Here is a 130,061-nt window from a genome sequence, read left to right on the forward strand (position 1 = left end):
GTGGTGTGGTGTGGTGTGGTGTGTTTTAAGCCAGGCATAGTGGTTTGCACCAGTAGTCCCAGCAATTTGAGCCCAGGCAGAACTATCCCAGGAATTAGAGACTAGCCTTACATAAGACTAACAAATCAGAAAAAGGAAGAAAGGAAAGAAGGAGGGAGGGAGAGAGAGAGAGAGGGAGGGGGAAGGAGGGAGGGAAGGAAGGAAGGAGAAATAGAAAAAGAAGGAAGAAAAGGGGAAAAAAGGAGAAAAGCTCCAGATAATTGAAAGGGTTTGGAAAGGCATATATATATGTTCAGTCTAACATCTTGTTCTAATCTTTTTCTGCTCTATGAAAATGGAAGGCTAATGACTCAGAAGATTCCAAAGAAAGAAACTCGCTAAGACTCTTTATATAGAGATGCTCGAAGAAATGGTCCTCTTCAGGAATCTCTGGCCCTGCTGTCCTCCACTGGTCCTGTGAACATCATCTGAGATGCTGGCTTTTCTCTTCATTGCCTCCAGCTGTGGGTCACTGGGCAGCAGTGCACAGATATTTTTATACCACTGTAATGGGTTAATACCTCAAAATCAAATCCTGGCAGAATATCAAAGACTCACATCAGGGACAGAAGGGTGAAAGTTCCCTTCCTTGAAATATAGAACTTTAGATTTTTCGTTTTTTTTTTAATGTTGAATATATTCATCATATTCTTTTAACCTAAGAATCCAAAATAAAATCCACATGGTGCCAAAGTACGAAAGCCTCCAAAGAACAGAGAAGTTTGGAAGCAATAAAATCTATTTTTTTTTAATTTGCCTGTTTTAAAAAGTGGTGGATGTCCTTGTGTTCCCTATCAGAGTCTCAGGGCTGAGCGCACACTTGGCGTTTTCTATTTCAGGTTCTGAGTGCCAGTTCAGGCAAAGGCTTTCTCCGTCTGCTCGGAGCTTCTGCGCTGACTAGAATTTGTCTGCTTTGTGAGGAAGCAAGGTCTCTGTAGCACACACTAGAGCCTGCACTTCAGTGACACTGTGATCCTGGACCATTATCTGTCATTTATTTACTCTGCCCCCTTCCCTACTGGGAAAATATTTGCTTCCTTCCCCCATGGCCTTTTCTTTTGCCCAGCTGTTGAAATCTTTTGCATTCTTTATTTCAACTCAAGTGTGAATGATTAAACAGCAGCTTGGACTTTAAGCCTTTAAAACCTACCTGGGTTTTAGCTGAGTGCAGTGGTTCACCTCTGTAACACTGAGATCCAGGAAGATGAGGCAAGAGGATCTTGAGTTCGAGGCCAGCTTGGGCTACATCGTGACACCCTTTCTCGCACAACCAAAGGCTGGGAACTGAGACGATGGCCTAGCAGTCAATAGCACTTGCTGCTCTTGCAGTGGGTCTGAGTTAGGTTCCCCGCACCCATGTCAGGCAGCTCACAGCCACCTATCACTCCAGTTACAGGGAATCTGACACCTTTTCTGACTGCCAAGGGCTCCTGCACACACACACACACACACACACACACACACAGAGAGAGAGAGAGAGAGAGAGAGAGAGAGAGAGAGAGAGAGAGAGAGAGAGAGAGAGAGAACACATACATATACTCAGCTACGTGAATGTACACGTAAAATAAAATAGCTTTAAAAACCCACCAAGACCCAGATAACCACTGCTGTAAGATCATAATGGCAATGGCCGCGCCGCAGCCTTTCAACGGCACTCCTGCCATCCTTTACTCTCCCCCTTCTCCTTCCCCACTAGGAGGGCTACACAGGCCCCTTCAGGGCTGTCTGGCTCCAGTTTCTTCCCGCACAATCCGCTCCTCTCTCAGCTGGTCAGTAACTGTTGGGCAGACATCCTATTTCTCATCCTAGATTGTCTAACTCCCACGGCACCCGCTACAGTGTCTAGCACACAGTGAGTTCTCAAGTTATAAATATTGCCACTATGGATTCTTTCCCTCTGACACATTGAAAATGTGTCACCCTCTGTCCTGATTTCTATTTGCTTGTTGCATAGAGAAAGCTTGCTGTAGTTAAAAGCACTTTAAAAAAAAAAAGTTTCTGTGATCCAATCTTTTTATCTCTCCACATATACAAATGTAAAGGAAGAGAGGGCACGGAAACCAAACTCTGTGGTTTTTCAGGCACGCTTTTGATAACCCAATAAGAGCCTGCACCCTCTGCTCTTACGCTGGAAAATGTGGGAGGAATTTGTTGGGTTCAGATTACATCTTTTATTTATGAAAGGAGGAGAAACACATCATGGATACCCCCGGGGGCGATGGAGACCACTTTGTTCTCATAAAAAATAAAGGGATGAACATCTGTAAAGATCTCCCACATAAAGCATGTTCAAGGAGGGAAGAACGTGGAAAGCTCACGTTGTCTCTAATCGTTGGGTTGGTGCTGAGCATACATAGTTTCCTGGCATGGCTGTTAAAATATTCATGGTTTAGAGAAAGAAAACAATAGTGCACATTCCTGGCGTGCATACTTGGTTACAGAATTTCTGCTATCCCCCAACTTCTTAATTCTCCACACTTCTCTGGGTTTTTTTCCCCCCTTCCATTTGGCTCCCGAAATAACTGCAGGGACATGTAGAGGAAAAACAGAAGCAAAAACATCTTCTAATATCACTTCTAATAATATCACTTCTAAGGCTAAAACCATGCCGAGCCAGCTCACAGGTGTCCCCAATAGACCTGAGACTCGGAGCATCCAAAGGCCTGAGAAGCGAGGAATGAAGGTTACTCCAGGGTGTTAGTGTTGAAGCAGGCATGGGGCCGTTGGTTCATTTCCTCAACATCAATCCTGTGGCATGCATTTTTGTAGATAAAGATCGGGTAAGTTATAAAACTGTCACCGCAGTCTACAGAGCAGCAAGCAAGGTCTGGCCCTGGCCCAGCTCCTGCGGCCGCTGTAGGGGGAGCCCCGTAGCTCCGCACTGTGTGGCAGGCGATTGGAGGCCAGTTTCATGAGCTCTCTGCCACAGGGCCTTCACCTGCGACTTCAGGGTAGCAACAGACTACCCAACTGACCAAACAAGTTAACGTTCCTCAGCTATGCAGAGTCTGTATCCCAAGGACCAAATCGACCTCCCCCTCCAGCAGCCCAGGCTCTGGGAAATGCTTCTGTTGGAACTGTGTCTGGTTTGTTCTCTGTGTGTTACCTGTGACTGCTTCCTCACTACAGTAGCAAAGCTGAGGACTTGTGACAGGGACCATATGGCCCACGACAGAGAACATGTTTACTCTCTGGTCTTGGGCAGAAAGCATCTGCCAAGACCTGATTTAGGGAAGTGCTTAGAAAGACCTAAACTTGCTGCCTAAAGTAGGGGTTCTCAACTTTTGGGTCATGACCTCTTTGGGGGTCAAAATTCTTTTCACAGGGGTTAAATATCAGATACCCTGCATAACAGATACTTACATTATGGTTCATAACAGTACCAAAATTACAGTTATGAAGAAATAATGAAAATAATTTTGTGGTTGGGGCGGGTCACCAGAACATGAGCTGCATCAAAGGAGGGCAACACAGGAAGGTTGAGAACCGCTGGACTCTGCAGTAAATACTGAGCATTGGTGCTGTTGATCTTAAGGTTCCCCTTGACATCGTGAAGAACAGACATTCCCATCTATTAATACAGTCACTCTTAATAGTCTATCCTTCAGCCATAATTCTGAAGCCTCTGACTTGACAACAAAACATGCAACTGGTCGTTTGACATCTGTGTCATGAGGTCGTCAGCCTGACAGGAAAGGGTTTCTTTGAAAGAAAGCTATAGGACCGCCGTGACGAGTCGTGTAGAGCTGGCTTATGGAAAACTGTCGGTGCTTAGCATGGTTGAATGAGGCTTTTCCAAGCCCGGCAACAACAGTGTTTCCTAGAAAAGCCGGAGGCGAGGGACCCATTGTCTCTCCAGCCTAAGTCACTGTGGGTGTGTTCTGCAGGCATAAAAAAGGCCTTGCTATTTCTAGATGTCAAATATAAAAACAGAAAAATAACAAGAGACATCATACGCTAATCTGGGTAGGAAAGTGATAACCCTTTCGCTGGCCTTGGAAAATAACCAATGGCGGCCCAAATCATTTAAAGTAAAATGGATCTATTCCCCACACAGCCTGATTTGAAAACACAAATCGGATCGTGTTCTTTGGTAAAGCTGCACAAACCCCAGGTTCCATGGTCCTGCTCTGTCTACACCACTGACCTCAAATCTTCCAATTCTCTCTCTCCCTCAGCGGCCAGCCACAGAAGACATCTTTTGTTCTTGGAGTGCCATGAGTGTGGCTCTGTTCTCTTCTCTTTCGGGAATGGTGTCCCCACATCTTCACAGGGCTGCTTCCTGCTCCAGGCTGGATCTCAGACCACAAGTCCTGTCCCCAGCCAGGCTTGCTCCAGGTCACACCTACTCCAGTCTCTGTCTCATCCCCCCATTTTATCTTATTCAGAGCCTCAGAACAAATGGGGAAAAATCATCTTGTTTACTAATGTGTTTGCTTTGTGTCTGTTTCTTCCATTACCAGTATATATGTTCTGTAAGGGGCTGGAATTCCTTACCAGACATAACAGGTAGTTAATAAACGGTTGTTCACTAAATGAATGAGCCACCAAGATTTTTAGTCTACAACTAAAAGCAACTGTTGCTTGAAAGTCTGAGGAAGAAAATAGTAAATCTTGGGGGGTGGGGGGAATCAGCTTAGGTCAAGGAACAGTGTAGCATGAAGTTGGGGGGTTCAACAAGGTGGCAGGTGGGGCAGATATGCTAAGAATGTGCTTTCTAACTGCATTTTCATACGTGGATCTAATCCGGTGCCATTTGGACAGCCTACTTGGAAAGCCTGTAGAGGTGCATGTTAATTAGAAATAATGTTCTTTCTCACTAATCTTCACAAATGCCCCTAAGGGCAGCAGACAGGGGAATTCCCCTGAGCACAGAGGCCACCTAAAGCCTGGGGACAATTATTCTCCTCCGCATCTCAAAGGTCATAGTCAAAAGAGAACATTTCCAGACAGAAGTGGTGGCTCGTACCAGCAATTCCAACACTCCGGAGGCCTGTTGGGTCAATTGATAGTTCAAGGCCAGCTGGGCTATGTAGTAAGGCCCTGTCTAGAAACACCAAACACATACACACACAAGGAAGTTAACCCTCTCTTTCAGAAAACATCAGAAACTACTCTGAACTTTTGACTCACTCTTTGAAACATATGAAAAGTTAGTAACATACAAAAGCTCAATAAGGGGGCTGGAGAGATGGCTCAGAGGTTAAGAGCACTGGCTGCTCTTCCAGAGGTCCTGAGTTCAATTCCCAGCAACCACATGGTGGCTCACAACCATCTGTACTGACATCTGGCGCCCTCCTCTGGCATGCGGGTAGAGGCAGAATGTTGTATACATAATAAATAAATAAATCTTTAAAAAAAAAAAAAGCTCAATAAGGAAACTAGCCCTGTACCTGAGAGCCGCTCGCTCGCCCACAGCCTCACAGACATCAGCTGCCCTCAGAATAACCTAGACCAGAAGTCCTTGGGTTGGAGATGCAGCTCAGCGAGAAAGTGCTTGCCTGGTATGGGTGAAGTCCTGTGTTTAATTCTCTACAGAGCAATTCATTTTTTAAAAGTTAAATTAAAATTTTCTTTCGCACTAGGGATGAAGTAAATATCCCACAATAAAATAGTCTAAAGAGCCCTGAGTTAACTACAGAGGTGAGGGCAACCCCAACAGAAGACCTGTGAGTCTTTAAGATTCTTGTCTGGGACATAACATGTCTATTTATTGGGTAACCACATATATCTATTATACTTGAAATACAGTTCTCTTTAGACAAAACATATACACTGCGTACTTGTGAAAGGTGTTAGATTGACTTTTAAAATGAAAGAGGACTTATTGAGTTTTGAGGAAAGCCGCATTTGATACGCAATGCAGTTCCATGAAAGCCTTGTGTTGCCAACTGCTTGTTGGGCTCTGCCAGGTGCAACTGCCTCATTTAAACCTTGCAAATGACCCAACCAGACAAGTGGGAAAAGCAACCTGTTGACACTCCCACATCAGCAACCAAAAAGCAAGTAAAGACACTTAGCAAAGGCTCAACCAGTTAGCAGGCCAGTGCAGGAGACGTGGGCACTCACCCACTTCACGAAGGTCTCTTCCCGTTGAGAAATGTCTTTTAAGCTTGAATGTGACTCAGGAGGGTGTTATGGTCCATTCGGCTCTTTCCCTAAGGGAAAGTGGATACACTCCAGAGCACGGGAAGTGTTCATTGTGACCATACACAGCAAAGATACTCAGCCTTCGTGATGTCACTTTCACAGCGAGTCTCGGGGAAATGGAGCCCTGCCACCGAAGAATGCTTTCCTCGCTGGAGTGAAAAGCATCTTTAGGAAATAACTGAATTCAATGATGAATTAAAAATGAAGTTAAAACAGTCAAAACATGATTAAAAGTTATTTTATAATTAAAGTTTCCACCAATCACATCCTCACGTCATTTTCTTTCCTTTCTTCCTAGTGGTAACCGGTGCTCAAATATCATTCTTAGAGATAGTTTGGCAATCTTGCCATGTGGCTATGTGTCTATAAAATATTTTGTTTCAAGTATTTGAATTTTTCAAATCCTGTACACATTCTTTTATGATCGTTTTGTTATACTCTGTTCTAAGGATATGTCCACATTAATACATACAGTTTTCAACTACTGCGTAGTATGTCATTACATGAGTAATACATTCCAGTTTTTCCTTAGAATGAACAAAGCGGTAATTGATTTTCTTGTGCATGTTCCTTTATGTTAGATTTTTTTCCTGTGGTAGCTTTCTGTGAGTTAATAGATGCTGATCGATATAACAGAAAACCCCTGAAATTTCAGTAGTTTGATAAAAGCCATTACTTACTTATGTAAAGTCCCAGTAGATGTTGGGTAGGAAAGACACATCTGTCCTGTAGTCATCAGAGAGCCAGGCCGAAGAACAGTCTGCTCCTTCTTAAGATCAGCCCGTGTGCCAGTACCCCGCCAGAAAACCAGCCTTCTAGGTCAGAGGTTATTTCTGCTCATGTACACTGATAAAACTCAGGACAGCAAACTGCAAGCCAAGAAAGAATATTGACCCTCACTCACCTCATATACAGAACCCTCTACCGGTGGAAGGGGAGCATATTTTTTTAATGGACAACTATCCCTGCCACTCCCCTGAAACTGGCATTGCCAGTTCTCTCAAAAAAGAGTTATTTGCTGTTGAGAACTTTGTTCTCAGGGCACTTTCCCCATGCTATGGATGGTGATATGTGTGAAAGGGGCTTGGTAGCAGCAGAAGTATTAGACTCACTCCTGCTTCTGCTTGTCATCCTATCTGTGCTCCATGAAAGAACCATGATGGGATGTTCACTGCTGGTGAATGGGGCTGAGCTGGGGGGGGCACCCAGAGACTTCCCCTCACTGTCATTTCCCAGACTCTGAGAGAGACCTCAGTGACCACAACTAGGTACCTTGCTAGTGCCAACTTCAAAGAAATGGAACAGAAGAACAGGCTCATTCAGCCATACATTATGCCAACAGAAATGCCAAGAGCAGGTTTTATAAGGCTACCATCTTCCAGATATAAATGGGCCTCTACTCTATTTTTCTAAAAACTAGACTACTTTCAGACACTTAGGTCACCTGGTTGCTTAACCCTGACTGAAAATGAGGAAGGATGTAAAATAAAACAAACTGATATGGGATTCCCCTCTGTACGCTGTGAATATGTTTTATTGCCATTGGTTAATAAAGAAGCTGCTTTAGCTTATGGCAGGGCAGAACAGAGGTAGGTGAGAAAACTAAACTGAATTTTGGGAGAAAGAAGGTAGAGTCAGAGAGATACCAGTGCTAGAGTTAAAGGCATGTGTTTCCACATCTGGCTTGGTTGTTTTTAAAATGTTTATTTTGATGTGTTCTATTACGACAAGATTCTTGGGGTTACCTAGAATTATGTTGCCAACTAAAGCATTTCACATTAAACTGTTTCTGCTATCTCACTTAAACTCAGTAAATACATAAGGGAAATATCTCTCTCTCTCTCTCTCTCTCTCTCTCTCTCTCTCTCTCTCTCTCAGACACACACACACACACACACACACACATGAATATATTCATTTATGGACTCAGCAGTTGCTGTGGGATGATGGTTTTATCCTGTAAAGATTTGTTTCTTTTTTTTATATTTATTTATTTATTATGTATACAGTATTCTATCTGTGTGTATGCCTGCAGCCCAGAAGAGGGCACCAGACCTCATTACAGATGGTTGTGAACCACCATGTGGTTGCTGGGAATTGAACTCAGGACCTTTGGAAGAGCAGGCAATGCTCTTAACCACTGAGCCATCTTTCCAGCGCCAAGGTTTATTTCTTGTATTTGATTAATAAAATGTTGATTGGCCAGTAGCCAGGCAGGAAGTATAGGTGGGGCAATCAGACAGGAAGTAGAGGCAGGGTGATGAGAACAGGAGAATTCTGGGAAGAGGAAAGAGTCAGTCTGCAGTTGTCACCCAGATGCAGAGAAAGCAACATGAGAACACCTCACTGATAAAGGTACCAAGCCATATGGCTAACAGAGACAAGAATTATGAGCTAATTTAAAATGTAAGAATTAATTAATAAGAAGCCTGAGCTAATAGGCCAATCAGTTTATAATTAATATAGACCTCTGTGTATTTTGTTGGGACTGAATGACTGTGGGACCAGGTGGGACAGAAACCTCAGTCAACAAGCGGTTAAGAGCAATGGTTACTCTTCCAGAGGACCCAGGTTCAATTTCCAGCATCCACACGGTGGCTCACAGATGTTTGTAACTCCAGTTTCAGGAGATCTGACACCTTCCCTCCAATGCACATAAAATAAATTTAAACAAATTATAACAAAGAATATATTCATCCATGAAGAAGATTACAATTGCCATTTACAAGAAAATGGATGTATCAAATTAAGCTAGTCTCAAGAGAAAAATATAACAAAACCAAAGAAGCCAAACCAAAACAAAACAAAACAACTCCAGTTTGTCTCATATGAGGAACCTATCGAAAGAAAGAGAGAGAGAGAGAAAAGAAAGAAAGAAAGAAAGAAAGAAAGAAAGAAAGAAAGAAAGAGGGAGGGAGGGAGGGAGGGAGGGAGGGAGGGAGGGAGGGAAGAAGGAAGGAAGGAAGGAAGGAAGGAAGGAGGGAGGGAGGAAGGAAGGAAGGAAGGAAAGAAAGAAAGAAAGAAAGAAAGAAAGAAAGAAAGAAAGAAAGAAAGAAAGAAAGAAAGAAGAAAGGAAGGACAGGTGAGTGAAAAATAGGGGCCATTTTGGAGGGAAGTACAAGAGATCATGGAAGTGGGAATATGATTGAAATACACCATTTACGTGTATGACAATGTCACAGTGCTATTATTTTTACAAAGCATACATAATAGTAACATTTTTTTTTAAAACTGCAGAGCTCCGTTTTTTTCGCCACCCCCGCCTTTGAGACTCTTCCGAAGGGGGAGCAGTACCACTGTCCCTGCTGATCGCAAACGTCACTCACTGTTAGCATTCAGTGACGCACAGGCTGTTCTTTTAGCGTCCCTGAGCCAGTCCGAGATCAAACTGGTGGCTGGGCTGTGGGCCACTGTGACCATCCATCCACGCAGGACGGAAATTGTTCCAATTCAAAGACTATCTTCATCTCATTCTATTTTTAAAGAATGATAAGGAAAGAAAGAAAGAAAACCATTACAGTTTAGTAAATTGTGATTTTAGTAAAATACACCTGGACATGCTAGGCGCGCGTTAAGTGGGCCCTTTCAGAGTGACGCCTTCCAAACAATGCCTCTGCCTTATGACTAAGTTTCTATTTTTTTCTACAGATTCGCCAATCAGCCTTGTCAAAAGGAAATTTGTGACATAGTTTGGGGCTAAGAGATCAGGGAACAAAACAGGGCTAGAAATAGTGACCTGGTTTCCCTGGAAACCGAAGAAAGTACAGGTTTATAGGTCACCGTTGTTTTGTATCCGAAGCCTCTGATTAAAGTAGATTATAGCCTGCAGGTCCTTCACCTGTCTTTCACATAAATAAAATTTCCCAAGAGTGCCCTTTCAGCCCTGCTCATCAAATGAGTAATTGACAGAAGTCATTTCGGCCTATTTAGAGTCCTTTTTTTTTCTGCGTTCAGTAGGAACTTGGATTTCACAAATGTTGCAATATAAAAATTTGCTCAGAGACAAAAGCAAACAATAAAGGGGCTCTGAGATTCTAGAACTCCGGGATTCTAAAATATAATATAGGAATTAGTGAGCTTGTCTCACATCAACAACTTTAGGCTTATGTTATAATTTGATGATAACTCAAGATTTATTTTTATGTCACATAAATCAGGTTTTTTTTTTGTTTTTTTTTTTTTAGATTTCAGAAAATAAACCTTCTCCAGCTACTTTAGGAACCCAGTTTCGGGAAAGATTTTGAAGAACAGTGCGACTATAGGGAAATCTGGGAGCGGCTGTCCCTGGACACAGGCAGCCCCGCTGCCAGCTGTGTGCACCGGGGACTCCTGCTGGAATCTCAGACCACAATGTCCAGAATGCTGAGTCTCCATCTACCTGCCATGTTGGATGCTGACAAGAGCCTCGTGTACCTCCTCCTGAGGTTCTAACTGGATGACAGAGACTGACAGGGCCTGGCCCCTGCATCCTAAAGTCTAAGATGTTAAGAAATTTGGTTACTTTGGACCACGAACTCTGAGAAATTAGAACATTCTCCAAATATGAAATGGACTCGAAGGTGATGAGCGATGGTTTTCATGGCTTTCTGTTGCTGCGATAAAACATGGAGACCAAGAGTAAATTATAGAAGGTTTTATTAGGGCTGTGGCTCTAGAAGCAGAGTCCCTAATGTCAGGGGATGGAGTGTTGGTGTAGCAGCAGGAAGCTCAGTCAGGAAGCTGTGAAATTGTATCTTCAACCACATGCAGAAAACAGAGTGAACTAGGAATACGATGAGGCTATAAGAACCTCCAAGTCTGTCTGTCTTGATGTATTTCCTCCAGCAAGGCCACACCAACCCCCAAGGTGCTATAAACTTCCCAAAGAGTGGGTTACATATGTGAGCCTGTGGGGTACAGTTCTCATTCAAACCACATACGTTCTAAAAAACAACAACAACAACAACAACAACAAAAACCAATGACTTCAGGGGAATGACCTCAGTACCACTAGATGCCATGGAAAGTCTGAGTCACATCCATTCAATGGCTTTTATCATGCAGTCATGACATCCCGCCCTTAATGCCAAGGCAAGGACTGTTGAGGAAGACTCCTGCCATGCCGGAGAAAGCAGGCCAACAGTCCCGACAGCTGCAGACCAATGCAACTCATGTAAATATGATGTACAATGTAGTTACAGGAGTATTGGTGGAATAGCTGATTGAACCGTTTTTGTCTTGGTCCTTGAGCAATGTGAAGATGATACGTGGAAGAATCCTCTATTCATTGCTTCCCCAGGTGTGTGGTGCGTGATAGAAAAGCCCTAGGATATCCTGTACTCTATAGCAAGACACTGATCTAAGGGAATTGTCATAATGGCTTTCAAAAATAATAATTTACATATTCAACATAGAATTTTGGAAACTGGATTTGTTTTGGAGACTAGACCTAGTCAGCTGGCTTCATTTGAGAGTCTGAATAGGAGTGTGTTTGCTTGCCTGCCAGAGCTCTAACTAGAACGCTTCCTCCTCTTGCCACGGACAGATGACAACAAGAACATCTCAGTTTTCATGCATGAAAGATGAAAAATGGTTTCTCATGTGCAAAGAATCAAAGGCAGACTGGTCTTTCAAAAACTGTCTCTCAGCTGACATCTGGTGGTTAAAACCGGAAATGCAGTTTTATAAATGAAAGTTGGGTTCCCCAATGCCACAGACAGAAAACGTTTAATGACTTACAGCCAAATTGACTGAAGGCTAGCTAATTTTGCTTATATTGCTGGCATTGAGTTATTCCTAAACAGACATGACGGTGTGAGACTTAATGGAGAGAACTCTCCAGTGCTGCAATACATCTGGGCAGCTGTAAATCCTGCTCAAACTTGTAACAACGATTAGAAGACATAGTTAAATTTAATTCTTTAAAGAGCTTCCGAAGTGAAGAGACACATTAGCTTTTCAGGGTAAAAATTAATTCCTATTGGACTTCTTGGTGGCAATACAATATAGACAAAACAAAGAACACCTCCAGTGTTTCCTATGTGAAATTTTGAGGAGTGGGGGAAACGTGACTGTGTTTGAAAACGTTTGGGGTTTTGTCGTCTTAACACAAACCTGGGTCACGGGAATTTCAATTGAGAAAATGCTTCCATCGGATTGGCCTACAGAAGAGTCCATGAGGGCCTTTTCTTGATTGACTGATGTGTGAGCGTCCAGCCCATTGTGGGCAGTGCCATTCCTGGTCCTGGGGTATGGAAAAGAGCAAACTGAGGAGCCAGGAAGAGCCAAGAGGAGCCAGTAAGTAGTAAGTAGTGTTCCTTTATGATCTCGGCTTCAGGTTCCACCTCCAGGTTCCTGCCTTGAGTTCCTGCCTTAGCTTCCCTTCATGACCGACTGTGATGTGAGCTCTAAGATGCAAAAACCCCGTTCCTCCTCAAGTTGCTTTTGGCCATGGTGTTTATCAAAGCAATTTTAAAAACCCAACTAAATCAGGTGGTTATTAGGGAAGATGAATGGAGTTGTGAGAACATGAGAAGTGAGGGTAATGGAAGGGCGAATATAATCACAGAACATTGTGTGTATGGGTGAAAATGTGTGCGGCATAGTGAAACCCACCATGTCATACAATTGATGCAGACTAACAATATGTTCAGTGTTCTGAGCACAGCATTATTTCAGCCTCTTCACTCTTTCTACTGAGAACCCTTTCCTTCTACTCTGAGTAAACATATTTTCAGACTTGCGCGTGCATGAATGTTAACCTTGCACTATTCTCTACAGCAGTAGCTAAGTTAAACACCGTCTTTATTCAACTCTAATCTATCACATTCCTCTTTAGAGAATGTGTATATGTTCCAAAAGCTACTTGCTAGAGACACTCAAAATTACTGCATTGTATCCCGGTGTAGTAGTGCACGCCTTTAACCCTAGCACTCTGGAGGGAGAGGCAGGAGGATCTCTGTGAGTTCCAGGTCAACCTGTTCTGCATAATGAATACCAGGACAGCCAAAGCTAAGTAGAGAGGACCTGTCTCAAAAAGGAAGAAAGGAAGGAAGGAAGGAAGGGAGGGAGGGAGGGAGGGAGGGAGGGAGGAAGGAAGGAAGGAAGGAAAATATCCTTTAATGATACTGCATTATTTTACTGGGAATTATTGAAAATTTTTGTTTGAATATGTTTTCTTATAAGCTGTAGACCAACTTGTCTATTTCATTTTCATCTCCGTTTGGGGCTGGGACCATGGCTTCGTGGCACAGAACTTGCACAGTATGTGTGAAACCCTGGGTTTGCTCCCCAACACTGCAAAATATAAATAAATATAAATAAACATATTCTGCTTTTATAGCTTCAATGTATTCTTTTGCTACATATTCAGAAAATATAATGGTGAACATGTACACACTGTCCTTTCTTGAATGGAGATTCTTACTTCATTTTACTCTTAGGTATCTTTGCCTTAGATATATCAAACCGGATCTTTACTCCAATTATGTCTTATAACTGTGGCAATTGATTTTTTTCTTGTTCTTTCTCTCTCTTTTCTCCTTTGAGATGAAGGTCTCAGCATATTACCCAGGATGGTTTCAAACTCATGATCCTCCTGTCTCAGCCTCCCGAGCAGCTGGAATTGCAGACACATACCTGGCTTCAAGGCAATTGACCTCCACAGGCAAATTTTGTTTCCCTTGATCCCATAGGTTCTCGAGCTGTTTCCATAGGTTTACACGGACATTACTGGAATTTCCAGGTATACAACAATTTATAGATAGTGGTCACTGTACCGACTTCCAGCGTTCAATGTTTTTTCTTACCTAATTCCATTGCTTGAGTTTTGAGAAGTTTGCTAAATGAAAGTGCATGCTGTAGAAGCAGATGTCTTGCTGTTGATGTTAGAGTTTCTTCACTGAGCAGAATGATGGCCTTTGACAAATACTGGTCTTTCCTACTTTGTCAAGATTGTTATAGAATTGAGTGTGACCAAATTTGTTGATTGCCTATTTGTTGGCATATTTGGAGAAAATCACCCCCGCTAGTCAGTTTTACAAGGCAGGTTCAGTTGCAGAAAACTGAAAGAGATTTACAGACTTAAGGAGTTAAAATTTTAAGCAGGGATTCAATTGCTTCTGAATTAAAAGTGAGCAGAAGTGGGCTGGCTACACTGTAGAATGGGCCCACCAGGGCCATATGCTCCTGTCAGAATAAGAAAGTTGTGTTCCTAACCAATACTGGCTGAGTGTACCATCTTTGTATCATCTAAAAATGAGAACCTGGAAAAAATATTCTTAATACATCATAATCAAAACACTAAAAGTACAGAACAAGGAAAAATATCAAAAACTGCAAGAGAAATGACTAAGTAACATAAAGGCAAACCTACTTCAATTATACCTGATTTCTCAATGGAGACTCTAGAAACCAGAAGGGCCTGGACCTTAGTTCTGTAGTCTATCAGAGACCACAGATGCCAGCCCAGACTACTATAATCAGAAAAATTTTCAGTCACAATAGATGGAGAAAATAAGACATTTCATGATAAAGCCAAATTTAAACAGTATATATCTATCAATCCATCTCTATAGAAGGTGCTAAAAGAAAAACTCCAACCTGAAGAGATTAACCATACCCAAGAAACCACAAAGAATAAATAATTGCAGACCAGTAAATCAAAAAAGTGGAAACACACACACACCACTACAACGAAACAATAGGAACCAACAAACACTGCTCACGGATATCTCCCAACATCAATAGTTTCAATTCCCAACCAAAAAAGATGCAGACTAAGAGAATGGATGCAATAATAGGATCCACCCTTGTGCTGCATCCAAGAAATATACTTTAGCATAAACGATAGACATCATCTCAGGATAAAAGGATGAAGAAAGGTATTCCCAAGCAAGTGTATTTGCAAATGTAAAGAAGCAAGCTGGTGTGGCCATTTTAATATATGACAAAATAGACTTTAAACCAAAAGTAATTAGAAGAGATAGGGAAGAACATTACATACTCATCAAAGGGAAAAATCCACCAAGAGGACATTACAATTCTTAACATCTATGTACTAAACTTAACAGTAACTGTGTTTGTAAAAGACACACTGCTACAGCTTAAACTACATATTGACCCTCTCATACTGATTGCGAGAGACTTAATACCCCACTGTTGCCAATGTGTCATCCAGACAAAAACTAAACAGAGAATGCTGGAACTAACTGACATAAACCAAATTGCCCTAACGTATTTACAGAACATTTCACCCAAACACAAAAGACCTTCACAGAACTTGGCCCTAAACTGACTACATTCTCAGAAACAAAGCAAGTCTCAATAGATACAAGAAAATTGAAATAACACCCTACACCCTACTTGACTATCATGGATTAAAGTTATATAGCATCAACAATAGGAACAACAGAAAACTTATAAGCCCATGGACACTCAACAACTCACTACTGAATGAAAAAAGGGTCAAGACAGAAATTAATGAAGAAACTCAAAACTTTGTAGAGTTGAATGAAAATGAAAACACAATATACCCAAACTTATGGGACACAATGAAGGTCAAAGCACTGGTGCCTACATAAAAAAATTGGGAAAGATCTCGTACTAGTGACTTAGCAGCACTTCGGAAATCTCTAGAACAGAAAGAAGAGATCACAACCAAAAGGAGTAGATGGCAAGAAATAATCTAATTCACAGCCGAAATCGATAAAAAAGAAAAAGAATAATAAAAAGAATCAATGAAACAAAGAGTTGGTTCTTTGAGGAAAATGAATAAAATTGACAAATCCTTATCCAAACTAACTGAAAGGTAGAGGGAGACTCTCCAAATTAGCAGAATTGACCATGAAAAGGGGGTAGGTAATATGACAATGGATACTGAGGAAATCCAGAGAATCATAAGGACATACTTTAAAAACCTGTATTCCACCAAATTGGAATATCTAAAAGAAACATAATTTTCTTGATATAAACCACTTATCAAACTTAAATCAAGATCAGATAGGCAATTTAAACAGATATAAATGTTAGTAAAACAGAAGCAGTCATTAAAGGTCTCACTTACCAAAAAAGTCAAGCCAGATGGTTTTAGCACAGAATTCTACCAGACTTTCAAAGAAGTTAATACTAACTCCTCCAATTATTTCACAAAATAGAAACCAAGGGAACATTTCCCACTGTATTTTATGAGGCCACATTACCCTGATATCTAAGTTACATAAAGACCCAAAGAAAGAAAATTACAGACTACTTTCCCTTATAAACATAGATGCAAAAATTATTAATAAAAATACTTGCAAACTGAATCCAAGAACACATCAAAAAGATCATCCTTCATGATCAAGTAGATTTTTATCCCAGAGATGCAGGGATGGTTCAGCATTCATAAATTTGTAAATGTAATCTACCATATACTAACTGAGAGACAAAAACCACGTGTTAAATTAAATGCAGAAAAGGCCTTTGACAAAATTCAACACCCTGATACTTTCAGGTCCTGGAGAGATTAGGGATACAAGGGACATTTATCAGCATAATAAAGACAGTTTACAGCAAGCCAGCACACAGAATCAATTTAAATAGAGAGAAACTCAAAGCAATTCCATTAAAATCAGGAACAAGACAAGGTTGTCCACTCTCTCTATACCTATTCAATATAATATCTGAAGACTTAGCTAGAAAAATAAGAAAACAGAATGATATCAAGGGGATACAAATTGGAAAGGAAGAAGTCAAAGTATCTTTATTTGCAGATGATATGATAGGATATATAAGTGGCTAGAAAAATTCCACGGAAAACTCCTACAGCTGATAAACACTTTCAGCAAAATAGCTGGACACAAAATTAACTCATATAAATAAGTAGCTCTTCTATATACAAATGACAAAGGGACCAGGGAAATTCTAATCAAGCAAATGAATGACTTGCATAATAAAAACTTTCAGATATCAAATAAAGAAATTAAAGAATATATCAGAAGATGGAAAGCACTCCTGTGCTTTTGGATCAGTAGAACTAATATAGTAAAAATGACCACCCTACCAAAAACAATCTACAGATTCAATGCCAATCCCAATCAAAATTCCAACACATTTTTTTCACAGATCTTTTTTTAAATTTATTTATTTATTAAAGATTTCTGTCTCTTCCCCGCCACCGCCTCCCATTTCCCTCCCCCTCCCCCAATTAAGTCCCCCCCCTCCTCAGCCCGAAAGCAATCAGGGTTCCCTGTCCTGTGGGAAGTCCAAGGAACCCCCACCTCCACCCAGGTCTAGTAAGTTGAGCATCCAAACTGCCTAGGCTCCCACAAAGCCAGTACGTGCAGTAGGATCAAAAACCCATTGCCATTGTTCTTGAGTTCTCAGTAGTCCTCATTGTCCGCTATGTTCAGAGAGTCAGGTTTTATCCCAGGCTTTTCCAGACCCAGGCCAGCTGGCCTTGGTGAGTTCCCAGTAGAACATCCCCATTGTCTCAGTGTGTGGGTGCACCCCTTGCGGTCCTGAGTTCCTTGCTCGTGCTCTCTCTCCTTCTGCTCCTGATTTGGACCTTGAGATTTATGTCCGGTGCTCCAATGTGGGTCTCTGTCTCCTTTCATTGCCTGCTGAAGGTTAATATTCAGGAGGATTTTTCACAGATCTTGAAAGGACAGTTCTCAACTTCATCTGGAAATACAAGAAATCCAGGACACATTAAACAATCCTGGATGATAAAAGAACTGTAGGTGTTGGGGAATATTATTTTAAGGTATGTTGCTGTTGTTTATGCTGCATTTGTTTAACTCTGTGAAGCTGTGATTCTTTGCCTCTCTAAAATACCTGGTGGTCTGATAAAGAGCTGAATGGCCAGTAGTGAGATGGAAGCAAGGATAGGCTGGGCTCACAGGCAGAGAGGACAAAGAGAAGGAGAGATGAGAGAGAGAGAGAGAGAGAGAGAGAGAGAGAGAGAGAGAGAGAGAGAGAGAGAGAGAGAGAGAGAGGAAGGAGGAGCAATGAGAGATCAAGGGGAGGAGGACATAGGGGCCAGTCACCCAGCCACCCAAGCAGCCATGGAATAAGAGTGGAAGAAAAGGAAAAAAGCCCAGAGACAAAAGGGATAATTTAGGAAAAGCTGGCAAGAACCAAGCGAAGCGAAGGTCAGGCATTCCTAACTAAGAATAAAGCTCCATGTGTCATTTATTTGGGAACTGGGTGGTAGGTCCCCCAAAAGAGCCAAAAAAGTAAAACATAGTACAATAGTTTGGCAAACCATTGTGGGCCCGTATTTCCATGTAGGGCCTGAGAAAGTTGGAAAAAAAAAAAAGGTTGATAGCTCCTTTAAGAATTTATGCCTGCTGGTGAGCCCTTGAGTAGTGGAGGAAGGGAAGGGAGTAGAGAAAAATGTGTAACTCAATAAAAACCACACACACAGAAAAGAATTTATGCCTGTTGGTGGGCCCTTGAGCGGCCAGTACATTAACAAAAAATAAAGTATAAATGCCAGCCACAGCACAAGCATTGGCGTTCTACAGCTCTTGGAAGGTTGCATGCTGTCCCTAATGCCATACCCCCGACTTGGCTGTAAGCTTTAGGCCTGACTTTCACCACTCCACCCAAGAATGGATAGAATCAGCCTATCGAGCACGCGGAGGAGGTCCAGACAGAAAACCTCTAAATAGGTTCCAGTGTGCTTTTCAATGTGGGGAGGCTTAAGAAAGAAAAAAAATGGCTATAGGAAGTTATATAAAGAGATAAATCATTTTTTTAAAAAAATAAAATCTTTAAAGAGACAGTAAGAGTAAAAGAAAAAAAGCCATATAAAATGGGAAACACACATGGGATCTGTAATATTGTGTTGATTTTGAACTTTTTGATTGCTAAAAAGCAAAGTGTAGAAGCCAGCCATGATAAGCTCAATATGAACAGAATACTCAAAGGAAGTTCTTTACTTCCAACCATTATCACCTACCAGTGTAGGACTCAGCCATCTATAAGTTTAATAGAGGCCTGAGTCTCAGTAGTTTACCCTGAAGCAATACTTGGTTGCAGGAAGGATGATAAACTAAGATTACTTGAGCACCACCCAAGAACAGACTATCCAAAGGAAATGACTAACATTCCAACCTCTGTAGATAGGATCCTCTGCCAGCACACACTCACCAGAACACCCCTAAAAAATGTCAGCCAATTAGAGGTCCTGAACCTCAGAAACCCCTCACCCCCACCTTTACTACTATAAAAACCCAACTCTGAGCTCGGGGTTCTCCATTTATTTCAATATGTTGGACATGCGGAGAGACGGTGTTTGCAAACTTGCATAAAATAAAGGCTCTTGCTTTGACATACGAGACTCGGTCTTCTTGTTGACCTTTGGGGGACTTTGTGGATTTGGGCATAACACAAAGGCAGCTGCTAAAAAACCTGGAATTGGAAGAGGGACTTTAAATAAACCAACATATATACTTTAGGAATGCCTTAACTTTAAAAATGTCAAAAAATGTATTTGTCAAATGGAAATCAAAAATGCTTTGGAGAAGCAGTTCTACTTTTGTTTCCATAGGAAACAAGAGGCTGTGGTTTTGTTCTAGGTTGATTTGGATCTGGTTTGATCCCGGGAGATGTGGGAGGAACCCCACCTGGTCTGGCTCCAGATTCCCAATCCATCTTTTGTTTAGCTGATACCTTTTAATTTCTCTTGGTACCCTATGAGAATCTTGTCTGAGTTTCCCAAGGATACAAAGACTATGAAAAACAGCTTTCTAGAAGAAACTGCCAGACATTCTGCAGGACACAGAAGAAAGTGACTGACAAACTGCCAGTACAGGCAGGACAGGCTTTCTAATATCCTGCTTCATTGAAAAGTCTGCCAGATACTATGGGCCCATAGACTGAAGATGGATGCTTCAATGTTGCAAAGGAACTTCGGGTGACTGTCCAGGCAGTCAGATGTCTCTGTCATTTCTAGAGATTTTGGAAGTTGTTTGCAATGCACATTTGTTTACTTCAATAATATATCCTTCTGGTACCTTTGGTGGAGTTGAAGACTAGATAGTTAGAGTTGCAGTTTTCCTTAGATATGATAGAAAGTAAGTTAGGTATAAAATTTGGATTTACTAAGATAAGATAGATTATAGAGTATCTTCTTTAAATTTACCAGACACAAATGAATTGGAATTCAGTACATCGTGAATGTAATCTTTACTGGATATTTAATGTATTTTATATTTATTTTATATTATTTTATTGTATTGTATATTTATAGTCTCGCTATGTTAAAGTTAAAACTTTTCAGTTTTGTTTAGAAATTAAAAAAAAAGAAAATGCTGGGGAGCGTTATTTTAAGATGTGTTACTTTTGTTTGTTTAACTCTGTGAAGCTGTGATTCTTTGCCTATCTCAAACACCTAATAATGGTCTAATAAAGAGTTGAATGGCCAATAGCAAGGTGGAAGCGAGGGTAGGCGGGGCTGGCAGGCAGAGAGCATAAATAGAAGGAGAGATCTGGGAGAGAGAAGAAGGAGGTGCAATGAGAGAACCAAGGGAGGAGGATGTTAGGGGCCAGCCGCCCAGCCACCCAGCCACCTAGCCACCTAGCCACCCAGCCACCCAGCCACCCAGCCAGCCAGCTGCCCAGCCACCCAGCCACCCAGCCACCTAGCCACCTAGCCACCCAGCCACCCAGCCACCCAGCCACCCAGCCGCCTAGCCACCCACCCAGCCACCCAGCCGCCTAGCCACCCACCCAGCCACCCAGCCACCCAGCCGCCTAGCCACCCACCCAGCCACCCAGCCACCCAGCCACCCAGCCACCCAGCCACCCAGCCACCCGGCCGCCCAGCCACCCAGCTATGAAGTAAGAGTGAAAGTAAGATATGCAGAATAAGAGAAGGAAAAAGCCCAGAGACAAAAGGTAGTTGGAATAATTTAAGTTAAAAAAGCTAGCAAGAAACAAGCCAAGCTAAGGCCGAGCATTTCTAACGAAGAATAGGGGTCCTTGTGTGATTTATTTGGGAGCTGGGTGGTGGGCCCTCCAAAAGAGCAACATATCACATAACATGTAGGAAGCTCCTCTGCTGATGGCTGTCTAAGGCACTGCTCTAGGAATATAGCAGCATGCTGTGGAATATTAGTTGAAGATGTGCTACATTTGTTTCTACTGTGGAACATGTGTTTAATGATGCAAAGATGATGCATTCTTTCATGCTGCATTTCTTTAACTCTGTGAAGCTGTGTTACTGTGCCTCATTGATCTGATAAAGAGTTGAAAGGCTAATAGCTAAGGCAGGAGAGTGATTGGCGGGGCTGCCAGGCAGAGAGAACAAATAGAAGGAAAGAACAAGAAGGAGGAGGAGTGAAAAAAGAAGGAGAGGAGGATGCCAGGGCCAGCTACTTAACTACACAGCCAGACACAGAATAAGAAGGAACAAAAAAGATAAACAGAAATAGAGAAAGGTAAAAACCCAGAGGAGCTTCCTCCTGCAGGAGATGGGAACAAATATAGAGACCACAACCAGACATTATGCAGAGAATGAGAGACCTTGGAACACTCCGCCCTAAAGGGGATTTCTCCATCAAATCTCTCTCCTCAGAGCTCAGGGAACCCTGTGGACGAGGAGGCAGAAAGAGTGTAAGAGCCAGAGGGAATAAAGGACACCAAGAAAGCAAGACCTTCTAAGCCAACCTGATCAAAGCACATATGAACTCACAGAGACTGAGGCAGCACACACAGGGTCTGCATGGGTCTGCACCGGGTCCTTTGCACATACATTATGGCTTCCAGTTTAGTGTTTTTATGGGGTTTCTGAGTATGCAATTAAGTGGGTCTCTGTCTCTTCTGCCTTCTCTTGGGCTCTTTTCCTTTTGTTTGTTTTGTTCAATTCCAATGTGTAAGTTTTTGTTTTATCTTATTATATTTTATTACCATCCCTAAGAAGCCTATTTGTTTTCTAGTGAGAATGGATATGGGTGAGAGGGGAGGTGGGGAGGAACTGAGAGCTGAGGAGGGAAGAGAAATTGTAATCAGGACATATTATGTGAGGGGAAAATCTATTTTCAATAAAAGGAACACAAAATGAGAACCTGCGGCCACACCTTTCAGAAGGAACACACCTTCTTATCTGTTACCTCTGGATCAGTAAGACGTTACAGCACCTGTCAGTCCCAGAGTCTCGCTGTGCATAGCTAGAATGGATGTTTCAGGTATTACCTCTTACCTTACTTAGGTGTTCTGAAATCACAGTTTGCACAGTTTGCATTTATCCAATCCGAAAACAATCTATTTTAAGAACCCCAGATGCAAAGAATCCTTGGAGGTAAACATTCTAAACATTCTACCTCTGTGGTAATATTTGGCACACTAAGAAAGACTAAAATAGGCACTGAGTGAGGAGCTATCTCTACCTTCTGTTCATCGACATAGTGAATACTACTAGATTCATATCCAAAGAAAACAGTCTTTTTTTTTTATCAACAGACACTTGCACCCGTGGCAGCATCCACATTAGCCAGAACCAATCTAGATGCCCTTCAGTGGATGGGTGGAGAAACAAAGGAAGGTATATTTATAGAATGGGATTATTACTCCTCATCATATCAAAGAATGAAATCCTGTAATTTGGACTAACATGGATGGAACTGGAGAACAATATGCTGAGTGAAACATGCCAGATACAGAAAGACAAATGACGTATGTTCTCACTTATGTAATAGAAACCCGTGAGTCAATCTTGTAGAAGTAGGAGACGGAACAACAGACACAGGAAACAAGGAAAGGAGAGAAAGGGAGTAGAGAAAGAAATTAAGATGACTTTCAGAAAGAGAAAGGGAAGGAGTAAGAAGAGGAGGGGAGATAAGCCATAGCTGCTCAGAGGATAGCCTGTCCAGTTTTTTACATTAATATATTACACTTGAAAACTTTCCAGCATTGCTGGTCTTTCCTAACACCCTGCCCTTTCTGTTTTTGCTTTTTCTTTAAACAATTCTTGGTATATTAGCCCAAGTTGTCTTAGAATTCATAATCCGTCTGCCTCAGTATGTTAACTAGAGTGATTACTGGCTTCCATCACCAAACATGAATATCATTTTCTCAGTGTGCAAGTTCTTGTGCATTTATAAAGAGGATGTGGCTTCGATTTAAAATTCTCAGACAAGAATATTTTAGTGGAAAGGAGTTTTCTTTTGTTTTACCTAGGAGCTAACATCTCTGAGCAGTTTTCTGGATATTTAATTATGTAGATGGTATTTGGGCTTATTGTTCTAGCTAACTGTAAAATCAATAACTTTCAGATTACTGTCTGAAACTCCTTTTGAAGCAATGGACTCATGTTTATAATCTAGGATGGAATTATTAAGTGGTATGGTCACAAAATTACAATGCATGCCAAAGATGTGTCCTAGGTAGCTTTGTCAACTTGATACAGCCTAGGGTCATCTGAGAGAGGAAGTGTCCACATCAGACTGGTCTATGGGCACGTCTGAGGGGAATTTTTGACTTTTAATTAATGTAGGAGACCCCAGTTCACTGTGGGCAGTACTATTCCCTGGGCAGGTGGTCCTGAGTTATACGTAGAAACTAGCCAAGCATGGGTCTATGAGCAAACCTTGCGTGTTCCTGGGCTCCATTCTTTCCCATGGTGTGGGTTGCTGTTCTTTTCTGCAGCATCAAATTTCTGCTCTTTATTGGGTCATTTACAGCAGTATGTAAATGCTCTCTACTAGTTCTGACTAAAACAAACAAACAAACAAACAACAAAGTCTCTCTTATGGCTACCACCTCAACACTGGGATCACCTGTCCTCCTAAATCTTCAACTGACTCAAGCAGGCTTTGTTCTCCACCACCCATTGGCTCTGCTTTCATCATGATGGCCCACAACCTCCTTTTTGACAAACCGAACTGTTATGTCCCTCTTGTTACTAGACTGCCAGGCAGCAGCTCTAAGGGCTGATATACACCTCCTTCTATAAACGCCCCAAACGAAACAATTTCCTCTGTCCCTAGGCTTAGTTTTCTGTCTGCAGCTGCTGACTTAGAAGGTTCTAGACCCAGTCATCAGAAATGTCCTTTGCAGAAATTTTGTCAAACCTTATTCAAAATAATCTTTGTATGTAATAATCTTCTTTGCAATATAGATGAAGGCCAAATCCACACCTTTGGAGATGCACAGGCGTCTTACCTGTTATAGGTTCCTCCTATATTTTCTGGAGTCAGGAGCCCGAGTTTGTATCCTGGTCTCTTCCTAGGCTGACTAATTTCCTTAACTTTATCCATGAAATAGAGATGAAACTTGCACTCTATAGCTAAACCTCGCTATTTGTGGCGATGAAACAGAAATGCATAGGAAAGCACCCCCACGAGGGTTGCCAAGGTGCTTATACTTAAATGCAACGCTTGTTTACTTGCTTATATTCCCTCCGAGAAAGACGTGAGAGGAAGACTCTTGCCTATGGAACTCAACCAAGAATTCCCCAGATCTAGAATTGCTCCTGGGAGAAGCTACAGCAGGAGCTAGAACTGCGAATGCTTTCACTTAAATGAGGAGCAGAAGAATGTATAGACGCTAGGTCCATTGCCACTGGTTGCTTCTGAGAAGATCCATTTTTCTCAACTTTCTACACAAAGTCTTAGGAATCTTTTATCTTAGAAATAAGTCCTAGGAAGCAGCTATGGTGTTCCTGGCTCTGATACCTGCTTCTGCGAGGAATGATCTTTCTTTGAAAATATAGAATAACATGTATCCCTAGAATTCAAAGATATGCTTTATCCTTCAGTAAGTTTCACCGGCACTTACGGACATAGAAAACAGTTCTATCGTATGAAAATCACATATGTTCGTATAACACGAATACAATTTAAAGGAAGATGATACATTTCTCAACAGCTATGGGCGTGGGCGAACAGAATAGGCACCAGTGCTAACAAAGCTCATATAATACAAAACTGAATAGTGGCGCGCTGCGCCACACCATGCCAAGTCCACCTTGCCCCCCTAAATCGGGTCCAGCATCCTCATCTTCAACCCACAAGCCGGCGTTGGCCCCGCCCCTTCCGAGCTCCGCCTTTAAGCCTGTCCTGCCAGGAGCCGTGCCCCGGCGCAGCCACGCCCCGCTAAGCCACGCCCTCAAGCTGCCCGCCCCATGCACAGCCACGCCCCGCTAAGCTACGCCCTCGTTGCCCGCCCCACAAAGCCACGCCCTAATAGGCCACGCCCTCGAGCTGCTCTCCCCGTCGAGCCACGCCCCCTACAAGCCACACCCCTCCGGCTAGGCGGGGTCGGCTCCGCGCTCCGCCCTAGTGGTCCAGCGGTTCGGAGCCGTCCGCGGAGCGTGGGTGAGCGCCCACTGGAGCCGTTCCCGCGCACAGGCGCGGGAGTCTCGGCGAGCAAACATGGCGGCCCTGACGACCGTGGTGGTGGCGGCGGCGGCCACGGCGGTTGCCGGGGCGGTGGCGGGGGCGGGCGCGCCTGCGGGGACCGGCGTGGGAGCGGCGCCGACGCCGCAACAGGTAACGGCGGAGGCTCGGGCCTTGCTCGGGCGAGCCTGGCGTTTGATGGCACTTAGAGCCGGGACCGTGCGGCGCTGGGGTCGGGCCTCAGTGGAAGCTCGGGCCGCCGCTTCCTCGCGCCGTGTGATAGGACTCCCTTTCTTCAAAAATGGGAGCTGGTGATGGGAGCTCTGGGTATTTAAGTCGGCAGTGACCCAGGGCTCCAAGCTAGCTTAGAGAGAGTCTGAGCACCAAGAAATTGGATCCGTTGACTGCATCGGTGCAAGAAAGGTGTTTACCAAGATGGGGGGTCCTAAGGATCCCATCTCTGCTGGGTGGAATGGGAGTCTTTCGTTCAGACGATCAGACCCCTTTTTCTGCTTCAGTTTTTCTCTGTATATAGCACTTAACACACAGGCTCTGTTCCATATTTTATACCTGTTTTTATATTATATTTCTGCCTCCATGAAAATGTAAGTGCCAGGAGGGTAGACATTTTCAGAAGCTTTAGTCACTGCTGTATTCCTAGCACCAAGGACTGCGCCTGTTGTGTGTCCAAGACGGTGCCTTCGAGATAGTAGGCACTTACTAATAACGTGGTTCAGTCCAGACGTGAAGGAAAGCTACTGTGTGCCGAGGTCTGGCTCCACCTTCCTTTTCTATGGGAATACGGTGTTCTTTCTAGCATCAAGTTAAGGAAATTCCATTTAGGGAAGCTTTTTCTCACACATCCTTTGCTTTTCTCCCCGTTCTCTCTATCTATATAGCTCCCAAAATAACTTATATTTTAAGGGAAATAGAAAATAAAAATTTAAAATAGATTATGTAAAATTTTCTTAAGTATATGTTTTAAATGCCTGACCCTTTGATTGTGGTGCATACCTGTAATCCCAGCATTCAGGAGGCAGAGGTGGGAATGTGAAGAGTTAGAGGCCAGTATGGGTTGCACAATGAGAACTTTTCTTAAAAACAAAACAAACAAAATACCAAAAATAAAAAATGGTCTGATTCCAGTGGTTTAATCATGTGGAACGTCTTTTTCCATGAAAACTTTCTGCCATATTGTAGTTCAGTATGATTTCCTCACCTACATCTGTATGCCACGTTTTACATGCTGGTGTACCCAGCTTCCTTAAACTCCTACTGGCGTGCACTATCCTGATTCCGCTCTGGTCATTTGCAATGGTTGTATTTGCTTTACAGGGCTTGGAGCAGAAAGTCCTGTGGGACTATTTCACTCTATGATGTTTAGCAATCCCTGGAGACATCTTTGGTTGTCACAACGGGCAGGATGTGGTACTACTACAAACCCCTATTACTGCTAACACCTAGTAGAGAGTAGAGACCGGAAGACAGTTCCCCTCTGAAAAATGACCTGTTCGACAATGTCAGTATACTGAGATTGAAAAACTCTAAAATATATGCCTCACAGCAATGATGAAGTAGAATTTCTCAAGAATAGTAAGGTTTTTTTTTTTCTTAAGTTAAAGTAGGGACTGGGAAGATGGCTCCCTTGGTGAAGTGCTGGCTGCATAACTTTGAAGACCTGAGTTCGTGGTTGGGTGCTACAACATGCACCTGCAATCCTGGTGCTGGAGACCTGGGGCTTGTTGGCCAGCCAGCCTAGCCAAACCAGTGAGCTCCGTTATCCATCAAAATAAATAAATCAATAAAATAAGGTGGAGAGCAATTAAGAAAGGCAGCTGATGTCAACCACCAACTTCCTCATGTATGTGCACCAACACATCCAGCATACACATGTGAAAAAGTTATGTTGTGATATTTCAGACAAGTTCATGTGTTGTCAGTTCTTCATACCTTTCCTAATATCTACACACACACACACACAGACACGCTGGCACATACAAACCCCGCCCCCCTAACGCTGAGCTTCAGTATTTGTCAGATGATTGACGAGTATCTGTCCTAACCCTAAAACCACACATGTTTTCTGGAGAAGAGATCATTTTTATCATAGTCTCATGATATTAGAAATCTCTACCTAAAGACCTAAAGTTCCTGTCGGCCGAGTTCCCCTAGCAAAAACCACAGATGGGCCGGGCAATGGTGGCGCACACCTTTAATCCCAGCACTCGGGAGGCAGAGGTAGGCGGATCTCGGTGAGTTCGAGACCAGCCTGGTCTACAGAGCTAGTTCCAGGACAGGCTCCAAAGCCACAGAGAAACCCTGTCTCGAAAAACCAAAAAAAAAGAAAAAAAGAAAAAGGAAAAAAAAACACAGATGGGGTGACTTAAACAACAGGAATGAAGGTCCTCCCTCTAACAGAGGCTCGATGTCCAAATCTAGCTGCTGTGAGGTTCCTCTTCTCGCTGGTTCATATGGTCTCTGTCCTGTGTTCATGCAGGGAGAGCGTGATCTCTGGTGTCACATAGAGTACTGTGTGCACAGTCGTTAGGCTAGGGAATGTTACTCATTTCTCACCTATTATGAAAAGTAAAATTATCTGTGCTTTTTAGTATTTCTGTATTATATGTTCCTATTTCCTCAATAGCTTTTTAGGTGTATTGTAGTTTCCTCTAAAATACAACACTCCCTCCTAGAGGGAAACTCATTAAGCCTCACAATATTCTAAAGGAAGGTAAAACATTGCATCCTGCTTGGAAGATTTTTAAGATTCCAGAGATGGGCTGCAAAGATAGTTCAAAGGTTAAGAGCACTTGTTTTTCAAGAGGACATGGGTTTGATTTTCAGCACCCCTATGCTGACACAACCATCTGTGCCTCCAGTTCCATGAGATCCATGATCTCTCCCTCCCTGCCCCCACACACATAATTTTAAAAATGTTTAAAAATTAAAACAGAATGTACATTTCAGAATTCTCTGACCTCTGCAGACAGCAGAAGCAGTCATATACGTGGTGCACAGACATATATGCAATCAGAATACCCATACATGTAAAATAAAAGTAAATCTTAAAAAAAAAAGAGACCCCAGATGTTCTAAAGAAAGGCTACTTAAGAAGCAGGAAGTAGACAACCCAAAAGCTTCAAGAAGTACCTGAAGTTGACGAAATGCACTAGGGCCCTCCCTCCCTAAGCTTATATAAGCAGGAAGGGCTGCTGAGAGACACTCCGAGGCTAGCCCAGGTTCCTAGAGGAGGTAGGTGGGAGAAGTACCCTGGAAGAAGCAGAGACCAGCTGCACTGCCTGGAAAAGTCACTGTCCCACTGAGCTGCCTGCCTGCATGTTGTGCAGTGGGCTTCAGGTCTCCAACTTTGGTGCACTGTCACCCGTGCCGGGTGGTCTTTGGTGATGCAGCTGTCCTTGAGTCATTTCTTCTGTAAGTCACCCCTCACCCATACTTTGTAAGTAACCCCAGTAAACCCGTTAGTTCACCAAGGTGGACGTCGGCAGTTGTCCTTGCTTTGGGCTATTAGACTTACCAGGCTTTTGCTCACATCTCTTTAGGAATGGCGTCCCCAGCACCTTTCAAGGCTCGCTACTTTTCTCAGATTTCCTGTTTGTTCCTAGCAACTGTTCTTTTAGCCATTTAAGTTACTGAATTATGCCTTTAAAATATTGCAGAACTTTGTTATTGTGTGTATGTGTGTGTGTGTGTGTGTGTATGAGAGAGAGAGAGAGAGAGAGAGAGAGAGAGAGAGAGAGAGAGAGAGAGAGCGTGAGTACCACAAGGAGCGCATGCAGCATAGCAAGAACTTTACCTGCTGACTGCCACCTTGACAGTCCCCCCTTTTGAAGAATCTAACAGTGTCATACTAGTGGTTTTGAACCAAGTGTTACCCAGAGACAGGGCTCTAGGCCTTTTGTTTTGGTTCCAGTGGACTTCTCTCTAACGACCTGAATTTTACGTCTCTCAACTGACTAAGATAGTCCCTCAATAATAACTTCACTCTATGGGACCTAGGCAATGGCTCAGTGGGGCAGAGCTAGTTTTCTGGAGGACCAGAATTTGGCTCCTGGCACCTATGTTGGTGGTATGCAACCACCTCTAACTCCAACTCCAGGGGAACTGATGCCCTCTTCTGGCCTCTGAGGGCACCTGCATACAAATTCATTCATTCATTCATTCATTCATTCATTCATTCTCTCTCCCTCCCTCTCTCTCTCTCTCCCTCTCCCCCCACACACATAATTTTAAAAATGTTTAAAAATTAAAACAGAATGTACGTTTCAGAATTCTCTGATTTTAAATGATTTTCAAAATGAATTTCCCATAAAAAGTCCTGCACATGTACAGAGCTATGTGTATGGCCAGCTATGTAAAGCTGAATAATGTTCTTCAAGGCTCTGCGCATCCCGATTTCCAGTACCTGTGAGTGTATAACTGTATCATAGGAGACTTGGCAGATGTGATTAAATACCATAAAACGGGAAGATTATCCTGGGTTCTCTGAGTGGACCCAGTGTGACCCCAAGGGTCCCTTTACAATAGGCAGGGAAACCAGAGCTAGTGGCAGGAAGTATGATGACGTAAGCAAGAGAGCAGTTGTGTGAGGAAAGGGTCATGAACTGAGGAGGGAAGGCAACCTCTCAAAGCTGCAAAATGGAAGTGGGCTCTCCCCGGAAGCTTCCAGAAGGAACAAACCCTGCAGATACCTTCAGTTCATACAATAGTGAACAAATTATATACTTATGTGGCTCAACTGATAAATGAATATAGTATAGAATTATTAAATCATGTAGCCATTCCATCATTTTGTTTTGGTAGTCAGATATTTGGAAATTTTCTTTTAACTTGAATCAACTTATTGAACAAAACTCAAAGTTTCCTCATGTAGTAGGTGGCTCTCATTGCTTTGACAAAACACCTGGCCAGAAGTTGAGGGGATGTTTATTTGGGTTTCATAATTGAAGGGAGAAGATTTACTGAGGAGGGGAAATGCCAGTGGGGATGTGAGGCAGCTAGTCACATTGTGTCCATGGTCAGGAAGCAGAGAAGGAGGAATTCTGGGATTTGGCCCCAGACACCAGCCCGTAGAATGATGCTGCTGCCCACATATGGAGCAGTACAGCTGACCAGCAGCTACTCATTCCCTTCCTCTCCTTCCTCCAGTCTCTGTCACCATTGTTCTATTATCTTTTTCTATGAAATCAACTTTGCTGAAGAATCTCCATTTAATAAGACCATGTGGTATTTGTCCCTCTGTTTGGTGTGTTATACTTAGTGTGATGTTCTCTAGGTTCACAGCTTGGCTGAGACCTGATTTACAGAACTGTAAGAGATGAAGTTTGTTGTGTTTTAGTCACTAGTGTGTGCGTTTCTGATTTGTTTGTTGTAGTAGTGACAGGAAGCAGAAAGAAGGACCCGAGAAGGTTTTCATCTTCATCTGACTGGAGTTCCATGCTGGCAGAGGGAAAGGCCGAGACGGAGTGCAAACTGCTGGTTGAGTGTTGATCACATGCTGCTGCAGGAGACTGATCCTCCTTTTCCCAAAAGGACAAAAGAACTCCTTGGCTCTCAGTATCCCCGAGAGTCTCTGCTCACCTGTTCGCTGACGGCTAAGCTAGCTGAGCAGAGGTTATGGTGCCACATGAGACAAAGATAAAAGCTTCACAAAATTAGTTCATAAATTGGCTAAACACAAAACAAACCCCAGAAGCCTCAATTTTGCCTTTGCCACATTATATTGTGTCCATTTCTTAACATAAAATTATGAACTGTAAAGAAATAAATTCACATGTGATAAAATAATAAAATAAAGAAAGAAATTTACATCTAGGAAGGAATAAAGCATTAAACAGGAAGACCAGATATAGGGTGTGCTGTACAGGCTTTATAGAAATTATGCCGGGTCTTAGTTTGTTTGTTTACTTTGAGATGGAGACGTGCTGATTTAAAACTGAATTCAAGTATCCTGCTCTGGCCTCCAGAGCAGCTAGGAGCTGGGACTACAGATGTACTGCATGCACAGCCTTAATCACTTCTACTCAAAGAACTAAAGAAAAACATGCCTAAAGAAGTGTATATGTGCTGCCGAAGCGAGCACAATGCCTAAAGAAGTGAAAAGAAAAAAGTATGAGATTGATATCTCACTAAATGGAGCACACACATATACACACACACACGCAGAAAGAGAGAGAGAGAGAGATTTAAAAAATTAAACCAGATTTGGGGATTTAAAAAGTGCAAGAACTAAAAACTTCACCAGCACCAGAGAGGCCCACCCCACCCCAGGTTTAGTTGGAAGAAAAAAAAATCAGTAAACTTGAATCTAGGTCAACACAGATTACACTGTCTGGAAAACACAGAGATGATGATGACGATAAATACAACACCATTGAGTGGGTCAGTTCATGATGATGAAACTATGATAGAAATCATTCCCACTATGGAAGACCAAGAAGCCCAGTGTGAAGTAGCAGCTAGAGTCCAGGCTGTGATCTTCAGATACCTGCCCTAGTGACCCACTTCACCAGCTCCTGCCTCCTAAATACTCCACAGCTTCTCCAAATAGTGTCACCGTCTAGTGAACAAGCATTTAAAACATGAGCCTGTTGGAGCCATTTCAGGTTCAAACTGTCCCATTCCTCTTCTCCTGGCCCTCAAAATGCTCATCCATCTTATAATGCAATATGCGTTTAGTCCAGCGTCAGGAGTTCCAATACTGTTGAAAAGTTGAACTCCATAGTCTGTTGAGACTTGGGACAATCTGTTAGCTGTGAGCCTATTTAGTAAAAAAAAAAATAAAGTTGCTTTAACCATACAGTGGAACAGAATGGCCATTCCCATTCCAAAGGGGAATAATGGGGGAATGGAGTGAGGAATAGGACCGAAGCTAGACTGAAAGCCAGAAGGCTAAACATTAAATGTCATCTGTCTGCAGCATCCTTGAGTCTCTCTTATAGCTTAGGCTTCAACATCAAAGCTTCATACCTTCCTCTCCATGGACTCAAGGAAGGGAATCAGTCTCTGTTACATCTTGCCTGTCCTCCTAGGCTTTTCCCTGTAATCTCGTTGACCCTGTAACTCTTGTAGTCTCTATGCCTGCCGACAGCATCGTGTGGCTGATGCCAGGTTCTGCTTCTAATTCAAGCATTAGGCAGATCCCACTGGACATCTGACACAAACCTCGACATGTCCCAGAAGATGGAAGCTGAGTCAAAGAATTGCTTTCATCAGATTGGCCTTTGGGCATGTCTGTGAGGGCATTTTCTTGATTGTTAATTGATGAAGAAGGGTCCAGACCACTGTTGGCAGTGTCATACCTAGGCAAATACAAGAAAGATAACTGACCCTGAGTCTGGAGTAAGCCAGTAAGCAGCGTTCCTCCATGGTCTCTACTTCAGTTTCTAGTTTGGCTTTCCACCAGAAAAACATGAGAACTCCTGAGCATGTTTCAGTCTTCTTGCTGCCGCTGTAACTAGGGCCGTGAGGCTAAGAAGAGATGGCTGCATCTGTTCAACATTTCATGAAGGCTAGAGCTTTATAACAACTTGATTAATGGTGGCGTGTGTGGGAGGAGAGCATTTAGTCACATGGCAGATAAATATATAATGATGAATGATAAACATTAATGCTGGGAAAGCTCTACGGTTGCTGGGGAGATGGCTCAGTCGGTCAGAGTGTTGCTGCACAAGCATGAGGATCTGAGTTCAAGTCTCCAGCACTCCTATAAAAAGCTGGGTGTGTGAGACAAACACTCTGTTACACATACACAGCCCCCCTCAGAGCGGCTTTGATTAGTCTGAGATGACCAGTGATGTATACTTATAACCTAGCACTATGGAGGACAGAGACAGAGCTTCTGGGGTTTGCTAGTCACCAATCTAGATCCAGACTCAGTGAGAGATCCAGTCACACACACGCGTGCAGACGCGCGCGCGCACACACACAAACACACACCAGATAAACAGACAACCCTAGTTAACTAAAAACAACATTGAAAATTCATGTGGAAGAATGCAAGGTATCTAAAATAGTAAAAAAAAAAATTAAGAATACTGTTCAATTGCTCATAAGTCTCAATTTCAAATTGCTTCAGGCTACTGTAAACATACCATTACCGTAACCAAAGGTGATACTGGCTTCAGGCTGAACAGAAGGTTCACTGAGAGCTGAAAACCAGATCTGTTTGTGGGCAGTGGAGTCTCAGCAGAAGCACTATAAGGAAAGGTCTTTCAACTGTTGGATGATCACACAGCAGTTCAGTTTCTACCCGTGCTGTGTACGTGAATTAACGAAGACTAGATCAGAGACTTTGGTGTTAGAAGCTTGACCAGGTGCAAGTCTTTCTGACCTTCAATTGGGTGACCGTTCGTTTTGTGTGACACACGAAGCAAAAGCAGCTGGAGCGCTAGGAAGAGCAGATCGACTCCATCAGAGTTAACTCTTGTTCCTCTTTTCAAGAAAGTGAAGGGGCTGAGGGCTAGCTCAGTGGTTAAGAATGTGCTTAGCGTGTTAGCACCAGAAGTGTGTGTGTTTTGTGTGTGAAAAGAATGGTAAGTCAGAGAATGGGAGGAAAATACTGGAAATGATGTGTTGATCAAGGTTCTATGTCTAAAATATATGTTAAAGAGCAAAAATTTAGCTTAGCTGTTGAATTGGCTTTTATTTACAATTCATGAATGAAGTGTGCATCCTGTCAAATAAAAGTAGAACAGTAGGAAAACACATTGTTTAACAGGTTACTTTTCTTATATGGCCTCTTCCATTGCTTACAACTTAATTAGAAAATCCTGCATTTTCTGCCAAAAACTAAAACAAAGAGAATAGTGGTGAATAGACTTCCCTTAAAAGGTGACGAAGAGATGCCCAGCATCCCCGGTCATCACAGACTATTCAAAGCTGCTCTGAGGGGGGCTGTGTATGTGTAACTCTGTCCTGGAATGTTTGTCTCACACACACAAGGCCCCGAGTTTGATCCCCAGGACTCCAGATAAAAAGCATTGTGAGGTACTGCTATGTGCCCATTAAGATGGCTGCAGTGGAAAGGACAAGCAACAGTAAGCATTGGTGAGGATGCAGAGAAATTAGAAGCAACACATATTGCTTGTGGGAATGTAAAATGAAGCAGTTACTGTGAAAATACCTCATAAAGTTTTGAATCATTGGCATTATAAAGGAAGCGAATAGAGGACTCAGAGTGGGGGCAGCTGTCAGTCACATATGAATATGAAGTAAGGGACAGAATGCATAAAGAATGATTCCAAATCAACAATAAAGAGGCAATTTGTTTTAAAATGCGAAGGGTAAAAAATTACCTTATGACACCAAAATTCTATAGCTAAATGTGTAACAAAATTTAAAATGTTTTTACATTAAAACTTAATAGAGCTGGGCAGTGGTAGTGCATGTCTTTAATCCCAACACTTGGGAGGCAGAGGCAGGAGGATCTCTGTGAGTTCAAGGCCAGCCTAGTCCACAAGAGCTAGTTTCAGGACAGGCTCCAAAGCTACAGAGAAACCCTGTCTACAAAAACAAAACAACAACAACAACAACAAAAACCCCCAACCAAACAAAAAAAAAACAAACCCAACTTGTATAGAATATCTATAGTAATGATTCATATTGGCAAGAGAGTAGTAATAACCCAGTTGTTCATCAGGTGATGAGTGATGAGTAGGAAAATGGAAGATAAGTCCATATAATACAAAATTAATTCAGCTGTTAAAGTATAAGGTGGGCTAGGCAGATGGCTCAGTGGGAAAGTGCTTCTAGCATGAGCATGAGAACCTGAGTTTGGATTCTCCAGCACCCGTGTGGAAGCCAGGCATGGCAGTGCATGACTAGCTGTAGGGTTGCTAGAGCAAAGCCAGGAGGATCCCGGGGGCCAGGCAGCCAGCCAGTGAGCTAAATTCAACGAGTGACCTTGTCTCAGAAATTAACGTGGAGACCAGTAGAAAACACCAGACACTGACCTCTGACCTCCACACACATGTGAATGCATTCAGACATGTATATACTGCACACACACCCACACAAAACGGATGAGATATAGATCCATAGGATAATTTGAGCAAATCTTAAAACATTATGCTAAGTGAAAGAAGCCTTACAACAAAGACTATGTTGTATAAGCCCATTGATGGAAAATAATCAAATTCCTAGAGTTAGAAGACCAGGAGCTGAGAGAAGGAGCCATGAGGGAGAGACTGCTATAGCTCTGCATTTATTTTGACGTGACGAAAATATTCTAGAGCAAGACAGTGGTGGCGTTGCATAACTTCATAAATATCTAGAAAGATTACTGAATTGTCAACACTTAATAAGTAATGTCTTATGGTATATGAACTCTGATTTTAAATCTCTGTTCTTGCTCCTAGAAATGTCAAGCCTTGTTTGCTTCCCCTCTTCTCTCACCCCGTTTCTCGGCAGCTCCTCCTGGTCCTAAGTACCTTCCAGATACACTTTCCCTTTCCTGTGTCCTTCTCCTGGCCCAGGCCGTTGTTACCCTCTCACACCCGGCCTGTACGCCTTCACCAGCTTCCTCATGACTCTCCCTGCTTCTTGTGCCTCGCTCCATCAACACACTCCCTGCCAGTTCATTATGTCCAAACAAGAGCCGGACACAGGCTCTTTAAGAACCTACACAAGGCAGGACTCCCCAAGCATTTTCTTCGCATCTACCCCACTACCTGAGAAGTTTCTTGTCAAGATTTATTTTATTTTTAAGTATGTGTATGTGGAGGTGGGGTAGGGATGTGGGCACATACACATGAGGCCAGAGGCCTGGGACCTCCTCGAGCTGGAGTTACAGGCGATGTGAGCCTCCCTTCGTGGATGCTGGGAACTGAATTTAGGTCTTCTGCCTGAGCAGCATGTGCTCTTAACTGCTAAACCATCTCCCTAATCCCTGAGTGAGAAGGTGGGTAGGTTTATAAAACAGGCCGGCAAATTATTTACTGATAATAAATCATTAAGAAATTTGTCTTTAAACAATTACTTGGTCTACACATAATTTTACCATTTATTAATGATGAAAGCACATTTGCATTCTAATAAGGCTGAAAAAAGCTGGATTTCTCCTTTGTTTTGGAGATAGGGTTCTCACTCTCCCTTTGAGACCCTGTCTGTGTAATCTCCCTATGTGTCAGCTTCCTTTCCTGACTGATGCCCTGCGGTTGCCATCTCTTACATTGAACAGCACAGATACACTTCAGTAACAGCCCCTGTGACTAAAACATCTACGTATCTGGCGCATGCTTGCCTATCTACCTGCCTACTCTCATCTCTAACCACCTTTACTAATCTTTTGCCTAAATTGTCTTTTCTCTGCTAGCCAGTCTTTCTGGCCCTCAGAATTTGCATAGCTAATCCTGACCTAACACCCTCCCATCTGATTGTGCAATGGCTGTCTCCCTTTTTCCTTTGATGTGAGTCTTTCAAATAGACCCTTGGGGGTGTTCTAACAGAAAATACAAGCCTCTCCACCTCAGCCCCTTTATTTCTTTTCTATTTATCCCAGTTTCTGTTTTTTTTTTTTGTTGTTGTTGTTTGTTTTTTGGTTTTGCCTGCTTTTTATGGTTTATTCTTTTGTCTTTAAATCTGTTTTCCTCGAGATTTGACGATGCTGGGCCATGCTAGTATAGCGTCATCCTTCCCTGCTGCCACCTGTCAATCACAGTGTTCAGTTTATAGATGAGAAGTGACTTGTGAATAGATTACATCCTTTTTGTAAATAATCCCTGAACACACTATTTCACACTCAATTTAGCATTTTAGGATAGAATTTCTTTTGTCTCTAGAGTATATTTTTATTTTATCTGTATGAATATTTGCCTGCAAGTCTGTGTGTAAACCATGTGCATGTCTGGTCCCTGCAGAGGCCAGAAGAGGGTATCGGAACTGGAATTAGAGTTACAGAGTTACAAGATGTCAAGTGGGTGCTGGGAACTGAACCTAGGTCCTCCGTAAGAGCGCTAAGTACTCTTAGCCACTGAGCCATCTCTCCAGCCCACAAAGTATGTTTGTAAAGAATCTAGATTGACCATACGATTAGCCCCAGAAAACTGTTGATGTTTTATTTCTCTCGACATCTCTTGCTACTTTTATCACTGGTGATTCTTTTGTTCTTTATGCAGAATGATGGCAGCTTTAGTACTTCCGGTGGAATTCGTCCTTCTCAGCTTCAGAACTGGAAGCAGAAAGTTAGCCGGATGAAGAAAGCAGAATTCATACGCACAGCAGAAAAATTAAAGAATCAGTGAGTATAAGAATATTGTTTTCAAATAATATCACTAGCTATTTTATTATGAACAATGTAAAAACAATATAACTCCACAGTCCCCAGTCTCACATTGTTAGGAAACTTCTTGACAAACAACAAGAAGAAGGAGGGAGGTGTGAGATGCACGAGCAGTCTATGTAACATAAATTAATTATGACTGAAAGTTTTCACTTATAATTAATTGTTTTATTTTTATCGTTTATATTAGTGTATTTTAAGAAAACAAAATAATGTCTATATTTTATATATCAAATAACAGATTGAATATATTTTATTCTACAGTTTAGGTAGGTACTTTATGAACATTTTTAAGTGAAGATTATAGAGAATAAGTCTCTAAGTATCTTCTCACAGGTTATGAAGCTGGTAAATGATTGATGTAGGGCTAACCCTTCCCTTTAGTTCCTGCCTCCCCACTATTTTCCCTGCCCTACAACATGTGATTTCTTGCGCTCTCTCTTTTTCAACATACTGAGTTCACATAGTGTTGCTCTGTATGCATGGGTATAGGATCATCTACTGAAGCATGGGTAACTTTCCAGGACCTACATCCTGGGAAAAACTTCACTCCCCTCCTCCAGGAGCCACAAGTTGCCAATGGTTTTTCAGCTAGAGGTGGGACATCATTCATGACAGGCGGGGATGTTGAGTGGCTTGATATTATACGTGTGTCGTATAAGCAGTCAGTGTTCTGAGTTCATATGTGCAATGTCCATGTCATGTCAGCAGTTAATGTTTCACTGAAGACATCTACTTCTAGCATTTATAATATCTCCCCTACTTCTTCCTCAGAGATCCCCAAGCCTTGGGGGGAAAGGTTGATGTTCCATTTACATCTGAGCACTTGTGGGTCTCTGTATCAGTATCTCCTTACTGAAAATAAAAAAAGCTTCTTGGTCAGGGTTGATAGACTGACTTATGAGTAGGAAGGTAAGAACTTGGCCCGGGCAGTGCAATACTATGTCCATTTAGAATAATAGCATTAGGTTCTCCTATAAAGCCTGTGATATAGCCAATCACAGGCTTTGGCCTAGTGAGCAGTACCAGGCATGAGTTCTGTCTTATGGAGAGGGCTTTAAGTACAATCATAAAGTAGTTGGTTACTACTTTATGATCCCACTACTGTATCAGTGGTCATGTCTCCCAGGCCAGTTTTTACTGCAGACCACAGGGTCCATAGCTGGGTTAGATTACTGAATCCTTTGTTTCTCTCCGAGTAAATAGTATGTTGTCTGTCCTAGTTAGGGTTACTATTGCTGTAATGAAACACCATGACCAAAGTAACTTGGGGAGGAGAGGTTTTATCTGGCTTATACTTCCACATCACTGTTCATCATCAAATGGAGAAGAAACTCAAGCAGCTAGAACCTGGAGGTGGGAACTGCTACAGAGACCAAAGAGGAGCGCTGCTTACTGGTTTGTTCCCTCTGACTTGTTTATTCCGCTTTCTTATCAAATCCAGGACCACTAGCTCAGGCCACGATGGATTGGGCCCTCTCACACTAATTACTTAGAAAATGTCCTGCAGCACAGTCTCATGGAGGCATTTTCTCAATTGAGATTCCCTTTTCTCAGATGATTAGCTTGTGTCAAATTGACCTAAAACTAGTCAGCACAGTGTCTTAGTTAGTTTTATTGCTTTGATAAGACACCATGACCAAGGCTACTTACCGTTTGAGAGGGTCATAGTCTGTGATCATCATCGCAAGGAAGATAGCAACAGCAAGGCAGGCAGAGAACTCCTATCTTGTAGGAAGCAGAGAGAGAGAGAGAGAGAGAGAGAGAGAGAGAGAGAGAGAGAGAGAGAGAGAGAGAGAGAGAGAGGAGAGAGCGCACTCTTAGAAAGGCACAAATTCTTTGAAGCCACAAAGCCTCCCCCTAGTGACACACCACTTCCAATGACATTACACCTCCTGATCCTTCTCAAATTGTTCCACTAACTGAATCAAATATCCAAATACATGAGCTTGGGGTCCATTCTTATTCAGATCACTACTTTCACTCCATGGTCCCCATGGGCTTGTGGTCATATAATGCAAAATACATTTAGTCTAATTTCAAAAGTCTCCAGGGTCTTTCACAGTATCAATACTGTTTAAAAGTCCAAAGTCTCTTCTGAAACTCAAAACAATTTCTTAATTGTAACAACCTGGCTTTGAAGTTTCCGTTAAAAATCAGCTATTATTCTAATAGGTCTACCTTTATAAGTGACTTGACCTTTTCATGTTGCAGCTTTTATACCTTTTAATTGTTTTGTGATTTTTAATTATAATATGAACAAGGAATTTTTTTTCTAGTTTCTTCTGAGTTTTTTCAGTCTCTTGTATATAGATGGGGTTCTCTTTCTCCAGGTTTGGGAAATCTTCTCCTATTAATTTATTGAAAATATTCTCTATGCCTTCTTCTTTTTCTATGCCCATGATCCAAAGGTTGGGTATTTTGATGGTGTCTCAGAGCGCCCCTTCCCCATTTTATTCATTTTTTTTAATTGATCATTCACCTTCATTGAGTGATCCAATTTCTGCATGTTATCTTCTAGCCCCAATTTTCTGTTTTCTCCATGATCTATTCTACTGGCTGAGATTTCCACTGAGTTTTTTTTTTTAATGAGATTCTTGTTTAAAGCATTTTTATTTTCAGTTTGTGTTTTCTTCAGCAATTCTCTTTGTTGAATTACATTTCCATGTCTTGGAATGACGTTCAGCTCTGTTTTTGCCCTTTTAGAGCACAGTCGTGTCTTCTCTGAGTTGCTTGAGCATCCTCATTCTTTTGGATGCTTTGTCTGAATGTTCTTTCAGGATATTTGCAGTAGGTGCCATTCTTAGGAGACCAGTGATTTCTGGAGGGACACACAGTTTTCGTGTTGTTTCTCTACTGGGACCTGTGCATCTGGTATTAGTTTGTTGGTTTACTCTTTCCTTGTCTCTCTCTTTATCCTTCCTTCCTTCCTTCCTTCCTTCCTTCCTTCCTTCCTTCCTTCCTTCCTTCCTTCCCTCCCTCCCTCCCTCCTTCCTTCCTTCCTTTTAGAATTTTTTTCTTTTTAAAATTCCACTCCCCTTTTTTCTTTCAGTGGTGGCATTTGCATTGTTCAGTGGAGAGAAACTAAGCCATAAAAGGGTTGAAGTATCATTTCCCTCTGTGGGACTGGTATTTGGGGCTGGTGGCTCTATCTCAAGTCCTTTTCTGAGAGTCAGGTATTGTCCTGTGTCTGCATGTGCCTCTTGCCTGGACCTGTAGCTTTTGCTATGGGTTGTGCAACTCAACATGCCTGTGTCTGGTCCTGACCTCTACATGCCTATGGTCTGGTCCTGACCTCTACATGCCTATGGTCTGGTCCTGACCTCTACATGCCTGTGTCTGGTCCTGACCTCTACATGCCTGTGTCTGGTCCTGACCTCTACATGCCTGTGTCTGGTCCTGACCTCTACATGCCTATGGTCTGGTCCTGACCTCTACATGCCTGTGTCTGGTCCTGACCTCTACATGCCTGTGTCTGGTCCTGACCTCTACATGCCTGTGTCTGGTCCTGACCTCTACATGCCTGTGTCTGGTCCTGACCTCTACATGCCTATGGTCTGGTCCTGACCTCTACATGCCTGTGTCTGGTCCTGACCCTGGTCCATAGCTTCTGCTAGGAGATGTGGAGCTTCCTGAGTGAGCGCCTGTGGGTCTAACCTGGAGTCAGATCAGGTTTCCACACCAAATCCACAGCTTGCGCTGAAGCTGCTGGGAAATATGCAGGGCTCTTCCCTGCTGTCTTCAGCACCTGGAAGCTGTGTTTCTCCTGAGCAGTGCTGCTCTGGAGAAAAGCCCACTGCATCACATGATTGGTCCCACTGAAGACAGGGAATGGTTTGGAATACTGTGTCCTTGAGCTGTTTTTTCAATGATCTTTTAATTAATTGTCCCCTGGTTTCTGTTCCTCTCAGATCCATTCTGTATATTATAAGATTTCCCCTTATTTCAATTTTTTTATCATACAGTCCATGTTTTTTCTCTTAAACAGTGTTTACTGAACATTCACTGTTGTCCACAGTATCACAATATTAGTACATTTGAAAATCTTTGTTAATGTTTCTAGTCCATGAGTAGCAAAATGTACCTAACTATCATCACATATCCTGTATCCACAGCAGACATTTCTGTTTGGGTCACAGTGATGTCTCTGGTACCCAATTAGACCTTGCTAGGATTCTCAGCCTTAACAGGGCTTTGGTAGCCATTCTCTGTCCGTTAGAGTTGTTATGTAGATGAAATCCTTGCAATTCTCCGTTACCTTACGTCTTCTCACACATGCACGGAGACAGCCCACAGCCCGCAGGGCCTGCTCCATCTCACCCATTTCTCCCAGTGTGGCTGTCAGTATAAACCTTTCTCTGTGCTGCAAGGTGAAAAGCGCTGGGAAACTATGGAGAGCATTGTCTCTCAGGTTCTGTGCGATGACGCCATGGGCTGGAGACATCCTGCTGCTATTAGATTCAAGATTAGAGAGTAACTATTAAATACTTAGGTATTCTTAATATTTAGGGTAAATAACTTGTGGGAGAAGGAAAACAAACATTGAGAAAAATTGATTTCTCTGCCAACTTAAAAAAAAGCCTCAGTAGGATATTTGTTTTTTTCTTGAGGACAGTAACTAACAATTAGAACCTCATAGCCAAAGGTTTCTGTATTTTCAAAGGAAATATGTAATAGTTTAAATTATAATTGGTTAAGATTGGACTTAAGTCCAGTTTTAGCTAAAGTTAGATAATGTTTTGACCCCTTAACCTTATTAGTCTAAGTAATTATATTCCTTTTTAAATGAATTGAATATAAAATACTAATTATTTTGAATATCTTCATTTTTTAAACAACTAAAATATATTGAATTCATATTTCTACCATCTGTTTCTTTTCCTAAAGAGTTATTGTTATAGAAAAAGATAAACACAGTCATTTCTACAACCAAAGAGGGGACTTCAGAACTGAGCAGAGCATGCTGGAAGAATTGGAGAACAAACTGATAAACAGCAGGAAGATAGAGAGTAAGTTGGGTTCACGGTGAATTACAAACTTTTGAGTGACCTGAAGACTAGTGGTGGCCTGTGTTGTACTTGTGCATCGACTGTTGTCCAGTGGAGATGCATGACTGGTGATAAGTTTGTCTCTTAAGGACATGGATTTATTTTATTTTAAAGTTCATTCTAACTGAATTGTTTTCTTCCATATTAATAGGTTAGTCTTGATTTTGAATTAATTAAGTCAGCAAAAACTGTTAATATTTAAAAAATTAGGGCCGGGCGGTGGTGGCGCACGCCTTTAATCCCAGCACTCGGGAGGCAGAGGCAGGTGGATCTCTGTGAGTTCGAGACCAGCCTGGTCTACAGAGTTAGTTCCAGGACAGGCTCCAAAGCCACAGAGAAACCCTGTCTCAACAAACCAAAAAAAAAAAAAAAAAACCAAAAAAAAAAAATTAAAATACTTCATTTCCTGTGCTATCTGGGTAAAACTCATCAATAACCCTGACATTGCTGATTGCTAGTACTAGACCCAGTAAACATCAGTAGAGTCAGAGCCAACACCACTGGCCATACAAAGGGATAAGAACAGGCCATGCCCAAGCCCAAGTTTCCTTGTCAACGTTCTAAAGCCTACATACAGTTTCTACCTCCCTCCAGAGAACTGCATCTGATACTGAGATGAAATACAAGAGAATACCTTACAGCTTATACAGTGAAGGTGCTGTTGTTTGTTATGTAGATTAATCATTATCATAGGGGCTGAGAATACCTTGTAGAGTAGAGTCTGTACTTTGCAAAAATCCTTATAATACAAAAGCTACTTATTGCTTATGGAAAAAAATAATGGCCGTTACTAAGCTTTAAAATACCGATTTGCAAAAAGAAAGAAAAACATTGATTTGCTAGGTAGATATTAAACTGCTCCTGATACTGTCTTATCACACTTAAAATAATTCTAGTGATTTTTCCTTTCTAAATATAGGGTCACACCTCTAATCCCAGCGCTCAGGAGGCAGAGGCAGGAGGATCTCTGTGAATTTGAGGCCAGCCTGGTCTACAGAACTAGTTCCAGGACAGCCAGGAATCCACAGATAAACCCTGTATAAAAAACCAAAACCAACCAAACAACCAAACAAACAAAAAGTACCCCAACCAAACAAAACCAAAACAGAGAATAAAACGTGTTAAGCTTAAGTTACTTGGCATGCTTTAAAAATGATCGTCCCTAAGTCCGTCTCCATAGAAGGAAAGACAGATGATCTCCATGACATGGGTTTACAGTGTCATGATTTATTGAGAGCAGCAACACCTGACGTCCAGATGTTCTGACATAAATGGCTGCTGTTTAGTTGGCTGTCTTCCACTAAGGACTGTATGGGTTCATCTGCAGAAGCCTAAGTGTAGCTACACTTGTCACAGCACTAAAGTATGGACTTTTCCTTACAGGAGCAAAGATCCAGCAACAGTTGGCCAAAATACATAACAATGTGAAGAAACTTCAGCACCAGCTGAAAGACGTGAAGCCCACGCCTGATTGTAAGAAGAGTTAATATAAGATTCTCTTTTATATATTGCTGTTTCTTGCTGGTGCATTAGAACATGCATGCTTTTCTCTAAGTGTGTCTTTCATTTGGCAATCGTGGAGTCAGCCCTACTTCATTAGTTAGGAATTAGTAAGCATAGAGTGGAGAAGTGGAGTATCGGAGCTTACGTGGGATTTTCAGCCTTTAAACTGCCATTCAGTCCTTAACGTTATAAATTAGGGAAGAGACACCATGAGGTGGGAACACTGGCATAGGAAGGTTCAGATTTAGGCATCTAAGTAGAAAAAGACTTCTCAATTCATAGCCCTTACCCTGCTTATCCTTTCATTGGCTTTTAAAAAAAATACATCTTTCAAAAGTATTTAAAATATGTAAGGAATGGTTTAACTCTACTGGGACAAATGCTAATTTGTGAGAGGGGGAAAAATTCACACCCTCACCTTCTGTTTCAAAATTCATTCCTGACTGGTACTCAAAATATACTGGATCAAAGCCTTGGCCTGCCATTTATTGGTTAAGACATTTTAGGGAAATGACTAGATCTCCGAGCTTTCGTTCCGTAAGCTGTGCAGTGGCGCTCACAGACCTTCTGGTGGGTCTGGGGCAGGATGGAATGAACAGTGTTCTAGAGGACAGGCACAGTGCTTGGAGTACAGCAACTATAAAACTGGAAAGGGGGAAAGAACGGGTAGTATTCATTACATTTAGTGAGGCCATAACATGCTGGAGGGAACATGTAACAATTATTTGGTAATATTCAGTTGTATAAGAAAAGAACAAGGGTGCTGGAGAGATAGCTCAGTGGTTAAGAGCACTGCCTGCTCTTCTGAAGGTCCTGAGTTCAATTCCCAGCAACCACGTGGTGGTAAACCACCACTTGTAATGAGAAATGGCGCCCTCTTCTGGCCTGCAAGCATGCATGCAGATAGAGTACTGTGTACTTAACAAATAATTCTTTAAAAAAAAGAACAAAATCTAAATAAATAAATAAAATCTTAATACATAAATCTTTAAAAAAAAGAACAAAATCTAAAGAAAAAGGACCATAATTGACTACTCTAAAAACACTCAAACCTATAAATATTGTTGAAAGACATTAGAAAAGTATATCTACTTATGTAATTTAATAATTGAATATTTATAAGCTATATAAAATGTCTACAAATTAGGGCAACCAAGAGAAACAGTATAGGAAAATGGACAGAGATTATAAGGCACAAGGGTATCAAAAGAAATACAAAACTCAGGTGAAACAAATGTCCATGCTTGTTAATAACCACAAAAATATCAACTAGAGTAACAGTTCTTGCCTTCCCTTGGAAGTGATCTAAAGTATACAGAGGAAGGCAGTGAGAACAGGTCAGCAGCTATGCAGAGAATGAGTCTGCACTGCAGAGGGGTGAGCCTAACATACTGTACAGAGACTTTCCTTAGTCAGAAATTACTTCAAGTTTTATTAGTCATATTTTCAAAATACTTGGACATGCTTAAATACATACATACATACATAAATACACATACACACACACACACACACACACACACACACACGTTGATGAACTCTGCAGTAGAGGGAGCGGCAGGCTACGTTCCTGGCACCCGGCCGCCCACACGGCTAGTTTGTAGGAGCAGCGGGGCTGTGTCCCGCCACCCGGCTAGCTTTACACCCAAAACAATTACACAGAAACTGTATTCTTTTAAACACTGATTGGCCCATTAGTTCCAGCCTTTTATTGGCTAGCTCTTACATATTGATCTAACCCATTTCTAATAATCTGTATAGCCCATGAGATGTCTTACCAGGAAAGATCTTAACCTGCGTCTGTCTGGAGTGGGAGAATCATGGCGACTCCTGACTTGGCTTCTTTCTCCCAGCATTCTGTTCTGTTTACTCCGCCTATCTAAATTCTACCCTATCAGAGGGCCAAGCAGTTTCTTTATTAATTAACCAATGAAAGCAACAGATAGACAGATGACCCACCTCCATCACATACACGCAAGGACTTTACTATTGTGCATATTTAAAGGCTCATCAACAGGAAAATTAAACAAATCAGATGGTTTTAGATAATCAAATACCACATACGGCCACAGAAAAAGAGCAGCAATAGTACATATATTTATATGCAAAGTTAAGCATAACTGGTTTTTGGGTTTTTGTTTTTTTGGGTCTCAATATGTAGCTCTGACTGCCTTCCAACTCATAGATTCATCTGCTTCCATGTCCCAAGTGCTGGGATTAAAGGTGTGCACCACTGTGCCTGGCTGTCCACATTTTTCTAACCAAAACATTGCAAAAAATTTGCAAGTCAAACAATAGTATGTGTAGTATGAAATAATTCTTATAAAAGTAATACTGATTATAGGGTTTAATAATGGGTGTATAGGACAATACCTTTAATAAGAAATTGTAATTACAAAAATATACTTGTGAGCAGTTTTCTTAATTTCTCAAGTTAAGAAATGATTTTTATATTAGGGACAGTCTGTATTTTCTCCTAATTATTAACTCAGCTATATTGAAATATGACTTTTTTTGCAGTTGTTGAAAAGCTCAGAGAAATGATGGAAGAAATTGAAAATGCAATCAATACTTTTAAAGAAGAACAGAGACTGATGTATGTTTTAAACTCATTTAATCTAAAGTTTTGACCTTGGTTTTCTAATAACTCACTTTTAGTTTGTCACCTATTAATGTACCTCAAGTCTTACAGTCTATCTCTGTCCTAGAGTTTAGACAGCCTCCCATTCTTAAAACAAATTTTATTCATGTTGTGCACTAGAAGATCTCGAAAGTTTGAAAGACTGTTCATGTTTGAGGAAACACTTCTTTTAAGACTCAGATATGAATATTATTATTAATATTGGAAATGTCAACAGGGGAGAGGAAGCAGAGTCAGGGATAATTAAATTTTCAGGGGAGTGAAGGGCTAATATGGATTGGTTGCTATGTTATTCACACTTCATTTTTCTTAATTTTAGATATGAAGAGCTTATTCAAGAAGAGAAAACAACTAATAATGAGCTGAATGCCATCTCCAGGAGAATTGACTCCTGGGCTTTGGGAAATTCAGAAACAGAGAAAGCTTTCAGAGCGCTCTCGAGCAAAGTCCCCGTAGACAGAGTGGCACCAAATACTCTGCCAGAAGAAGTTGTGGAGTTTGAAAAATTCCTTCAGCAAACAGGAGGGCGACAGGGGGGCTGGGACGACTTTGACCACCAGAACTTTGTGAAAGTGAGGAGCAAACATAAGGGGAAGCCGGCGTTCATCAAGGAGGCTGTGGAACACCTTCCGGGAAGAACTCTGCGTGAAGTGGAGCAGCACGAGAAGTGGTATCAGAAGTTCCTGGCTCTAGAGGAGAGAAAAAAAGAGGTAATGGTAGCTACAACAGCTCTTGTGCATCGTGTGTGTGCCAGGCACTGCACAACTCTTAACTGAGTCATCAGTGTTCCACAACAGCATACAGTCAGCCCAGGAGCTCGTAGAGCAGATGAAGACAAGATGTTGAATAGGTAGGGACTTGTACTCAATGGTACAACTGCAGCTGCAGCACCACAAAAAATTACACAGTGTCCCATCAGACTGTCTGCACTCCCAGGATGGGACTGATTCAGAGCCGTACAGACAGCAGGAAGAGGCTACCTTAGTTTCTAGGGGAAAACTACTTTTACTGTTGCCCGTCTTTTGGATAAATAATGATAATCAGACATGCTCTGGAGTACTGTAACACCCGATTTTGTGTTACACCCTTGGTACAGTTCACGCGCCACTGTACCAAACGCTAGTCGAGCAAGGGCCTGGAGATTGAAAGAACACACAGAGAGACCAGGGTCTTTCGAAAGCAGACTAGCCGAATGCCCTTTATTCAGACTTGGGGAAATCCTTAGGTACCTAACTGCTGCATAAGGATCTCTGCCCAGACAGGTGGAAAATTACCATATTAACAATGGAGTAAATGCCCTGCAGCTAATCACCAGGTGGGGCAGGGAGAGCACAGAAACATACAGAAAGCTTAGTTAGCTGATCATAAACTGTCCCCCGCGATGCACCCCAGAAATAAGGGAGACCAGGACCCTACAGAGTACCTTTGAATACCTTCTCTTTTTATGTATATCTTCTTTTCCCATCCCTTTTGTGACTAACAGAATATTCCTAGATTAAAGGCTACCTCTTCTTGCCAACCCCCAAATAAGTGGTCCCCTGGGGCCTTCACTAACAACATTCCTAGCATGCCCTGTATAGTGTCTATGCTGCATCTCACCCAGAACTGTGCCACTCAAAGCTGACCCATGGACTGGATTCCAGTCTGTAAACCCTGACCACCCTAGCATGAGATAAGGTGATCGTCTGACAGTCAGTTGCCCTGTAAGGAAGAAGTTCATTCTGTCACAAATTCCCGCGATGTTTGAGGTCTGGCATATTGATGGCACTGTCTAGATGCTACTGCTAATCATCTCTTAATCCTATAGCTTTGCTTTTCATATTATTTCTCTGTGTAGGATGTATTGAATGGATGAATGAATGAATGATACACTCTAAGGAAAGATGAGGAAATAGTTTTCTGACCAGGATGGGGACTGAAAAATTAGTAGGTACCATATTATATGTAAAGGTTGCTAGAATTTTAAATAATCTTTACATATTCATATTGGAGATAGAACTTTTAAATTTTTTTCCTGAAATCTTGAAGCATCATATATCAGGCACCAACCCATTTAATTGTCACAATAACCCTGTATAAGAATTACTTCCTACCATTTTATGGATGTCTTAGTTACTTTTTTATTGCCATGGCAAAATACCATGACTAAGGCAACTTATGAAAGAAAGCGTTTGATTTGTAGCTTATGGTTCCAGGGGTTAGAGTCCATGCATCAGGGCAAGGAGCATGGCAGGAGACAGGCATGGTGCTGGAACAGTAGCTGAGAGTTTACATCTTTTTTTTTCACACACATTAGGTGGACAGAGAGAGCTAAGCTAGGAATGGTGTGTGCACTTGAAACCTCAGCCCATGTTTTCTAACAAGATTACACCTTCCAATCCTTCCCAAATAGTTCACCAACTGACGACTAAGCATTCAAATATATGAGCCTCTGGGGGCCAGTCTCATTCAAACACCACAGGAGATGAGCAGAGCTTACACTAGAGACTCATCCAGACTCACGCCTAATAAATGGCAAAGCCAGGATCTATTCCCAAATAATACAGCTTCAAGTGAGGTGAAGTGGCAGTACCCAAGAATGATGGCGGAGATGGAGGAGGGTTCCTGCTTGAAGGGGAAGGCCAAGGAATAGGCCAGGGTCCGGAGATTTACAGGATACAGTAATATTTTAAAATGTGAGTAGAAAAAAGTTGCACAGATTTAAAACAAAACCAAAAACCTAAACATCAGGATACACAAATCAGCATGTTTTCTGGAAGCTAGAACTGAGGCTGTATTAAATGTCATGGACTAATCAAAAGCATGCTTGTTTTTTGTTTTGGTTTAACTTTAGTCTATTCAAAATTGGAAAACCAAAAAGCAGCAAAAGAAAGAGGAAATACTCAAGCTAAAAGAAAAGGCAGACAGCACACCTATGCCTTCTCATAGCAAACCAGAAGATAACCAAAAGCAGAAAGAGGAACAGAGAAAGAAGCAGAAACTGGCAATTGAAGCTTGGAAAAAGCAGAAAAGTATAGAGATGTCAATGAAGCATGCTTCCCAGCTCAGAGAAGAAGAGGAGAGAGAGAGGAAGCAGCAGAAAGAGCGCCAGCGGCAGTTTAAGTTAAAACTGCTCCTAGAGAGTTACACCCAGCAAAAGAAAGAGCAGGAGGAGTTCCTGAGACTTGAGAAGGAGATAAAGGAAAAGACAGAAAAGGCAGAAAAAAGGAAAACTGCTGCTGATGAGATTTCCAGGTTCCAAGAAAGAGTGAGTAAAGATCCTTCCTGAGTAACCTACAGGTGTGGGTCATGAAAGCATCATTTCCGGGCTTGGTTACACAGACACTGAGTTCATCGTATCATCTTATACACACACCTGCGCTGACCTCTTATAACTGAGCACACTTCACTCCCAACTTCTAGTAAATTATACTTAAGAGGAAAGATATATGCCAGTAAAGTGATAGTGTCCTGGTTAGATTTCTTGTCAAGTTGACACAAGCAGGGGAAGAGGGAACTTCACTTGAAAACATGCTTCTATTAGATTGGCCTACAGGCATATCTGTGGGGCATCTTCTTTATTCTTAACTAAACCCTGCCCACCGTGAACTGTGCTGCCTCTGCACAGGTGGCCCTGGGTTGTGTAAGAAGCCGAGCAAACCAGGGGGAAGCACCCAGTAAGCAGAGCTCTTCCATGGCCTCTGCTTCAGTTCCTGCTCTAGGATCCTACACTAATTCTCCTCAGTGATAAACTACAACTGTGAGCTGAAATAAACCTTTTCCCCCTAAAGTTTCTTTGGGCTATGGTGTTTATCACACCACTAATTAGAACAAATGCTGTTGTAATTAAGGTATAGACAGGAAATACAGAGGAACTCACCAGAGATAGCTCTGGTACCTATGACTGTTAGAGAGAAGGCGATGCTTGACTTGAGTCTTGAAGGAGCAGGGAAGAAGAGCTGTTTTCCAACAGAAGGGAAAGCAATGACTAGGGGCATGGAGGAGTGTCAACTGTGTGTCTGCAGGGAAGCTATGAACACTTCAGTGTACTGCGGGGCATGCAGTTCAGTGGAAGATCGCTTGCCTAAGATGTTGGAGGCTCTAGGTTCAATTCCTACACACACACAGAGTATTATACTTGAATATCTTTAAAACACATGGGAACCAAGAGGCGAGGAGGCTATGAGCCAGGTTGAATGTGTTGTCTAAGCAAGACAGGGAAGGTTATTCTAAGATACACAACACATAAACAGAGTAAAATGTTATGAATTGCTAATGTGCATCGTAATGCATAGCAGCAACATTCATAAGGGGAAGCATAGAGGAAAACAAAAATAGATGAGTGGTGTGAACTTTACTTCATTTCTCTTAGTTTATACATAAAAATGTTACTGAGTAACAAAAGATCTCCTGCTTACTCATCCCCCCAACACACATAGTAAGCAGGCTCCATTAAAAAAAGAAAAGAAACTTGAAAATATGAAATTATATGAGAGACCCCAGCAGAGACCTCCCTTTATTGATACGTAAATGGGTTTAGTTTGCTTATTAAGATATTTAGGCTGAACCTGTGAGTAAAGCAAATGAGATCCGAAATGAAGGTAATGCAGAAAGTGTCTGCATGGCTGCACTCAGGGAAATGCAGCCTTTGTTTGGAAACAGCACCTTCAGTTGACTTCCCAAGGGAGGCCTTACCCTCTCTGAGGAGCTGATGGGGGGCGGGGTGGGGGAGAGCGGGAGGAGAGGAGGGAGGGGGAACTGGGATTGGTATGTAAGAAGGAAGGAAAGAAAACACCTTTGAAGGAGTGTTGGCAGCTGAGGTAATTTAAATTGCAAACACTTAAGAACAAAAGTTTTAGTTAATTTTGTTTTCTTAATGTCATCTTTTTTGTTGGTACTTTTTTAGGATTTGCATAAACTTGAATTGAAAATTCTAGATAGACAGTCAAAAGAAGAGGAAAAGGCAGAAAAGCAAAGGCGACTGGCCAAATTAAAAGAAAAGGTACTCCGTCTATTTTGTTTTTTCTAAGACAGATGTTGCTATGCAGCCCAGGCTAGGTTTGAATGCACAAGTGTGTGCCGTTGTGCCCTGTTTTAATTTACCTTTACTTTTTTAAAAAAATATTTATTATGTATACAATATTCTGTCTGTGTGTATGCCTGCAGGCCAGAAGAGGGCACCAGACCTCATTATAGCTGGTTGTGAGTTACCATGTGGTTGCAGGGAATTGAACTCAGGACCTTTGGAAGAGCAGGCAATGCTCTTACCCTCTGAGCCATCTCTCCAGCCCTTACCTTTACTTTTTAAACTTACTTTCTCAAGCAATATATAAGCATAATTTTTTCACATTAATAAAGTACCTATTTCCTCACTTATATAATGTGTAATTATGTGATATTCAGGCATAGTCATCTCTTCAGATATTTATCATTTCTTTATGACAAAAGCAGTCCAAATGGTTTCTCCTAGCTCTTTGCAGTCTACAGTCGAGAATCTTTAATCAAACCAGCAGCATAGCACACTTTTCCCGGGCTCTTTCCTCACTGTCCTGATCCCTTGACTTTAAGGAGACGGGCAGATCTACTCCACTTATATCTCATTATCTCTCTGCTTTATATTTCATACTTACATACCACAGAGCACAACTTAGTACATTGTTAGCAATTATTATTCGAGCTCTGCCATTTACTTTGGAAGCACTCTTTTCTGTCACCCTGAATTTTCTGTCTTGTCCCCGTCTTTCTTTCTGAACCTCCATTCTGCATCTGTGTAGCTGTGGCCGCTGCTTAGTTTCATAGGTAACAGCTCAGGATCAATGAGGTATCTCACTGACTTAACTGATGTTATCTAGTCTACATTTATTTATTGCTCTCACACTAAGCTGTAGTCTATTTCTTTAATTAACACAGAAGTGAAATAATGGAGAACTAGGGAAGGATAAATTAGCAGTTTATTAATTGATGTTAGGGGTTTAAGCACAATTGGAGCTCATTTGGGCACATTAATTAGTTCACATTTGGGTAATAGCCAAGTATAGTTTTTAATACTGCTTTGCGTCACTAAAGATTTCTCTTAGCATGAATGTAGTTCATATAGTTAACTGGTATTATTTTACTTCTGATCACAGGTTGAAAATAATGTCAGTAGAGATCCCTCTAGGCTTTATAAACCTACCAAAGGCTGGGAAGAACGAACCAAAAAGATAGGCCCGTCAGGCTCCGGGCCACTTCTCCATATCCCACACAGGTGAGAAGACAGTGGAAAGGGATCCTTTCTAAAGATTTATAAATGACTTATCTTATGCAGTTTTATGCATATTTATATTTTATGCAGTTTCTGAATATATATTTTCATTAGCAGATTGATAAAGCATATCTATATCTTTAACTTATTATATATATATTGTATGTTGTGTTGTATGGTCATGTGAGTGCTATGGTTACTGTGGTGTACATGTGACTGTCAGGGCATAACTGGGGTTTGTGTCCCTTTTTCCACCATGTGGGTCTCAGGAATCCACCTTGGGTTGTCACGTTTGATTGGAAGTGCCTTTATCCACAGAGCCATCTCACCAACTCTGTGTATATTTTAAGTTGTCATTTAATGAGTAGTTTTGTTGTTCTTGTTTTGATCTTCCTGCATATTTATAATGGCTTTCCTCATTTTCTCTTTAGGGCCATTCCAAGCTGGCGACAAGGAATCTAGAGGGACTATGGGATAATGCAATTGCTGTTCACTTGATGAGAATGCTAGTATTGCTGTTTCCGGAGACGGTGATTCACTTTGCTGTTTAAATGTTAGTAGCGTAGTCAGGTTGGTTACTGTGCTGTGTATGAACTGAGAGGTTTGAAGTGTCACGTAGCACTGGCAGTATTTCGTTTCTACAGAGAGGGTATGTTGGCCTAGTGTTAATATGAATGTTATTTAAATAGGTTTATGTTACAAACATTATTCTATTTAAATACATTTTTTCATGGCTTAGGAAATAATTTGGGAGACTCAGTCTTTTTTAAGCCAAAATTTTGTAACTTTTATAACTTGGAAGTAACTAAGCTTGAGTAACAAAAACATAAAGTGTCTTTTTTTAAAGAGTTGTTCAATAACTTAGTACTTTTTCTAAGTTTAACAAAATGGTAATTTGTCAGTTGTTTCGTTTTTGTGTAATGAATATTTTGTATTTGATTAAAGCATGCTTTGTTTTATATGGAGACTATTTTAAATAACCTCCCTTGCTACATAGACCTTACTCATATAGTATGGTGTCATCCTCCAGGTTTCCTGCAACTGTGTCAAATTTCCTTTCAGGCTTTCTGGATCCACAGATTTATAAATTTTGTGTCTCTGTATCCTACTGGCTGGTACAGTTTTCTTCTGCTTGCCCCACAGTAGGACCCCTCTTTCTTCTCAAATAAGCTAGTTTAAACAGTACACTGAAATTCTAGAAAATTCTATAACACAATTCAATTCAGTTTTCCATATTAAAACATTTTATGTTATCCTAACTTTGTAGGAGGGCCTGGGGCTGCTTGTTTGTCCCTACCACCCAGAACCGAAATAACCACACAGAAATTATATTGATTAAAACACTGCTTGTCCCATTAGCTCTAGCTTGTTACTGGCTAACTCATATTAATTTAACCCATTTCTATTAATTTGTATATCGCCATGTGTCAGTGGCTTATCAGCAAAGATTCTAATGGTGTCTGTCTCAGGCAGAGGATCCATGGTGTCTCTCCGACTCCGTCCTTCTTTCTCCCAGCACTCAATTCTGTCTTTCCCGCCTACCTAAGTTCTGCCCTATCAACTGGCCAAGGCAGTTTCTTTATTCATTAACTAAGAAAAGCAACACACAGAAGGACCTCCCACACCATAACTTTAATTAGGTTTCAACTTACAACTTTATTTATACATAAAATATAGGAAATTTACTTCTTACAAATTTTATCTTCAAATGGCTCTAATTATAATTTGAGACATAAAGACTGAATGACCCAGAAATTACTAGGATTAATGATCTAAATCTTTCCTTACATAAAGTTAATAGTTATATAAGTATATGGATTCAAAGTAATTAGATTCCAAATTTTAGAAAGAGATTCTAATTGTAGAATTATTGGTGCACAATAAGTATCCTTAACTGGAAATGCCCATTTTATTTCCTTGTTTTCCATACTCTTTTAAATAATCTGGAACAACTGAGGAATATACACGACGAGGGAATTCAAGAGAAATGAACTGCTACCTAAGATAGAGGAAAGCAAACCTTTCTCCTGTCGCCCTGTACTGCACACAAACGCACCTTTCAGCTGCCTGCATCAGAGCCAAGCACACTCACTGGTGGATGCAATTCTTACTGTTCCAGTCTTCAGTATCTTTGGTGCTGGTGTTTTGGATCGAACCTACAGCCCCAAGCATGTCAACTCCAGGCTCCACGGGCTTTACTTCCAGCCTTGTTTTTAATTGTGTGTGTGTGTAAGCATGATGTGTTTGGGGGCAGACCCACGTGTGCCACAATTGGCTGGGCTATATCAAAGGACAACTTGGTGGAGTTGGTTTTCTCTTCCCACTTTTCTGTTGATCCCTAGGTTTGAACTCAGGTTTCTAAGCTTGTGCAACTGCTGAGTACCAAAAATTACCCAGGGTGCTTTGGGGTTGAGTGTTAAATAAGTATATGTAACACTAACCCACAGATCACGTTTTCAAGGAAATTCATTTTCTACAATTAAAAGTACACCCAAATTTCTCCTTACTTTATTGGTTCTTAAAGGATCTTGTTTGGGCCTAATCTTTTGTGGACTTCTTCGTCATGAATGCCTTCCAAGGCAACTTTAATTCTACTTTTTATGAATAAGGTTTTACTGAACCAGCCTTGCCCATTGGTTATACATTGTCTGTGGCTAATTATGAATTATAGTGAAATTGCAACTGAAGGCCTGAATAGTTGTGACAGACTAGCTGATCCATAAAGCCTAAAATTTTTATGGTCTTGTCCTCTGGGAAAAAACAACCCATGAATAAATGTCTGTGCAAGCAAAAATCAACTTCACTATTTTGTTATACTTCATTTTTAAGAGGAAACCTATATCAGTATTTCTAAATTATCAACAATGTGGAAATAAAGCATAAGCAGAAATAACTATTACATTGTCGAGTTCCCTTTTATATAATCAATGTTTAATATTTAAGCAAAGCTCAAACCTTATTAAGCAAATACTTTTTTATATACTGCCTCCTTATCTTTGTATCTTCTGTTCTTGTTTGATTTTCATAAATTCTGCTTGGATAGCTTTATCTTCTGTCCCTATTATTGCCTTAGCTCTCTTAAAATGAGCCAATGCTTTATCATATTCTTTTAATCGTAACTGTTCTTGAGTTCTGCCAGTGTCCATTGATGGGTCCATTTCAGGGACCTTCAATTAAGTGAACTGCCCTCTGCCAATTTGATATCTTCACTGTCAAAGCACCCGTACTCAATACACAGCATAGGTCCAAACGTTGTAAGATGAGAACCATGTGTGCATGCATTTTTAAATAATTCCAGATACTATAAGGAGGATTAGAAAAAGTGTCTGGATTTTCATAGTGTTGATAATTCTTTGGTAAAACGTCTGTCTCTAGTTCCCACCTGTAAATTTAGTTTGCCGATTCGTTCAGCTTAAAACTGTGGCCCTCCAAAAATGAGTCTTTGCAAAATTAAACTTTCAGATCTCAAACCCTTATGTTGTGTAGGGCCAGGATTTAAATTGGTTTGGTTAGCATACGAAGAAATATGGATTTCAGTCTGTCATTCTCTCTCTCTCTCTCTCTCTCTCTCTCTCTCTCTCTCTCTCTCTCTCTCTCTCTCTCTCTCTCTCTCTCTCTCTCTCACACACACACACACACACACACACACACACACACACACACTCTCTCTCTCTCTTACGAAGGTATTTACGAACTGATTTTACGAGACGCGAGAAGGGTTTCTAAAACTTTGAGACTGAGTAGAAAAGACTGCCCAACCTAGGGAGAGGAGCTTTTGGGTAGTGGACAGTATGCGGCTATCGCCATCGCCTCGGTCCCTGGCAGCCTCCTGGTGGGAAGCCGGTTAGTGTTGACGTCGCACTTCCCGCCAACTGCTTCCGGGTCGCGGTGAGTGTCGCTTCACGGAGCAGCATGGCGGCCACGGAGGATGAGAGGCTGGCGAGCGGAGAGGGAGAGCGGCTGGATTTCCTGCGGGACCGGCACGTGCGGTTCTTCCAGCGCTGCCTCCAAGTCTTGCCAGAGCGCTATTCTTCCCTGGAGACCAGCAGGTAACTCGAGGCTGCCGCTGCGGGGCTGGCGATGGCGGCCCTCCGGATGCGCGCTGCGGACCGGCCACACAGCCGGGACCCGCGGGGCTGGGCGGCTCTAACCCTGCTGCTGGTCTTGTCCTTTCTGCTCTGGAGCCCGGGGTCCCTGCCACTCTGCACTTCCTAGGTCCCCTCCTGCTGTCGCCGCTGGCTGCGCGCACCTACTCTCTGCGCCCTTTGAGATGAGCGGAGCTCCAAGCTCAGGACTTTTGGAATCTCTTGGTTCCTCCTCTTTTCACTTCCCAACCATTTTCTGTGAGCTTCCTTTCCCACTTCCTTAACATCCTGTGAGTCACTTTTGTTTCTTGACGTTTTCAAAAGCAGAATACAGAGCGTTTGCCCATCATCGTTCCTGTACTGCCCTTCCCCCCTCAATTCTCAATTGACAGGCAGGGCAAACCTCTACTGAGATGTGTTTAGAGTACTATCTCAAGGGATAGGCATGTGGCTCAGTGGTAGAGCAACTTTCTAGCATGCTGCAGTCATGGGTTAATCCCAGCATAAAAAAGTCCAAAACTTGTTCCCTGACCCGTGGGTAAGTCAACAGAGACCCTAGACGGGGAGTGAGCATGGAAAGGGACAAGAGACACAAGAGATGGAGACAAGACAGAATTCTGATCAAGTCTCGTTTATTCAAGGGAATAAGCAAGCTAAATATAGGGTAAGGGAAAGGAGGAAGTTCTTGTGTAAATGGGTAACTAACTAGGCAACCTAACCATGGTCTAATGGTCAGGTGGAAAGTCCCTAACTGCAACATGCAGAAGTCAAAGTGTTCAAAGCTCAGGAATAATGGAGCAGTGACTCCTTGCAGAGTTAGTATTTGACAGACCAGAACAGCAGAAGAAGCCAAGCGCAACAGGGTGGGCGAAGCTGATCCAGGGAGCTGTAAGTCTCCCACAAACTTGCATCATTGATAAAGCGAAGAGATGTTTGACTCGGCTACCAGTAATGATTTACGATTGCATTTTCAAAATCCCATTGTGTATGATGTGTAACATTAGAGCAGTGCATGCTGGCCCTACACAGTATAATTTCTGCTCATACCCTAACAGCAAAAATTGTCTGAACTCATAATCCACTAAATACCTCTCATATAATCGTAGCATTCCACATCGACCATTATATATTAGAGCATATGTAACGTCTAAGTGTATTTATTGGCTGAGAGACACTGTCTCCACCTCTCTGTCTAGTACATTGCACTTGCACAGAATTTTTGAAGATTTATTACTTATGTGTATATATTTGTGTGTCTATGCTTGTGTTTGCAAGTGCCTGTGGAGGCCAGGAGAGGGTTAGGTCCCCTGGAGGAGAGTCGCAGGTGGTTGTGAGCTGCCCAGTGTGAGTACTGGGAAGTGAACTCAGGCTCAGTGCAAGAGCAGCAAGTGTGCTTAACTGCTGAGCCATCTCTCCAGCCCTTCCTATAGAACTTTGAAAATAATTCTTAGTTTTCTTGTGGTTCATTAATAACCTTTTTAAAAAGGAAAGATGGCAATGTATTGGGGTGTTTTGTGTCCCCCCATCTTTATTTCACTTTGGTTTTGAGGTTTTTTTTGTGTGTATGGTTCATGTTGATTTTAAGTTGCTCATGTTCTTCTTGCTGACAGATACAAAGCAGCCAAGTTACTTATTTATTTACAGAAGGAAAGTCTTACTACGTAGTCCATGATGGCCTCAAGCTCGCAGGCTGCTTCTTCCTCTTGAGTACTGGGATTATAGGTGTGTGTAACCACACTGGCCAAAGTACCCACCTCTTGGGCTAATGTTGGATGGTATATTTAGATTAGACACCTATAATGTACTTCATTTCTGTTTCTTATACTGTGATCATTAGGGATTGTGCGGATACAATCACCCTTCCACTGAAGCTTCTCCAGGGTGGCTAACTTCTGTGCTTGTGCGGAGGCTGGACTGTTGCAGGTCTTGACAATTGGACTATATCTTGGCCTGTCTTCAGTCCCTTAATGACCATTCCATACCCACCCCCATATCTGACCTAATGTCCTCATTACCAATAGATAAAAAACATTGGAAATATGTTAGCAGACTTCCTCCAACCAAAAGGCTAAGAATGTTGGAAAATAAATGAGAGACCTAAAGGGAGATTTTCCTTAATCTTTAATATTTATCTAATATTTCCACCGTTGCTTTAAAAACTTCAAACTCTAACTACATTGGAATATGGAATTTAGGGTAACCTGCCTAAATCTGTATTCCTGGGCCATGATTACTCATACTTGGCTCCAGAATAAACTGTCTTAGCCCCTTAAAGGTGAGAGTCATGGTTTTCACATTCACAGAATAAATGATTTTTCCTTTTTAAAAGCACTGGCATCATGAAAATAAGTATATTATTTACTGTTTTACCAAAGAACTGTGTTTTTACTAACAAAAACAGAATTTTCAAAACCTGTTTTTGGCAGTGATCACAAGAATTTGGTTACCGTGAACTGAGACAGGTGTGTATTGCACTTTGAGGGAAGCAGAAACAGTCTGACAGTATTTTGGAACCCCTGCTTTGTGTGAGCCAACCAGGCTCCCAGGCTTTGAAACCCTTGCTTTGCACCTTTCTAGAATAAACCCTTGTGACCTGGACTTCCAAGTGTCTTCAGCAGTGAAGACGTCTGTGGAGATCTTCGGTAGCGCTCTGTATGGAGCAAGTGCCTTCTAAATGTTAAACGGCAGCTCTAGGGAGAAACTAGAGGGCACTGGAGAGATGGACCCACAGTGAAGAGTGTGTGCTGTGCAGTTTCCAGCATCCACAGTGCTTCACTTAGAGGCTGCCTGCAGCCCCACCTTCATGGCATCTGACAAGTTTGGCCTCCCTCCCCAGGCACCTACACTCCTGTGCACAAACCCACATATATGGGTACACACATACCCCTTGTTTACCACTCTAGCTAGTGGTGGTACCTGGGAGAATGGAGCCCATAAAGGAAGTGGACTAAAGTTTCTTGCAATAACCAACTTTATTCAGAGCCTCAAACAATTTATACACTGAAGGTTAAGAGGAGTAAAGTGTCCAGTCACAAGAGAAAGCTTCATGTGATGGGCAAGCAGCAACTGACAGAACTTGGTTTTCCATACAGGCATATAAACAGAAAAAAATAGCCAGTTGTAATGGGTAATCTGAACACTCCTTCCACTACACCTAGGAAGGGCATGAAAACATAATCCAAGAGCAGTTCTGTGTTTTCAAAGAAACTGAGATTACATACTCACAGTCTTGTTTTCTTGGAGTTTTCTCACAAGCATTCAGAATATTCCTCACATGACTCCATTCTTGGACCCTTAATTAAACATACCCCCCATAATTAAACATCCTTAATTAAGAAAAAGGAAATCTAACAGTGAGCATGCACACATGGAGAGACATGAACACACAACAAATACATACATGCTTTTAGCCTTCAAATGGCTCATATACAAGCTTCAGTGCATTCCTGTACCCCATAGTTGAGTAGGGGTCATGATTCCAAAAGTCCCTTTCTTAAAAATTAAAACAAGGGTTTGACTAGTCTATTCAGTTACTAAGAATAAATCGTGGGGTTTTTGTTTTGCTTTGTTTTCCTACCAGACAAGGAGGGATGCCATTTAAATTATTTTAAAAAGTAGAATGAGGGTTTTGTTGTTGGTGGTTTTTGTTATTGTTTTCCATTTGGTATTTTGTTGTGGGTTTAAGCCATAAATAGTTCACTGGTTTGATAGTTAAAGGATATTTTACTTTTTTTCCCCCTCTTTTAGGTTGACAATTGCGTTCTTTGCCCTCTCAGGCCTGGACATGTTGGATTCCTTAGATGTGGTGAACAAAGATGATATAATAGAATGGATTTATTCCTTGCAGGTTCTTCCCACAGAAGACAGTGAGTGAGTTTTTAGCATTTTATTTTTAGTATTATTAGCTGTTCTTGGTATGACATGCATGAGATTAGCAATGATAGAATTTATTTGTATTCTTGGAGTACTTTATATGTCTTTATTTTTCTTGTAATTCAGCACCCCTTTCTGTCCAGATATAACACATAACTGGTGTCTTGGGAATCACAAATCTAGCAGCACACTATGCTGTATATGCCTGCACTAGTGACTCGCTGTCTGTGTTGATTGTATGACCAGTCCTTTAGCATTTGCTCTGTTTTTTATTCTCAGCCATTGTTTATCTATCTTCAGAAACTTTCTCTTGGCCAACTACTGTATTTCTTAACACTTAAAGTTTTTTTTAAATTAAATCTCCAAAATTCATAACTTCACGATTGACATGTTTTGAGAGAGAGAAGTACACAGTGTGTCTTCAGTTTATAGAAAATATAAATTTAGTTCAGATGACCTGTAGTCGTGGTGCGTTACTCGACAGGTAAAAAGTACTTGCTACAAGCCCAGTGACCTGAGCTTGATCCCTAGGACTCGACATGATAGAAGGAAAGAACCAGTTTTGCCAAACTGTCTTCTGACCTTAACACGTTGTGGCATGCGTGTGGCCCTGCACACACATACACACAAATACAAAAATGTGAAATACCACAGTTGTGGTAATTTGTAACTAACTTAGAAAATTAACTAAAATGCTTTGTTATAGTAACAAATTAGAAACAAAATAGGTGCTCATCAAAAATAAAATATTTAAGTAAACTATGACCCAGGAAAAAACGCTGTGTCATAGTGAAATGATAAAGGGAAACCTGTGTATATATTGACTAAGAGTCTGCTTGTTGCATATGATTAAATGATAAATCGCAAACATGTAGACTCAGCATGGTGATGTGTACCTATAGTTCCAGCTACTTAGAAGCTTGAGGCAGGAGAATTGCTAGAGGACAGGAGTTCTGGACCAGCTTGGGAAATTCATGAGACCCTTTCATCTGGTCTCAAAAACAAGCAAATAAAACACAGGTGTTTTAACATTTAAGTCTGTAAATATTCATGTATAGAGAAAGCCCTTAGTAGGTCATATAGGATATCATTGTGAAAGGGGAAGTAGATGAAGCAGAGGTAGGAGATAGCAGGATAAGATAATTTTCTAGGTATGTTTTCTGTTTGAATCATCTAATAAAAACAAGTTTCTGTTTTTAAATTAAGAAAAAACCTCTCTTCAAACAATGAAAATAAATAATTTGAAACTGATGTCTATGTATAAATATTTATTTGCTAATAGAATAAATAGTATGCATTATTTAATATTTTATAATTTTTCAAAGCACGGCCAAATTGTTATCAGATTTATTCTTCATCAGACCCATAAGAAACTGAGAGACAGAGTGGGCGTAACCAACTGCTTTCTGATTGAATTTTGAATTTCAGGCCCACTTCATAGGAGGAAACACGTGCTTGGCACAGTAAATCTGGGCAGAGCCCATGGTTGAAGAGCTCAAAGGCCCCAGAGATGAACCTGTTGCTGTTCTGCTAAATTGATAATACCAAACTGCCCTGTAAATCTGTAATTCTCTCTCCATTTATTGATACAGCTCTCAGACTTCATCAAAGAAGCTTGTTTATACAGTAGAGAGTGGTAAAGTAAAACTCAAAACACACACACACACACACACACACACACACACACACACACACACACACACAATAGGAACCCAGGGATTCCTGGGCATAACGGACCTCTGCACTCACAAACTCACTCACAGTGGCTCTGGTTGCCTGAACAAGACCAGCACAAGATCAGGCCAGGTAATGCTCTAGCATGAGAGAGGAGGGGCTCATAAGCTCTCACCCCTAACTGAGGAGCTGTGAACAGCTGGTAACTTCTGGGAGAGGGACAGGACAGTGTGCTTTATAAAACTTTCTTTTGTAGATGGCCCTACATGTAGGACTGTATGGGCAGCACAAATTGGAGTTCAGGGGTTATTTTAAAAAATGCTCAGTATCCTTAGCCGTCAGAGAAATGCAAATCAAAACAACTCCGAGATTCCATCTTACCCCTGTAAGAATAGCCAATATCAAAAACACTGATGACAGCTTATGCTGGAGAGGTTGTCAGGTAAAGGGAACACTCCTGCCTTGCTGGTGGGAGTGGAAACCGGTATAGCCCCTTTGGATATCAATATGGCGATTTCTCAGAAAATTAGGAAACTACCTTCCTCAAGACCCAGCAATACCACTTTTGGGTATATACCCAAAGGATGCTCAATTGTACCACAAGGACATGTGCTCAACTGTATTCATAGCAACATTGTTTGTCATAGCCAGGACATGGAAACAACCTAACTGTCCCTTGACTGAAGAATGGATAAGGAAAATGTGGCACATTCAGACAATGGAGTACTACACAGCAATAAATAAATAAATAATGACATCTTGAAATTTTCAGGCAAATGGATGGAACTAGAAAACATCATATTGAGTGAGGTAACCCAGACCCAGAAAGGCAGTTATTATATGTACTCACTCATAAGTGTTTTTTAAAAATGAAGAAAGCCAGCCTACAATTTATAATCCCAGAGAATCTAGACAACAATGAAGACCCTAAGAGAGACATGCATAGATCTAATCTACATGGGAAGTAGAAAACAACAAGATCTCCTGAGTAAATTGGGAGCATGGGAACCATGGGAGAGGGTTGAAGGGGAAGGAAGAGGAAGGAAGGGGAACAGAGAAAAATGTATAGCTCAATAAAATCAATTTTAAAAAAGCAAACAAAGGAATAAAGGAAAAATATGCATAGAAAAAAGACACCCCCCCAAAAAAAGCTAGTTGTTGGTTGTTGGTGGTGCATACCTTTAATCCCAGCACTTGGGAGGTAGAGGTAGGTGGAGTTTGAGGCCGGCCTGGTCTACAGAGCAAGTTCCAGGACAGTCAGGGCTATACAGAAACCCTATGGGGTTGGGGTGTGTGGATCAGAGTTGGTGGAGGAGGTAGGGGGAGGAGGATCTGAGAACGGTCAGACAGAAGAGCAAGTCATAAATATGGCCAAAATACATTGTAAAATTATCAAAGGGGGAAAAAACTGTGTCTGAGTCCTTGCACAGATGTTAAAAATACAGAGTTGGACTGACATGACATACTTTTGGGTCTCAGTGCTGCCTCAGTGCTCAGGTGCCATGTATACCATTTAAGGAAGTTGTAAATATTTAGTCAGCAACTTCACTCTGGGATTGTAAATGCTCTGCTGCCATCTTACTATTGTGCAGTTAGACACTGGGAGTGTTGGGTCCTTCTTCAGAGGAAGGATTTAGATAGCAAGGGTCAGGTTGGGAATTATATCCTGCCTTCCCTGATCACAGTGAGAGGTTACATTCCGTCATTCTGTAGATAAAGGTAATGAGGTCCAGAGGCTTCATAGTTTGTTCATCATAACACACAGTAATGATGCTAGAGGAACCACTAGGGTTGAGTTTTCTGTTCTCTATTGATTCAGTGCAGTATATGAAGTAACTCCGAGGCTATCAAGACAGTAAGTGTGTTGATGTTTTCCTTAGTAGAACCATGTGTGAAACATCAGTAAGAAGGCTGACTACTGAGAGGAGAAAAACCTACTGGCTCGCTTCCTTCCCTCCTTCCTTCCTTCCTTCCTTCCTTTCTTCCTTCCTTCCTTCCTTCCTCTCTCCCTCCCTCCCTCCCTTCCTTCCTTTGTAGATTTTTTTCAAATTGTTCTTCCCTCTTTGCTGTCTCTGTCTTTTTTTTTCCTTTGAGACAACTCTCACTGTAACCTAGGCTATTAGAAGTTGCCATTTAGCCTGAGCTAGTCTCAAACTTGTCTTTCTGCCTCAACTTTATAGAATTTCCAGGCCACCACCACACTTCATTTGCTACTTGAAAAGAAAAAAAATAAAACAGCAATAACAAGACCATTCTTCCAATTGTAGTAAGTGTAAGGTTTCATGTGGGCTAAGTTAGGCATATTTTATATTTGGGAAGTGACAGTTTGGTCTTGAGTCTGGAGGACTACCAGTCTTCAGTGGCCCAGATCATTTCTAATCTCCAGTCTCTTAAGGAAGTCTCCTTCTGCCATTTTTTAATTGGTTTCTGTCTTGTTTTAAAACTAATCTTTGAAATCTAGAAAATAGACATGAAAGCACCTAGCTGTTGATTTGTTATGTTTCATGTGAGTTATTTGTTTGTTTTGCGGAGCTATGGATTGAACTGCGGCCTGTTGCGTGCTAGGCAAATGCTCTCCCATGATCTCCATCCCTAGTCTAGCTATTCAACTTCCAGTTTCTTTGGGTCTTTCTGACATCTTTAACAAGGAATTGGGAACAATGTGTCCTCCTAATAAGAAAGCCTTGTGATTCTTCAGACCTAATAAGAATTATTTCTATATTTATAAAGGTGCACATTTCAAAATAAAATGACCACATTCCTCACTGGAATTTTATCTGCTCAGTGCAGAGACCTAGCTTTTAAAGTGGAATTCAAAACACAAACTCTCAATTCTCTATCCTTAGTCTTCTAAGAGCTAGGATTATAGCTGTTTTTTAAATTCTAAAATGTTTCTTAAAGTCCCCTTAAACTTTGTGACCGTCTCCAAAGATTAATAGATTTTCATGGTGACAGTGTACTCTCCTATTTGGAAAAGAAGAAAGGACACTTTTTACTTTGATGATATTTTCCTTCAAAAAAAAAAACAGTAAAAAAAAACAGTGAAAGTGGGTGAGGGGCTCTTCATTTCTTCTTGTTTCACTTTTGATAATATTTAATTGATCAGTTTTAAATAGTTACTCTTTATTAAGCCATGGTCACTACTATAACCTGCACATATCCCTTACCACTTGTAAGACCCCTGCAGCATACTGCTTGCGGTGTGTTGCTGTTTCAGTTAGGAAATAGAAGAGATTTCTGGAGCGTGCTTGTGGTCTCATCACCTGGGGGCACAGACAGGAGAATCTGGAGCTCAAGGCCTTGGCTATGTAATACTTTGAAGGACATCTTGAGCTCCGTGAGACGTCTCAGACAGACAGACAGAAAAAGAAACCAACTTAGGTTGTTACTTACATGTAGAGCACAAGTACTAGGAAGAAAAGGTCATGAATTTGAGTCTGGTTCCTTGTGCCTGTGCTAAGGCCCCTAATGATAGTACGTTTGAGCATTAGTTTCCTTGTTGCTGCTTCTCAGAAGTTATGGATTTAACCCAACTCAAACTAAGAAGTAGATGTGTATTCATTTGTCTCTAAGGAAGTGATATTTTACTCAGAAGCATTTTCTTTGAACCCAGACTATGTGTATGTAAAACACCTAACTGGATTGCCCTAAGTTGTCGGGGGCTCTAGAACTGCCTAATAAGTGTATAGACCTACACTCAAAATATACATAGAGCAGAAGTGGATGTGGAATCAGATTTTTCTAGCAAAGTATCAACTAGTTGGTAGCTTGGAAGGAGATCTTTAAGTGGGGGTAGAGGAATTGAGATTCAGATTATCTAGAGAAAGACACATTGACACTGTTTACCCACCTTGAAAGTGCTTAAAACAAAGTCGTGATGAAAGGATAAAGGTGTTGTAGGGGCATGTGGAATTCCACGGAACTATCCCAAAGATCCTTGCTGATTGATTTCTCAGTCAGATATTAGGTACTGCTGTAGGACTTTGTGGATGATAGTTACACTAATGACCTGATCTTAAAATGCAGCAAATCCATAGACCTCTCCCAAATACACATCATCTCTCTGTGTGTCTGTGTGTATATATACATCCATATACATGCGTGTGTGTGTGTGTGTGTTTAGTACTGTTACATGAACAGCAGGTCAGTCAGAAAATGTCTTGAAAAGTGGAAGAGAAAGCTAGAGGGACTCTAATCTTGACAAGAAATTGAGTGCCAGCTGCTCTCTGTAAGAGTTTCGTGTGTAAGAAACTGTAAGCGAGGCCTTAGGAGTCAAGGAGAGTGCCTAGCTACTAGACAGCAGTGACACTGAGACTTTAGTCACACAGTGACAGGAAACTCATCTGCCAACAATGTGACAGGGCTGGGAGGCAGACTGTCTTAGAGCCTCCAGTAAGTAAGGTGCTGTGTGAAGGCTTTGATTGGACTTGTGATCACCTGACATTTAAATACGTGTCTTAAGGTCCTACAGTTGTGGTGACAGTGACTCACAGGCCGGAGCTCACCCTGCTCCTGTCATCCCACACAGCTGCTGTTTTCTTATTCCCGCCAGGCTGTTAAGGGTGCACCATTTGCCTGATTATAAACTTCATACATATGCTTTATGTCCTTTGTTTTCTCGTGCTCCATCTTGTTATTTAGCTTTACTAATAATTACTTTCAAAATTAGCATAATGTGCCCTTTAGTAGACTCAGCATGCTATCTTAAATATTTTAGACGTCTCTGTCACTTGTAAACTTCAAGTGTGCTACACTGGCTACTTGTGTGCACATGATCTTACTCATGAAGGTCCTGAAGTACATTCTGGAATGGATTGTCACTTAGACATAGGGTATGGTTTAGTTACTCTTTAATGAAGCTTAGATGGCTTACTGGCTTTAATCTTACCAAAAATAAGGCACAGTCACTGAATTTTCTGCCACCATTAGTACTGCCAATAGAGAGAAATGATTGGTGGGAAGTTTTAAATTTAGTAGTTTTTCATTTCTGCAAAGATTTATAAGCTACCACTAACTGTTCCAAAGAATCAAAGGCTAAGCAAGGTGATTTCCTGTTTGGAAGGAGCAGAATGTGGATGTTAGGATTTGGCCGTCCACCTGTCATAAGAGATTAAAAGTTCATCTTTCTTAAACTTTTTAAAACCATCTTGCGTTTTCATTAGCCAGCAGTTCTGATGCTAATACATTCCTGCCTTTTACATCTGTCATACTGGTTTTCTAACAGCCATTAAGCCCATAATTATGGATGTTTTTCAGTTCTCACCTTGTATCTTATGTATATCTGGAAAATAGAAAACTTGATAGAAAAAAAAACAGAAAAACAAAATGATAAGTATACTTTGGGTAGAGACCAAGTGTGAACTTAAGTATTGTACATTAGAACACAGATTTAAGACTGAACTATGAATAAGCATTTTCTCTAGGGTGATAGAACAGTTTCTACCTTTAGCTTACTCATATATCAAGAAGCAGTGAGTCACAGCGGATTCTAGAGCCTGATGTGTGATCTGTCACGTCCAGCGTGTCACCTAACCTCTAGGCTTGCTTTCTGATGAGCCGTCAACATTATCTCACATAGAAATGGAGACAGTGGGCCTTAATATGTAAGAGGACTTGCTGTGCAAACAAGAGTTCAACCTCTAGCACCCACACAAAAGCCACCTATGGCTTTGCACGTCTGTGACCCAGCTGTGGAGGTTAGAGGCAAGCTAGCCTAGTGGAAACAATGAGCTTCTGGGTCAGTGAGACCCTGTCTTAAATAGACGGTGAGGAGCAGTGGAGGAAGACTCCTAGTGTCCTCTTCTGGTTTCTGCATGTGCACACAGCCATGGACACCCTCACCTGCGTGCACCATATGTTCATACAGAGAAAGTGGAGCTTTGGTACTGAAATACTGTAACTGAATAATTGATTGTGTGGTTAAACTGCTTTGTGCTCTATACAGAAACAGTGTGTTTTAAATAAGCACATACTTTGTTTTCTAGGGTCAAATCTAAATCGCTGTGGTTTCCGAGGCTCTTCATACCTGGGTATTCCATTCAACCCATCAAAGGTTTGTTCTCTATGGGCTGGAACGGGGCGGGGGGGGGGGGGGGGGGACATAAAGAGAGTTTAGTGAGAAAGCAAATGAAGACGTTTAGGAAGAACCAAGCTTCTAGGTTCAATATGTTAAATATAAACAAAAATGTCTTTAAGTGAAGCCTCTAGCCCCCTTTCTAGAGGTGGGGTTTTTTTTTGATACAAATATATGCAAAAATTTATGTTATTACCGAAAATTATCTTTTGATGCGTGTGTAGAATGTATTAGTGAATTCCTGGAGAAACTGGAACTGCGGTGCTCAGGTGTTTTCTGCGAAGCCAGTGATCTTCCCTGTGTTGCAGGACTTAAAGCTGGGCTGTTGTTTCTCAGGAGAGTGGGAGCTGTTCTCCAGGAAGTGACTGGGACCCAGCTAATGACTTTTATAGCAGGAAGCTAAGCTTCCCAAGCGTTTTGGGCAGAGGCTTTTGAACCAGCCTATGTCAGTTACAAAGAAGGGCTAATGAAGCGGAGAAGAACTTCAAAGAAGCAGCAGGCCCAGAGCAAGGACTGGGTGTTCTATTTGTGCCCAAAATTACCAAGGTTTTTTTTTTTTATTTTTTTATGTGAAAAGTGGAGAAATTTTTTTCCCCTTCCCTTTCTTTCGCCATGATGTATGGTATAGAACTCAGGACCTCAAGTATATCAGGCTCTACCAACTGATCCATATCCCTACTCCTTTTCACCTTTTTCCAAAAGCAGTCTCACAAGCTAGGTGCCTGGAAGCTCATACCTGTGATCCCCCAGCACCTGAGAACCTGAGACAGGAGGCCCTATAATGAGTTTGAGGCTAACCTGGATTCTATACTCAGTTCTATGCCAGCCTGGGCTGAAAAGTGAAAAACGTGCCTAAGAAATGAAGAACAAACAAAAAAGAGGCTTTTCCTCGATGGGTTCGTCTGCTTATAGGATGGTTGTCAGTCAGTATGGGATTACTTTTGAGAATTTGAAGGATCGTGTACAGTTGCATGCGGGATGAAAAACTCCCAGCTATTCATATGTTGATTCAAGATTTTGGAATAAGTAGCAGTGATTGTAGCGATGACAAGATTTAATTGAGACTGCTTCAGCTTATTCCTCTCACTTATACTGTAGACAAGCTTCTCTGAATTAGGGTCAGGTAGCATCAGCAAGATCTCTCCAGTTGAGTGCCTTGGTAGCAGGGGTATGATAACACGAGATTTATAAAATGTATTTTGTCTTTTTATACATATATTTTCCAATTTAAGCCAACCTTGAATAAAGGAAGGCTCTCTAGTTAGTCATAATGAGAAGAATTATCATCTTCATGTAGGCAGTGATATTTATTGTGTAGTACAAGTCCATGAGCAGATAGATGTAAGCTGTACTCATTGGTGTAAAACAGTGATTTAATTACATCTTTACAAGATAAATCTCTACCTCCAGGACATTTCTTATCATATTTTTAAAATTTATTTTGAGATGGAATCTTGCAGTATTGCCCAAGTTGACCCTAAAATCCTGGGCTTAAGCCTCCCAAGTAGCTGGCCCTGTGGGTGTGTACCATTGCATCTGACCTCTGCACAGTCTAGAAATTAATCTCCCCTAATGAAATGCTTGTTGTTGGCTCACAAGTTCTTGTGAAACCCAGTTTTGGCCCTCAGTGTATCTGGCCTGTCCCCTCCGAGGGGCCAGGTCTCACTGTGGATGGCTTTTCTCTGAAGCTCCGTGGTAGCAGGAGTTAGAGACTCAGATGTAATCACATAGGCCTATGAAAGCTGTCATCGTGCATGGAAGCGTAGGGTCTGTGAGACACACAGACATGAGGAAACATATATAAATCAAACAGCTTTATCACTTTTTTTTTCTTTCAGAAACTATTGAATTACCTGTGCACCTTTGACATCCTAATATATGTAGAATTTGACAGGCCATAGACTCTCATGGATCCACCCAACTTACCCTTTCCACTTATTTTGCATCATAAATCCTATACTCTGTTAAATTATGTATTGCCTTAATGTCCCAGGGTTTTCCTTTTCTGCTTCATTTTTATTTTCCTGTCCCTGTCTGTACCATCCCAGGCCTCTGATGTCGGGAAGGAGGCCCTGTTTAAATCTCTGTAGCACCGTATCTCCTTCCTGACCACTCGGCTGAGCGACTCTGATTGTCGTTGTGTGCTCAGATATCTCTTCATCTCTTAAAGGTCAAGGTTTACCTTTAATTCATGTTTGGGTTCCCTACTATTCTTTTAAAATAGCAGGTGTTTGGTTTAAATACTGAAAAATGAGACCTGCTGTGGGTATTCCGAGAAGCCCATTATAAATGTGAGTGAAATAGAATCGTTAGAGAATTGGAGCTTGAGCTCTGAGGAGGCCTTCAAAGGTGTTAAGAGAAAAGCTGGTTTGGTGTTAGTGAGACTGCAGGAAGGAGTTGTATGTGAGGCGGCTCCGTGGGAGGCTTCAGAGGTAAAAGGTATTGAGTGTCATTTGCTCTGTGAAGCAGCACGGGCCATTGTGCAAGAAAACTGTGGGGTCAAGTTGCTAACCCTCTCATCACACATAGAAACCTTTGGCCAGATTCCTTAAGCTTAAATGTGGTTTATTTCTGGGATTGTGTGACCTTGTTTCATATTATACAGTCAAAGTCTTTACATTTCCTTATATTTTACATTCTGAATACAAATGTTTCTTCGAGGTTGAAATAATTAAACTTGATAACAGTAGACAGATAAGGTTATATGGTGAATATTACTGTGGTATTTAATTTAGGTTTGTACCATATAACTTTTGTATTTTTGTTTTCTTTTTTTTTTTTTTTTAAAGTTCTGGGATTAAACCCACAGCCTCAATACACATTTCATCACGGAGTGGTATTCCCAGGCCAAATTTTACTTCTTCTTATACATATTTTGGTTTAAAATATTGAATGAGTTTCTAACCTTATAAGACATAATTTTTATAAATGGTAGTCTTGAACTAAGAAAGTTTCAAATATGTGGTTTATTCAAATGTCCTAACTACTTTCATAAAGTTGGATAATCATAAGATGTTGAAAATTATGTAGCATGTAAGAAGACATATTAAGACGTGTAAAAACTGAGGCTTTATTCCTTAGATAGATATCTGTTCACGTTGGTGTTAGGAAGTAATGCCATGCCAAACCTCATTTGTGAAATAAAATTTAAAATTTCTGTTAACATATTAATATATTAATTAACACTAATTTTGAATTTAGAGCCCTGGAACAGCTCATCCTTATGACAGTGGACACATAGCAATGACCTACACTGGCCTTTCATGTCTAATTATTCTTGGAGATGACTTAAGCCGAGTAGATAAAGAAGCTTGTTTAGCAGGCTTGAGAGCACTTCAGCTTGAAGATGGGAGGTATGAACTAGATTTAATTCTATAGTAGACTTTTAGAGGTAATATTCCCCTTTTTCGTTTGTTTGGTTTTTTGGTTTTTGTTTTGTTTTTTTTCGAGGCAGGGTTTCTCTGTAGCTTTGGAGCCTGTCCTGGAACTAGCTCTTTTTTTTTTAAAAATGTTTATTTATTTATTATGTGTACAATATTCTTTCTGTGTGTATGCCTGCAGGCCAGAAGAGGGCACCAGCCCCCATTACAGATGGTTGTAAGCCACCATGTGGTTGCCAGGAATTGAACTCAGGACCTTTGGAAGAGCAGGCAATGCTCTTAACCTCTGAGCCAGTTCTCCAGCCCCTGGAACTAGCTCTTGTAGACCAGGCTGGCCTAGAACTCACAGAGATTCACCTGTCTCTGCCTCTGCCTCTGCTGGGATTAAAGGCATGTACACTGCTCAGTTTAGAGGATAATGTTCTCTTAATAGCACCATCCAGGACTAGAAATACAGCTCAAGGGTTACTGCATAGTTAGTGTGTGGAGGCCCTGGATCAGACCTCCAGTCACAACGGAAAAGAGCCATGTAACATTTGTATATAGAGTTAAGTGCTTAATGCAAAAAGTTTCTCATTTTATATGAACAAAAACAAAGCTTACTTTCTAGTAGAACTCTTTTCTTTTTTTAATTTACCTTCTGGATGAGACAAATATTTTGAAATAAGCTATTTAGTTGAGTATCCTTGAAAGTAGTGATGGTAGAGAAAGGAGTGCACTTTAAATATTATGTTCAAAGTGAGGTGGCTTGATCGCCAGCTTACTGAGGGACATATTCAAGCGATAGACAAGTTAATACTCAGAGATACTGGATGGTTTAAGTCACAAACTGGTGTACATTGTTAATGTAATGAAGCAGTAGCCGTCATCTTCTATCAAAAGACTTTGCGATCAGTCTGCTGCTGTGTCATGTCTCTGCTCTGTACACTGTGATTCTAACTTTCTTGTCTCTGTTGTCAGAACACTGCTCTTGATGGAGAAAAAGTTACTGTAGACATAGTAAATGGACATTTGGCATCCAGTGTTGTCCCGGATTACCTCCATAAAGAGGAAAGGAACACAGAATATTACCTCTTTGAAACTAAGTGTATAATGAATCACAAGATAATAGATCAATTACTAGTTATCTCTATGTACATTTAGGAGAAATTTCACATAATAAAACAGGGGTCTAGGAGTTTCTTACTACAAAATAATATGTGTGAGTTTTTACCTGCTACTTTTTCTTCAGCTCTTGTTGGGAGTAAACAGCATAGTCTGAGTAGTGGTATCTGGCAGTGACATTATGGTGAATATAAATGATTTACGGTCATTTTATACCTAAATATGTAGAATTTGATGGGAGTAAAGTCAGCAAGAGGGGTTTCTGTGAGTAAGGACACGGGGCATATGTTCCTGCTTGAGGGAAATGGTCTTGATGCAGTTTCATGTCCTTGTTTTCAGTTTTTGTGCTGTCCCTGAAGGCAGTGAGAATGACATGAGGTTTGTGTACTGTGCTTCCTGTATCTGCTACATGCTCAACAACTGGTCAGGCATGGATATGAAGAAAGCAATCAGCTACATTAAAAGGAGTATGGTGAGTTATATTCATACAACTGGACTGGTTCAGGTTATTACTGGTATAATGTATGCATTTCTTTATCAAGAATTAAAAATAACAGTCATAAGATTAGTTTTTTGGTGGATTGTTTCTCAGAACACCATATGGAAATAATCTCAACACACATATTGAATTCTTGACAATTAAATTTGTGCTTACGAGCCGGGCGGTGGTGGCGCACGCCTTTAATCCCAGCACTCGGGAGGCAGAGGCAGGCGGATCTCTGTGAGTTCGAGGCCAGCCTGGTCTATAAGAGCTAGTTCCAGGACAGGAACCAAAAAGCTACAGAGAAACCCTGTCTCAAAAAAAAAATAAAAAAAAATTTTTTTTGTTCTTACATGTGTTTTCTAATCTAATTTTAAAGACAATAGCCGGAAATGCTCTTCTCACATAGTGTAATTTATTCTAGCAGTGGTAAGGAGAGCTTAGCTGAGCCAGCATCGCTCTTTGCTCCCATGTCTTCTGGATAAACCAGAGGCAGCAGAGTTGCTCTTCAGGTTATCACTTCCCAGCCGTGAGGCTTGCAATTTACAGATGAGAGGGATTTCTTAAGCCTATTAAGGCTAATTAATTCAACCTCCAGCTGATCTGTTCCGATCCCACAATGGAATGTCTGAGCTCTTAGAGGAGTGGAATTGATTTAAGTATACGTCATGCAGCCATGCAGTTCTTGAAGGAGCCCTGGTTCTTATTGAAGGACATTATTGAGAAACAAGGATATGGGTTCTTATTAGCATTAGATATCATTGCTTCTAGGCCTTTCTCATCAAGCACAGGTAGGAAAGTTGTATATGCATAGATACACATGCAAACATAGTTATATTAAGAACTATGAGTTTGTACAGATAAGCCCAACTTTCAGTTTACTATACAGGATCTATTTATTTTCCCTCTTTGATTTATTCCATCTACAGTTAGATATATTCATTTCTGTTTGAATTTCTCTTGTAGGTATTCATTCCATTTAGACACTCCATTCCTCCAAAAAGTTGTTAATCTTTATTTATTTGCATATGGTATTATTTACTTAATACATGTAGCTTAACCTGTTTCTGTATGTCAGAACTACTAAAGAAAAAATGGAGAGAAGTGTAACTTCTTATCCTCCTTTATCTACCACTCTTTCTTAACCCCCAAACCTACCATCTTGCTCCTGTTAACTCTATAGATAACATTCTTATTATTTTCTTACTTACCTTTCCTGTATTTCTGTTTGATAAGAAGATCCATATGCCTTTTATTTTTCCTTATTAAAACGATAACCCACTTCTGGTACCCTAATCTGTATTAGACAAGTATATCAGATGACAGTATATTACATAGGCTGTGTTCTGGCTGTCCAACACTGGGTGTCTCTTGATGGGGAGGCCATGAATCTGGTAGTTGTTCAGTGCCTTAAGGCTTTGGAATCCCAGAGAAGTAGATTTTAATAACAGCGAAGTAATGCCTTAACAACAGGATAAACTTGCCAATGAGAGTGAGGGCAAGCAGGCAGAAAGCAAAAGCATCTTTCTTTCGTGTCTTTTTATGTGGGCTGCAACCAGAGGTGTGGACCAGATTTAGGGCTGGTCTTCTGACCTCAAATGATCCAGATTTAGGATGGGTCTTCTCACCTCGAATAATCCAATCAAGAAAAAACCCTCACAGGCGTGCTTAGTTGTGTGAGTTTTATTTATTTGTCGATTAGTCAAATTGATAACCAAGATTAGCCATCACAAGTCCACCCCTTCTCAATTTAATACATAATCATATCTATTTATGAAAACCATAACCAGATCATAATTATGTCTAACATGATATAACTATTCCACTAGATGGAAACACATCATTTGTTTAACTAGGTCATAACTTGAATGAAATACCTGGAAAATCAGAGTTTTCCTCATTCTTTTTCTTACAGTTTTATATTACTTAAATGTGTGAATATAGCAGTCTCTTCTAAAATTCTTTATTTACAAACATTCTGTGTAGAGAGTATCTATTTTTCCACTTACAAATAGTGCTGTCATTGATAACCTTCTGCATATCTTTTATATATCACAGATATACCTTTATGTAAATTGTTGGTCAAAAACTAAGTGCATATGCAATTTCAGGACCTGTATTTTGTTTTCTATCCCCCAAGAGATGGACCAGATGGAACAGCCTGTTGAGTAGTACTGTGGTTACTGCACAGCTCGCTGCCCTTAAAATGTACTCAGTAAGCCTGTTTTTTTCTTTAGGAAAAAAGAAACAAACTTAAAAAGATAGCTGGGTGGTGGTGATGCATGCCTTTAACCCCAACACTTGGGAGACAGAGGCAAGCAGATCTCAGTGAGTTCAAGGCTAGCCTGGTCTACACATCTAGTTCTAGGACAGCCAGGACTGTTACACAGAGAAACTCTGTGGGGAATGAGCCAAATTGTATTCTAACCCCCATAGGAGAGTGGCTTTTCCCACATAGCCTTGCCAGTAAAATGTTATACTTCTTTAAAAATCCATCCCGTCCCCTCTCCTCTTCTCCTCTCCCCTCCCCTCTCCTCCCCTCTGCTTCTTTTCTTTGTCTTTATCTTGTCATATTCCACCTACCCACATACAGCGTTAGAAACTAGATCTTTGCGCATGGTAGGTAAACATTCCCACCAGTGAGCTGTGTCACCAGCCCTGTTCTGCTTGTTAGCTTTCTCTGTTTCAATTTTATTTGTGTTCTTTGCTTATCTTTCATTACAACCACTTTCTCTCTGACATTTTTACTTCTTTTGATGGTGATCAAAGTAGTGTAAGATCAAGCCCAGGGCCAGATACATGCTAAGCAAATACTCTATCTACCACTGAAGCTCCATCTCTTTTCTCCACTGTTACCTCCACATATCAGTTTTATATATTCTTAATTGTTTTCTGCCTTTATTTGATTTAGATTTATTTGTAATCTTGTGTGTGTCAGGGTGGGGAGCAGGTTATGAGCATAGAAGCACAATGTAGAGGTCAAAGGAGTTGGATCCCCCTGGAGCTGGACTTACAGAAGATTGAGCCTCCTCAGCGTGGGTGCTAGGGACTGAACTTGGGTCTTGTCTCCAAGAGCAGTCTATGCTCTTAACCACTGAGCCATCTTTCCAGCCTCTCTGTTTCCCTCTTTGTGTTTTCATTTTAAAAATTGCTTTTTAGGAGTCGTATGATTTAGCCCCTTTTTTTGTTTTGTTTTGTTGAGGGTTGTGTTTGTATGTCTTTTTGAGACAGAGTACTCTATAACCCTGACTGTCCTAGAACTTACTGTTTATCCCAGGCTAACTTCAAACTCAAAGAGATCTGCCTGCCTCTCCCACCTCAGTTCTGAGGTTAAAGGGCTGCACCCACCACAACTGGCTAATCTCTGTGTTAGTTTTCTTTTTCTTCAAACCATTTAACACATTATTTCTTCCAACTCTTAGTCCATTTCTTGTGTGTGTACGTGTGTGTGATGTATGTACTTATTTGTTTTGTTGTGTGTATTTGTGGAGCCTGAGGTAGATATTGGGTGTTCTTCCTTGGTAGCTCTCTACCTTCATCTTTTGATATAGTCTGTCACTAAACCTGAAGTTCATTGGTTAGGCTGGGCACTAGCCAAAGGATCCCCTGTCTTGGCATTACCTACTCCAGTGTTGGGGTTACAGGCATCTGCCACTAAGCCTGGCTTTTATGTAGGTTCAGGATCTGGCACACAGGTATTTTACAGACTGAACCATTTCCTCAGCTCTCTGTTTTTAATGTTGAAAATCATTTTCCTATTCCTACTGTTTGTTTGAGGGTGTGCAGTTGAGTTTTGGGTGCTGGGTTAAATTTTCTAATTTCCCTCTGTCTTTGTGGCTGTTTCTTGTCGGTGCAGGCTGGTGTTTATATACTGAGAAGTAGTGTTTTCATTCCATTTATTCTGTTTTCATGTAACAGTAATTAGAGTTAGTGTAATAGAATTTTTTTTCTCTTAAAAGTATATAGAACTCAGTGTTGCCCATTTTTCTTTTTTTTTAATATTTATTTTATGTGTGTGTGTGTGTGTGTGTGTGTGTGTGTGTGTATGTATACCATGTATGCAGGAACCCACAGAGGTCAGAAGAACCAGCAGATCCCCCAGAACTGGAGTAACAGATGGTTGTGAACCACTATATGGGTGCTAGGAACCGAACCTAGATCTTCTCCAAGAGCAGTGAGTGCTGTGAATCACAGAGCTATCTCTCCAGCCCCAGACTGTGCTTTTTCTCCTTGCAACAAAGCATGATTTCTTTGAGTGATTTGATGGTGTGGAAATGTGGTTCGTTCTGTGATTCTCCTGGCAGAAAGGAAATCTTCCCTTTGTTTCCCAGGCCTCTAAATTCTTGAGTTATTGTTTATTACCCGATGCTCAAATGAGCCAGTTGAGCACTGCCAACTTGACTTGCACACTCTTTCTGACTGCTAGTATAGCCATCTTTATCCTAGCACTAACATCCCACAGAGATAATAAATAACCTTGCTAACTAAAGGGAGGCAGTAAATCCTTATTAACAAAGTTTGAAGAAGATGGCATAATTGGTTGTGATCATGATGCACAATATCTATAAATGACTGAAGTTGAGTAGGCATGAAGTCCTTGTGTTTTTATTCACTGTTGGTTCACATGGAAGAGTGTGAGTGTTAGGATCGGGGATTGTTATTGACAGAAGCCAAATGTGCAGCGGGGCCCTGCACACTTCTCAGGTGTGCCTCTGTGAAAGCACTTGAGGGTTCGGCCTGCTAAGCAAGAGAAGAATGGAGACTGCAAAATGCCCACTATTTTAGAAGATATAAGAGAGACCAAAATAGTTAGCTTATTGGGAACTTAGTATCTACTATTATCATGATTATTTCTCCACTAAACTAAATGGTGTTTTTCTTTTTCAGTCTTATGACAATGGGCTGGCACAGGGAGCGGGACTTGAATCTCATGGTAAGACTTCTTTTGTTTTTTGTTTTTTTGTTGTTTTGTTTTGTTTGTTTGTTTGGGTTTTTCTTTGAGACAGGGTTTCTCTGTAGCTTTGAAACTTGTCCTGGAACTAACTATTGTAGACCAGGCTGGCTTCGAACTCAGAGATCCACCTGCCTCTGCCTCCTGAGTGCCGGGATTAAAGGCGTGCGCCACTATTTCCCAGCTCATAGTAAGACTTTTTAAATGGTTGTGTAGTTTTAAAATAACATGGTATCTTCAGCACAATGTCTCAGACTGTCTGAACCCTTGCTGTAGAATATCTGCCTTTGTCAGCTGCCTACATCTGTCTTTGACACTGTGGTACTTACCTGTTCAGCGCCTTTTAGATCGCTAATCTTAGGAGAGTGTTCAAGACAGAGAGATTCCTAATAAACTATTAAATGTTAGCTGCATGAGTAGATCTTGGTATTGCTTCTTAGGCTATTATTAGAAAACAGCAGGTTATTTTCTTTGGCATAACAACTGATTGATAAACCAAAGAGATATATTGAACATTAAAATTTTTATTTGCCTTCCATAATATAATTATCCTTAGTGATTATCACAAGACATTTTTCTGTTGAACCAGTCTGCTTTCTTACATTTTCCCTCACTTTGGGTAGTGCTGGAATAGTGAGATGGTAGCCATTAAGTTTGTTAGCACATCAAAAATATGTACCCTCTCAAATCAAACTCTATTCAGAAGTAATCAAGTTTCCATTTCTCTGTTTGAAGAGGCCCAGGTGCTGGGAACACCGGATGAACTTGAGGTTTCTCATCACTGGGTGTGCCGTGCTGTGCTGTGCTCACTTGCTGCCTCCATCCCTCTGCTAGCATGGTTGGAGCAGGGGTCTGCGCTGACACCACCATCTGTATGGCCGTGCCTTCTAGATCTCCCTAAGGGTTTCCTCCGATAACACAGAAGTTTTGTTCTTCTGTATAGAAATTATCTTGACTTTTTCTCTGACTGTAGTAATATGGGCGGCGGCGGGGCTGCGTCCCCAACACCCCAGCCGCCTGCCCGGCTAGCTTTTGCCCCGAAATAATTACACAGACACGGTATTCATTTAAACACTGCTTGGCTCATTTCTACCTAGCCTCTTCTAGGCTAACTCTCACCTGGACTAGCCCATTTCTTATCATCTGTATAGCACCGGTCTTACCGGGAAGATTCTAGCCTAAGTCCATCCTGGGTCGGAGCTTCATTGCTTGCATCTGCCCGGGAGCAGAGCATGGCATCTCTGCTGAGGCGTCTGCTCCAGAGAGGAGAGCTGTCGAGTCTGAGCTCACTTCCTCTTCCTCCCAGCGTTTTGTTCTGTCTACTCCTCCCACCTATCTTCTAACCAATGAAATGGGCCAAGGCAGTTCCTTTATTAGCCAATGACCTTCCTCCATCATCTGACCCCCATTACAATATGACACCATAGTTCCGATATATGCCCAAGTTACACAGATAGGTGTAGGGTAGCTGGTGATAGAGATACCAGGAAGACTCACTTCTCATGATGCATTAGAGCCAGTTCTGTGACACTGATTTGCAAAAAGAAAGCTCTGTTTCACAACTAGTCAGCAAGGAGGTCAGGAACTGTGACCTCTGCCTTCCCAGTCAGTGAGTACTGGACATTATCGGCAGGGGGCAGGCAGAGACTGTTCATTGATGGATGATGGGAAGGGAAAGTTTTCCCAAACCTTGTTTTAGACATACACGCCAACATACCCCTTTATAGGTCAAGTGCTCCTTTGAAGTAGAGGGTGTTCTCTGTGGAGCGTTTGGATTTGTAAGTTAGCATCAAAGACCAGTGACTGATAGCTGGCTTCTACACATTTCCATTCTTGAAAAGTGACTTTGAAACTATCTGTGCTGAATTTCAGAGACTTACATTGTGAAACAAGAAACAATTATTTGAGAAATTTCCATCCGTGTGGTTGTATGAAAGGAGAATTCTACAAGGATAGGCTCTGGTGCTTGCTGCTGTAGCACTCTGAGTAGACACTTCACTGGCACAAAGAAATTGCAGTTATATTGCGTGGTATCCAAACATGACACTTAATATTTGTATGTGTGCCTATATGGTATGTATGTGTACTTATGTGTACGTATGGGCACATACGCATGCCACATATGTGGAGATCTGAAGACAGCCTCAGGTTAGGGTCCTTGTTCCACCTTATTTGAAACAAGGCCTCTTGTTCGCCATCGCGTATACCAGACAAACTAACCTTGATAGCTTGTTGGCCTTGCAGACTGTGCTGTTATGTCCAGCCTTGTGCTGATCCCAGGGATCTGAACTCAGGTCCTCCATTTATACTGCATATGCTTTATGCATTAGGCCATCTTCACAGTTCTGTTTCATTTTCTTGAGACCGGATCTTCTTGCTGTTAAGCCCAGGCAGACCTCAGTCATGCATTATTCCTGCTTCAACCACTGTAGTGCTGAGATTACAGACATCACAACCACACTGAGCTTGCTAACAAGTCACAGTGAGGAGGAGATTCAGTCAGGATCAGTCGGTAAAGTACCTGCCATATCAGCATGGTGACAGGCGACCTGAGTTCAGATCTCCCAGTATAAGCTGGGCGTGATGTCATGCTTCTGTAACCCTGACGCTGGAGGTACACTAACAGATCCCTGAAGCTCCTAGTTTCGTGATAGAACTTGTCTCATAACATTTGTGTTTTGATTATTATCAGGAGGATCAACCTTTTGTGGCATTGCATCACTGTGCCTGATGGGTAAACTGGAAGAAGTTTTTTCAGAAAAAGAACTAAACAGGATAAAGAGGTGGTGTATAATGAGGCAGCAGAATGGATACCATGGAAGACCTAATAAGCCTGTTGACACCTGTTACTCCTTCTGGGTGGGAGCAACTTTAAAGGTAAGAGAAGCCATGGGAGTGAGGCACCCAAGCCCTTGATATTTATACCCGCTTAAAACTTGTGTGGGACTGTTACATGCCCATAAGGCCAGACACCTTCTTAATAAAAACACCTAGGGCATGTAGAACAGGGATTGATCTGGAAGTCATGACCAGAAGCAGGAAGTTAATTTAAAAAGACAATTGTAGAACATTCACTGGAAATCCATTTAAAATTTTTCTTTCTTTTTTATTGTTTGTTTTACCTAAAATCTCCAAAATTCACTGATTGGATTTGCTACATAAAGTCACTAAACTGTTACCCCCTTGTTTGCATCTTGAAATGCCTTCACCCTTAAGAACCACCCTTGTGCAGCTGTTCTGACTATAACAGGAGTTTGTGTTCATCTTGCTTGTAATGTTCTGTTTTCCCCTCTTAAAAGTTGTGTGTGTGGTTGAAAGGAATGAAAGAGACTGGTTTAAAATGAAGGCAATCACCTATGTGTTTACTTCTTATGCTGTTTTAAAAATACGTTTGTACTTTTATTAGTCACGAAAATTTCAGACATACTTTAAATAGAGGGATACATCAGTAGTGGTCATCCCAAAGCAGCTGCCCTTCACCCACTTCAATCTACTCCTCCCAGCACTGTGTTGACTTCAAGACAGTCATTTGTTTTGTTTCTGGAAATTCTTTAATTTCTTTTCTAAATGAAATAAGAGAACAACACCCTAGTATCACAATCCACATCTAAAAATGAGCCATAATTGTTTTCCATAGTAAGTATCACTTAGTGATGGTGGTGTTTCCTGTTGCGTCACCCAGAAGCTCCCAATACCCAAACTCTCCTTTTGGTCAGAGGGCTCTGAGTTGTCAAGTTGGTTGCTCTGTTACAAAGTTCTGTGAACTTTTCTTTCTTTGTGGCAAACTATATGTAGTATGTTTAGCATTTTAACCATTTGTATATAATGCAGTGGTAATAATAATAATATATTAGACCACTACCATTGTATACATGGCCTCCTGTCCTGTCAGGAGTCTCACTGTCGTCTCCCCCAGCCTCCTGCAGTCACTGTTCTGTGCGCTGTCTTCATATGGCATTTCTGGGTGTCTTATCTCATTGTTAGAATAACTGACAACAGCAGCTTAAGGATGGAAAGGTTCTGGGGGTTAGGGAGGGTCTGTCTGGCCATAGGAACAGGGAGTAGCTGATAACGTTTGTCCTCAGTTGGGAAGCAGAGCAGTGTATGCTGATGCTGGTTAGCTTTTTCCTGTTTATGCAGTCTAAGATCTTAGCCTGGGCAAATAGCATGCCCACATTTGAGGGGGCTTCCCCAACTTAGTTAACCTAATCTTGAAAGTCCCTCACAGACACAGACACGCCCAGAGATTAGCCACAAGTTGACATTGTAAGCCATCACACTCATCTAAGTACAATCATGCGATATTTGTTCTTCTGTTTCTTCCTTATTTTCCTTAGTGTAATGTTAGGACCCATCCATTTATATATATATATATATATATATATATATATATATATATATATATATATTTCCTTTTTATGTCTGAGTAATGTTCCTCTCCCTCTCTCCCTCTCCTTTCTTCCTTCCCTCCCCCCCCACTCACTGTGTGTGTGTGTGTGTGTGTGTGTGTGTGTGATTTTAGTAGGTATTTACTGTATCTGTAGGTATGCCTGGGTAAAAGTTGTATCTTGACAATATTAAGCCTTCTTGCTAATGAGCTAGGTAAGAAAATAAGAAGATACTGTAGTTGGCTAATTTAAGTGTTTAAGTCCCCAGAGATTTGCTCTGAGAATCTAAGCTAGAGAAAAGCCTATCCGAATAATCAGTAGCTGAAATGTGATCAATAAGAAGTTTTTTGCCTGTTAATTTTTGTCATTTTGTTTTTAGCTTCTGAAAATTTTCCAGTATACTAACTTTGAAAAGAACAGGAATTACATCTTATCAACTCAGGATCGCCTGGTGGGAGGATTTGCCAAATGGCCAGACAGTCACCCAGGTAATTGCATTTGGCATGAATGAAAAGCAGTACATGTTTTACTTTTGAGTAGACCTGGAAGTGTATGTTTTTCAGAAATTGTATATGACAGAAAATATCGCCACAGTTGTAACATTAGAGTAAATAGTACATTTTGTAAAAGATTATGTCTAAGGCTCGTGAAATGGTTCAGTGGATAAATACACCTGCTGCCCGACCTGGTGACCTGGGTTCAATCCCCAGAGCCAACATGGTAGAAAGGGAGAACCAACCCATGCACTCTTTTGACCTCTGCATGTGCACCTATAAACCTATGATGTCCACACACAAAATAAAAACTAAAGATATTTAAGATAGACTTAAAGTATGGGTAGTATAAAGGAAGGGCAAATTGTCAAGGTAATAGTATAATATGCATCCCCCAACACTCCTAATACTTACAAATGTTTTATTTCATGTGTGAAACTAAGGGGCCCTACCTGAAGCAAGGAGTTACTTGGCTCATCTAAAAAAATCAGGGTTATTAGCTGTGACATCAGGGTTATTAGCTGTACTTGGGCTGAGCGTGTTCTAGTATGCTTTTCTTTTGCTGTAATAAAACTTTGATCAAAAGCAGCTTGAATCTGTAGATTGCTGTTGGTAAGATTGCATTATATTGATCCTACCTATTCAAGAACATGGGAGGTCTTTCCATTTTTTGATATCTTCTTCAGTTTCTTTCTTCAGAGACTTAAAAGTTCTTGTCATACAGATCTTTCACTTCTTTGGTTAATGATATTTTATGTTATTTGTGGCTATTATAAAGGGTGATGTTGCTCTGATTTCTTTCTTGGCCCTTTTATCATTTGTAGGAGGGCTATTGATTTTTTTTTTTGAGTTGATATTGTATCCTGACACATTATTTAAGGTGCTCATCGGCTGTAGGTATTCCCTGGTAGAATTTTGGGGGTCACTTATATATACTGTCATATCATCTGCAAACAGTGAAAGTTTGACTTTTTTCTTTCCAATTTGTATCCCCTTGATCTCCTTTTGATCAAAGAGTCTTATTGCTCTAGCTAGAACTTCAAATACTATATTGAATAGATATGAAGAGAGTGGACAGCCTTGTCTTATTCTTGATTTTAGTGGAATCACTTTGAATTTCTCTTCATTTAATTTGATGTTGGCTGTTGGCTTGCTGTGTATTGCTTTATTATGTTTAGATATGTACTGTGGGACAATGGTCTGTACCCTGTCACTTGTGTTTTAAATAAACACTGATTGGCCAGTAGCCAGGCAGGAAGTATAGGCAGAGTGACCAGACAGAAAGTAGAGACAGGGCAACAAAAATTCTGGGAAGAGGAAAGTTTCAGTCTGCAGTCGTCACCCATTCACAGAGGACGCCAGGCACAGAGCAAGCAAGAAGTGATTGCCTTGCCAAAAAAGGTACCAAGCCACGTGGCTAACACAGACAAGAATTATGGGCTAATATAAGTTATAATTAGTTAATAAGAATCCTGAGCTAATAGGCTAATCAGTTTATAATTAATGTAGACCTCTGTGTATTTCTTTGGGACTAAACAACTGCAGGACCAAGTAGGACAGAAAACCTCAGTCAACAGACATGTTTTTTGTAGCCTTGATCTCCCAAGACTTGTATCATGAAGTGGTGTTGGGTTTTTGTGAAATGCTTTTTCAGTATCTAATGAGATGATCATATTTTTTTTCTTTCAGTTTATTTATATGGTGGATTATATTGACATTTTCATATTTTGAACCACCCTGCATCTCTGAGATAAAGTCAACTTGATCATGTTAAATGATTTTTTTTTCATTTGTTCTTGGATTTGGTTTGCCAGTATTCTGAATATTTTTGCATCAATGTTCATGAGGGAAATTGGTCTGTAATTCTCTTTCCACTTCAGTCTTTGTGTGGTTTGGGTATCAGGGTAACTGTAGCCTCATAAAATGAGTTTGGCAATGTTCCTTCTGTTTCTATTGTGTTGAACAATTTGAGGAATATAGGTATTAGCTCTTTGAAGTTCTGGTAGAATTCTGCACTGAAACCATCAGGCCCTGGGCTTTTTTTGTTTGGGAGACTTTTGATGACTGCTTCTATTTCTGTAGGGGTCTATTTAAATTGTTCATCTGGTCTTGATGGCCTGGAATTCACTGGTGAAGGATATCCTCCAATACACCTACCTCTGCCTCCCAAGAGCTAGGATGAAAGGCCATACTCTGGGTTTAGTTAATTTCCTTAGATAAGTACCTTAATTTCTGACTTGTCATGCTTCTTACCTAACGTGCGGGAACCAGGTAACTAGGGACCATATGACTGGACTCAGAAACTAGCACCCTCTGTGGCGCCCTTCTCCAGCCTTTACTCTCCTCACTTATTTACTCCAGCAAAGCGAACCTGTTTGAAGCTTGACTATGAAGCCCTTGCTGAAGTAATTGAGAGCACTGGCGTGTTTGATTTGCATGTTATTGGAAGATTAGCTGTAGACATATACACCTATCTCTAAGGCACAGCCATTGAAGTGCTTTAATAGAATCATGATCTTGGTTACCATAGTATTAGCAAGTGCTTTTCTGTTCATCTCTGTAGGGTTTCTGTGCTTGAGTCAAAATGTAAAGAAGAGGCTCATGAAATCGTATGTTTGTGCTTAAAGTAAAAGGAATAATTATGCCTGCCTTTTTAAAATGTAAAACATGCTTTCTTAGAGAAAATACCCCAACATACATTTTCACAAATCAATTTCCAAAGCAAAATAATTAGTTTTGAGATTTTTGGTGTGTGTGTGTGTAGCTTTAAATATGTTTGATGTCTTAAGAAATTAGTGATTATTTTGGTCCTAATGATTTTTTTGTCCTATCAGTCTGGCATTGTTTTAGCAAATAACGGAAATAAATGCAATCTTTTGGGAAGCATCTCATATTTGAAGTACCAATTATTTCTGATATTATGGAATTTTATTTTTGTGGGCTTTTTGTTCAGTTGGCTTGAGATTTTTGAGACAGGATCTTACTATGTGGCCCAGGTTACTCTTGAACCCACTATATAGCCAGAGATGATCTTGAGTCTTGATCATCCTGCCTTTGCCATCCAAGTGCTGGCTTCAAGGTGTGGACTACCACCAGGCCTGGCTTTCCAGTTCTATGTTTTGAAGAAAATTTCTGAAACTTTTCTAGAGAGATCAGTTGGCAAGTCTTGTGTTTATATCCACATGTGTGCTTGTTGACGACTTAGAGACATGTGTCCCTGGAGCCTGCACACCCTCACACAGATGGTCTGAGAGGCAAGGCCTACCTGCTCAGTGAGCCTTTAGGAGAGCCATCCGAACAACAGTTTTCCAAAAGAGCGCCTTAACTTGGTTTTAGTAAGATTTGTAGCATATTTGGCACCAGGACCTTTATTATTTTTGTGGAGAATACTTTTGTCTTATTAAATGAAGTATATCACTGTCCACAGATGAGGGGTTTGGTTGTTGGGTTGTTTGGGAAGTTTTGATTTGAAGTTTGAAATTAAGTTCTGGTTTCTGACTTTTACAAAACTTCTTTTGAGGAAAAAATATGGAGAGATTTAGATTTTATACAAGATCCAATTTATATTATTCTCGATTTGTGTCATGCTCCTTTTTCTTTTAACCTTTATCTGTATGGAATATTTGCCTGTATTAATGGCTGTGCACCACATGCATGCAGCGCTGCAGTGGAATTGGAGGCACAGATGACTGAGCTGTGGGTGCTGCGACTCAGTGATCAACCTGTGCTCTTGAACTGCCGAGCTCTAGCTCTCTGGCTCTTCTTTTTACCTTTTCTTTTTCCTTAAAATTTTTCTAATTTCTAAACAAAGTTTAATATTGCTTTGTTTGCCTTGTAATTTTAGAGTAACTATCAGGAATAGGGATATTTTTATTTTTTACTCTGAAAATTAGGGGAAAGTAAGCCATTTAGCTTGTGACAGTTAGACCTGGTAAGGTATTCTGAACTTTAATAGCTCTTAGGATCTCAAATGCTGGCCATTTCAAAAATAGAAAAGTATTCTTGGTTGCTATGAAACTTTTTTGTAGTGTTCCTGTAACTGCAGAGTTCTGAGCACTTCTGAAGTCTATATAAGGTTCTCAGGCAGGCAGAGGCCATGTGTTTTTATGACTGCTCGTCAGAGGGTTGTGGCTCCCTGGAAATGGGGGACTAGTGAGCCTAAAGGGAGTCTGTGTATACTGTCAGGGCAGAAACGGCACAGCTCTCCCGTGTGCTGCCTGCTCCATGTACTGCACACAGTGCTGGTGTATGCTTAGAGCTCCGTTTACTGCACACAGTGCTGGTGTATGCTTAGAGCTCCGTTTACTGCACACAGTGCTGGTGTATGCTTAGAGCTCCGTTTACTGCACACAGTGCTGGTGTATGCTTCAGATATGTTGGGGCAAAACTTGGGTGAAAGGGCAGGTGTTGCTGCCTCATTTCAAAGGCTGTTTTGTTTTCGTTTTTAGAAAACTTTCTAGGGTTCTGGCTACAGTTTGGTGGTGAAAGGTGTGCTGATCATCACCCAAAAAGCCCTGGGTGCACTTGGCACCATGAAAACCAAATTGAAAATGAAAAATTGCTTTTATACTATAATTTTTTCTCTATATTTTAAGACAGCAGGAGGCATTGTTACTCTGATCCTTAGAGAACATAGGCAAGAACATCATGTGATGTGTTCCTCTAACAGTAATTTCAGTAATCCAATACATGATTTTGATTCACTTTTTAAAATGGTGCTTGAAATTGAGACTAATGCTTTCAAAAACTAGCATTTTTCTAATTTTTTTATGTAGTAATTGGCTGTAGATGCTTTGCAGTTTGTTCAGTGAGAATGCTGATCATGAAATGCCTTTTCAGACGCTTTGCATGCATACTTCGGGATCTGCGGCCTGTCACTAATGGAGGAGAGTGGAATCTGTAAGGTTCATCCTGCTCTGAATGTAAGCACACGGACTTCTGAGCGCCTTCAAGATCTCCATCAAAGCTGGAAGACCAAGGACTCTAAAGAGTGTTCAGAGAATGTCCGTATTTCTACTTGACTGACCCTGGGTCGTGGGTTTGTAGCATAACTGTAGCTCAAGGTTAAAAGCCATGTGTAACCAAGTGTGCTCTTTTTTAAGGGGTAGTCTTAAGTCAAAGCTTGTACTGCTAACACTGCAGGATTGGTCTTGATCCAGTAACCACTGTACTGGATTTCAAGACCCCCACAGGACTCTGTTGTGGCTCTTAAGTGTTTATACCGTGTTTCTGAGAAGTTTCTTAGGGGAGATCTGCTATATGTATGTATGTGTGTTATCTTCTTAAAACCCTTCAGTACAAGTTCTGGCTTACAATGGACATAATTCTTCAAGTTTACACTTCATATGGCATTGATAATCTTGAGGTGAGCATTTAGTGATCACTTAAAAATGTCTACTGCTAATGGTAAGAAATTTGCTTTATTCAATTAAGTATCTGGATTATTCTTTAAAAATCGATGCTCTTATAATTTTCTTCAAGAATAACATATTTTGTGTTATTCTTAAGATGTGCCAACTAGACTTGTGTAACCTAAACGGATGAAATTAAAAGTTCATAGTAAGGAAAAATAGGCTTACCTAATACTATAGTTTTCTACAGAGAGAGTACTACATAACTGAGGGAGAAGTGGTTGAACTGTGAAATTATGAATGAGAAGGTTCTGTGTTGTGTGTCTTTATTAGAGGTTCCTTGGATGAGTACCTGTTCTGTTTTGTTTTAATCTCAAATCACTGGCTACTTTTTGTCTGGGGCAAGGGAGGAGATAATCTTGGCTATTTAGAACAAAGACATTCGGTGTTCTATTCTTCTGAAGTTCATGATACTGTAAATTATACTTGTACAGTTCTTTTTAGTTGCTTGGCTGTTTTATTTTCTTTTTTTTTCCCCTCAGTATTTTATAGCCACTATAGTTAGCTGCTTTATCTCTCATTTACCAGGTTGAGCATCTTTAATCCAAAATTCAATATCTGGCCAGGTATAGTGAGGTATATGCCTTTAACTCAGCACTCAGGAGGTAGAGGCAGGCAGAACTCTGTGAGTTCAAGGGCAGCTAGAACTACACAGTGAGACCTTGTCCGTCCGCCCCCCCCCCCAAAAAAAAACAGCAGCAACAAAAATAATAAAAATCAATTATCTGAAATGGTCCAGAATCTAAATTTTTTTACTCTCAGTATGACAGAGTTGGAAAATCCCACCACTTCATGCAGCAGGTCTCAGATGAATTTCAGGGACACAGTAAGTAGTGTGTAAAGCTGCTTGAAACTACTGAGTAAAAGGTATGAAATAAATGCATTCCTTGTTCAGGTGCGGGTCCCATCCGCAAGGTTAAAGTGTATATGTAAATGGTCCGAAATCTGAACACAGAATCTAAAATCTGAAACATTACTTTTAGTTCAATGCGTTCTGGATAGTGAGACTCAGCCTGGAAATGATTTTCTAATGTTTTTAAGTTTGATAAATCTTTAACTACAAACAGAACCACGGAAGTATACATAATCATTTCTATTTTTCTATTTTTGACTAAGTGGGAAGAAAATATATCCATCTAGAGGGGATAAACTATGGTTTTACTTTTTGTCTTATCTTAATTCTGTGAACTAACAACCAAAAGAAGTTGGTGTAAAATTCTTCGTTAGCAATCAACTCGTCATTAAATCACATCCATGACTTGGTGACAAGAGGGAAATTTCTTCACTAGAGGAAATGGATGTGTTGGTCTTGCTCATAATAAAAGTTATATCATTAATCTACAGACATCATTGTAAAAGCTAAATTATTAGTGTTACTGGGTAGATAATAACATCTTCATTATTAACTAAAGAGACATTTCCTAAATAATATTTCAAAAGGGAAACCTGGCATATGATTAAAAATAATACATCACTTATTGGCATGTTTAGTTTTAGAATTAAGTTTGCAAAGTCCAATAAAGCAGTTTTGGGAGTCTAGCTCATGGCCCTGACTCCCTGGCTTTGATCCTTGGCCCCAAAACTAACAAACCAACCAAATCCTCTTTATAAATCAGTCTTTCAGTGGTGGAGAGAAAAGCTTTACCAACAAACATTATCATCCCATGAGTTGTTCCAGTTGTTTCTGTTTAAATCCAAGCAAATAATAACAATCCTGTCTCAAACTGAGTTATCTCTTAGACATTAAGAACTGAAACAGCGATATGGAAGTGCTCTAGGTATATAGCAGAAGCCAATGTTTTTCCTGAGTTGCTGTCAGTTATAGAAGGTAAGAAAATTGGTTATTAATAAGTAGAAGATTTATAACATAAAAGTAATTTATATTTTCAAACTCCTTGAGTAATTTATTGGCAAAGGAATATTAATGGCAGAATAATTTTACTATACTCTAAGAGGCTAGGTTCCACGTGATACTTTATGGACCAGTGAATGTTTGTGTTTCATAGAAACATATCAACCAAAAAATGTTGAATTGTTTTGAAGTACGGAAAAACTATTTCTAGCTTTTCCTAAATAGTTGTATCTAAGAAAATATTTATTAATAAAGTAAATTCTAAGCACTGTTGTACATAGAACCTGTTCTCTAGCAGTAGTGACAGTAAGAGGAGAAACGTGAAGTGAAGATGTGCAGCGCCCTTCCCTCCCAGCCAGCCTCTCTCCACTTCCTTAGTGTACTTTTAGGTCTGACCTGTAAGTCTTGTTTTTATAGACTTTTAAATAGGTATTTATAAGTAATAAAGTTCAAATATAAATTTTGCTGACAGTGGTGATAATTTGAAGTGTCAGACCTGATAGTATTTGATAAACAGAGTGATGGAGGTGGTCTGAAGCAGGATGACTTGAGGTTTATACCACATATCTGCCCGTGAGCGGCATGATCTTAGACCCAATTTTCCCTGTTGGTAAAATGAAGTAAACATTAGAATAATTTCACTAGGCAGATTCAGGATTAAATGAGATAGTATATTAAAAGCACTTTTTCTAATTATAGTTTCATATGACCATAAAAGTGTTTTTAAAAATTTCTTATACAATAGAAATCTTAACAGGGTTTAAACTGAAGGAAGATGCTGCCAAGAGAGTAGCTTTTTAACTTTCCCAATAAGTAACAGAAGGGATATCAAGTATAGCCACAGTCATTGCAAAACTAGGTGACAGGTGGTACCAGCCTGAGCCTCAGCATACAAGTGAAAGAACTAATGTGACCTGTGTGGTTTGGCCAGCGTAGTTTCACCTCTACAGAGGATCGAGGAGGAAAGCAGCCCGGTCTGAAGCCCTGCAAATCGGAGAACTGTGGTATTGCCATGTTCTCACTGCAGAGGGCAGTGGGCAATCTGAAAATGAAGGCTGAAACCCGACAGAGCTGTGCAGAATCCTGCCAGTGATCTGGTGAGTGCGGGACAGTGGAAGGTATGTTGGTCATAGTAAATAGGACAACCTGGCCTGATCTGTGTACTGTTTGAAGTTAGGGAAAGCACAGCACTGGGAAGAAACTAGTAGAATTAGAATCCAAACTGGACAGGCTAGGCATGAGACATAAAGGAGAGATAGCTAAAATAAGTATTGGGAGGAAACACCCGTAGACACAGATGCATAAATATAGGCATGTTCAATCACTTAAATCACAGGAAAAGGAAGGGTACTGAGAAGATAGAGCCACTTTCTAGAGCAACTCTTCTTTCTCAACAACAGTTTAACCTGAAGAAAAAAACAGGTGAGCATTCGGTTCCCAGAATTAGAGTGAACCAGACCAAGGCCCATGAAACCTAACACTAGGCCATGACAGCAGCATATAGTGTTTGCAATGACACACATTGTCTCAGGACTGGAGCAAGGAAGGGAGCGGAGAAATATGGATAGCTCAATAAAAACAATTAAAAAAAGAATTGGAGCGCGGAGCAAAACGAAACCAAGCGGAGGAAGGAGGCAAAACAATAATGCAAAAGCCAGTCAGTCTTAAGTCAGGAGATGCAAAGGCTCCTTTGGCACAGTCGGAATCCTCAGGGAATTTAAGACACAGAGGAGGAGGAGCAGGGAAACATGAGTGACAAGGGAAGGGCTCTAAACACAGCTGATCGCCAGTTGTCTGAGGGTTCTCACACAAATTCAAAGGAAGTTTTTAGAGAAAAATGCAAATTGATAAAATTCAACGCAGAGAATAGAGCTATCATAGGAAAATGCAAACAAAAGATCATTGTACAATCTTGTAAGACTGAAGAATCTCAACATTGCTTTAATAATTCCAGAGGCCAGAAGAAGGATCTTGAACCTCAAATTGCTCCATAAAAGGAAAATTTTCTCATGTTTACCTTGTAAAGTTGATAAAATGACATAAATTTTAAAACACAACAAAAATTATGGCAAAAAAAGCAAATTCTAGGCCATTCAGGCTTACTAGTATCTCCACAGACTGGGGCGATAGCTCTTTTGGCGGTGTTTGCCACTCAGTCACAAAGACCTGAGCTTGATCCCCAGCACCCAAGGTAAAAGCCAATCTTGATATTGCGCACTTGTTCCGAGCGCTGAGAAAGCAGAAACAGGCAGATGCTGGAACCTGTCGGCTAGCCAGCCCAGCCTAATCGATGAGCCCCAAATCCCCCAACAACCCTTCCTAGAAATAAGGTGAGGCAGGGGAGCTCTTTCAGTTGGTAGAGGCTCTTGCTACACAAGCCTGGCAACCAAATTAGATTTCCTAGAATCCGTGTAAAGGTGGAAAGAGAAAACCAGCTCCACAGAGTTGTCCTATGGCCTCGTGCACGTCATGACATGTATACCCATACACACTAATAATAATACATCTTAAAACCTTATGTGACAAGCTGAAGAGAACTGAGGTTGACCTCAGGCCTCCACACACCTGCAAACACAAACTTAACTATCAGTACAAATTACTCAGTGATTTGTTAGGCCACAACCCAGTAGCACTTGAAAGAGGGAATAAAATCATGCCTCAATTGAGTTCGTATTAGAAATGAAGGATAATTCAGCTTTCAAAAAGCTTAATAAGGTGTTTAAAAAAAAAGACATTTGATTTAGAAACTGATAAATAATTCCCGAACATTGCACCTCTACCCTGGAGGCAAACATCCTACTGTTGAATCCAAAGAGCCTTTCTGCTGAAGCCAGAACAAGACTCTGCTTCTGTGTCCTTTACTCCTTAATACCACACGAGAACTTGTAGCCAAGGAAGATTAGAGCAAAGATGTCAGTCAGGAAGAGATCAGACTTGGCAAACAGGATCATCTACTTGAAAAACCCCAAGGAATTTTTTGAGACACCAAACCGTAAGAGAACCTAAGTAGCAGCGGTCCTTAGCGTGCAGGCAGCGCGAGGACTGCATTTTCACAGTTCCACAAGGTGGAGCCCAGTGTTGTCAGAAATCACCTTCTTCCTGCCAGGTCTGCTGTTGTGAGCTTTCCATAAGTGCGACTGTATGGTGTACACTGTGTCTTACTTGGCTTCTTTGCCCTAGAAGAGAATACAAGGGCTTTCTGGTGCTGATTACATAGGTGCATTCATTTTATGAATATTTACCAAGCTGTACCATCAATCATGCTTTGTGCACTGTTCTGTGTATGTAAATACAACTCAATAAAAATGTTTAGTTAAAAAAAGACTACATAACTATATCTGCATAAACCCAAGCCGTTTGGACGACACACCTCTAGATCTCAGTCTGTGATTACTGAACCAGAGAGGCTCACGTGTGAACTAATCAGACTTGTTTAAAACACCTCCATGAGAAAATCCTGCTTTGGAAAAAGAAAACTCTCGGGAGACAACAGACTCGAACAAGTGTGTGCCTTACTGTTAATAGGAAGACAGCATCAAAACAGTTTTCTTGTGTTAGTTTGTAAATTTAATGCCACTGCCATAAATACTATGCTTGTTGAATGAGAGAACGTATTAGACTATCCATTAAAACTGAGAAAGGGAGAAGAAGCCAGCCCTGCCAGACACACTGTAATTGAATATGTGCGCGCTCTGCTCAGGCAGGTCCAGGTCTACACATTTCTATTAAGCGCAGAAATAGATGCTGTGCTTTGAGGATCTTCCGGTGTATTTGTAAGTCATAGGAGAAAAGACTGTCTATGATACGTTCATACAGTGTGACACTCATACAGGTGTTAAGACACACAATGATGTTCGTGATATATTGCTAAGTGAACCAAAAGTTTGGTATTAAAAAATAGTTGTGTAAACAAGGAAAATGAAATGTTAGAATAGTCCCAGCGGCACATTAGAATAAAGGCAACATCTGAAATCAGTGAGAAAGGGAACTTTTAACTAAGTACCTAGTTACCTAAGTAACTGTAATTGTTCACATATTTACGCATTCTTGAAGAGTGCATAGCTTCGTCTGTCTCAAACCTCTGCATGTGCACTATACGCCAAGATACTGTATATTCTGTATTGTAACTTTCAGTCATTCTGTGATACGATGTCTCTCAATATGTGGATTTTAACCGTTGAGTATCGCCTAAGTTGTGACAAATATAAGGTTCTTGAGAATGTATTTTCACACTACCTATTTGTGTGTTCCTTTTAGGTGAGTTTGTAATATGGAATTGTTGGGATAAACTTTTGCACATTCTAAATTCTGGTAGCTCTTGGTAAGTTGCTGCCTAAGAAAGCCATGCTTCCACAGCTGTGAAAGGAATCTGCTAGTTAGTTTCTCTGTGGCATTGGGAAAGACTGGTGGTTTATTCCTTGTCCTCCTCTTGTAGCTTAATCTTAGAGTCGCTGGCATTAGGTCTGTATTCCCAGCAATGGTTCCAGCACTAGAGCACATGCCTTCCATGTGTGTTCTTTCAGCCTGCAATCTTTCCTTAACTGGGGTCTTTATCCTACACCCTGTGGCCGCTTTCCACATCTTCCCTACCCTAATGTTCTGCTAACTTTTCATTAAAGCTCTACTTGAATTAAGGGCTGTTGTTAAAAGTGTATGTGGGATTTTCTGAAGTAATTGAAGATAATAGTCTGTGCATATATGGTGTCTTCCTTTTGAAAGGTGGTATATGGTTCTGTAGAACTATAGAATACAAAATGTAGGTGTTTGGGTTTTTTTTTTTTTAAGTGTGTGAAAAGGCTAGGGATGTAGGTCTGCAGTAAAGCATGTGCTTAGCATTGCCAGGCTCTGGGTCCCACCCTCAGCACCGTCATCACACAGAAATACTATGTGGAAACATGGAAGGCACGGGAAAGGTGTTTTGATGGCTAAGATTCATAGCTGGTCTTCCTCCTCATTTCATCCTTTTTGGTTGTGAGCCTAGCCTTTAACGGCTGAGCCATCTCTCCAGCCCTCATTTCATCCTTTTTGAACATGTCAGGGGAATTTCGTAGACTACCTTTTCTAAGGAAACAGTGTCGGAGATAATCAGTTTGATAAGTGCACTAGAGTAGCTTCCTAGAACATTAAACGAAGTTTATCTTGTAGTTTAAATTTCAGCAGTTGAGTACCACGGTAGACTATCCACAGAGGCCGTTTTGTTGCAGGGTTTTAACTGAGCGTGTTACGAAAGCTACCCAGTAGTCAGACTGCAGAAATACTCATGCAATCCTTCAGTGTCTTTTGTGACTCGGCACTCATTTTATTCTCTTTCCCCTCCTGTATGCCAGGCTGTTCTCAGACCCTCCTATTCCTGAAGATGACCTTGAACTTCTGATCTTCCTGCTGCTAGGGATTGTGTTTAGGGCTGCTTGCGTGCCAGGTCGGCATTCTACTGCTAGATACTTAGTTCACTTCTAATTTAGGAATGCTTCTATAAACACTGATTGATTTCTGCAGGGTTCCCACAAAATGCATTTCTGGGCCAAAGGATGTGTATTTAAAAAATATTGGTACTTATTTTTAAATTGTCCTATACAGACAGTGCATATTAACTCACCCGCCAGACTCTATGTCTGTCCTCAGCCTCAGCTGCATTGGAATCTGTCAGTTTGAAGAGGTTTTTCTGGTGGGGGAAATGTTAATCCCTTGTTACAAATACGCAGGAACACATTCTGATAAGTTTGTGTGATGTTGAGTGCTGAGTTTATATGCCTGTGAGATCAGAAAAATCTTTTTGTTAGCAGTTTCTAACATGGGGTTTTCCAGACAGAATCATTAACATCACCTGGAACAGAAATAACAACTAAACTTCTCCTCCTCCCCCTCCTTCTGAATAAATAAATGTATAAAGATTTATAAAGTTAGCTTATATTAAAATAGCAACAGTAAATGTCTCACACCTAAGGGGCTGAGACTCAGTAGTTGCTCAGTTTAAGATGCTGCTACCTCAGTCGTCCCAATCTGGGACCAGAAGCCTGGAAGGTTCCTGGGGAGCCGATGGTTCTAAGTCTGCAACTGACGCCTAGGAACACTGGTTCTAACACCGGTGAGGCAATCAACAGCAACAGCGGTGAGTCAGCTGGGGTCAAGAGGGAAGGCCAAGTGAGCAAGTGGTGACTCCTCCTGGAACATCTCGTAAAATCAGGTTTCCTGCTTCTGTTGAACAGGAGACTGCACAGGGTGCCAGATGGCTGTTCGCACAGGCCTCTGAGTGGTTCTGATGCACGAGTAAGACAAGTAGTAATGATCTGCAAGCTTTCTATTTGAGAAATAGGGGTTGTACTCGACAGTAAATTCAAATTTAATAATGTGATAGTTTTTTTACTTCCATCCCCGAAAAGCTAGTGTCATGAGTCTGGTGGTACATAGAAATGTAGTGAACATGCAAATGTGTAAACAAACGAGGTATTTATTTCTCCAATATACCCATCTTTGTAGGACCTTAGAGACCGTTTAAATGTGGTGGCTAACAATTTTAGTTTCTTTTCTCCTTGCTGTGTAACGTGTTATTGTCCGTGGTAGGGCAGGGGGCACTCTGCACAGGTCACTGTTGTGGCCCTCTCCCTCGTGCCTCCTGAACTGCCTGCCCGCTGCTGGTTTATCATGACCTTTCAAGGTTCCTTTCTGGATGCTAATTTTGCAGTCCCAACACTCTAGTATCTTCGTTCCAAATTAGGCCTCTTTCCCGCTGATGTCAGTGACCCCTCTGTCCTGACCCCTCCCAACAAACACGTTTACTGATCTGTCTTGTGCCAGAAATCCTAATGTTCTCAATGCCCTAAGCTCTGTCCCTTTATATATACCTAGCAACCTTTCCATTCTTAGTGCCACTGGACAGTGACGGAACGTCAACCAAAAAGTCTGCTTCACCTAGACCTTAAGGTCTCTGCTGTACCTCCAGAAGCGGCTCACAGGAACATGCTACATACTACTTGTCTAAATGTTGAAAACCTCATATAACATATCAGCAAATCGTGTTCCATTTTCCTTGGCTAACAAACATCTTCATGATGGCAGAATTGAAAACATAAAGACTAGCCGGTCATACTAAAGAACACACACCCACAGTAAGGTTGCACCTTCTACCCTAGGCTATACTCTGAAAAGGATTTCCCCATGACTTGGTTTCTTGCCAGTACTACAGATAACCACTTAGTTCTAGGGAGGGGTGAATGTCTAACACCTGCCCAGTCCTCTGCCCACATGTGTGCACCTGTGTGTATATCCCTGCTTAGTCCTCTGCCCACATGTGTGCACCTGTGTGTATATCCCTGTCCAGTCTTTGCTATGGGGTGGGTCTCTCCCTGTGTGTATATCCCTGCCCAGTCTTTGCTATGGGGTGGGTCTCTCCCTGTGTGTATATCCCTGTCCAGTCTTTGCTATGGGGTGGGTCTCTCCCTGTGTGTATATCCCTGTCCAGTCTTTGCTATGGGGTGGGTCTCTCCCTGTGTGTATATCCCTGTCCAGTCTTTGCTATGGGGTGGGTCTCTCCCTGTGTGTATATCCCTGTCCAGTCTTTGCTATGGGGTGGGTCTCTCCCTGTGTGTATATCCCTGTCCAGTCTTTGCTATGGGGAGGGTCTCTCCCTGTGTGTATATCCCTGTCCAGTCTTTGCTATGGGGTGGGTCTCTCCCTGTGTGTATATCCCTGTCCAGTCTTTGCTATGGGGTGGGTCTCTCCCTGTGTGTATATCCCTGTCCAGTCTTTGCTATGGGGTGGGTCTCTCCCTGTGTGTATATCCCTGTCCAGTCTTTGCTATGGGGAGGGTCTCTCCCTGTGTGTATATCCCTGTCCAGTCTTTGCTATGGGGTGGGTCTCTCCCTGTGTGTATATCCCTGTCCAGTCTTTGCTATGGGGTGGGTCTCTCCCTGTGTGTATATCCCTGTCCAGTCTTTGCTATGGGGTGGGTCTCTCCCTGTGTGTATATCCCTGTCCAGTCTTTGCTATGGGGTGGGTCTCTCCCTGTGTGTATATCCCTGTCCAGTCTTTGCTATGGGGTGGGTCTCTCCCTGTGTGTATATCCCTGCCCAGTCTTTGCTATGGGGTGGGTCTCTCCCTGTGTGTATATCCCTGTCCAGTCTTTGCTATGGGGAGGGTCTCTCCCTGTGTGTATATCCCTGTCCAGTCTTTGCTATGGGGTGGGTCTCTCCCTGTGTGTATATCCCTGTCCAGTCTTTGCTATGGGGTGGGTCTCTCCCTGTGTGTATATCCCTGTCCAGTCTTTGCTATGGGGTGGGTCTCTCCCTGTGTGTATATCCCTGCCCAGTCTTTGCTATGGGGTGGGTCTCTCCCTGTGTGTATATCCCTGTCCAGTCTTTGCTATGGGGTGGGTCTCTCCCTGTGTGTATATCCCTGTCCAGTCTTTGCTATGGGGTGGGTCTCTCCCTGTGTGTATATCCCTGCCCAGTCTTTGCTATGGGGTGGGTCTCTCTCTGTGTGTATATCCCTGCCCAGTCTTTGCTATGGGCTGAGTCTCCTACACCCACCTATTTCACCCTCTAATTTTCTCAAAGAACAAGGCTGGAAAGCCAGGTTTCGAATTTTTAGAAATATCTGTGTTGGGGTTCCCAGTGAATATCAGCTGTCCTCTTCCCACACCTTGTGTAGCCCCGGCTGTCCTAACGCTCTGTAGACCAGGCTAGCCTCAAACTCAGAGATCTACATCTCAGAAGAACTTCACTTTTTAAAACAGTACAGCGGAATCTCCACTTCTACCCAAGACAGAGTAGTGAAGATGATTTGTTGTCTTTAAAACTTTGGGGAAATATACGGGCCAGTGGCAATCAAGACCTTAAATATCAGGCAGTTGGAAGTCACCCCTGTGGGACAATGAAACAATTGAAATGAGCAGTTGACCTACCTTGCTCCTTTTGAGACATCCTAGATAGACCACCATACAGAGAGGAGATACAGGCTGAGAAACCTCCTAGAAAGAGGTTTCTAGGAGAACAAGATGGATTGACTTCCTTGGTCCAAGTGTCAGAAGACATGGCGATAAACAGTTATTTTCTTATATTGTATATGCTCAAAATAGGCCAGTTCAAGAATAGTCAGAGCTACATAGTGAGACCCTGTCTCAAAACAAACACAAACAAATGAACAACAAAACAATGACAAAAAGGCTGATTTGGATGTTTCAAACTGCACGCTCTCATTGTTCCCGGTTTCCCACTTCCCTGCCTGTTTACAAAGCCTGGCTCATGCTCTAACACCTGGCAGACCCTGAAGGCTTCTAAGCTTGTGTTCTAGTCAATACACTTATGCACCAGCCAGACGTGGACATACAAGGCCCTGCCCTCACTACTCAACCATTTCAGCTGGATCAATCAGGGAGAGAGGGAGTTGTTGCCCTCAGTTGTGTTCCCATTAGTAACCCTACTGGTTACGTCAACTCCAACACAGGTATCCCTGGTTAAATCAAACGGTCCACCAAACAAAGCCTAAAGTCATGAATCTGGAAAACAGACAGTTAAGGAGGGAGAGGGGTGGTGGGATTGGGAAGAAGGTGTGAGAGTAGAGGTGGCCAAAATGTATTGTCCACATGTATGAAATTGCCAACTAAATATTTTTTTATGGTTTTTTGAGACAGGGTTTCTCTGTGGCTTTGGAGCCTGTCCTGGAACTAGCTCTGTAGACCAGGCTTGTCTCCAACTCAGAGATCCGCCTGCCTCTGCCTCCTGAGTGCTGGGATTAAAGGCTTGCGCCACCATCGCCTGGCTCACTAAATATTTTTAAATATTTGTTTAACTTTATTTTATGTGTATTTGGTATGGAGGTGTCAGATTCCCTGGAACTGAAGTTATAAGCAGCTGTGAGCTGCCATGTGGATGCTGGGAACTGAACCTGGGTCCTCTGGGACAGCAGTCAGTTTTCTTAACTACTGATGCATCTCTCCAGCCCTGCAAACTAAATGTTTTTAAAATATTTAGTCAGGTGTAGTAGATGCAAGGAAGCAAGTGAGTTTCTGGAAGCACTGTTGTGTGTTTCCAAGCATGTTTAGAGAGGTGCAAACACCATCGAATTAGGTACAGTCTGATCCAAATCCCTACAGCTCTCCCTTGCACACAGGGATATACTAACAACTCTAGAGCCCCTGTTACTTGGAAAGCTCATGCTGGTTTATTAAAATGAGGTTTTATGTGAGGCAGGGGATTGAAGACTGAATTCTCGCTTTTGAATGTTTAATACAGTATATATGGGAGACAATAATGCTTCTTCCGTGCTTATAAATATATAATAGTGTCCTGGAAGGACTCCATTAACTGTTACTAGCCTGTAGGGCACATAGCTGGAGTGTGCTTCCCCAGAGTCCTGGGAGATAGTTGGGGTGAGGGATGGCAGAAAGATGGGCATCGAGAACAAATGTCTTTTCCTCTCTTTTGTAATCTCGTCAACTATTTCACTATTATCTGAACATAGGGCAGAGATTGCCAACTGAAGGGCTCTATGTGTCCAAGGCTGACCTTGCTGTGCTCTGAGGACGATCTTGAATTTCTGATCCTCTTGCTCACACATCTCAAGTAATGGAAGTCCAAGTGTGAATGACCACACCCAGTTTGTGTGATGCTGCGAGCTGAACCCAGCTGGGGCTTCATACACGCTAGGCAAATATTCTGTCAACTTCCCTATGCCTCCAGCCCTGAGGAAACGTTTTTTAAAACATGACTGTTTAGTTACTGTTCTATTTCTGTGAATAGACACTGTGCCATGACCAAAGTAACTTATAAAAGCCTTTAGCTGGGGGGCTCACTTACAGATTTAGAGAGTTAGTTCTTGGCCATCATGGCAGGGAGCATGTCAGCAGGCAGGCAGGCATGGTGCTAGCGCAGTCGCTGGGAGCTTACATCCTGATCTGAGGACAACGGGTAGAGAGACAGAGGGGGAGGAGTATTGGCCTTGGCTTGAGCTGCCGCACCTAATACCCACCTCCCTAGTTCTCTCTTCTCTCTTAAAAAAAAAGGCACAAAAATGAAAATCAAGCCGGGCGGTGGTGGCGCACGCCTTTAATCCCAGCACTCAGGAGGCAGAGGCAGGTGGATCTCTGTGAGTTTGAGGCCAGCCTAGTCTACAAGAGCTAGTTCCAGGACAGGCACCAAAAACTACAGAGAAACCCTGTCTCGAAAAAATCCAAAAAAAAAAAAAATGAAAATCAAAACAGACAAAAAGCTGGGCGAGCGGTGTTGGTGCATGCCTTTAATCCCAACACTTGGGAGGCAGAGGCAGGCAGATCTTTGTCAGTTTGAGACCAGCCTGGTCTACAAGAGCTAGTTCCAGGATAGGCTCCAAAACTACAGATAATTCCTGTCTTGGTCTTCAAAAAGAAAAAAAAAACATAAACCAATAGGACCAAAAAAAAAAAAAAAAACCAAAACAAAACAAAAAAAACCCCTCAAGACAAAACAAAACTACAGAGTTTATTTTGTTCTAGCCAACTTCTTGAGCATGGAATCTACCATCGATAAAAATTGACTTTCCATTTGCTAAGTGATATCAGTTGTGGATAGCTTCTTGGTTAGGACTGAGACTGACCCTATGTCTACTTCCTCTCTCAGTGTTGAGATACTATCTGGCTTAAATCTATGCTTCTTGATGGAAGGTTCTGTCCTGCCCAGTCCCGCAGCCATTCAGTCCCAAATAAACACACAGGGCCTTATATTAATTATAAACTATTTGGCTTATTTCTCAGGCTTATTTCTAACTAGCTCTTACAACTTAAATTAACCCATAATTATCGATGTTTAGCCACATGACTTTGTACCTTTTCTTAGGTACATTCATTCTCATCTTGCGTCCTTTGTGTCTGACTGGTGACTGCATCTTACTGCCTTTCCTCTTCCCAGAATGCTCTTAGTCTGGTTTCTCTGCCTATACTTCCTGCCTGACTACTGGCCAATCAGCGTTTTATTAAACTAATATGAGTGACAAATCTTTACAGTGGACGAGAGCATTATCCCACAGCATGCGTTTGTCTTGTGGGTGTTGCCACACTGTCTATGAGTTCATATGTGTGTCAGTCCTGTTGTGGCTGAAAGATATTGTTTCCTTGGACTCATCCATCATTTCTGGCACTTACAATCTTTCCACCGCCTCTTCCACATAGATCCCTAAGCTTTGAGGGGAGGAGTTTGATAAAGATGTTCCATTTAGGACTGAGTGCTCCAAAGTCCCCCTCCAATCCCCAATGTTGTCCAGTGGGGGTCTCTGTGTTAATTCCCATCTACTTACAAGAAAAAGCATTTCTGATGAGGGTTGAGTGATACTCTGCTCTATGGGTATAGCAATGTTATTAGGAGTCATTTTAATACTAAGTTTCTTTAGTAAAATAATAGTATTAGGTTTTCTTTAGGGCCTAGAGTCTAGCTGGTGACCAATCCACTCACAGGTTCTTGGCTACTGTAGGAGTGTCAGGTATGGGTTCCATCTCATAGATTGGGTCTTAAATCCAATATTTTTTAAAAAGAGCTTTGGTTATTCCCATAATATTTGTGCCACTGTTGGACAAGTATATCTTGCAAGTAGGTCACTGTTGTAGGTCATATGGTTTGTAACCGGGTGACATTGATGATTACCTTTCTCCTTCAGTAATATGTAGAGTACCTTCCAACATGAACACTTGTCAGTAGGAATGAGACTTCTAGTTAGGCCCCAGATCAACCTCTCCTTGTTTGATGACATAACTAAGTCTTGTCCTTAGCAACAGGGTCTTACCATCAGGTTGTGGAGCAGAACCAATAGCCTCAGCAATAGCCTGTGGTATTTGGGGGAACCCCATGGGACCCCTTTGGCCAATAACTCAACAACTCCTGGCTACAGTTTTAGAGTTAGTTCTTGGCTATGATGGAGGGAGTGTTTCAGCAGTCAGACAGTAGCTGAGAGCTTACATCCTAATCTCTACAACAGACGGAGAGATAGATACGTAGAGAGAGTGTGAACACAAGAGTTATGAGGAGAGCAACAGTGAACATGGATGAGCAAGTATCTCTGTAGTAAGGTGTAGTCTTTTAGGTATATACCTGGGATGACTATTCTTGGTTGTCAGCTTGACTACATCTGGAATAAACTATAACCCAAAATGGAGGTTACACCCATGAGAAAGTTTTTGCTTGGTTTGAAGTGGTGAATCCACTTCTAATCTGGACTTTTGAGGTAGGAAGACACACCTTTGATCTGGGTCTTGAGGTAGGAGGACATACCTTTTATCTGGACAAAACCTTCTGCTAGATGCCTTATAAGGACATGGAATAAGGAAACTTTCGTTTTTTTGTTTGCCTTACTAGCAAGTCCATTCCTTCATTGGCATTAGAGCCTAATTCTTGATGATTCCAGCATCTTCTGAAGATCAACTGTGACATCCAGCTTCATGGACTCAGCAATTTCTGGATTCTTGGACTTTCCATAGGCTGTCATTGTTGAATTAGCTGGATCACAGCCTGTCAATTATTCTAATTAATTCCCATATCCGTCCACATATCCACTGAGGGAAAGGGAGGGGGAGGGAGGGAGAGAAAGAGAGAGAGAGAGAGAGAGAGAGAGAGAGAGAGAGAGAGAGAGAGAGAGATTCACTCTATAAATTCTTTCTCTAGAGTATGCTGACTAATACAATGCCCAGGAGTAGTACAGCTGGATCTGGAGGTAGATCAGTTTCCAACTTCCTGAAGAACTGCCAGACTGTTATTTACAGTAGCTGTACCAGTCTGCAGTCTCTCCAGCAACGAATAAGTCTTCCACTTTCCCAGAATTCTCACCAGCATGTTCTATCATTTGTTTTATTTATCTTTGCTATTCCGACTAGGGTAAGATGAAAACAAAGCATTTTGATTTGCATTTCCCTGATGTATATCCAATTATTAGCCACTTATCCTTCTCAAAGATACAAAGAAATCCTCCTTAATGCTTGTCTAGTCACTTTAAAAGTTGTGGTTTGATATCTTATCCTGTTTCTAGCTCATCAATTATTAACACAGTCCCACACATTACCTTTTAAATCTTCATTTGTTTGCTGGGATTGCCCATCCTGTAGGGGAGTCTCAGAAAAATATTAAAAACCGATTTCCCTGGGTTGGAGAGGTGGCTCAGCAGTTAAGAGCACTGACTGCTCTTTTAGAGGACTTTGGTCTACTCCCAGCACCCACATGGTGACTGACTCTGGTCCCTAACTCCAGTGCTAGGGGGTCCAATGCCCTCTTCTGGACTCCGAAGGCACCACACATTTAATGTGCAGACATACATGCGGCTTGGAAAACACACATGTAAATTTTAGGTTGAATGTAGTGCACACCTTTAATCCTAGCACTTGAGAGGCTGAGAAGGGAATCTCTATGAATGCAAGGTGGGTCTGGTCCTACACAGATGCAGGCTAGCCAAAGCTACATATCAAGACTTTGTTTCAAAATAACAACAGCAAAATTTGCTCCTGACAGCTCAAGGCAATCATAGTTTCTAGTGCTTAGGAAAGTGTCTGTGAAGGGAAGGGGATCAGTTCTCTCAGGCTATGTGAGAGAAGAAGGAGAGAAGGGGAGAAACAGAAAGAGGCTGGGCTAATAGCTGCCTGTTCTCCATTCCTCAGAAAATGACACGGAAAGTGGAAGATTAATTCTGATCTGTGTAGAATGGATTTACAAGGAGCAGACAACTGACTTCATGTTGGAAATTTGCTTTTCTAATGTGATGATCTAATATCGAAGAAAGACTCCTTGTTGGCAAAATGGGCATTACCTTGAGCTAAGAGCTAAAGACAATATGACTTGCTAAGTTTCACTGAGAGTAAAGGAACCCAGAGAGAGAAGGAGTCTCCCAGACCAGGCTCATATATAAAGGGGGAAAAAAAAACCCTTGTCTTACAATCAAAGGCTGTAAGAAAGAGCATTTCTCTCCTTTGGCTCCATTTGCTAATCAGCCTTAGGTCATAAGCAGAAAATGCAGGCTTGTGTCCACTCCTCTAGGGGTGCCAACATGTTTTACAGCCTGGAAAACCCTGCACAAACCTTTCCCCACCATTCATACCTCAGAGGCACAAGAGTGAGCCAAGTTACTTGGGCTCTGCTTTTGCTACTCATGTATATCAAAGCCCTTTCATGTTCTCACACAAACTGGACCACTGAATGTAAGATGAATGCCCTGCCAAGAAAACTGGCCTTAGTGTAGTCCCCCTACTGGTACCAAGGAACTTCACAAAAGCCTTGAGGCTCTGAAAACCCAGCCGGCAGCTGCAGGGCCCCCATATAGATCAAAGACACTTTTGCCCCTAGTCAGAATTGTCTAGTACTTCAGACTCAGACTTTACCCTGGGGCTGAGTAACTTCCTCCACTCTGGGAAAGTGTCCCCTGCCACACTCCACACCTGTAACACCTGTGGTGGTGTTGAGTTTCTTGAACTCCATTCGGCTCATAATTGTCGTTCTCCAAGGGCACCAGGTGGACTTGAATAGGAAACTTTGTCCGTCCGTTTCTGTTTCAGAGTCCCAGCTCTCACGGTGCATAGTTAAGTGCAAGTTAACCTGTTGAATTGAGTGGGATTGAATTCATCTAAGAGGCCTTCCCACTCAACCTCTACGGGCACTGGGTAAACAACCACACCCGGCCACACCCCCATCCTAGTGACCTTTAGCAAGCCAGTCCCCATCTCCAGTTCACAAGACTGTGTAACACAGGAATCATAAACTCATTACCGCCTGGATCGGCAGGAACAATAAAAGCCAGTGTGTGCCTGTCTATAAAGTGCAGTGGCAGAGCTGAAGGTGGCACTTTAAGGTCTCCATAAAGCCAGAGCACCACAGCAGCCAGCGCAGGAGAGGCACTGACTTCACACTGTCCCTGCTTCTAAAAACATCCAGAAGCTTCTTCTTTAGGACCCTTTTGGATTTACAGAAAAGCTGCAAATGCAACAGAGCCCTAAACACCCCACCCAGCTTCCTGTTCCGAGCATTCTGCTGTATTAATCATGGCTACTGATTAAGTAAATACTGGGGCATCATGCTTAACTATACTTGATCTCCTTGGGCTTTAGTCAATGGCCTTCTGGTTCTGACATCTTCCGGATGCCGTGGTATACTTTCATGATCGTATCTCCTCTTGGCTATGACAGTTCTGAGACTTTCCTTGTTCTTGATGACTGGCAGTTTTAAGGATGGTCATGTACTTTGTGGAAGTTCCCCAGCTAGGATTTGCCTGATGTTTCTGTCATAATTAGACAGGAATTAAAAGTTTGAGGAAGAAAATGACAAAAGGAAATGGATCTATCAATGATCTATGTATCAATGATCTCTCTGTCTATCCATCTATCATCTATCTATTTATTTTCTATACATATCTTATCTTATCTATCTATCTTCTATCTATCTACCTATCTCACTGACTTTTTTTAGAAATCTTAATTCTGATCCTCATCTCCACAAGAGTTGTAATTGCATGGATAGTGCCTGTTGGGATCAAGGAAAGACACCATTTATGTACATTACAGGAGGTTTGTCTCACTCTACTGGAGTTTCAAAAGAAACCTCAGAACTAGTCCCCCTGAGGGCTGACCTTGGACTCCCAGGGCAGAGACTCCCAAGGACTTGAAAGTGCACACAAACGAAAGAAGGTCCCTTTAAAGCAACACACCTCCCTCTGCGTAGAAGCCAAGACAGTGAGGGAACTGACTGACAGAGGCTAATCCTCTGAGACAGTTGAAAGGGAGGTGGAGTCACAGTGATAAGAGTCTGACCACAGTCAAAGGCACCTGAGCTCTGCAATACACCCAGAACCAGGTGAGTAGCTGCAGCTGGAAAGAAGAAGGCGGAAAAGTGGGGTGTTTACAGATACAGGCCAAGGCGGCGGGAGCTGTCTGAGGCTGCTCTGTCAGGAGACTGCCACTGTTTCATCTGCCAACTCTCGCTCCAAACACCATTGCTTGGCCTTCTGATTCTCTTAGAAGGGCAGGTTCTATAGATCCCGCCTAAGGAAATTTGTGGGATTAAACTAGGTGTTATAAGTAAGCGTTGGCACGGGTGCTCTGCCCAGAGTGTCAGCACTTACTCGTCACTGTCATTGTGCCTATGGAAGATGGCTGTAGAGTTTACCCAGAGGCATATCACAGTCTAAACCCAAAGGCCCCTACGGCCTCTAAAGAAACTCTCTGGGGAACCCTTTCAGATTTCAACCGGATGGATCAGTGCATGTCTATAAGCCAGACACTAGGAAGGCTGAGGCAGGAAAATTGAAAGGTCAAGATCAGCCTGGGCAACTTAGTGAGTCTCTCAAGAGAGGAATTTAAAAAAATCAGAATAAAGTTGGGGCTATAGCTCAGTCAGTGGTAGAGTGCCCGCCAGCACGTATAAGGACCTTGGTTCAGTCCCCAGCACTTTGGAAAGTAAGAGTCCTGTTCCTACTACATGTGTAAAATTTACAACCATCAGTTTCCTTTCCCACGTGTTTGAAAACTGGACTCACAGTCCAACAGCAGTTAACCAGTCTAGGGTCATGAAGCAAGTCTAAGGCAGATTGAGCTACGGAGTCAGTCATTATGACCTGTCACTCAAACCAACACCAGCATTTCCTCCTCAGAACTTCTGGTAGGGACTAGAGCAATCTGCACTGAGCTCTTTGTTGAGAAAGATCATGTGTCCTGCTACACTCTGTGCCCAGGTCTGTGACTCTCATGAAGGCGATAAGAAATCCCAGCAGAGGTTTTTTCCCTCTTCACGCACCAATCACATTTACACTCCAAGTATGCCAAGGGTGATCCACGCAGGTGAATAGCAGCCACAGAGAGGATTCTTGGAGCTCTCGGTCCATGTTCGCTAGCTTTCTGAATTCTTTACACATCATAGCTCAGTCCTTGTAATGATCTTTGGGTCAATACTACGCCCATTTAACAAGAGCAGAGTGAGGTGCGGAGAAGTTTCACATGGTATTAAAAGGCAAATGAGGATCTGTAGGTAGCTCAGCAAGTAAAGAGGCACTTCCTTCTTAAGCTGGACAACCTGATCCCCAGAATCTACATGGTAGAGGTAGAGTCCTGACACCCACAGATTCCTCTCTCTCTCTCTCTCTCTCTCTCTCTCTCTCTCTCTCTCTCTCTCTCTCACACACACACACACACACACGTTTTAAAAATTTGTTTAGATTATTTTATGTGTCTGAGTGTTTTGCCTGCATGTGTGTATGAATACCATATATGTGACTGGTGTCTGAAGGGGTCAAAGGAAGGAATCTGGTCCCCTGGAGCTGGAGATGTAGATGGTTGTGAACTACCACGTGGGTGCAGGGACTCAAACCCAGGTCCTCTGAGGAAGAAGCCCTAAGTGCTCTTAACTGATGAGACCCAATCCAATTTTTAAGGTTAAATGGCTGTAATGTGACCCTAATAGTCGGATTAGTGTTTAGTTGTACACAGCAGAAGACATGGTTTAAGCAAATTCTAATCATCATTTGTTCTTAAATAAAAGGAGGCGGTGGGTAATTAAGAGTTAAGATTACAGCTGCACTGTCTTCCCATTATGGTCCTCTCTTTAATGGCTTCATCTCAGTGCAGGACTTCCAGCCTCAGGGTCTCCTCAGCAGTCCAAGACGGTGACACACTCAGGGCGCTCTTTCTAGAAGCTACCTCACAACTTCTCTTGTCATCCATGGACAAGCTCTTGTGCAAAGAAGGCTACCAAATGTGTATCGATTTTTCTTTCAAGTGGCTCCCATTTCTCAAGGTCCTGTAACAAGGCGGGAAGCCCCATGCCCCTTACAAGACAGTTGTGGCTCGAAACTGCGCTGTTGGTGGCAGATGAAGAGAAGGCTGTACGACTGTCTCTGGTTCCCACTGCAGTAATCCTCGGCAAGGGCAGATAAGGTGGGCAATTGAAGAATTAGAATTGGACTAATATACCCGGGTTTGGCTTACACAGAATTTATTTAGAATTAAGGAAATTCTCTACCTTCATAGTATTTAAGCAGTGTTCTGAGACTTACAACCAAGATTTAAAAAAAAACTGACAAGTTTTGTCTTTTATTTTGAAATTTTAAGTAGAAGTTTTTCCTCCTTTGCCATTATTTAAAGATTTTCTTTTCAAGAAGAAACGTCCAACATTTTAAGCCCTTAGTGTGTCTTTTAGGAAAAGAAAGAGAATATTTGAACTTGCTAATTAGAAATTTTCTTAACTAAAGTAGGACATGGACATGTCAGTTTATGGCTAAAGCTTTTCTCTTGACCTCAGCTCTTGAACAGAACTTGACTGAGACTTAGTAGGTATTGAGTACATTAATTTTAATAGCCATTTTTTTGTTTCATTATTACCAAAACAATGGGGTAATGTGTAACAAATGTTTAAAAACTTGTTGTGGAGCCGGGCAGTGGTGGTGCACATCTTTAATCCCAGTAGTCGGGAAACAAAGGCAGGTGATGTCTGTGAGTTAGAGCCCAACCTGGTTCACAGAGCTAGTTCCAGGACAGAGTCCATAGCTACTGAGAAACCCTGTCTCGAAAAACAAAGAAGCAAACAATTTTTTGCAGAATGAGTAGCTCTGTGGCTGAATTTTGTGGTGCGTTCCCTTTAACACACCACAGTCAAATATGTCTTAACAGTGCATTGAGAAAAGGAACTTAAAATCCCTTTAGGGTTATATAAAACACAAATATTTCAAATAAATATAAATTACCCAGAGCAAGACACATTCAATTTTTGCATAAGAGAAATATTAACAATTTTCCTTTTTGAGTGTAAACACCATCCTGCAAAACTGCTTTCTGAAGTACAGAGCTCTCCCAGCAGGCTGATGTGACGCTAAAATAATTTCCTCATTTATAGCAATGTAGCCCTATAGCTTCTCTGAGGAAATACTCATAACTATTGCTACTGTGGTTCAGAGATGCCCGAGGAAGAAAATGGTGGGAGTCATAGCAGAAGAATGGTCTACAGTGTAACGTGTAATAGAATGTTTCCCCTGATAGAATTCAAAGTCATGCACGTGCCAGTCAATGAAGAGCTATAACTTCCAACTCAGGGCCCGGACTGTGTCTAGGGCGCTGTGATCCGGGGCTGTGAGGGTAGGGCGCTGTGATCCGGGGCTGTGAGCCTGGGCTGTGGCTAGAGGGCTGTGGGTCTGGGCTATGGCTAGGGTGCTGCGGGCCTGGGCTGTGGCTAGGGTGCTGTGATCTGGGGCTGTTTTTAAGGTGCTGTGATCCGGGGCTGTGGCTAGGGTGCTGTGATCTGGGGCTGTGGCTAGGGTGCTGTGATCCGGGGCTGTGGCTAGGGTGCTGTGATCTGGGGCTGTGGCTAGGGTGCTGTGATCCGGGGCTGTGGCTAGGGTGCTGTGATCTGGGGCTGTTTTTAGGGTGCTGTGATCGGGGGCTGTGGCTAGGGTGCTGTGATCCGGGGCTGTGGCTAGGGTGCTGTGATCTGGGGCTGTGGCTAGGGTGCTGTGAATCACGCTCAATGTCTCCTAACCCTGATTATCTTCTGACAACTAGCGGACCATGCAAATGATTGCACCGTCTTTTATCTGCAGGGTGCACCCCCTCATACCTGTGGCTGAAGAAGGTGCTTGGAGTAATTGGGGTTGCAGCAGCCCAGCTGGAGAGCTGTGCAGGCATGGTGGTGTTGTGGGCACAGGTCTAATAAATGATTTGAATCCGTAAGAGACATTATAAATTCAGGTAAAGTGGAATCCATGAAAAGGCCTCAAGAATAGTGAGGCACCGGGACGGGGTGTTCTGTGTCAAAGGAGTAAAGGTAATGTTTTAAAAAAATTAATTTTTCTTTTGTGTGGGTAGGTATTTTGTTTACATATATTTCTGGTACCCACAGAGATCAGAAGATCAGAAGAGGGAACCCAGGAACTAAAGTTACAGACAATTATGAGCCACCATGTAGATTCTTGGAATGGAACCCAAGTCATTGGGAAGAGCTGTCGGTGCTCATAACCACTAAGTCATCTCTCCAGTCTGAGTAATTATGATTTTTTTAGAAGGCAGAAAACACATTAATACATACAATTATCACCATGCTTTCCTTACATGCCCCTTGATATTAATCACAGAAAATAGCTTCAAAAAACATACATACAGATATACATACAAACAGACAGACAGACACACACACACACACATACACACAATCCAGGGTCATCAGAAGGCTCAGAAAGTTAAGGCAGAGCCTGGCCTCCCAAGCTTGTTTCCTGGAACCCGCGGGTAAAGGAGGAAACTGATTGCAGTAACCTCCACACATGCATCGTACCACAGAGGGGACCCCATGAACACATAAACGCACACAAAGTAAGTGTAGTGAAACATCCCAGAGAATCTTAAAATTTAAACTCGCCCCCCCCCCCCACACACACATACCCCCACACCATCGCTCCTGCTGTTCCTGACGCACTGGGACTTAGGAATGGATACAAATCTGCCTGGGCATAGGTTGCCCTTCCTGCTCTTCAAAGTTAATGTAATTTTTATAATGTGATGAGCACTGAAGCTCGTTCTTGGCGCTAAGTGAATTCCGTCCCAGACATTTCCCTCCTCTCGACAGGATCAGCTTAAGGCCATACCAAATACTCAGCTTAATCAATAAGCCCATGTTGATGTTATTAATGTTCTGAATTTCCATGTCATGGAGAGATGAGTTTGTCCTTTATTGGAGATCCCTGATACAATATGAAGGAAATCTTAAAGTGAATCTTACTGGGAAAACAGAGTAATGACATGATTGATCGTTTTCCATATTCAATAATCAGTAATTAATCTTTCACTAATTCCAACCTCCTACTATGTCCCTTCTCATCACTCACTGCCCACTAGAAGCAATCCGGATCTAAATCTGAGGGGCTGTGGTTTAACCCTCCTCCAATCCTCTTCCCAGCAAGGGAACAAGCAACCTCCCAAGCAAAGGAGGACCAAGGGGCGGGGTCTAGTGCAGGCTGACCATCTAGTTTATTCTCAGGGTGGGATGGAGGACCAAGGGGAGGGGTTTAGTGTTGGCTGACCATCTAGTTTATTCTCAGCACTGAGTGGAGGACCAAAGGGAAGGGTCTAGTGCAGGCTGACCATCTAGTTTATTCTCCGTGGTGGATGGAGGACCAAGGAGCGGGGTCTAGTGCAGGCTGACCATCAAGTTTTTTCTCAGCATTAGAAGGAACTCCCAAAGCAGCAATGCCAAGCTACTTCAGAACGATGCAGACAAACAAAATATACACTCTTAACGACACAGCAGTCAGAGTAAGTCAAGGTGGACCTTTGCCCCTGGAAGATGACTGAGGTACCACCAGAAGGTTCCTCGGCCTCGAAAGGAGCAAACTTTTGTGGCAGTAACCCAACCAGGCCCTGATGAGCGAGGCAGATCAAAGAAACTAAAAACGGAGCTGGCGGTTAAATTATTTATGCTGCTGCTGCAGCTGTATTGATCCGAGGTTGTTTTCTAAGGTCCACCTTTCTGATACCTACAGGAACTGTCATCTCCCAAAGAAACCTGCTCCGGTGTGGGGGTGGGGTGAAGAGCTAGCCAGGACTACAGTTATCTGATAGAGTCTTGCCATATCTAATGACAGCTGAGGATGTCTTCGCATAGCTCATCTCCCGGGAACAAAATGGTGTATCATTTCACCCTGTGGCCCGAAGGAGGAAAGGTTCTGCCCTACCTGCCAAGATCATATTACCTCAGCATCAAAAAGCCCATTGCAGAACTACAGCTTTCAAAGCAAGAGCATGCTACTAAAGGGTTGTTTCTATTTTGAGAGGCGTATTCACTTTGGGAGCTACACTGACAGAACTCTGCGTATCACACAGTAGGTAGCTGTTTATGTTTAGTGGATAAGTACATGAATGAATATTATCATACTGGGATCCAGGCCCTGGAGGTCATATGCTCAGAAGCATGTGTGAGGTCACCACCAGCTCCCAAGACAGCCTGGTCTTACACTACTGAACTTACTTCTAGGTGAAATCTTGCCTGTCATAGGAATAGCTTTTCCTTCCTTGAAGCTGGGGGTGAGTTTAGGATATGGGCACACTGTTCCACTCCACCACTGGGGAAAATCTAAGGTAAGGATTGGTCCCTTGACCTTCCACAAAGAATTTCAAGGCATCTGCTACCATCTTGGAGCCAAAGATTGTGCACCATAAACTCTGCAGACAAGCGACTGTGAAAGAAGAATTTTCCCTCAAGGGAAAAATAATGAGAAAAAGAATTGTTCTTGGTTCACCTGTGCCTGCCAGCACTTGATTTGCTGGGGTGGTCTAAGACACTGCCGTTCTGATGGAGGCGGGAAAGGTGGTTGATTCAACTGGGTTGATCAGAGGAAATAATGAGAACTTATAGCAAACACTGTTGGGAAGCAGCATAAGAAAGGCAGAGAGACAGACCTGCGTTGCAGATCTTTGGCTAAGGCACGGCTTTCTTTCCAAAATAGCAAGCATTTTTATGCTATTAAAATTTAAAATCCACGGTATTGAAATAGAAGAAAATGCTAAGGGTGCCTACTTTCCTAGGTGAACCAGAGTCCTCTGAAGAAGTCTCATCTGTGCCAAAGACCCTGCAGACAAAATGAGACTCATGGATGCAATACAGAGAGATGGGATTTAGCAGAGCATGGCCAGATTTGTCTCGAGCCCTCGTTAGTCCCCTCAGCAGCAATTTTTTTTGACCAACCTCTGTATCTGCATCTTTGTGACTACTGGGTGAAGCTTCTGAAATGGCTTGTTAGTTTTAGCAGACCATTAGTTCCTCCTATCTTAAAGCTGAGAACATCGCAAGATACCATCTAAATCCTATAGAAGACATTCCCTGCACTACTGTCCCCACTGTCCCCAGCAATGTGCTTGGTAAGTGTATTGACTTACTGTTGTCTTTGGTCTGGGGCTGTAAAATTTCAAGTAATCTTTCCACAGTGGAACGTGTGATTGGAGGTATAAGAAACTAAAGATCTGACAATCCTAGCTCTCCTAAGAGTGTGGGGAAATAGATCCCTTCATGAATTTTTAGATTTGAGGGGGTGAAACAACTGTTTTTGAAAGGCAGTTTGGCAACATGGACTCTAATTTTAAATAGCTCAGTATTTTCTCTCTTAGCTAATTGGAGATACATGCTTCATGGAGACTATAAACTGAAGACCACAGGAAAACAAAGTCTTCAAAGATGTGTTGATGGCCTATAGGTTGAGTGACCGATGAGGCCTTTATAATTGTGGAGGGTTAGAACATTGCAGATTCATATAGAAGGAGCTGCGGGCTGTGTTCCTGCCACCCCAGATCCTGGCTGCCTGGCTAGCTTATGCCCCGAAATAATTACATGGAAACTGTATTCTTTTGAACACTGCCTGGCCCATTAGTTCAAGCCTCTTATTGACTAACTCTCACATCTCAATTAACCCATTTTTAATAATCTTTGTAGCCCCACGAGGTGTGGCTTACCAGGAAAGATCTTAATCTGCGTCTGTGTCGGGTGGGAGAATCATGGCGACTGCCTGACTCAGCTTCTTTCTCCCAGCATTCTGTTCTGTTTACTCTCTGCCTACCTAATTTTCTGTCCTATTAAAGGGCCAAGGCAGTTTCTTTATTTAACCAATGAAATCAACACAAAACAGAAGACTCCCACATCAGATTCAGAGCAACATTATCTGGGGGCTATTTTTGTTTCTCTTAATAGCCACTTGTTGCTCTTCCTTGTGTCTGAAATAATGTCTTTTTGACTACGAGGTAAAACCTTTGAAATGTACTTTTAGCCAACCACTATCTTCCTACTGTGAGACAATGATCTCATACCCTGTAAAGATTTCTCTGTTGTATTGGTTTAATAAAACGCTGATTGGCCAGTAGCCAGGCAGGAAGTAGAGGCAGGGCAACCAGAACAGGAGAATTCTTGGAAGAGAAAAGACTCAGTTTGCAGTCGTCACCCATATGCAGAGGAAGCAAGATGCCTCCCTGATAAAAGGTACCAAGCCATGTGGCTAACACAGACAAGAATTATGGGCTAGTATAAGTTATAAGAGTTAATAAGAAGCCAGAGCTAATAGGCCAACCAGTTTATAATGAATGTAGACCTCTGTGTGTTTCTTTGGGAGTGAACGGGCAGGACAGACACCTCTGTCAACATCTTCCACTGAATCAAAAACTAAGAATGCCATCAGGTAACACTAAAAGCTCAAACAGTGTTTGTCATTATTGTAATCTCCCTTTCTACAATCCCCATTTATGTGTTTGGTAAATACATTGGCTTATGACTTTCATTCTGTAACTACTAGAAGTTTGTGTAATTACTTCCACAGAGGAACATGTCTTTAGGGAGCCTCAGTTCCAGTTCCCAGTCGCTCCTATGTGGCTCAGAATAAACTCTCTTTGAAATGAGAGATGTATTTTGTGTGGAAGGCCCCAGTGCTAGTACCTCCAAAATCCTGGGGTCATCATTGCAACTTTGGCCACACCTTCAAACTTTGTGCAAGGCCTCCTTGCAGGGAACGTGACCATGCCACACATTGTGTGGCCTCAGTTTCTTCCTAAAAATCTCGATGCAAGTCTCCACAAACCCCTCATTCTTGCATCTTTTACGCCTGCTAAGATCACACCATGTGGCTGATGCTACTAAGTTCCATGCCCATAGGATAATACAATCCCCCTTCAGGCTGGATCATTTCAGTTAAACCTCACTGGAAACACCTCACTGACACATTCAGAGGTTTGCCTTCTAGGCGATTCTAAATCCAGCCAAACTGAAATTGTGGTTACCCATCATGCCCAGTTTGTACGTTTTTAATTCCATAGCAACATCAAGCTATTTGGCTGCAAATTTAAAGTATTTAATTAATCTCTCACCCTTTCAGAAAAATTGCCAACTTTTATGCTGGGTCACAAAATAGCCTTCATATATTTTAAAACATATAAATTGGATGGAGAGTTGGCTCAGGGTTAAGATCTCTTGTTGCTCTTGCAGAAGACATGAGTTTAATTCCTGGAACCCCCATGGTAATTTACAACTAACCATAACTCCATGCTGTCTTCTGACTTCTGTGGGATACACACACACACACACACAGCACATATACATGTAGGCAAAATATTTATACACAGTAAATAATATAAATAAATGTGAAAATTAAAACAAAAATAAATTATTTAAGAGTAGCTTTTGCTCAAAAAGAATTATGAATTATGTTAGAAACCAACACAAATATGGGAAATAAAAAATATTTGGTATAATTTGAAAATTAAGCAATTCATTTATAAGTAAGCTATATATTAAAGATTACAAGCAGAAATTGGAAACAATTATTAACTGAATGACAAAAGTACAAAAAAAATTTTATGGGATGTAGCTTAAGTATTCAATATATAAAGATGAAAGAACGAAAATTTTTGCTCAGCTTTGGGAATAAAAAAAGGCTCTCCACCCTTGCTACATTCATTCATCATTTTACTGAATATTCTAACCATAACAATATGGCAGGAAAAGTAAGGTAAAGGCATAATTGGAAAGGAAAAAAAATGAAAATATCTGAATTAAAGGCAATATAAAAATTTACAAACACATTCGTGAATTTTGTACCATTGCAAGATGCAACTTTGTTATACAAAAATGATTTGCTTCTGCCTACTAAAATAATTGTTAAAAAGAAACCAAGAGTTCAACTTGATTCCCAGCAATCCTAAGCAGAATAAAATTCCTAACTATACACAAACAACACATGTGTAAAACACAAACACCGAAAGCTTTACAAGCACTGAAGAAAATCTGAAGGTATAGAGATTGAGGCCGGGGTTGAAGAATGAAGGGTCACAAAGTTCCATAATTTAAACACACAAAGCCTGTAAGATAGGCATGGTGGTACACCCTTAATGCCAGCACCTGAGAGGTGGCAGAAGGAGATACTGAGTCTACGGGTAACCTGGATCTCATAGCTGGACCCTATCTGAAAATAAACTAATCCTTAATCCAGGAGATCAAAAATAAATCACCAAAGTGAACTCTTATAAGGGATCATTGAATGTCACGGTAGGTAACTCTTGCCTCAATCGAGCTGTTTTTAAAAGCAAGGTTTTTAGGTTACTTTTTTCAGTTGGGCAAAAAGGTAAACACTAATCACAGATTTTTTTTTTTTACTTATAAGTCTTCACACAATTATTTTGTGGTGTCCATTATCTTTAAAAAGCATGCACTGTAAATTCTTGTTATGTCATTTGTTAAAACTGTGACCTGTTGTTTGGTCATAGAAAATGAAGAAAAACGAATGTTATCGATAGAAATAAAGTAAAAAACTGCACATCTCTTTAAGCTATAATTGTTTCAATGTCTGATATGTCAAGAGAGCTGGTCATTTTAAATTTTATCTTATGGGTATGAATGTTTGCCTGCGTGTCTGTTTGTGTACCACATACTTGCCTGGTGCTCATGGATGCCAGGAGAGGTTGTCAGATCCTTTGGGATGAGAATTGTTGAGTGCTGTGAGCCATCTTGTAGGAACCGGGAATTGAACTTGAGTCCTCTAGGAAAAACTAGCCCCAGGAGAGCAGTTTCTATTGAAGGTTTTTCTTTATTTGATATAAGATTTCAAGTAGCACATTTTCTACAAGATAGCCTTTAACATGGGGTCTTCTTAGTGTATTTTGCACAGGTACGTAATCCTCCATTAAGTATTTTCTTTGGTAGCAAAGTTTTCTGAGAATAGCATCTATCATGTTCATTCCATTTTCTTCCTTTTTTGAGAAATGTAGATTAACTTCTGAGAGAATGAAGTTTGATAGTAACCTATGTGGTTTTAATTTACATTTGTTTTTAGTAGAAAGAAGATGAAACATCTTTTCTTGGGTGTCTAGTGACAGTCTCACCATCTGTTTTTGGTGTCAATGCAGAGGGTTTTAGAAGTCCTAAAGTGCTCTTCATTTTGTCTGCCTGCCATCTTTGAAGGGGTTTTAATGCTCTATATCTTTCTTTACATGTTGATGATGAGAAACAAATGCCATCTGTCTTTGAGACCAAACCCTCATCTAACTCCTGGACACTGACTCGGTTCTAAAAGCCTCACCCCCTCTCTTTCCACTCCCTTGCTAAAGAATTCCCTGGGAGCAAGGGAGCAGGTGGGCAACACCTTTGCCACAGCAGCTTCTTCGGGAAGGAGACTGGCAGCCATTGTGGCCAGGTGGCAAAGAGAGCCTCAGATCGGAGATCCCGGCAGTAAGAGGAAAGAGTTTGAAAACATGTCATTAGAACCAGTCGTTTTACAGAAGTGAAAACTGAAACGCAGGAAGTTGGATGGACTCAAGACCAATGGGGGAGTAGAAACAATTTCTTTCCGGTATGTCCCCTCCTCTTCCTCACCAACAAAGTTTTGCTTTTGTTTAGAATGCCAGTATTCCTAGAGTAAAATGACCATGCTTCCAATCTTCTCTCCAGCTTGGGGTAGACCAGTTCTCCCACAGGGGTGTGAGCTGAGGCTTTGAGTAGAGTTGTAGGGAAAGCTTCTGAAGTCCTAAGATTTGGCCCTCATTAAAATGTAGACATATATCAACTGTTTACCTTTTACACAGTGCTTTTTTTTTTAATGTGTCAGATTCCATTTTGGGTATAAAAACTTTGATTCTAGAGTGAAATCTCAATCTCTCAGGTTTTGCTAATATTGAAAAGGAATCTGTTTGTGAGCACTACAGGCTTTTTTTGTCATCTACTAGTTTCCCTCATGGAAGCAAAGAGAGACTACAAGATGCTAGACAACCAGGAAGGCTCAAGCTGCCAGGCGGCACTCTAGAAGCCCAGCCATCGTGTTTTGCCTAGCAGAGCCCTGGCTGAACATCCCGCACTGCTACTGGGTCCAAGGCTATCCGTACCCAGACAACAACACTCAAAGAAGCAGTAAGGATCTAGGAGGACAGAGAACAACAGTTACTCAGCAACTACAGGAGCAGTGAGGAGAGCTAACAGGGAAGAGGGAGGAGGAGATCTGGATACTTTGGATTTCTCTGCCACAGAGGAGAAATCACAAAATACCCCGAAAGAAAAACTCCCAAGGCTTATTGAGACAGGGCATCTCCTAAGGAGTTGCAAAATCAGCCCGTTTCCTCACAATTCCCTGCCTCTGATGGCCAGCCAAGGACTACCGCTGCCAGCCTTCTTCAGAAAAGTGGTCTCTGGCTTGAGCAAATAGTGCAGTTGTGCTCGTGTGCAATCTACTTATCGCTGTCAATTGTTAAAAACATAAAAAAAAATAATGAAAATTTAAGTTCAAGTCCTTTGACTTAGAGAACGCCTGCCTAGTGCGGATAAATAGACTGCAAAGCAGAATGGAGTAGGTGTGGCTGCCTCAAAGAAACAGCTACACAAATGAAGTGTATGAGCTGAGAAGCTGCACTGTACCGGAACAATTAGAAGAGTGTGAGTCCAGGAACCTTGCTGGCACAAATTTCTTTTCTTTTGTTCAGAGAAAGTTGAGCGTCAGGAGGCTATGGAGATCTTATCGAACCCTACACACTCGGAGTGTTTACAATACAATCCCTGTCTATTCTCATCTCGGAAGCCCCAGCCTTGGTCTTTGTTACCTATTGGATTTCAGGAAGGCTGACTTGAGATGCGGCGTTACCATTTCCTGGGCCTTCACTTTTTTCCCCCCTGGAAGCCAGGCTCTTTGTTGTGTCTCCCCTGCATTCATTTTCCTCTGCCCTCATACCTCCCGACAACACGACGGGGATTTTTTTTTTCCTTGTCCTGGCACTTAGAGCCCGGGAGCGCCAGTCCACCTCGTATCAGATCAAGTCCCTGGTGCTGTCGGGCTTGGGTGCTCGCCTGCTGGGAGCCCGGCTTTGTGTGCTAGTCTGTTTGTCTTGAGTCCGGACCGCTGGGGGCCGCGACCCCCGAGGAGGCGTGGCCTCGTCCCAGCACCACCCGGGTGGGCTGGACACTAGCTCGCCGCTTGCCGCCGCCCTTATTTGTTCCGTTAGCTGGCGCTGGCCAGCTTGATACAGCCAGGACCCGGGAGACTGGACAAGGCTGCCCGATCTTCCTGGGCCTGCATCCTACCCAGCCCCGCCCCCCGACTTTCCTCTCTTCACTTTTAACGGTACCACTGGAGGAGGACTGGGCAAACTCAAGCTGAGCCTAGAGAAAGGCGGGGAAAGGACCACATTCGATGAACCCATCTGGCTGGTCTAGAGTTCCTAAAGGGTCTTGACCATGTCGGAGACGGGGGAGATGAGTGAATTTGGCTACATTATGGAATTGCTAGCCAAAGGCAAGGTAAGCAACTCTACCGGGGGCCGCGTCTGGGGTCCTGGCTGGGCACTCTCAGCCTGAGGGTTAGCTGCGGCATCCGAGCGGTCCGGTAATGGGGCGACACGGGCTGGGATCCGGGTCTGCGCTGCGCACCGGCGTACCGCAGCTGTGCACAATGCACTGTGGCTGCCTTTTCTTTATGTCGAAGAAAGGGTACTCCTAGAGCTAGTTGGAGGCAGCGGTACCAGAGCCCGGCGGGAGAGAAAGGGGACTTCAGGGCCGCCCGACAGCACGGAGACTTGGAGCCGGTGACAGGAGTGGGATGTAGAAGGAGGGTCCTCAGATCCCTCAGCTCGAGGCCCAGAGGAGGCTCCCGGTCTGCGCACAGCCTGTCGCTGTGTGGGACAGACAGGGACAGCCCTCCGCCCTGGTTCTTAGCTGCTGCCCTGGGCGGGAAACAGGTGGAGCAGCCTTCCTTTGGTGATGGTGGTGGTGGTGTGTGTATGTGTGTGTGTGTGTGTGGGGGGGGGGGGGTCTGGACTAGCCAGATGCCAGTCCCACACCTGTTTTGAAATCTTTGGGACAACGACTGAGAGCGCCTCAGGAAGTTGGCTGGGTGACTACGCCTGGGCAGAGAGCTTTGCAAGAACCTGGACCCCGGAGAGCTGCTGAGAAATTGCCCACAGATACCCTTAAGTGGTTTACGGTGGTGGGACGTGTCAGGAAAACACTGAATGCGGCTATCCAGGGCTGGGTTGGGTGGAAAGGCGCTAAACAGCAGCTATGCTGTTCTCTGCACCTAGATTTGGAGGAAAAAAAAAAAAAAGAACCGGACTCTATGTGCCGTCATCAGAAAGGAAGATTATACAGCTCTGATGTAAGCCCCTGAAACTTCGATCCCATGCTCCACGCAAGTACGCATAGGTTGGCACGCAGCGTGGAGTAATTTAGCTTCAGATCAGACACTCCAGCAACTCCAGAGTATCAGGGAGACTAATCCCCTCTGAAGTCTCCTATTCTGTAACCGCTGCATAGAATATAGAACCAAAATAGAATATTTAGTAACATTTCGAAAGCGAGGGGCATACTTTGCGCCACCCCCATTATTCATAGCATGAACCAGAAGCACAAGTGATGGATCCTCATCCAATTTTCTGCTTACCTGGGACTCCATTCTATACCCCAAGTGTCCTCCAAGAATGCATGGAGTCACCCTGGCCAAAATATTCAAACACTTCATGGTCCTTACAGTGTGTACCAAGGCCATTCTTTTTTCCAAATGGACCTCCCAGAGAGAAGTCCAGAAGGGCAGACTGCCAGGGAAGAGGGCCCTGGGCCAGAGGCGGGACTCTGGAGAGCAGGGACAGTGCCTGAAACAGGGGCATCTGTTTATGAGTTGGTAGTAGGTTGGGGAGAAGATGCCTTTTGAGCATTTCAACATAAATGGACCACTCTTGATGGGCTGGGGATAGGATGATCAACTGGTAAGTTGTGTGCAGAGGTTTGTGTGCAGATGTTCTTCAACATAAGTCAAAACTGTGCTTGATGGCTGTGCTTTTCTCCGGGCGAGAAACTGAGAAACTAGTTCTGGGGGTCGGGCACGTTGCCAATTCTCAGATGACTATGAAGAAAACAGATGAACTTCCCATAAACACTGACTGGAGAAGGCAAACCTGGGTGGATCCTTGAGATTTCTTAGAATAGACTCAGGTACCTGAACCCAGGAATCTCTCAGAACAGTGGTGTGTTCATCCCCCTGCCTCTCCCTCTCCACTAGTCAGCCCTCCTTCTCCGGGCCCCATTAGTGGGCCTGTGACCACCAGAGAGATCTCCCCAGAACTCCACACCTAGAAGAGCCAAAAGTCATTGCAAATCTTTGAGGTTGGAAAGTAGATAGTTCCTCCCTCTCTTTTGGGGGTGGGGGTGGTAGTAATAGCTTAATCATTCATGTCAACTCATATATTTTTATCCACTCTTGTGATTTTCCAACTCCATGCAAAATTCCAGGTATGTGCGTGATTCTAAGTGCTTTAAGTACTCAATGTTAGCCATGGAGTAGCAGATCTTTGAGACTGACTTCTTCCTTTTCCCGTGAGGATTTTAGGGTTCACTTGGCAGCTTGGGTTTACAGTGTAATGAATGATGGAAAACTGGTTTGATCGTGAGAGTCCATGCAGAGGGGAGGCCTGTCGTCAGCCAGCCTTGTCCCTGCTTCCTTCAAAGTGGGGTTGAATGGGTTGATCATCATCCAGATTGCTTTCACTTTTCCTTTAGATGTAGAGATTAATTTAAATGCTAGGGGTGTTATCAGACAACGGATAACATGCATAAGGCCTCAGGTTTGATCTTTGGAACCTGCTAAAACAAAAACAATATGTTAATTTAAAATACAGGCTTTGGGGCCTGTAGATGTAGCTCAGTATCACAACATTTGGCTCACATACATCAGGCTGTGGATTCAGTTGCCAGCAGCGCAAAAACTATGGGACTTCATCCTTACCTCCATTCCACTGTCCAGCAACATCAGGCTATGTGCCTACTTCAAATTAAACCAGCTTAGTGTATTCTCTGCCTGGAGAGGCAAGGGAGCCTTTGAACTTCAGGTAACCTAAAACCCACAAAACTAACTTCAGCAGCTTATAATACTCTCTCGTGGAGCCTGCTTTAATATTTAAAGAACACAGTGATCCTCAGCATTGTGATCTTTCTACTCATCAAACAATACTCTGGAAGCACACGGTTGTTAAAGGGCTCTAAAAAAAAATCACTATAAATGTTTTCCACTTTATTTCACTGTCAGTAGAACTTTTGCCATTTCTGAAAGCTTTTTGTTTTCTTTTGCAACGTATCTTTGAACTAAAAGAGAGTTTTTCAAATCTGTGGTCAATGTCTAGAGAAAGTCAAAGCAGTGTTCGCAAATGCTTTGGGTCTCTTGAAAGCTTTTCCTCGTTAATTTTTTATCATCTTTATACACGTCTTCCCTTTAGATCGCCATCCACTTTTCCGGACTGGCAGGATGTAGCTGTAGCATGGAATGGAATCTTTACATTTATGCATCTATCCTGCATTTGACAGAATTATATCTAAATATCAATACCTGGACGGTGATTCTTGTTTAACAGTTGACACTCAGGTACATCTTAAAAGAATGGTAATTTGAGCAAAATAAAAGGTAATTTGGAGAGATTAACATTTCATTTCGATGAATAAGCAAGGAGACCATCGTGTGGCCATTATTTGAATTGTGACCATCTGTGAGGTACATAACACTCAAGAACGTTAAGGAAAAACTTTAGTTTTTTTAAATTTTATTTGATTTGGGTGTATTTTACCTGCATATGGTCCATGCATCCCGTGGGTACCTGGTGTCTGAAGAGGCCAGAAGAGGGCATCCAATCCCTTAGATCCAGAGTTGCGGATGGTTATGAGCTCCCACGTAGCTCCGGAAGAGCTCCCTTAATAGTCTTAACCACTGTGACACCTCTCCAGCTCCAACACTCAAGAACTTTTATAAATACAAAATTGACTTTGAAACAAGAATGCCCTGAAAAGACAAAGAAATCAGGTTTAGAAAACCCACAAACAGAGCAATGCGATGTTTGACGTCTCCTGGGACAGAACTAAATATCCTATCAAAGGATGTTTCAGACAGCTGAACAGGCAGTTGCTCACACAGCTGAAATCCAAGCTGGGTTTTTTTTTTGGTATGTTGGGGTTGAGTCAAATGTATGTACTATGCAGAGAAGGGAAGAAAACAGAGACTTGCAGTATTATCTGAAAATAACTAGTCTTACAAATACCCTAAATTTCTTTATTACATTGTTGCAGAAGTAATTTGAAGATGGTATCTCCTAAATATCGTTTAGAAGGGTAAGTGAGGTATCTTCATGAAATTGTTAATTACATGTTTTTATCCTTATCTGTGGGCGGGGCAGTCGGGATGGTGTGGCATGACATTCAGGTTTGCATTCTGGCTGATGGATAACTGGTACATTAGTTAATCTTGGGGTGGAGGCAGGAAAGAGTAGAGACTGGTTCATATCTCTATAGAGAGTTATACCCATTTCACATGGTTACTGAAAGAATTAAAAAAGTACTTTTTGTACAGCTTCTTGGTAGTAGACCAAGGCATTCTGACAAAGGACTAGGTCTCGAGACACTTTATATCATAATTGTGAGATCCTTAACCAGTGGATGTAGGATGTTTAGATACAATACATGACATAGGGTTGGTGAAATGGCTCAGTGGGTAAAGGCACTTGCTTCTAAACCCACCCCTCATGGTATTAGGAGAGAACCGACACCTACAATTTGTGCTGACTTCTGCATGTGCACAGTAGCATGCATGGCCTCCACATAAATAAGTAAAAGCAATGTTTTAAAAAATACATGACATAGGACTGCAGAAATAGCTCAGTCCATAAATTACTTGCAAGAAAAGATCTGAATTAGGCTCTCCAGAACCCCTACTAAAAAAGAAAACTGGTTACGGTGGCATGCACTTGGAGCTCAGTGCTGAGCAGGTGGAGAGGCAGCTAGTTCCCTTGGCTTCACTGTCCATCCAGCCTTGCCTAGCCCAGAAGGAAAATTCTAGACCAGTGGATGAACCTGTCTTAAATTTAAAAAAAATAATAAAAACATTAAAAAGGGCTGAGAGATGGCTCAGAAGGCAAAGGTGCTTGCTGCCAAACTGGGACAACTTAACTTGGATTTCCAGGTCACCCATGTTAGTAAAGAGAAAACTGACTCCTCAAGTTGTCCTCTGTCCTCCACACGTGTACCATGATGTGTGTGTGTGTGTGTGTGTGTGTGTGTGTATACAATCATGTACATGTGCCCCCTATAAAGGTAAAAAAATTAAAAATACTTGAAAAGATAGATGACACCTAAGTATGACACCCGTGATTGTACTCTGGCCTTTACATGCACACGTGTGCATTTAAACATGCATTTACATACATGAACACACCCATCTACAAATATGGGATACAGAATTAAATTTGAAACTCATAGAAAAACAATTTCAGACAAGTATGTGCCATATTTGAGAAATATACTAAAAATGTTATATATCTAACATTCAGTTTTAACTGGGTGTTAATGCTAGCAATCCTAAGGAAAACAAACAGAACTGGTCCAAGGAAAGTAGACAGCTGTTGAGTATTCCCAAGATTACTTCCCTCAGTCTGCCCAAGAGCCCCTTGCCCACTGACCATGCAGACTGTGGACTCCTGACATCAACCAGAAATGCCTGCCTTGAAAGCACTGTGCTTCAGTAATCTTCTAATGGGGAACCATTGCCTGGGTGCTACTGGGTTAAGTGCCTACAAGATTTTATCCTAAGCTCATAAAAGCTTAAATCATTTTGGAACAGGGCATCTGAACATCAAACATTACTGCAGAAATGAGAGTATGTAATTTAATCGGAGCATCATAAACTCTAAGTGCAACTGGGGTCAGAGTTGGGGGATATGGCCAACGAAAATTAGACTAATGAATCCTTGGCGGGGTTTTGTAATTCACATGTGTTTGTTTGCTTTGAGAGAAGCTTGTAGCCAGGGGTGGCCTCAAACCCATGGCCTTTCTGCCTTATCTTCTTGAATGCTAGGATTGCAGGCCTGTGCTGCCACGCCTGGCTTTTGTGAGGCTATCATTTGGGTTTCTTCTCTACTCTTGGTTACCCTTCACTTCACACTGTCTCTTCCTTTCAGGCTCTGCTCTTTCCAATTCTCACGGTTAATAGTCTGAAATGGCAGCTTGAAAGATGAGTAGGACCCGGCAAGTTGATCTCTGGATACCTCACTCCTGACTTTGTTCCCATAGCAACTGTTTATGACTGGGAAACCTGCTCTGTCCCAAGTCTTGGGTACAACTGGTAGACAGTGCAATTTATCACCTTTTACCTGGGACTTCTGATGCCTGGCAGTATGGATTGAAGTGTGTCAATCTACTGAAAGCCCTATGGTTTCTGTCATTGTTAAGTCTAGGAGCTGTCGGCATTTTCTTCTCGGGATGCTGAAAGATGTGGGGATTCTTAGTGGGTATGGTTTAGTAGTTTGTAGTCACATTACCTTGCTTCTACTTTTTGTTTAGGATGTAGCAGAATGCTACTCCAGTTGCTTTAGACCCAGGGAAAAGCCTAGTGCTTCAGGGCACTCAAAAAACAAAGTAAAACAAAGCAAAGCAAAGCAAAACAAAGCAACTCTGCCCTCCTCCCCACCCCCACTGCACAAACAAACAAACAACCCAAAACAAAGCCAAACAAAAACCACTGTGGTCACTAGGATCCAACCCAGTCAGGAATTTAATCTCTTTCTGGTAATAAAGAGTCACCGTGGGAAGAGACCTGGTGTGGGGGTTTGAATAAAAATGACTCCCATAGGCCCTTAGGGAGTGGCACTATTAGGAGGTGTGGCCTTGTTGGAAGTAGATGTGATTTTTTTGGAGGAGTTGCTTCACTAAGGGATGGGTTTTGAGGTCTCAGAAGCTCAAGCCCGGCAAGAATGCCACTATCCCTGCTGCCTACAGGTGGAGAACTCTCAGCTCCTTCTCCAGCACCATGTGGCAGGCATGCCGCCTTGCCTCCTACCATGGCGATGATGGACTAAGTCTCTGAACTTTAAGCCTGCCCCAATTAAATGCTTTCCCTTTAAGAGTTGGTCATGGTGTCTCTTCACAGCAACAGAAACCCTAATTGTGACACCAGCTGGGTGAGTAGTGCTCAGAGCTTGTTAACCTTTTGAACTTCATGATCTAGGTACACGTGGCATAGCTCATATCTTTGTGGCAGGAGAACAGGTAGGCAGGTTAAAGATTCAGCTCTGACAGAGCACATTCCTAGACACATGCACACACACAGTGAGAGAAAGAAAGAAGAGAGAGAGAGAGAAAACCAAGAGAGCTGAAAGTCTACAGGCTTAAAAAAGATAACAGGAATGGACCAAGCTTCCATATCCTGAATTTGGGCTCACAGTTTAACAGAAACGAGTGGGGATGGGGTGGTAGAATACACTGAATTGGGGAGGAGCAAAGGAGAGCTTATGAAATACAAAATGGGATAATGATTTTTAAAAATTCATGACTTTTTTTTTGTCTGCATGTATGTCTGTGCACCATGTTGTGCCTGGTGCCCTCAGAAGTGAGAAGAGGTGACCAGATCCCCTGGAACTCTATCCCCTAGAAGTGCAACCAGTGCTCTTAAATACTGGGCCATCTCTTCAGTTCTGCCAAGCCACTTTTGACTGCAAGCCTTCAAAACGTTCCCAGCACGTGTAGAAATCCTGGTAGTCCCAGCCCTCAGAACTTTTACAGACTCTTTTGGTGTCATGGCAAGCTTACCAGTGTCCTGTAACTCCTGTCTTTCATCAGTCACACCGAAACACACACTTATACACACCTACCCTTCCCCTGCCTCCACCCCCCTCCCCTCCCCTGTAAGTTCCAAGAACAAGATGCTGTGTTGCAGCACGTAGCTTATCTGCTCCCTCTGCAAATGGAGCCACCAGAACAGTGCTCTGTTTGAAGCAAGGCATCCTCAAATGTATCCATTAGACTTCTCGTGTGAGAGAGGCAGGCAGAGGGGCATCCTGAGATGAAAGAACAGCATCTGAAAGGAAGCAATGTGATCTGGGTAAAGAAGAAATAAAATGGATTTAAAAACCCACACAATAACAAACCCACAAAAGCCAGGCATGGTAGGGAGCACACACCTGTAATCCCAGCATTCAAGGAACTGAGGCAGAAACACGGGTTTGAGACCAACCTTGGCAGCATGCCTGTCTCAAAGCAAACACAGAAAGCCCCACCCGAGGATTTTAATGGAGGACCCAAGGAAGATCATGGTGTCTTTGATAAGTGGGGGACTGGGAATTAATGGAGGAGAACTTGATGGAGCTCAGCAGCTGGAAAGAATGCTGACGCTGACGGAAGTGGAGAAATGATGGTTTACGGCAGCAGACTTCATACTTGCTGTTAAAACCATTCCCCTCTTGGCTTTAAATAGTTTCTAGATCAATAGGATTCATCATAAAATGTTTTAGAATTAAAACACACACATATTTTTAAAAATGCAAGCAATACAATGTGCGAGGAAAGTAAGCCTTACACGCCCGTGTGCAAATCCTCTTCCAATTGTGTGCTCTATTCCAGAGATGTAATCATTTTTACCGTTTACCTATATAAACACATTCCTGCATGTACGCACACACTATAAATGCTATAAATGCTCGGCCGATTTAACAATTAAAAAAAAGACCTCATTGTATCTTAGACATCTTTAAAATGTAAATGTATTCTTTCATAATTTCATATGCATAAACAATGAATCTTGACATATGCTCCTCCCATCTCCCCCTCCCATTCCCCCAGGGCCCCCAATGTGTCCCCTTACTCCTATTGTGTTCTCAGTTTTTGTTAATAACACAATTAGTTCTGCCTGGTGAACTACTGACTGATCTTGGTGACTTGATCTTGCCAGGTAACCATAGCTACAGTGAGTTCACAGGTGTAGCTGCCATGTCATGTCCCGAGACAGCATTTTATAGTAATCCTCCCCATGTTCCAGCTCTCCTATTCCTTGGTCCCCTCTTCTGCAGTGTTCCTTGAGTTGGGCATTCTTTCTCACCACGTAGATCTACAAAGTATTTTGCATCATAAATTTACATTATGGAAAATATTTGGTTACTATAAATTTAATTAAGATTTTTGTATTTTTACATATATAAGTATTAAAGTAGGGCCATTTTTAGCTATGGATTACAAGGCTTATTATAGTGCATTTTTTGTATTGTAATTTGAAAAATAGGAATTGATAAATCTCCTTTCAAATATGTTTGAAAGTGCTTAAAATCCCACATTTTGTCAAGTGTATAGCAGATCTTTTCGACTTTGCTAGCCAGG

General features: G+C 41.8%; 2 protein-coding genes across 5 annotated transcripts; both read left to right on the forward strand.

Annotated features, from left to right (window-relative positions):
- The first annotated feature begins 25,412 nt into the window (after window positions 1-25,412).
- On the forward strand, window positions 25,413-56,249 carry Ccdc112 (coiled-coil domain containing 112). 2 transcript variants are annotated; one of them, XM_075968713.1, is made up of 10 exons: window positions 25,413-25,643; window positions 37,625-37,746; window positions 42,676-42,797; window positions 44,220-44,309; window positions 46,860-46,935; window positions 47,300-47,690; window positions 49,814-50,227; window positions 51,866-51,961; window positions 53,088-53,206; window positions 53,635-56,249. In XM_075968713.1, the coding sequence occupies exons 1-10, from the start codon at window positions 25,527-25,529 to the stop codon at window positions 53,663-53,665; spliced, it is 1,578 nt and encodes a 525-aa protein (XP_075824828.1). In that variant the 5' UTR covers window positions 25,413-25,526; the 3' UTR covers window positions 53,666-56,249. The 2 variants fall into 2 exon arrangements, with proteins under 2 accessions (XP_075824828.1, XP_075824829.1); XM_075968714.1 differs by lacking the exon at window positions 51,866-51,961 and having other exon boundaries at window positions 53,635-56,128.
- Window positions 56,250-57,079: 830 nt separating this feature from the next.
- Window positions 57,080-111,676, forward strand: Pggt1b (protein geranylgeranyltransferase type I subunit beta). 3 transcript variants are annotated; one of them, XM_075968716.1, is made up of 10 exons: window positions 57,080-57,252; window positions 61,036-61,154; window positions 68,820-68,887; window positions 72,110-72,261; window positions 73,732-73,864; window positions 78,761-78,806; window positions 81,517-81,701; window positions 83,592-83,700; window positions 109,692-109,831; window positions 111,487-111,676. In XM_075968716.1, the coding sequence occupies exons 1-9, from the start codon at window positions 57,116-57,118 to the stop codon at window positions 109,808-109,810; spliced, it is 1,068 nt and encodes a 355-aa protein (XP_075824831.1). In that variant the 5' UTR covers window positions 57,080-57,115; the 3' UTR covers window positions 109,811-109,831; window positions 111,487-111,676. The 3 variants fall into 3 exon arrangements, with proteins under 3 accessions (XP_075824831.1, XP_075824830.1, XP_075824832.1); XM_075968715.1 differs by lacking the exons at window positions 109,692-109,831; window positions 111,487-111,676 and adding an exon at window positions 88,546-94,293 and having other exon boundaries at window positions 57,082-57,252; XM_075968717.1 differs by lacking the exons at window positions 109,692-109,831; window positions 111,487-111,676 and adding an exon at window positions 88,546-94,293 and having other exon boundaries at window positions 57,094-57,252; window positions 61,036-61,158.
- Window positions 111,677-130,061: the final 18,385 nt, after the last annotated feature.

The sequence above is a fragment of the Microtus pennsylvanicus genome, chromosome 4, assembly GCF_037038515.1.
Source record: "Microtus pennsylvanicus isolate mMicPen1 chromosome 4, mMicPen1.hap1, whole genome shotgun sequence".
Lineage (NCBI taxonomy): Eukaryota > Metazoa > Chordata > Mammalia > Rodentia > Cricetidae > Microtus > Microtus pennsylvanicus.

What these genes read in the sequence shown, in the direction of transcription:
- Ccdc112 (XM_075968713.1), top strand. Translation starts at nt 25,527, where the DNA reads ATGGCGGCCCTGACGACCGTGGTGGTGGCGGCGGCGGCCACGGCGGTT. An exon ending in CGGCGCCGACGCCGCAACAG is followed by an intron (nt 25,644 to 37,624) that starts GTAACGGCGGAG and finishes TTCTTTATGCAG; the next exon opens with AATGATGGCAGCTTTAGTAC. An exon ending in TAGAGGAGAGAAAAAAAGAG is followed by an intron (nt 47,691 to 49,813) that starts GTAATGGTAGCT and finishes GTTTAACTTTAG; the next exon opens with TCTATTCAAAATTGGAAAAC.
- Pggt1b (XM_075968715.1), top strand. Translation starts at nt 57,116, where the DNA reads ATGGCGGCCACGGAGGATGAGAGGCTGGCGAGCGGAGAGGGAGAGCGG. An exon ending in GCTACATTAAAAGGAGTATG is followed by an intron (nt 73,865 to 78,760) that starts GTGAGTTATATT and finishes TTTCTTTTTCAG; the next exon opens with TCTTATGACAATGGGCTGGC. An exon ending in AGCGGGACTTGAATCTCATG is followed by an intron (nt 78,807 to 81,516) that starts GTAAGACTTCTT and finishes GATTATTATCAG; the next exon opens with GAGGATCAACCTTTTGTGGC.